The sequence below is a fragment of the Taurulus bubalis genome (assembly GCF_910589615.1).
Source record: "Taurulus bubalis genome assembly, chromosome: 17".
Lineage (NCBI taxonomy): Eukaryota > Metazoa > Chordata > Actinopteri > Perciformes > Cottidae > Taurulus > Taurulus bubalis.
In genome coordinates this window covers 15,288,663-15,407,223 of record NC_136605.1, presented here as the reverse complement: position 1 = coordinate 15,407,223, position 118,561 = coordinate 15,288,663, and the positions used below count along the sequence as shown (strand labels likewise).

General features: G+C 41.8%; 3 protein-coding genes across 3 annotated transcripts in view; 1 reads left to right on the top strand and 2 right to left on the bottom strand.

The window, feature by feature from the left end:
- Nucleotides 1–25,546: 25,546 nt before the first annotated feature.
- LOC306749655 (septin-9-like) lies at nt 25,547–102,852 on the bottom strand. The gene is made up of 12 exons (XM_079232969.1): nt 102,743–102,852; nt 93,225–93,287; nt 71,967–72,731; nt 34,672–34,881; nt 33,035–33,163; nt 32,608–32,689; nt 32,190–32,327; nt 29,499–29,616; nt 28,163–28,258; nt 27,905–28,001; nt 27,178–27,229; nt 25,547–26,936 (listed from the first exon to the last, which is right to left on the bottom strand). Exons 1-12 carry the CDS (start codon nt 102,762–102,764, stop codon nt 26,795–26,797), a joined length of 1,914 nt encoding a protein of 637 aa, XP_079089095.1. The 5' UTR covers nt 102,765–102,852; the 3' UTR covers nt 25,547–26,794.
- Nucleotides 63,398–64,630, top strand: LOC306749656 (uncharacterized protein; the record flags this gene model as incomplete). The annotated part of the gene is made up of 1 exon (XM_079232970.1): nt 63,398–64,630. One exon carries the CDS (start codon nt 63,398–63,400, stop codon nt 64,325–64,327), a length of 930 nt encoding a protein of 309 aa, XP_079089096.1. The 3' UTR covers nt 64,328–64,630.
- Nucleotides 102,853–116,443: 13,591 nt separating the features above from the next.
- The window catches only part of LOC306749401 (jupiter microtubule associated homolog 1-like), a 9,555-nt gene continuing 7,437 nt past the window's right edge, over nt 116,444–118,561 (bottom strand). Inside the window, exon 5 of the mRNA XM_079232689.1 lies at nt 116,444–116,992. Coding sequence (XP_079088815.1) covers nt 116,844–116,992 — 149 coding nt within the window. The 3' untranslated portion in view covers nt 116,444–116,843. The remainder of the gene's footprint in view (nt 116,993–118,561) is intronic.

Genomic DNA, 118,561 nt, shown 5'->3' with positions numbered 1-118,561 from the left:
TATTTATATTATGACACACTGTGTGCTAGGGGGATACCAAATCAGTGGTAGAAAGTAATGAAGTGCATGTACTCGTTAACTAAAGAACAATTCTGAGGTGCCTGTGCTTTACTTAGTATTTCCATTTCGTGCTACTTTTATGCTACTTATACTTCACATTTCAGAGGTAAATTTTGACCTTTTGACTCCATAAAAATAATGTAACAGCGCTCTATAATAGTTACATAAAACATAATGCATTGTTAAATACTAACCCAGTGGTTCCAAACGTTTTTGACTTGTTAACAATGTCTAATTGGGGCAACTTGACATGTTTGTTTCATTTTACTTGGAGCATTTTTGTAATACTGAATTGCTACTTTTACTCAAGGGGAGGAGCTGACTACTTCTTCCACCACTGGGTTTAATTTAAATGTTATGTTTTTTATATTCTGCCATGTTGATGTCAAATGTTTGTACCGCAAGACATGGAGTCCAGGTTCTACCAGTGTTTGATGGCACCTGGAAGTCTCTTGACATGTTTTCGGATCTCGGATATATTTATCCTTCTATTTATTCATAGTGTAATAGCACTGTTTATATCTACTCTATACATAATGTATTGTATTGCATACATTCTCCTCTTCTTGAGTTTTTTTGAAGGAATCCTTTGAAGAATATATGGTGTTAAATAGCCCCTTGAGGCAAATGTGTGTTTTAAGATAGGGAGCTTTTAAAAAAAAAAGGAAATGGACTATTTAAGAGACAGGAAATGTATTTAGGAGCATTTGTGGGTGTTTGTGTGGATTCCAAACAGGCCACCTGTGTATTAAACCCATCAAATGTGAGCTACACGTAAATCCACTCTGAATGAGATACCAGTGGCATCTGACAGGGGAATGTTTCTAACATCAAATGGTGAACATCCACAAGAAATTACTATGAATCTGATTACAAAGCAGGGAGATCTCCACCGTGTGCTCCCAATTACACAAGCATCTGTACTTGTGTCGAGGGCATATGGATTATAGTGCCACCCACATCTGGATAAACTGAGGGATATGCATTACTCCGACGGTGTCAAAACACAATTATTCAGTCTACAAGATGATGGAGTACAAGGGGAGACGTGTGTGGAGAGGAGAGGAGGAAAGGAGGGGAGGCACTAATCACACACCGTGGTGATGAATCTTCTGTTTCACGGCAGTAGATAGATTACCTGAATCAATTTCGTATTTTGTGTGTGTGTGTGTGTGTGTGTGTGTGTGTGTGTGTTTTTGTGTGTGTGTGTGTGGGATGTTTCCACAGTGACCACATGCTTTGTGATACCATCGTCTCACTGTTCTATTCATAGTAATTGAAACAACTATTCCCCGATATTGTGATCTTGCATTCTTTTTTTTTTTGCATTTGAGCTAAAATGCATCAGATTCTTATTTTGTGACTTGGGTTGAGCGTCTTTGCCATTGTTTGCTTAGGAACGACTGCTGCAGTAGAGACTAAACTGTTTTTCCTGTCTGTAAATTGAGCGTGTTGAGTGATTCAACTAAACGTTACATTGATGTTGTCTCTCCAGTGTGTTAATTTGCCGTGCTACATTGAGAACAGATTCTACTTACCCGGGTTGTGTGCTTGTTAAAGTGAAGTGGACGGTGACCTCTGTGGACCTGGTGTAATACTTACATGGTTCACTGGTAGCTATGCTCTTCTTCGCTGTATCTCCATGATAAATGGAGCCATGTTTTGAGCCCTGAACAGGTAGATTTAGGTCAACCTGTGATATTAAATCTGAGCAAGAAAGCAGCTCATTGTTTGCAGCTCGAGTGCAGGCGTAGTAGATGGCGTGTTAGTTTATATCTAATTATTCATAGTTCACTCACTTGTAAACCAGTTCATCTCCAAAAGAAAACAATAACCTGCAAATGCATTTATTCTGGCTTAATGGCATATTGCCCACTTTAATTTCAATACAATTGCTGCCAGAATGGATCAATATCCCACATACATCTGTTCTACACCTGTAACACTCCTGTTAATAACCCTCTTAAAACCAACATATCCACTGCTGCCATTATATATTATGAATTTGCAGTTTTTAATGAACGATTAGTTTTTTAATATATGCACATATAATATGTCACTGTCAATATGAATCCTACACACTATATATACAGTATTTAGACATCGTTTCAAGAGCATACTGTAAATAATCATCCAGCCCATGCATATTTACTCATTCAGTATATGTGTCACGGTTTGGGTTTTTCTGGGTTCCTGTTTTATTGTGAAGTCCTTGTCTTGTGTGACCTCTGTGTTCCTGCACTTCCTGCCCCTGTGATTGTCCGTGATTGTCTATCTGCCCTGTTCCCTGATTGTGTATTCCCTTCACCTGTGCTGCCCTCATTGTTTTCCACCTGTGCCTCGTTACCTTCCTCCTGTATTTAAACCCTGTTTGTCCCCTTGTTGGATTGTACTGTTTGTCCCTGTGTGCGTCTCCTGTTAGCTGTCCTGTAAGTAGGCCTGTGTGTAGGCCTGTGTTGTCCCTGTTTTTTGGATTCCTGTTTTTGTTTGTTCGTTCCTCGGCCTGTTTTTTAAGCCAGACCTGAGTTTTGTTTGAGAATAAATTTACTTTGAACTGTTTCTCTGGCATTTGGGTCCTCTCCTTAAATCACCACGTGACAATAGATTTACATTTGTTTTGTTTACAAATGAACAGAACCATTGGCTTGTACATAGAAGTTGTATTTCTTATTTCATTGGTGCTTTTTATGCAGCCGAGGTAAGGCTGTGCTTGTGACCCGTACATGGATGGAGCACCAGTCCCTGGTGTGTAAGTGGCAGTGTTAAGTTGTTAAAGAAAATACAATCTGACCTGACGGTTTTCACTTTGGCTGTTAGCAGCATTGATCTGAGAACGTAGCCAGTCGATTTGAATTGGAGAAATTCAATTATGACCCTGGCCAGCTAACTTGTCTGGTAGAGGGTTAAGTTCAATGGTCAGATTGTTGCTATGTCAGCCCCACGCTCTGGGAAATGCAGGGAGGTCAATCAAAGTGTCATTAATACCGAGGAGGAGTCCGGTCTGGGAGATCTCCCTGGAGCTAAAGGTGTTGGAAACACAACTTATAACACTTGTGCCGTTTTAAGGTATGTAACATTTAGCTTAATTTAATATACATTACTATTTTAATCATTATTTCATGCTAAAGTATAACATCAATGCTAATTTTAGCATTGAGGTACTTTTGCTGTTCCTAAATATTTATATTTCATGCTACTGTACACTTCTACTCCACTCCAATTTAAATGTTATGTATCTTTAACTCCACTATATTTATTTGAGTTTGCAGATTACAATTTGACATACAAAGCATCTGCACCTCGACCAACCACAACCGTACAACAATATTTAAACAATAATGCACCAGTTAAAATATTAGTATGGCATTCACAGGGACCATTTTTCTAAATGACGAGTACTTTCCCTACGATCGTAAATGGAGCCAATATTCTTAGTTTACTGTAGTTGACATTTTTTATGCTTTTACTTGAAATGGAGTATTTCAGAATACTTTTTTTACTTGTAGATCTGAATACTTGCACTGATGTTCCTTAAGCAAACAGACTGAAGTTCTAAACGAAATAAAAACAGTCACCAGGGGTGTCTCATACATCCACTTTACAGCTGAAGAGAACATTACAACACAGCATAGGTACACATGTCCTCTTCCTCCTCTTCTGCCTGTATTATTCCTTCAGCAGAGCAGTCATCTGAAAACCACTGGAGGCCTCACCACTGAAAGCTAAATCTTACGTTTCAAGTGTAGCGAGACAGCAGGTGACGGTTTAGTTGCCTAAAGCCTGTCCATTTAGAGTGAGTCAATTATCACATTGCTTCTATCAGTGTCAATCTTCTGTAAACTGGAGGGAGTCCATGAAGGCGGATGTGACGCAGGACCACTCGCTCAGACTTTGCAGTGGTTCAGTGCTAAAAGATAGTATTCATTCTGAACTTGGCATCCTATTCTGTTTGTCTCAAAAGTGTTGACCTTACCAACTATCGTATTAATTACTTCTCTCAATACATGGACACAGCATTTGCTCCTCAGTGTGTAAATGCTAGAGGGAAGTAATGTAGGCTAATTTTTCAGAATAAGTGGGAGCATGGTCGATGTTGGCAAATGGAGAATAAGGTAGGAAGGGATAATCCTCTATGTTTAATGGCCAGACATCACGAGTATGCAAAATATATACATTTCACACAAAAAAAGCCATACAACTATTCATAATAATTCCTCAACAAAAACAAGCATGGTAAGCAGTTCCACCAAACCTTGTTTCTCTTTCAGCATCATTTTCATACTGATGTTTGAATCCCAAATAAGAAACAACAATGTGCAATTAAGTTGCAGTGATACATCATGATCCTTCGCTTCATAAGTTGTGTTCTAATAAAAGATAAATAAGTGATCGTGCTTTCTAGCTAATCAGATGTGAGCTGTGTGGGTGCATTAGCCCTCATACAGACCTTGTTGCATTTGCAGGGCGTCGCTCAGTGCTAATCAGATTTATGGTATGCATAAATACAATTGTGGGCCTTTGATTCAATTGAACAATTAAACTTTGGCAAATATAAATTTGCCTTCTCAGTGCATTATTTTTATGTTCCGTCTCTTTCTAATTCTCTGTTTCTATCTTCAAGATCTTTCCCCCCTCTCTTTCCTCTCATGACCAACATTACATCTTCAAAGCACAAACACAGACAGATACACACAAATATGAAGCACATTCCTCGCATAGAGAGAAGACATTGAGAGGATGAGACAACACGGTATGCTGTGAAAACTTGTCACTTTGTCATCCAAAATCAACAAAGAAGACACCTGCCAAGGTCACTCTGCTGTTTGGGGTGAGCATACTACAACGCTAAAAGTGTCACCCCTCCAGCAGCTATTTTCTATTTTCATTTGTGATGAGATTAAAGTCCTTGGGGGCAAAGATATCAATCTGTTGTAACATAATGAGTCTTTTCTAGTGAGCAAATAGACACTTGGGCCAACAATGGCCCTGGTCGATATCTGTCTGCCACTCGTGATTATATGCACAGAAAGCAGAGAGAGACCAGACACAGGGAGGGAAGACCGGACTTTCACCAGACACAAAGAGGTGCAGGTGTTAGTAAAACCATCGTATCTTAACATAATTTAAATTACCAACGGCATTTCTGTAAACTGAGTAGATCAATACAGTAAGGAAATAATGACATAAACACTGCATAGCTACAGATAGTGCTGTAATACTATTGGGAGCACAGAAGTGTTGGGTGAAATAATACTGTAATAGTCTCCACACACACACACACACACACACACCATCCTCTTCTCCCCACAGCATCCAAGTGTCAAAGTGATGAATGTCTCCTTCCTGCGATTGACCTCCAAGGCCAGCAGTAGTGGGACAAACGCAGCCTCGCTTACTTAATTTCCCCGGCAGCTACAGCAAGGTAACTGCTCGGGAATAATTCCCCATCGCTTAGCCACAGCTCTAATCGCAAATGTAATCAAACCGGCTGGGGTGCTGCAGGCTCTGCAGTGCTGCTAGACTAGATCAGGGTGCGGTGGGCTGTTTCATTGATGTTGAAGCTGGAGCACGCAGTCTGTATACACATGTACAAGTGTCCGATGCAACGCCTCACACACGTCTGCACACACTCCTACACAAGGTCTAAAGCCTTTATTACACCTGTATCATGACACATACAGTACATAGCACCCTGCTTACATTACTGTCAAGTCCACCATCTGCCCATGTGACGGGCCACACTTCCGTGCTGGCCTGTATGTGCCTATGAAAACATACTGGACATACTGCATGTTGGAGATGTGTTATATATCGGGATGAACTCTTTGATGTGTCATCTTGTTTTCAAGGAGATCCCACACAAACACTCACAACTGAAAAACAGAACAATACAAGACACGATGTTATATAACAGTGACAGCACAAACACCAAATAGCCAAATACATAATAAATTCAATACTTACAGGGGAAAAAATATTAGAAGAATGGGAACATACTGCACGTATTGTAAAGCTAAACTGCATATGCCTCGTGCCAAAAAAGTCCCATTTGTTCCATTCCATCGCGTATGCCACCTCTACCTCGGGTTGTGCCTGTAAATTATACATAAGTATGTCATTACGCTCAGAAGCCAATGACAGTGGTCTAGTGAATATGGGCAGCGTCGCAGTCAACAGCATCCCCTCACTGGAGAGATCCTATCTAGGCCACAGCATCAATCTTCCTGTCAGCGCCACAGCCAACCACTATCTATGCCTCGCCATCATAAACAGATATATTATTCATGAATTAGCGTTATTGTTCACTTAATTATTCAGCAGGTCTTAATCATCTGGCGGATAATCTACTCCAGGTCGTGGGAAATTAGATGAGGAAAGATAACGTTGTTTCAAGGGTCTCACCATCCCGAGGAGAGTGTTGAGTGTTTTCTGCTTGCGTGGTTATGGATTTCTGAGAGGTGAAGAAAAAATGTATTTCTATTATTGGTAAAAAGAAAAGAAAAAAACTGTATGACAGGAAGGAGGAATAAAGTAGATGAAACAAAGAAGTAAACAAGCCCGGGATGTATTTAGATTAATGGGACAATAAGATGTGATTCTACAAGGATGATGAATTACAATTAGCACCCTGAGGACTGTGCACCCTTAAGTCGTAATGAGAGCATTAATTTCATAAATCCTCTGTCACTTGAGGTAAAGACCAACATACAGTATACATATTATTAATGAAAGGACGTATTGGTCACTGTTGCAAACACAGGAAGATTACTCTAAATTAGCCGACATCATTTTTTTTACCCCATAATGTCTCGTTCATGGTCCCCACTTGCTGTCCTCCACCGCTGGCTATGCTCTGTCTCCTGTCACCTCAGCTCCCCCTTCCTGCAGCCATCTTCCTCTCCTTGTTTTCTAGTCCAGGCACATACACCATAGAAGGGGATGAATCATTCATAGCAGCACATAATGCCCTCGGCCGTCTCCCCAGAGAGAGAGACGGACAGAAAGAAAGACAGTGAGACGAGCACAGAGGGAAGAGGGTCATAACAGAGAGGCTAGAAATAAAATGGGTTAAGATGCAAGACAATGCAGTGTTTTAAACAGATTACAAAGATGAAATAGATACAAAGCATGTTATGGAGAGGCTGGGTAAGACAATTCAATAAGGTCGGATTTGCTGATACGGACAATATATTCATAAAATAGACAAGGCTGACATTATTGTATGTGTTTAATAATAATGCATCTAGTCAAAACACATTTCTTTTTGTGAACTGATGTGTCTTGCTTGTGTACAGTATTCATGCAGAGCAGTAGGTATGAAGCTGTTTGAACTCTAAGCTGTAAGCTTGTCTGGGGCAAAGCTGGACCAAAGAAAAAAAGCCAATTCAGTACCATACCAAGATGAATATTGTGTTTGTTGAGAGTATGATAACCAATTCATCTCCATCAAACTCATGCACAGACAACTTTTGCTCAAACAGAGAACTTATCAAAAATCCCAACATTACAAATTAGATTACAAATCTACCTGAGGAGTCTAAGCGCAAAGAATTTCTCTCAATACTTTATTATCACACATCTTCTATAATAAACAAAGATCTTTTCATCATTCATTCAGTTCACCGTGATTGAAATAATCACTTTCCAAAATGATGTAACTGTAAACATGACAATATTGAACCACCGAGAGACCACAGACATCATCTCTGGCATGCAACAGCTTGTGTGTACAGAAGCATCTGCTGCAAGTTGAAGTGCAGCCGGAGGATATCTCTAACTCTGGTCAGCAGGCCTCTAAATCATACAGCTATAATACACTTATCGTCCCCTGAGACCACCCCGTGTGGTGCAGCAGCGGGATTGAAACAACACACGCAGAGACAGAAGATAACACAACCGCATATGGTCAAAGGGAGGGGTCTCGATTCCTTTTGAAGAGCAAATCTGTTCATGTGTCTGTGATGTTATCAGCAGCAGGGGAGTTAGAAAGCGTGTCCCCCTCTGCTCATCTCTCTCTCTCTCTCTCTCTTCACATCCTCTCCATTCTTTTCTCCTCCTTACCTCTCTTACCGTTACTTACCCATCAAAACGGTAACAAAAAAATGGCCTGTTTGGCTCGCGCTATTACATTACAGCTACGCCAGCTCATTTCCCTTGGTGGAAATTAATCAGTGAAATCAGCTGCTGCAGTGTTTTGTTGCAGGGGGAAGCTAAACACTCATAGGCCATGATGGGATGCCGTTAAAAACCACTAAAGATCCATTAAGGAAAGCACAAAATGCTCAAAATCTGCAAAATTAAAAGAGCCTTTAAGAACTGGTCTGGCAGCAGCCCAGCAGGGTGAATATTAGGCTGACCGTTGGCTGTGCATCGGTGGGGAAACACAAATATTCACCTTGAAACATTCTGCATTTGATGTATGAACGCACTGGCATATTAGAAAGTGATACAATGTTGTTCATCATATAAGCCATAGGTCAAGCCATCTTATAAGGACCCAACAGAAGGTTATGATTTATATTATAAGCCTTTAAATTAAAGCACATGTATCTATTTGTTTATCTGTCAAATGAGGTTGAGATGGACTTCCCTGCACCCTGGTTGTTTTGTACTAGACAGCAAACAAACATCTATATTATTATTATTTATCAGAGAGAGAGAGAGAGAGAGAGAGAGAGAGGGGTGTCTTGGCATATTGTATCCTGCTGTGAGAATGACAGAAAAGTGGAATCCACTCTAACAGCCATTACACCACAAAGGGCCACAACATGACAAGCCTGGTCTACATGAGAAAAGAAACAAGTGCTGTTTAGGCTTCCATTATCCTCCCCTTCTGCAACCTACAAAAACATATTATTCCATCTCAGGAACCCAGAGTGTTTTCCTGTTAATGCATCCACTCAACAAGACCTTTAATGCGTGGAGTGCACCTAGTGTGTGTGCGTGTGCGTGTCTTAGTGTTACCTTGGCAAGCTCTCAAACTGCTAATTGCTGCACTCCGACCAGAGCTGGTGGGACAGATCTTCTAAACTCACACCCTGTGTTCACCCTTTTTCAATGAAGGTGAGAAAGAGAGGGTGAGACAGTGACAGAGAGATGAAAAGAGACGGGAATTAAAGAGAGCGAATGAGGAGACGGATGCAACGTGAGAGAGACAGTAATGAGGATCACGTATGAGGGAGAATCTGGGGGAAGAATGAGCAAAATGTGAGAGGATAGAGAAGAAAAGATTGATATACACACAAAAGCAAATCTGGCTCAGAAAGAACATTTTAAATCCACTTAATTTGTCATCCGGACTGCTTTATCCTGTTAAAGAAAAGTTATTATTACCTGGTGGATCCAGGAATATGAGCAAATTGATTACTGAGCTTGAGTACGTACGTCTTTGAAATAAGCTTCGAGCTATTCATAGATTTGCACTTTTACTCAAATGTAAATGAAAATAAATTGATTAAATGAACCCCAGTAAGAGGTATTCAGGTATCTTGCTGGATCATAATTACAAGTATAAACAGAATTAGATTGCATTAAAGTGTCTGAGTATTTACTGTACCTTATTAAAGGGCAGAGAGAAAATACCCTGTGCTTTCTTGAGAGCTTTTAGTAGCAGGCAGCCGGCTAGACGCCTTGGCCCAAGGGGCACAGCTAACTCACTCAGCTAAGGCCCCAACCGCTGGTTGCCATAGAAATAACAGGAGGAAGTTGCAGGACGTGCCAGATGGAAAATGTCAATTACTGTAGACATGTAGATGAAAGCATCTGTGTGGGCGTCGGACAGGCCGGGAGGGAGAGGCCCGAGTGTCCACCCGTCCATTTAAACCTGTCTCCATCTCTGTCCACCTGCTCTTCTCTCCGTTACACGGCGGTGATCAGGTGCGGAGGGTGGATGTGAGAGGTGTCAGAGAACTGAGAGGTTTCTAGGGCAGCTCCGAGGAGTTAACTCCCTCCTATAATCCACATATTGATCCCTCTGCTCGGCCCGAGCCGCGATCAATATAGGCAATAAAACCAAACCCGGAAGCCTCTCTGGGGAACTGTGACCCACAAGCGAGATGTGTGTGCGTGGACACATTCATCTCTGTGTGTGTCAAGCAGCGTGGTGTGTGTAGTTTATGTGTGTGTGTCCCGACACAAATCAGTCAACTGGACAGCCCTCATGTGCGCTTCCCTTGTGAGACTCTATAACATTCAACATGACTATGCAGTCAGTGTGTTGCAAAAATGATCAGACAGCTTCCAGAGAAGTTGTATCCCAGCGTATTTGCTATCATCACTCACTCACATGCACACATGCGCGCACACACACACACACACACACAAACACACACACACACACACATTGTGCATGAATGCTTAACTGCATTTACACTGCAAGAGTGTCACATGCACACATGCTTTATATTCCTCCCTTCTACGCTCAGGAAATGTTAATACTCCCATTTATTATTTGACAGATGGTGAGATGGTGAGCTCACACTGCGGACACAGCTTCCAGTTTCATTCCAGAGGGCCGACACACTCACAACATTTAAGAGTAGGCTGAAGACTTTCCTCCTTGATAACGCTGACAGTAAGGGCTAGCCCAGGTTTGCCTTGGACCAGCTCTTAGATATGCTGCTAGGCCTAGGAGACATCTTAGGAAACACTGAGCTCCTCTCTCCTCTTCTCTCTCTCCTTCTTGTCACATTAATGCACATCATAACGTTGCTTCTTCCCCAGAGTCTTTGTGCTTTCTCCCCTTCCATGGATCGTGGTTACACCTGAACCGTGGTCGTCCCTCCTGCCATGCTGACACCCACTACTACAACTATTAATATTATTCATTGTTTTTATTATCATTATCAATCGGCTGTGTCCACCGGGGCTGTTATTATTCATAGTCGTAATATTTCGATCATCATTCAGCTTACTGCTCTCATTACATGAATCATTTGTCATATGCATTGAATGTGTTGTTCATTCTGTATACATGACATCTATTGTACTTCTGAGAGAGGATCCTCCTCTGTTGCTCTCCCCAAGGTTTCTTCCTTTGTTCTTCTTCTCTCTGTTATAGGTTTCTTTTGAGAGGTTTTCCCGTCCTGAAGTGAGGTTCCTGGGACAGAGGACGTCGTATGTTGCACAGATTGTAAAGCCCTCTCATGGCAAATTTGTAATTTTGGGTTCTACAAAATAAATGTAATTGTATTGAATTGCTTTTGCACACACAATAAATGCAAAAGTCATACATGAAGCAATATATTGCAAAAGGCCCACACGCAAATATGAATGAACTATGAAATTACAGGGAGGATGTTTATAATTCCCTATACATTACAGGGTTTGTTATTGTTACCACCCCCATCGCCTCGGTAATCATCATTACTTTTATTGTGGCTGTTAGTGTAGCATCATTAGCATACTGTATTGCAGTGGGTGAGGGGAAACCTGAGGTAGATTGTGATGCTCATAATTTTGTCATTGAGAGGAAAAACTATTGTTACAGGGAACAGAGTCACACCATTTTGTATCTTTTAATATCTGTTGGAAATTGCATATTTCCAGCTTCAATCAAATTCATGAGGTGTGTGGGGTGCATGTTATATTTATGGAAATCAGCCCATGAAAACCACATTTCTGTGATTAGACATTTCCCACGCCGTAGTAAATATGATTAGCAGTGAAAAATGTGCATAATTTGTATGTGGAATCCACTACAGTAAGTTTTTTTCTGGGGATAGATGTTTGCAATAAACAGTCACTGAGGATAATATTGAGCACTGGGCTGTAGCTGATTCTTGTAACCAGATACATTCAATTTGATCTGATGGTGGGCTCTTGTCTCCGCTCCGATCCTCAGCAGTAGTGAATGCAGTGAAAGAGAAAAACAAAGTGAGGGAGAGGAAGGTGTAAAGAAGGAAAAGTAGAGCAACAGGATGAGGACTAAAAGATGGAGACGGAGGTTTTAGAATGAAAGAACATTATATAAACGAATTAGGAAAAGAAACATCACTAAGAATTCAGACATATGGGCAGACAGACTGAGACGGAGAAACTGTAAAATTAAAGAGTAGCAGAGCCGGGGCAAGCCTGTGATAACTTGACAAATCCCAGTGCTTGGGCTCTTGAGAGGATTGTGCTTCATTAACAGATAAAAAGTGGAGGAGACAGAAGACAAAAAGGAGAGGGGCGAGGGGAGACGGCTCCGCTCTTTGTTCCTCAGCCTTTATTCATTTCACTGTTATCTTCTTCAGGGAGCTTTATTTGATGACATGACCTTTAAGTTGCAGGAACATGAATTGGCAATGAGCACAAGTTTCCAGCAGTACGTTGATTTGTGTTTAATCTCCTACTAGGATGCTCTCTTATCACATCCCCTCCTGCGGTGGCAAGGATACATAATGGTGTGTGTGTGTGAGAGAGAGCGAAGAGTCCCGAGGAAATAAATATGCTGCGTTATGTGTTCCTAAATGGCTCTATTGAAACTCTGGTTCTGCTGCTAAAAACACCAAAATCACTTTCAAGAAATTATCAAAATTCATGAAACTTGCTTGCTTGAAAGAATAGTTCAAGAGATTCAAGATATTTGTATTGTCATATGCACAGATAACAGGCAGTCACTCTGTACAATGAAAAGCTTATTTTGATGGGTCCTCCTAACACACAGAATTACAATAAAAGGTAAAACAAATAATAATAAAAAAGAACAGTATTGCACAAAAATAAGGCACAAAAATGTGATGACAGTATTGCACAATCAGTATATAAAGTGTACTATGCATTGCTGCAAATATACAAGTACAAGTATGGTCGTGACATGACCATACTTTGGACAGTGTGTGTATTTCCTTCGTGTTGGAGAGTTAGATGAGAAGATTGATGCTCTCAAATCTGTGTTATTAATATGATATTCAGAGGTTGCATACAAATGGTAAGATGTGACTGTGTGGGAAGGTCTGGCAAGAGTTGAAAATGTTTCAGCTTGGTCGCAGAATTATACCATATCCCAGAGTTTAATGAATCTGCTTACAGAGTGGAGGAAAACTGAAGAAACTGGAGGAAAAGAAACAAAAAAAACTGGTCTCAGTCAGAGGCTGACCTGAACACATTCCTGGTAGTTTGATTTGAAAGTTGCAACAGCGATGTTCATTTCTAAAACGTATCACCAAAGCATTATAAGCATGGTGATACTGGTGGGATGTACGTGTGGATTGTGATAAAAATCAGCACTTTAATTTTTGTTCAAAAACTAGCCCTCAAGAAGAAGAAAAATGTTGTTTTTAAATCCTTACCGTTTTCTCTGGGTGAAGCCTGGTTTTATATATACCATAGTAGTCTAATCTAAGTAGTAAGTAGGCTATACAGTTGAGTTGCATATTTGTTCTGTGCTTTGTGGGTCTTTTGTGAGTAATTTTAGGGTACAAGGAGTTAGAATAGTAACATGATTCAATACTTTGTTTGTGGGGACCACAGGCCCACGTTGCCTACCTATAAGTTAGCCCCTGGAGGATTGTTTTTCCTGTGAACCAGAGTGTATTTAAGTGATATTTCTGATCATGAGCAGCTGTGATTTGGTTGCGTGAGACTATATGATGGCAGGTGTATTGCCGAGGACCCAATGAAGCACAGTGTTCAGTGTGAAGTTATTTGTATGAGTGGTTTTCAGCCCGTGAGCAGGCATGTTTTCAACAGGAACTGCACTAGTTTCCTTTAAAAGGGTGAAACCCAGTTGTGTTTCATGAGCAGAAAAACAAAATATACCTGCACACTTTGTAGTGAGAGAGGCTGCTGGTTGTGTATGTGCTGTTACGGAGAGTGCTTTTATTATTATTATAGAGTGTGAAAAAGTGTGTGAAAAAGTAGGGCGGGGTGAGGAGGATGATGAACTAGGGTGTTATTTTTTTTTAACCACAGATCAATAACCATTACAATTTTAATTTAGTTGCAACAGAGGTTGGCGCACACACACACACACACACACACACACACACACACACACACACACACACACACACACACACACACACACACTAGTTTTTGTGATAAATGGAAGGCTGAGGTCTTTCTATTAAATCAGCTCTATCTCATGAATAAGAGTTCCTATAATTTAGATTGATATCACGCTTCTTCTGTGAGAGACGCAGAACAAAAACATGTCGCCTGCACTCAAGGGAGCACATGTTCACTACTTCTCACTTTACATATCCACAATCCCTTAAAGATCCTCTGTATCCAAATTCTCTTCGTCCTCTTCTACTACTTGCAAGCAGAGTATTTTCTCTCCGCTTGCTAGTAGGTTGGAACAATCAAAGGTTTTGTGAGCACTGAGTGGTAAAGTTGTCCTGTTTTACCACTTTGATTCTGCACTTAACGATCCAACGTTTAATCAGCTTTTAATTGAATTCAAATAGCAAAAATACAATGTTTGTCATACTAGTGGCATGGCTCCATGGATGAAAATCTTTTCATGGACCTTTTGAGAGAGCCATGGTGAAACCAAATATTTAGATTTCACTTCTAGATGTAGGAAAACTTAATTAAAATTCCCACTGACGCTTACAACTAGAATCCAGCCTTACCCAACAGTAGGGTGAGTGGCTCACTTCATACATCTAGATAAAGAGTGAAATACTTGTAAGCACTCAAACACACACAATAATGTACAAAACACTGATGAATTTAGAGTAAAACAAATCTATAGCAAGAGACCACAAACCGCATCTCTAGATTCAGAGAGGTGTGCCTCATGGATTCCTTTACACAGTATTACACTATATGTAAAATGTATACTACTACACAACTGATAGGAAACTCCGGGGAAGACCCAGGACACGCTGGAGGGATTATATCTCCCAGCTGGCCAGGGAACGCCTCGGGATCCCCCAATGAGCTGGAAAATGTTGTAGGTGAGAGGGAAGCCTGGGTCAGCCTGCTGGACCTGCTGCCACTGCGACCCGACCACAGACTAAGCAGATTAACATGGATGGATGGATACTACTATACTAAACCACTATGAATATAAATAATACTTCAGGAAACAAATAACCAAAACCCTATTGGCTAAAAGCAAAAACACTTCCACCCAATCCTAAACTTGGACAGATGATCCTTCCATGCAGTGTTACGTCATAACCTCAGCACGTATCGGTCATCGTGAACACATTCATATTCCTGGACGTCGTAAAGAAACAGACTTCAGTATCTAATCACCGAGCATATGCCCGTTCCACTCGGCCTCCAATCCGTCCTGCCATGATCTTCTGTGCTCTGCTTAACCCCTAATGCACGGCGGCCTGGGCGAGCAGCGAGTTAATTGCCATTTCGTTTCGGCACCACGACTGTGACTGCATGCTAAATAGGCCCGTTTCCCCGGTAACCCACATTAAACACAATGAGGATAATTTCAAGGCTTTTATCGGAGCCCTGGCAGGTAACAAATGTTTGAGGGTTTATTGTGTTAGCTGGGTGAAATGTCATTGTGTGGGATGTCAATTTCCCTAGTGAGCTCTGAAATGTCTGGAAAACACCCAGCAGCCGCAGCTCTGGAACCCGATACTGAAGGAAGCCGTGGTTCGGCCGCAGCTTTCTGCCCGACGACAGGAAGTAATCATGGTGAGTTACTTCATCACTGCATCGCTCGCTCTCTATCTCTCCCACCCTGATCAAACATTAACTCCACGGGGAGGAATGACACACACAGAGAGCCCACCTGTTCTCCTCCCTGCACAATCAGTGTGTGTGTGTGTGTGTGTGTGTGTGTTTGCTTGTTAAGATTCACAACTCCAGCTTGCCTCTGCAGTCGAGAGAGAAACACACACACAAGTGGCGAGGGAGTGCAATGCAAACACAAAAGAGGAGTCCAAACTCACAGGCACACTGTCCATTGACATCTTGATGAGAGTGTAGTAGTGCCCAGCTGAGTCCAGTTACAGACTGGGGACGGAGAGCGGATTACAGGCCTATTCTCCTCTCCACAGACAGACCCACAGCGAGCTCTATTCACCATTCCTATCTCGTAGCCGCAGCCCCGCAGGATCATCCATCTCCATTTCCCACTCCCTGTCGCCGCGTCTCCGGCACCAGCTCAGCCTTAATCAATCTAATTACCCACCGCCGAACGGACCCCAGACCCGTCTACCTGTCTGACAAACCTCCCAGACCCTCTCAGCGCCTTTGGGCTCAACATCCCCCCACCTTAGCAGAGCTGGTGTTGAAGAGCATTTGATTATTTGATGGTTAACAGCAAAAAGAAGAGGAAATAGATGTGTAATTTATAAATAGGAGCGGGTTACATTAATCTAGTTTGTTTAATTATACGTTTTAATTATTTGGACACCCATGTTGTGCAAATGATGACATCATTTTTTTATTTTTATAATATTTTAGGCTCACATTTAGGAAATGAAGTTGTATTTCAGTCTTTTAGTTTGTTTGCTGGTAATAATGTTTCTGTTGGTTGCTATATTGGGTTGTTAGCTTCATGCAATATTTAGCCCTCCGCCCAAGTACTTTCAAATGGTGCCTTGTGATCCATCTTATATGACATTTTTGTGGATTAGTTGAGAGCTAATTGTAGATGTACAATTATATATATTAATAAATAAATATATTGTTAATTAATAATCATATATATATTAATCAAATATATAACCAATCAAAAATGCAAAGCCTTTGTTACAGTAAGAGTGAAAATGACCTTGCGTGCACTCTCCTACAACTTACTGATTGTTACAAATAAATTAAATCACATTCCTACTCGGCCTTTATATAACGTGTGACCAAGCGAGGAGAGCAAATTAGTCTGTGATTTCTCTCTCTCTCTGACAACGGCAAGCTAATTAAAATCCTGGCATTTCATATTCATCACTAATTAGCTAAACGAGATGGCAGCTCCGGAGTGGGCTGCTCTTAATTAAGCCGGAGAATTCGAGTTACACCTTGGTGCGGAGGCCAGTGTGCGTCTGTGTGCACGTCGTGTGTGTTTGTGCGTCTGCGTGCTAGCATCTCGCATGGCATTTTCCAAGAAGCCGACCTCCGTGTCTCAGTGGAGGCCGAGGGTAAAGGTCATACATGCTTCCTGTATATACTGTACATTACACACTATGCTGTTCCATAGCCTCAGTCCTGTTTTATGCTAGGCTAATTATCAAGGTGTTATTATACAGCTATTCATTTTACATAACAGCTTAAGAGATGAAATGGCACAAACTGTGGGAAACTTTTGCTTCTACAGCAGTTAACGCACAGTCATTTTATATTTAACTTGTACAAAGTGTGTACACACACACACACATTATATATATATATATATATATATATATATAACTAACTCCTCAATAAAAAAAGTCTGGCACATAACCTCCAGTAAAACAGGGAATTATCATTTTTTAACTGTACTTTTGGGACGTAATCACAGGGTTGATTAATCAGCTGTCCTAATCAGGGCTAGTGAAGAAACAGAAGCTTGTTTTGTGCTTCCTTTATTCTGTCTCCAGTCTTCTGTTCCTGTGTGACTATATTCATTTTGTGTATTGGGGTTTATGTGCATGTATCCCAGCAGCAGCATCCAACATGGCCATTCAATTTGAAAAGAAAAGCTCAATTTTGTCAGCTCCACAACAGGATAAATGGCTCCCTCAGGCCTCCGTCTTGCATAAATCTCTGCAGCCCGGAGAAAATGAGAGGAAATTTGGATACCTTGTGTATCCTTTGTTTTGTACAAATATCTTCTTGTGTCTTCTTTTTATCTGTGGTGTGAGAAGCAGAGCTCTAGAGAGGACGAAGAAGAGGAACACAATGAATAAAGGATAAGGAGAGAAAGGGCAGGTACGTATTACTTTTCTATCCCCTGCTCTGATTCTCTTAATCTCAGTCAGAAAATCCTCTTTCATTCTTTACATGATTCCCAAATCCCCTCTGACTTTATAGAGATTTGCATTCTTCAAAGCTCTCAGAGTGGGACGACTTTCATGTGGACAGACGCTGACCTACACTAACTGTTTAGCCCCGTTTCCAGCCATTATGCTAAGCTAACTGACTGCTTGCTTCATCTGCATATTCACTACATAGGCATGACAGAAGTATCCATTTTCTCAAATAACCCTGAAAAAAGGCAAGAAAAAAAACCATGTGCAGATTTCCCAAAACTGTTCCTTTAAACTTTGACTGCTGAATAGAAACAAATCAGATATCGGAGCTTCATGGAAAGCATAACAATCTTCGGTATGAATCTCTAGTCTTTGTCAATTTTGTCTCCTGAAAACATTAAGATATTTACAAGTCAAGTCAACTTTATTTATCAAAAATACCATGTGCGCAAGACATACAAAATTTTGAAATTATGTTTTCCTTTTATCCCCAGTGCAAACAGCGTTTAAACATGAAGCACAAAATACATAATTAGCAGTAGTAAATACAAAGCGGACATCTGAACTCACACATGCAGCTTTCTTTGTGCATGATTAATAAAAATGAACGGATCATATGAATCATTTGTCTTGTGACCCCCTATTCTGAACACTAAAAACTACAATACATATAGCCTGATATATACATATAATGAATATTCAGTATGTAGCAAAGAAAATACTGTATGCAGGTGTTCTCATAAAAATATATCGCTAACCACGCAGCCTGCTTTTAGCCGCGGGCAGGAGGACGTAGATTTCCATCCGCTGAATGAAGGACACAAATCCCTCTTGCTTGCTTTCTTTCTTTGTATCACAGTTCCCAGCATCAATTCAAACTATCATTAAAGGATAATGCGGCCTCCTCTCGTGTCTCTTTGAACATGGGCGTCCAAATGAATAAACGGAGCCTTCCGGGGCTCTTCTATGATGAATGGTGGTCAAAAACATAAAACCTCATACCTCCTTATTAAAGGAGCCGCATGTGTTGTTACAGGGACAGTGTCTCCCCGTCTGTAGGTCTTTTATGCCATTAGCAGGCTGTTGAAGCCTTGTAGAAGAAAACAACAAGTTGTGTTTTCAACTGTGATGAGTGATGGAAAGAAGTTGGGTGTTTTTAAGTCGTCTCGATGACAGTAAACGAGTAAGGAAACAGACAAATAGGTGTAAATGTACACAACCTACATAGACACATGCTCGCGCACGCACGCACGCACGCACGCACGCACGCACGCACACACACACACACACACACACACACACACACACACACACACACACACACACACACACACACACACACACACACACACACACACACGCAGAGCTTCCAGTCATAATAGATAAATCTAATTTCATGTGGGAGGCACACTCTATAATGTCATTACAGAACAAACTAGACTGTTGGTGTGAATGTGTGTGTGTGTGTGTGTGTGTGTGTCTTTGCACACGTTTGTGTTTGAGTCAAGGATACTATCTGTCAAATGGTATTGGCTGCTGAGGCTGGCTCTAATCCACTTGTTTCTGCAGTGTGTAGATTAGCACCAGGTTAATGATAGGCTGCCAACCTGCCGCTCACACACTCTCTCTCTCTCTCTCTCTCTCACACACACACACACACACACACACACACACACACACACACACACACACACTGGTAATACCATTAAGATAATCAAGGTTCAATAAAGGATGTGGTTTCATAGAGAGGGACACCTTGAACATTGTGTGTGTGTGTGTGTGTGTGTGTGTGTGTGTGTGTGTGTGTGTGTGTAAGCATAACAGACAGCAAGAGCGAAAGATACCAGAAAGTCTGTCAGAAAGTAAAATGAACCCCTAAATCATTACAGACCAGAGTTAAACACGCTGAGTGGATCTAAATATTGTTCACAATGTTTATTCATCAGAGGACAGATTTCATTTGAAATCTGATTATATTTTCCCCTTCCTCCTAATACTAAATGTTTCCTCATCATATGTGTTAGGGTGATGAGGATACAACTATCTTTAATATTATCAAGATAGTTCGGTCACAATAGGATCTCATTGCGATATTAGTATTGCGATAATATATATTCCAAAAGATAGCAATTTATTACCTTTTTTCCAACTGCAAATTATGCAGTTTGTCAACATCTGTTTGATCTAATAAGGTTTTCACTCAAGAACTGCCAATAATTTGTAGCAACATGACTTTTGGCAGTGAAACAGACTGACTCCAGCTTTGTTTTGACCAACTTCCTGCCAATTTTGCTGACTTTACCCAGAACCACACCAGAAAATAAACTCTGCACCATCTAGTGGACTGAAAAGGCTATTGTTACCAAAAGGTTTAATTTGTATTTGCAATATTATTAGTTTGTTATAAAAATTCAATGTTTCAAGACAACATTGCCAGTTAAAATATTGCAATATTTGGCTGTTTCGCCCTACCCCTTGATACTTGCTCTAGAGCCACTAACCACATTACATCTTCATGGAGCATCAACTGGTGAAGACGCTGTCTTTATGCCGCTTCAGGTTCAGTCTTTTAGCATTATATCTTTAGCCTATTTGCACAAGTGCATGTGTACATTTCACAGGATTCTTGGTTTAAAATGGTTCAAGTTGAAATATTGAGTCAAACGTTTTCGACTAAGTCATGGCACTAATGATAACGTAATTAACTCACGTAATTAGATCCTAATGCAGCAGATACAATCCTGCCATTGTCATTTCAGCAAGAAGCGTGCTTTTTTTTTAACCTCAGTCTGAAATCTAAGGATCCAGCGTTTCAAAAATGACAGCATATTTCTATGTAAATCTGCCACGGTTGACATTGCCAACACAGAGCGAGATTTATCAATTGTAAAAAAGCAGTTGCTGGGTCATGACCTCTAATGAGGAATAGTACCCTGATGATTAAAAAGACATAAATATATATATATATATATATATTTTTAAGGTGCACATAGTGTTTGTCACATAGCACACATAGTTCCTTTTCTCCTGCTGTCTGCAGACCAGTGGGCGTCTAAATATCTCACTTAAATGACAGTCACCAATCAATAGCAAGCTCTCCACCCACCTCTCCCAGAGGAATGAAAGCGAACACAGAAAGGCTTTTGTTCACTGAAGTGGGCTCAAATCTCACAGCTGCATAAGGAAACTTAAAAAAGATGAGTTCCACATCATACTGTACACCAGGCCCGACAATATTGAACACATCAGAGCGTAGACGGTGTAGACCGAGGTGCTGTGGAGACAAAGCGAAGGATCAGTAGAGCAGCGCAGAGTGAATTTACAAAGCCAACATTTCTCCACTAATAAAGAGCACGTTCTTCCTCTGCTGCTTACTGCCGGCTTAGAGAGGCTGCTTTATTGGTTCATATCTGACTGACTGACTACTGCAGCCACTGGGGGAGTGTGTGTATATGTGTGTGTGTGTATATATACATATATACACATACACACACGTGGGTGGTAATAATATTAAACCCTCACTATATTAAACCTTATATAGAAAAGAAACAAGTCGACAGAGAGCTAGCAAATGCCCTGGGGACAGATGTGCATGGCAATTAAGTTGACTTTTTCTGTTAATCTTATGTTGTATGATGTAATAAAGGCCAAGGAGGTTAAACTGGCTTTGTTTAAGGGTCGGGCTCATGGAATAACTCCTTTAGTATCCCGAGGGACTTCCTTCTGTGAGATGTGTTTAATTAGGCAGGTGTGGGAGGCTTTGTAAGGAGTTTATCAAGCCAGCTAACGGGGCTATGACAACCAATAGGGAAATAAAAGGAAACCTCTGATGCTCTGTTTACGTTTGTCCTCTGTGTCGCTGGAAATGTCTGATGGCAGTTCCCCGACCTGGACGACAAATAGATTGGACAGACAATCAACCAGGACTTGACCTTAAAGCTCCGTGGCAGCACCTCGATAGGCCATCAGCTTTGAGGTCAATAGTTTGCCATCATTCTTCCCGTCACTCCTTTCCTGCATTCTATTGTTTCATGCTAATCTACTTCTTGCAATTATCAGCATCCGAGTGGAGGAGGTGCTGTAATTGCAGCATCAGCGTGTGGACTGCTTATGTACATATGCATGTCCATCTAAGCATTCGCACCTCCCTCCTGTGGATCGCCACTGAAAGTGAAAATGAATTTCTTACTAACTCTCCATCCTGCTTCCTACCCCTCTACCTGCATTTATCCCCAACCTTTCCGTTTGCTACGGTGGCTTGAATCATTTTTATCCTCCATTACTATTCACCTGGAGTCTCACCTGGCTGCATGCATCAAGCTGGTTTTAAAAGCCTCTTTTCCAGAGCGATGGAGGGCTTTATTTACCACATCTGATGAAATTTGCAGGCTGTCAGGAGACTTAAGCAGGAAAGTCAAACACCAATCTGGCAAACGTGTCCTTGCTACAGGAGCACGTTTAGAATTTTCCCCAGGCACCTACACACTGATTGAATCGTTTGTTGTGCGGCAAGTCCTGCATGCAGATGATATTCACAAACACACACAACTACAGATGAGTGAGCCAAAGACAACATGGGCCTTGCTGCATTTTGTTCTACTAGTTCCCAAACCTTCATAATTCTATTTAACACTGAATCAGTGTGTTTGTGCTGTAAAAATGCCTCACTAAAAACAAATGTGGCAAAAATATAGCATGAGCCGGTGTAAAAATAGACATTGTGGATCAACACAACAGAACTTGAGCGGTGTATTGATTGAGAGTTCTCCTGAGGACAAACCAGTGCAGAAACTATCCATCGACACAATTATGGGAAGTATTGAGTTTCTCACTTTACTACAGAGACAACGTCTGCTAACAGAGGAAATTCACCAGTAAGAGAGACAGTCTTTTCCATTACAGCAGCATACGGGTTGACATATATATTTAATTACTCACAGTAATTAGCCAGAGGCGGGAGGTCTCTTCCTCTGTCTGTGTGTCAACCAGCTTGTCAGTGTTGTATAAAGAGCAGAAGACGCCTGCATTCTTATATTATGACCGGTGACTGGCATCACGTATACTGCATGAAGAGTTTATTCCCACAGTAAAGTGACCGTTTGAACCCCCGTATCTACCCTTTTGTTAAAACCCATCTCTCCTAAAAAAAAAAAACAATCCGGATTTCTTTGTTTTTCCCGTCTTCACCCACACAATGTTTTGGGATTTTTTTTTTTATTCCCAACCAATCAAAGCAATCCAAGCAAACACACTCCTCTCTGTTCAGTCAGCTAATTGAATTTGCATCTGACTTTTAATTAACAGCAGGGTCGATTTGCATAAAAGCGGATAATTTGCATATGGTCGGCAGCCCCTCCCCCCTACATGTCTGAGTGCCTGGCACAGAGCCAAGGGAAGGGGTGGAAACTGACATCGGAGAGAAATAAGGAGGGAGGAAAGGACGGATGGAGGAAAGGACGAATGGAGGAGAAGGTGAGGTGTCTGCCAACAAAGGAGAAGAGAAACAGCAGATGGGGGAAGGAGGAGACAAATGGGGGCAAACAGGAGGCTGTAAGTGAGGCAGACATGTACATACAGTTACACACACGAAGAAAAAATATATATGCACAACATGATCACTGTGCGCATGCACACATGGCATCACGCTGGCATAAATATCTCCACAGATTTTGCAATCAAGTTAATCAAGTCAAAAAAATAAGGGAGAAAAAAATATGCTACGCATGCTAAATAGTTGTACTCGTCTTACAAACAGGTGTTAATTGGAGGCACGATGGCTCTATGCAGATGAGCTGGGAGGAAGCGATAAGATATGACAACGAGGTGTAATGCAAGGAGAGCGTGCAACTCATGTGGACCACATGCATTCATGTTAGAGTAGACATACATGTACAAAAGTCAGCCTCTAGTTTAGAAGGTAGATATGGTAAGTCACTTACAAGCACAACCCTCCCCCAAATATACTGAAACTAGTGTAACCACCTCTTGCATATTCACGCACACGTTAGGTTGCGTATTCGTCAAAACGCTTCCTGTCCAGAGGGCTCGCTTTGCTCCGTTTGGTCCCATCCATCACACTGTGCCAAGTTTGACCAATAAGCATGCCCTCAGCTATTAACACCCATCCAATAATGCCGAGTGGTCCGTCTTGTCTATCCAGCAATATTGTGTGACAGTGGATCACATACTTGAACCTGCAGTGCAATCTGGCAGCCGAGTGGCAAAGCTGTCAAGGTGTCACTAAGCATTAAAGCAGCCGGCTCGGTGCAATCTGGAGCACGATACACGTTTACTGCATAAACTGTGTGTGAAACTCAGTGTTCACTCAAGCAGAAATATCCCCACAAACTACAACTCCACACGTGCTTGTACACAAACAAGGCAGCCTGTAAACAAAGCTCTGGGCGAACCAGCACAGGTTTCTGTCTCCGTCTGAGTCGCCAGACTTCATTAGTATACAGAAAGAATGCGGCTCATTAAGGAATGTCATTAAGGCGGGCGGTGAGGCGCTGGGTGGCTGCCAACAGGACGACTGCTGGGTGGCATGAGGAGAAGGGACGATCCGCGGCCAGCGAGAGTTGAGGTGCAGCTGCTTCGCTCTCGTTCCCAGGGGAGATGGAGAGGGAGTTGTAGAAAAGGAGTACGAGAATGTGGGAGTCTCAACTTATGAGCTAAGGTTGTAGGGGTTTGCCAGAGGGTTGGGGGTTGGGGGCGTTGCAGGCGTGTGCCATCTTAATACTGCAGAAGATGAGGCGCGGCAGACGCCATTTTAAGGAGCGATGCAGCGAGTCGCCATTTTGAAGCGCATGGGGAACATGGGAATCGATAAAAGCCGAACATCAGATTATGCAAAGATCTCAGCCATAGTTTACATTCAGAGAGGCTGATTGAGAACTCCTCGTCAGGTATAGATGACTGCATGAACTTTGCTGCAACAATTTGATATCAGAGAAGCAACTGATGTTCTACATTTCACCAAACCTTCGAGTTTCTCTCACATTTACATGTACAAAGAGGATTTAGCGACGTCCTTCTGTTCCCAGTATGCAAAGAAACCATCTCTTAGCTTTACATCCCAGTTCCGTTTCATTAAAAAGATATGTGCATTCAAAATCAAGTAAGAGCTATTGTGATTGAAGTAGTGTTTACTTGACATAAGCCGTTAGCTCTGTCTACTCTCTGCTGCTGCTCCAGTACCTCAGGACGCTGACATCGGCACATCCTCACACCGATCAGAGGCCCTTTCTGCTCAGGACTCCCATCTCTCTTACAAAAAGGAGGAACACAGCCACTTTTGCATTCAAGTAATTAGTGCTAATCAGCCATGCACTGACCTGGCAGGCAGCCATATTGATTTCAGAGGCTAATCAAGGAAAACCTTGATGACACGGCAATTAAGATGCGTCAGAATGCGAATTAAATCTGCAATTAAATGCTTTGGGGATCCAGTGGTGCAGAACAGTCTATAAAGTGTGATGTTCTGCAGTCAGAGGACGTGAGCGGATGAATTCACACAAAGCTTCACTGCAGGCTGCAAATGTATAAATGGGGAGAAACGATTCATACAGTCGTTCTAAAAAGGAAAATGTACATTATTGCAAAAGTAATAAATAAATAAATAATCAAAGAAATTATATATTTACAACTTTAATTTTTATTTCTTTAAAATAAGATAAAAGAACAATTGTTATCAATAATACAAGTACAAAAAATGTATGAGAACACAGAAGAATATACAGCACAGAGCATGACAGTGGCAGTTTAGGGAAATATATATGGTTCAAACTGATGAAGATCATTGGTATATCATGAAAAATAGATGAAAAAGTGGGCCGGTCATTGGAAGACTGGAGATAAAGAAAAAGAAGATTGAAAAATAACCAAATGTTGTCAACTTGGCACCAACAAACCTGCTCTCTTTCCAGTTTCAGCCAAAATGCTAGCAAACGTTCTCCAATAAATAAGGCACTACGATGGGCCCAAAACCAGGAAAAGGATGTATGCATATGTGTCTCTCTCTCTGTGTGTGTGTGTGTGTGTGTGTGTGTGTGTGTGTGTGTGTGTGTGCGTCTGAATAATCGGATAAGTGGACCACAACTGACGATAAACTTTCACATCTTATATCATGCATAAATACTTATTCATCTTAAATCACTCTTAAGATATTTCTATTAATAAACAATGACATGAATGGGAATTTAAAAAGGATGCCAACATCCATAGTTAACATTTAACAAACGGTTAAAGCAAAACACAGCTTGTGACGAAAAAAGAAACAAACATATGATGTGCTAGTTGATAACCTTTTCTTGTTTACCTATGGTGAGTGTTGACTGACAGACAGACATGACTGTATGTGCTGTCCAGCCCCATTCCAACATACTGGGCAATGACAGACAATGTAGTGATCGAGTGCAATAATGAATTAGAAGCACTGCTGAAAAAAACATAAAAGTAAAAGTTGAGGAGATTAACATGTTTCTGGTTAAGGCAACTCTGACAATGGAAGATATTAAGTGTAAGTGGTTTCTGTTTGGCTGATGCTTTAATGTTAGGCAACACAAGGAAAAACCACAAAAGTTAACCGTAAGATCTGGAAGCAGGTAAAATCTAGATATAGCACATTAAGAAGAATCAAACTTCTCTTCACTCTCTCCGTCAGCGATAGTGAGAGGATAGTGTTTGTTAATGAGGCAATAAACGGACATGAACAGTCCATTCAGCCGCCGACAGTCATTGAAAATAAAGTCCCTCTGGCAGGCTTTTAAGTTTCTATCCCACCTGTGAGATGGATGGAGCGGTGGAAGACTGTCGATAAAGGTCAAAGTCTCATAGCAAATTAATTTACAACCAGTTGAGGTCGAATGCAGGGAGGCAGCAGGCGTCTACATCTCGTGGGCGGCAAGATGATGCTCTGGCACACCGTTGGCATGCGCCACCACCGTGTTATTCTCATTAAGGCGCCGCACACGATACATTTCATAGTGGATGCTGCTGGTGATGTCCTTAATGTTCTGCATATGGGTCCTGGAAGAAACATACAAACCCATTAGAAACCAGTAGAAGAGATGGACAAACCTCAAAACTCCACTTGGATGCATTTACATATTAACCTTCTTGCAGAATAACAGTGTCAAATGCAAATTATCATTCAAAGCAGATCATTTTTACATGTCATGAAACGCACTGACACAGCGACACACGGCTGCATGAAAACAGACAAAATGAAGACCAAGACAAAATGATATGGAGACAAAATCCCCCTCACCTGATGAGGAGATCCCGTAAATAGGCAAACTCACAGTGGGCTATGTTCTCAACTGAAAGAAACAGAAGTTACGAGTTATCAGAAATAATTGAAAGTGAGCCAATACACCCAAAAGAGACAGTATGACAGTTGTGAGGTAAGCTTTGTTGCTTTAGGTTCCTAAACAGTCCACTAGATGGAATCAGTGATCTCACTGTGTGTCGTCTCAACACTCAAATGCCCTCAGCCAACACAGAGTCCTCCTAAAGAGATAAACCTCTTCCCCCTGTCGGGGAGCACGACTTCTTGGCCTGAAATAAGTGATACAACAGGGGCTAAGTTATCCTGGCTTTTGCCCCCCTAAGCAGGCTAAGGGGGTCTTGCATGTAGATTTTGGGGGGTGCATTCGTTTCCTAGGTCAGAGGAAAGGGGACGTGTGGGGTGAGGGAACCAAGCAAACAAATCATGCCTCTTCAGACAGAGTACGTCTGCTAGAGGCCTGAGCCAGCTGCATGGCACACGACAACCAGTCTGAACACTGAATGGAGCATTGTTTCATTGACTGGCCGACCCAGTCTCCCTTTTGTCTTTTCTTCTCGACAAAAGAAAACACTTCAGAGTCAGTTATTTACATACTGAGATGTTCTCTCCTGCAGTGTCTCTTCCAAACAATTTAAAAAACTAAAAAGTGAAATAGGGAATAGGTTATGAAATGGTAGGAAAGAAAGACGAGGGGAGAGAGTTATACCTTCAATGGTTCCCCACTTGGTCTTCCTCCCCAGCAGCCTCCTGCCGTTGACCTGGTACTCCTGGTCGCTGCCCACCACAGCAAATGGGATCATCTCCTGCTCATGGATTGCATATCAATAGATAGCGGAGTCAGAAATTACTCATTTTAAGTACATTAAAAATTAGTTAACAGGATGACAGGGCTCCGTGGAAAGACATGTCTGAGCATAAATGAAGATAATAGAGTCGCAACTCCACATGTATGAGTTTCCCTCACCCGGATCTTCTCGTTGATCATTCTGTCCTCGGCATCCTCGTCAAATTCTTTCTGAGGGTACACGTCAATCCCGTTGGCTCGCAGCTCTTCCCTGATCTGGTGAGAGCATGTTCAAAGATAAAAAGTTATGTTCACATGACAGGGCTTCATGCTCAATTACATCTTTTTGCCGTTTATGTTAACATTCATATTTGACGTGACCCATATCTGACAGTGGGAACGGATGTCTGCTCTGAAACGTCTCACATGCAACCAAAACTGTCACACAAGAGGGCCAGGAGTTCAGTGACTGTCGGCATACTGCTGAATTTAAAAGAATTGGGTTCCTCATTACAAAGATGATACTCCTAAATCAGACATGACTCTGCATGACTCGATGTGCAACGTTACTGCTTGATAGGGTGAGTGATCCAAGTATGACGTGGAAAAACACACATGCATTCCCATACGAACGTTCTCACAGAAGTTGCATGATCAGTGACTGGATTTAGGACCATATATGAAAATGGCCCAGACCCCCGCCCCCAAAAAAAAAATCTGATGCAAAAAAAGAAAAAAGAATCACATGTATGTACTTGAGTCACATATTTGCACCTTGTAAAGTGAACATAGCCAAAGAGAAACACAACTACAGATTTGAAAGGATACAAACTAAAGCCTTTAATTGCAGGAGTAATTAGACAGACGAGCTTGATGCAGTCCCGCGAGACATCAAACAAATGTTTACCTAAATCTGCACAGTGTACAGATTAAAGTGGTATTAACACTAATCTACCTTCTAATCTACTCCAAAAGTCTGGCTTTAGTCGTTAATCGCTGTCTGTATACAAACAAAACCGAAAACCTCACAAGATGGATGCCTATATGTGTACACACCAGGTCTGCCATGCACCGACACATGCAAACACACACGCATGCACACACCAGCATGCACACATAAACCAATGGGTTTATGCTGCTAATGACAGGAGGAGAAATACTGAGATCCTTGCAAACTGACAATAATAAAAACATACAAATGAACGGCTGCAGCCTTATTAACCGTCGAGAGGAAGTGTAGAAAGTAAAGGGTAAAGAAAGAGACAGATGCTCTTGAGCTCTTGCTGGAATCGAGCCATGTTTTGTGACTGTCCAGAGAGCGACTACAGGAACTTATCTCTGGTTACTGCTCCACAAACATGGAAAAATGAACGCATGAAGAGGGAGAGAAACAAAAGAGCATGTTTCTAAATTACAGATTAATGGAAGAAAAAAAAGGAGACATTTTAGATAAAGTTATAAAGTAAAATCTATTAAAGAATAAACAAAAGATGAAAATGCACCAGATAAATGTTACCTTCTTTTTGAAGAAGTCCCTCTCCTCCAGGGTGAGTGTATCTGCCTTGGCGATGACTGGGACAATGTTGACCACCTTACTGAGACGTCTCATGAATTCGACATCAAGAGGCCGCAGACTGAGAGGGGAGAGACAAAATAAGAAATCCAGAAATATTACATAATTTGTAACTAGGGACTTGCGGTCAGGTGAGGCAGAGCCTCACGCATGTCCTGTTCAAACAGAGAGGAAACACCAAGGTGAGGCAGTGACGCGCTGTGCCTCATCTCAGATGGGCAACCCCTCACAAACTGCAGAGAAAAAGCACAGAGGTGATGCAAACAGAACCTCTACCTCAATGAGAGGCCGGGTTTATGCTCGTTCAGCCGTTGCTCTTCTTCTACACTTTTAAAACTAAAAGATAAGGAGGACTTTTACAACAACGGAGATGTTTGTCCAGAAGGATAGAAGAATGGACTTAATTTACAAGTGAAGTTAAGACCATGCATACACTGCAGTACGCTATATGGCCTATTTTTAAATTGTATTGAATGAGTATGAATTGTGGAATTGCAATGGCAAATTAAAAGCACACGGAGTGCGCCGAGGAAATGCGCTCTCTGAGCCGCTATAAATTGTTCAAATATGTACCTACCTGACCTGTGTGTAAAGAATGCTGATATGAAATATGAAAAACAACCAGTAGTCAATGTGCAAGCTGCCAGTTGAATGAGGATTAAAGCTACTCTATTGGGTTCATATAGTTGCAAATCTGACTGAGTCAGTGCCTCACCAGCCACAAACCTCACCACACGTCACTGTTTGTAACACAGAACTCCTCCACCAGGGGGCAGATGTTCCTAATAATTTTCCCAGATGGAGGAACTACTGTACTTACTAACATACAGGATTAACAGTTTAAACTGTTGCATCCACAACCTAATCATACTTTATACGTGTGGACATCTATTTACTGAGTTTGAAGGGAGTTGTGTTCAGTTTGAGAGTCTTGCAGTTCGACAAAAGCATCTGCAAGTGGTTATGGTAGAGGATTCTGGCCTGGCTTACAATACTTTGACAAAGGCCAGCTATTGTTAACAAGGAGTCTCATGCAAGAACACACTCAAAAAGACAAAAGTGCAGAATTGATTGCATGCTCCCAGACACTCTGTCTCACTCGTCCTTCCTTCCTCTCTCCCATTAGACTTTTTAAGGCAATCCTTGAGCAGCTGCTGGCCAGCCCATGTGACATCTGCAGAGTAGGATCAACATGAAACATTGCTGGATGGGGCACAGAGACAGGGGGCCTTTTCACACCAGCCCCCTGCCAGAGTAAAGACAGTCCATGACACAAAAATGAATAGAGGTGCAGGCCATGAATAGTGCTGATAATCGACTGTGTGTGTGTGTGTGTGTGTGTGTGTGTGTGTGTGTGTGTGTGTGTGTGTGTGTGTGTGTGTGTGTGTGTGTGTGTGTGTGCTCAAACAAGGCTGACAATCCACAGCTGCCTTCAACATTTTCCCAAGACCGGCCGCAGCACTCGACTAGAGTAACACAAAAGTAAAGGATATAAAATGTGCCGTGAACCTATTACTTGATGGACACATGAGACTAATTTCTTCTGCTAGTCCACGCCAACCCACTGAGCTCCGAACAGTGAGGCGCTGAACCAACACAGTGTGGAGAGGGACGGCAGTTTATGCAGTTCGATCAGAGCCAGATGTGTGTCTCTGTATCCAGGGAGTGAAACTTGGGACGTTGTGCTGCTTCAGGGCCTGGCGAGAGCAGTGTGTGCGCGTGCGTGCGAGACACTGGTGTTCCGGGATATGTTGCATCGTGCTGTGAAAATGTGTGTGGGCGTGTTTTCAATATGAGGGGTAAGAAATGTTACACATCAAAAACAAATCGATCAAAACAAAGAAAATCTGTATCTTTATATGATCCGTTAGCACATGCTCATGTCGATTAGGAAATCCTCAACACATGCTCAACACACTGTAACTGCCGGAACAGTGTGTTGAGCATACGTTTCATGCAAGTTTCAGGTCAGCTACGGAGGTAGGGAAGAAGTCTACAAGATAGTGAACATGAATGTTGCCGATGCAGAATCTGACTTTAACATACACTTTACATTACTGTTATCTGAGCACTTTATTTAATACTTCATTTAATATCTATTGCACTGTTGTTGTCGTTGATCGTCTCATCTAATGTTATGCACCTTCTGCCAAGAAAAAAATCCTTGTTTGTGTAAACATACCTGGCAAATAAATAGTTCTGATTCTGATATATATTTACAAATTGTATATAAGGAAGGAAATGCCTTCAGCGCTTTCGTCAGCCCTGAAAGATGCACTCGGTGTGTTTTAATGAGTTACGCTCAATGGAAATCCAAAATGTTTTGTTTACTCCACAGTGCACGGTTAAGACAAGTTAGCAAGCTGCTAGCGGTGGCTTCATCTACTGTTCATACGCCTAAGTCTCGGCAAGAAAGTGAACATATGTATTTGCCAACATGTTTAACTTTTATTTTAAAAGCGTCCAACATGTTGTGTTGTTTCTCATTTAAAGGCAACGGATGACAACATTGATAATATTCTAGTGTTTTGTTCGACAAATAATCAAAACGCAATCTTTTTTAACCGCGTGTGTTCAACTTGAGTAAACTTGTGTTCTCATTCTATATTTAACCATGTTTACATGTGTCCTCACCAGTGTCCAGTCGGGGGGATGAAGTATATGCAGCAGTGGACTCTGGAGTCTGGAATCCTTTTCTTCCTGTTGATGTTGATCTCCTCCTGCAGGTACGCCTCGTACTGGTCATTAATGAACTTCATGATGGGCCGCCAGCTAATCCATGGCAGGGATGGATTGAGAGAACGATGAGGGAGGAGAGGAAAGGGAAGAGATGGACAGATACATGAGGAAAAGAGAAAGAGAAGGGGTTAGATGGGTAAAAGGAGCCGATGGTAAGTGGGGCGCCCAGAGAGTGAGAGGAGGAAGAAAATAAGGATATAGAGCGACGGAGTACAGGAAAAGTAAGGAGAAAGGGAGGGGCTTCTGGTTAGACACAATTTGAATATTTCACTTTTTATATATTAACTGTAATGATGGTAAAATAGTAGCGTACCAGTTCTCATTGTTGATCTGGTCTCCAAAACCTGGTGTGTCAATGACCGTCAGCTTCATTCTCACTCCTTTCTCCTCAATGTCTGCACACAAATAAATACACTTTAATCTCAAAAACACTCTTTGCACTTCATAAACTCCGACTGAACAGAGATTGCTAGAGATGCAAAAAAAACAAAAACATTTTGCATGATTCTGCAATTGCACAGCTGCCAAATTTGTGCTGGTTTTATGAGGCCAAGAATACCGTATAATTAAAGATGTTTCATCCATGATTATGGTAATTAAAGAAAAGTAGAATTAAAGAAAAGTAGAGCAAAATAAGGATAACGTACTGTACACTTTTGGCAAACAAATGACAGAAAAAACTGAAAACAGGTCAAAAGAAAGGACAGAGAGAAGAGTTGAGGGGTTCAGGAGGGCCATACCATGACTGATTGACTTTATTTCGATTGTTTTGGGGATCTTCTCCTGGGCGGTAGCCAGCACTGACTTACGGCTCACTTTAGACTTGAACAGCGTGTTCATCAGAGTAGACTTTCCCAGGCCACTCTGTCCTGTAAGCAAAAACAGTCAGAGAGGCAGACATGGAGACAGATACAAACAACACTCCACACATTGTAACGTTGGTGCCATAAAAAAGATCCATTATTTGGACAGTTTGGACGACTCCACGCTGACAGTTTTTGGGCTGAAGCAGAGACGAGCTGCAGGTGTATGTTAGAAAAGGCAGCAGGTCATATGACTTCAACCCAAACACACCATCAATAAGACAGATTGGATCCGTGGGAAACAACTTTATTTTCTAAAAACAATCAGAAGGTGTGGATTATTGTGGACTAAACAACAAGAAATAAAGAATTCCCTTCCAACAGACCTGTAATAAATACTACCTTGAGTTTTTAATTCTGGGTGACAATGCGTCAGAAATTAGCGAGCTGAGTGGAAAGAATGGATGTAAATATGAAAACGACAACCTTAATTTATATGATTTTCACACACATTTAATCTATACAAATGCAAGAATGGTTGCTGTTTTCTTGCAAGGACATGATAATACAGTGAGTCTTAAAGTCCATGTTGCAGTTAAAAATGCTTATAAAATGCTCCCCAACTGGATAAGATGAATTAAGGGCCAGCAAGACTCACTCTAGACTCTGTGAGTCATCTTAAAATGTCTGTTTATATGGATGGGACCCTCTGTGACTCCTGTACGCCAGGCTAACATCGCCACGGGCTAATGAAGAGGAGTTTCGAGGGGCCCACTGGGCAGCGAACATTCACAGTTCAACTTCGGGTTAAGTCAACATGGAGATCTTCACTGATTTATGGAGACAAACTCAGACAGTTGCATGTTCTGTACAAGAAGCGTATGACGCGTTGCATGCAAACATGGATCTGTTCAACCAGAATGGAAGCAACAGCTGCATTCCTTCCTGCACTGTGGCGGTATATACAGTCACCTAAACATGGAAACCAAGTTTGTTCAGTTTTGTTTAACATTGCCTCCACAACTTTATTTAACTCGGTCTCGAGCCTAAGGCTGCTTCTAAAAACAAACATTTTTTTATGAGACGATGAAACACAAGACCAACCGGCGCGACATCACCTAGACTAGAGGAGACATACAGTAGGGAGGCAGTGTGGGTTTTACGATGACTCGTCTCGTGTCGGTGTGCACGTGTAATTAGCTCCTGGTTTAAAAGGTGTCTGATCATAGGGATTAGAAGGAGAGTTTTAAGTGGCTGCTTATTAAAATAAGTTTGAGGCCTCCATTTTCTGCCACGATTAGAGAGGAAACAGACACATTTTATAACAGCTGACTGAGTGTCATTGTAGCGGGTTGATACTACTATGTGAAATTGACTTCAGAGTCTGCACTGGATAACAAGGCTCAAAGAATGAGAAAAATATTTTGTGACAAAAAAATCCATCTTTGCAGTGTGCAGTACGTAGAACGTTCTCGCCGTGAGGAAGCCGTGCTATCGGACACATTCATTCTAGCGCAAACTAAATCTGGAAAATAGGACTGAAACATTAGCTGGTGAACACACACGCTACTTACCCACAACCATAATGTTGAGCTCAAAACCCTGCTTCATGGCCTTCCTCCTCATCTGCTCCAGAATAGCGTCAATGCCCACGTAACTGAAGTCCACCCCGGGGCCACCGGCCTTCTCCCCGTACGGCCCGCCCATTGCTGGGGACACCATAGCATCCGGCATCACCGCCTCAGACATGGCACTGCTGCTGTAGCTGGGAATCACCGCCGGCCCTGATTTGACAGAAAGAGAGAGAGAGAGAAGGTTAGAGAGAATGAGATGAGGTGTGATATGAGGGGATTAAGGGTGTGAAGGAAATGAGGGTGGCTAGAAGTGACAGTTAAATGTCTGATTATTGGTGAGATATATAAAAACCAGGTAATGTAAGTAAGACGAGGAAGTGGACAAGAGTGTGGTTTGATAGCAGAGGATGGTATAGGAAAACATCCACACAACAAGAAGAATCCAAGCTCCTAGGAAAACACCTGTTGAACAAGGAACAATTTACTGAACTAAACTGCCAAGATGCAAAAAAATCTAAAGCAATACCAGATGTTTTGGAGGAAAAAAAAGAGGATCAATGACACCTCATACACAGTATGTAGGGAGGAGGGAGGACGTTATTGGTCACCGCCAAATTTGGTAGATAATCCTCCATAAAACTGCAAATTGATGCATTTAGACTTTGTTTAGATGGTTGATGGTCATGGATTTTATTGCCTTTGGACTGAGTCCGGCTAGCTGTTTTTTCCTGGTTCAAGTCTTTGTGCCAAGTGGCTCCTGGCTGTAGCCTTGCATGTAACGGACGAATATAAGAACGATATTGGATTTTCTCATCTAACATTTTGAAGGAAAGCAAATGTATATTTCACAAAAGGCTGCTCATCAGTGCTTTGGCTGCACCTGTTGGAGGACTGGAGCGAGTCCTGACAGAGTTGTTTTAGCTTGATTTTTAAATCAAACACCTTTAAAAAAAAAACACCTCCTGAGTTTCAAGCAGCCTGAGTGGCTGGTCTCATGCCAATACTGACTTTTGACTCAACAGAAAACTATTAGAAAATATACTATGAAGAATTAAAGCACTTTGCACTTGGCAGGAGGTTATCCCTGCAGTTTGTTTTGATAATGATTAGCTTAATGTCCTCCTGTGGAATGCCTTCGGATGCGTGTCCAATTGTAAGATAAATATTCCACTTTCAATATGTTAACACTGTTAACAGTCTCCAATATGCATGCCGAAAGTGGCTGACCCTTAACAATGTGTTAAGTCAGCGTAGGTGAAGAATTTACAGTGTGTATGTATGTACAGTACTTCATGAAGCTGCTCGCCCCCACAAGGCCTCCCTCTCCCTGCACGGTGCAGTGTTACTGTCCTTAATGTGAGAGCGGAAAAAAGGGACTGCTGAAGCTGAAACCTGATCCGCTCACCCAGTTCGCCCTGGTCTCTCACAAACACAGACAGAGAGAGAGAGAACATGCCTACGTTTGTGCATTTAAACACAGTGGACACCATGACACCACACACACACACACACACACACACACACACACACTCCTCCATTTGATCACATCGCTGACCTGTAGGCGTGCACAAGCACATGAAAACGCGCGGACCGTCAACTGCTGCCAAGAATTAAACAGCTATTGGCTTCCAGCTCAGACACAGATTTCCCTCCACAACACTTGACCTGCCACAAGGAGAAAAAGTCCAGACAACTAGCCAGTTCACTCGTACTACTCTGGGAATTAAATCAACAGGGAATGACAAGTAGAAAGTCCACACGCACACACACTTCAACCTGGCACAGCATTGATTAATGGAAGAAATTTAGTGAAGAATAACACCACTGTGGAAACTCAACAGTATATATTATTCAAACGCTGATTCGGTGTGCCTGTGCGTCCTAGAGACCCACCTATGGAAGCAGCACTCCTGGCCTCCTTCACCACTTCCCCATCCTGTTCCAGCAGTCAGTCAGCAACTCACTGAGACTCACTGCCCTCCACCTCTCCCCTGCACCTCCCACATTCCCGTACCTCTGCTCGTGTCTTTTCTCTCTCAACCTCACCCTTTCCTCTCCACACACTGATACTGTCCAATCCCTCCCGTCATCAGCTTCCTCTCCCCCCCCCTATCTCTTTTTGTTTGTCTCTCCTGTTAGACTCCCCTGTCTTCTTTAGTCTGACATTACAACTTTGACTTCTTTCTCCCTTCCACTGCTCATCTGCCTTCTATCTTCAACATTACATTTGGTCTACCTTTTCTAAACTACCCTGAAGTCACCCCTTTTATTACCTTTATCTCTTCCTCACAAAACCTTTGTTTCTTTCTATCCCTCTGCTTGCCACTTCATGTCAAGCTCCCTTTCTGCTCTGCCAACACTTCTTAGATAGCTATGTGCTGTAAACAGAGATGTTGGCCAGGGGCTAGCTCACCTTGACAGGCAAGGCTGTAACAACTGTGCCTCACCTGAGGCAGGATGCCAGCAAAGCATCAAAGGAAATGGACATAAAATGAATGGAGTTAACAGACACTTGAGGTAAAGTATCAGCCTCAGAGAACTCAAATATCATCTAGAAGAAGCCATGCCTGCAAAACACTAAAATAAAATAATATTCCTTCTTCCCTGTTACTATAATAGATCTAAATACAGTGAATGATAAAACGATCAAAGCTGACACAATGTTTTATTTTTGGGAATAATACCAAATAGTCAACTGTTCTAGTTTCTCAATTGTAAGAATTCGCTGCATTTCTTTTTGATAGTGAACCGAACATCTTTGGACCAAAAAAACTTTTAAGACATCACCCTGAACTTTAAGAAACTGTGATGAACATTTGAGTCATTTATCAAAGTAATAATCTTATTAATTGATAATGTGATTTATCATTTTTTGCAGCCCTACATCTTTTTGATATCTAGATCCAATGCTTCTCCAGTTCGGTAACCATACCTCTTATGTTGTGTTGAGGGAGAGTTTAAAAGGGGAGAAAATGAAGAATAATGTATTTGATCTAGATTCAGCTAATCAATGATGGAATGGCAGATGAAATGCCCCCCTGAGACTTTAAGGCTAAGATGATCAGGCCCATTTATTTTGGTACTTTTATTTTCGATATGTTTATGTGTACAAACCAATACAGGACCTGTATTCGATACAAGATCTTTTATAAAAATAGGAGTCTCATTTCCTTGTTTGAGTACAGGCTACTGCGAACAATACCACCCACAGCTATTGTACTAACAAGCCCTCTGCTTTGTTTAACAAATAGTCAGCACACACCGATCTCAGAGTCCAAAACACAGAGTGAATGGAGGAGAGACAGAAAGATGTCCGTGTATCCTGCATCTCAACGAGCTGGTTTCCCAGACAGAAGCAACAAGACTCTTCAAAGCATCTTTAACTGTCTTTCATGGGGGCACACCGCCAGTTTGCCCGAGCGCAAGTGGAGTCAAACACCGTAAAAGACTTGGCAAACACACAACACGCACAAAAGAACACAAAGTGGTGGAGCATTACTGTGGGAAACCTAGCTATACCCAACAAGGGAACTCAATCACCTCCATTACAGGTAGTAAACCATTTCAGACCCGTGTCGTCAATTTCAGTAAACTACAAACCTTAAGTGACGCTTACAGTGTCAATTCTGCTGTTTTGAGTGCAAACTAGAGTGGTGAAGGACTCAGGAGTAAAACATCTGGATAAACTGAACATTTATCAGGCCAAAGCATTCATACCTTCAGCTCTTCCATGATGTGCTTCCACATTGCTGTAGACCTATAATGGTTCTTAGCCAGTAAACAGAGATGTCAGGAGACAGCAGGTTGGAGCATGACATTAATAAAAGACATTCAACCGCCACATGATCAATGTCCACTCTGGTAGCTTGCCAGTTGGTGGACATTACCCCAACCTTACCCGGCACAGGCCAGTCAAGACACAAGCCTACCTCGCAGGTTCCCATGGATCGTGGTTATGCCAGACCATGGCCGTGCCTCCTGCCCGACACCCACTGCTACTATTATCATTAGTCACATTTCTATTACCGTCACTGCATTCATTATTGGTTTCATTATAAAGTATTATGCCATTATACCCACAGTTGCTGGTGTTATTAGTAGTCACACTTTTTTTCCCGTCATTCTGCTTACGACTCATTTGAATCACATGCACTGTAACTCCATCCATCCATTATCAGCCGCTTATCTCGCTCCACCTTACCCTCACTCGTGAACAAGACCCCGAGATACTTGAACTCCTTCGCTTGGGGTAGGCAGTTTGTCCCCACCTGGAGGGAGCAATCCACCGGTTTCCGGCAGAGCACCATGGCCTCAGATTTGGAGGCGCTAACTCTCATCCCTGCCGCTTCACACTCGGCTGCAAAACGCCCCAGTGAATGCTGGAGGTCACAATCCGAGGAGGCAAACAGGACCACATCATCCGCGAACAGCAGAGAGGCGATCCCGAGACTCCCGAACCGGATCCTCTCCGCCCCCTGGCTGCGCCTAGATATCCTGTCCATGAAAGTCACGAACAGGACCGGTGATAAAGGGCAGCCCTGGCGGAGGCCAACACCCACCGGGAACGTGTCTGACTTACTACCGAGGATACGAACACAGCTCCTACTGCAGGCGTACAAAAACCGGATAGCCCGTGCCAACGGGTCCGGCACCCCATACTCCCGCAGCACCCCCCACAAAAACCCCCGAGGGACCCGGTCGAAAGCCTTATCCAAGTCCACAAAGCACATGTAGACTGGTTGGGCAAACTCCCAGGACCCCTCCAGTAGTCTTGCAAGGGTAAAGAGCTGGTCCACTGTTCCACGACCGGGACGGAATCCGCACTGCTCGTCTTGAATCTGAGGTTCGACAAGCGGTCGGAGCCTCCCTTCCAGCACCCTGGCATAAGCTTTTCCCGGGAGGCTGAGCAGTGTGATGCCACGATAGTTTGAGCACACTCTCCGGTCCCCCTTCTTGTAGATGGGAACCACCACCCCGGTCTGCCAGTCCATGGGCACTGTTCCTGACCCCCATGCGACACTGAAAAGGCGTGTCAACCAAGACAGCCCAACAATGTCCAGCGCTTTCAGCATCTCAGGGCGGATCTCATCCACCCCTGGCGCCTTGCCACCAAGGAGCTTTTTGACTACCTTAGCGACCTCTGCCAGGGATATGGGAGAAACCACCCCAAAGTCTTCCGGCGCTGCCCCCTCTCCGGGGGACATGTTAGCCGGGTTTAGGAGTTCCTCAAAGTGCTCTTTCCACCGCCCGACGATGTCCCCAGTCCGGGTCAGCAGTTCCCCCCCCCTGCTGAGAACAGCCTGGGGTAGGCCCTGCCTTCCCTTCCTGAGCCGTCGGATGGTTTGCCAGAACTTCCTTGAGGCCAACCGAAAGTCCTTCTCCATGGCCTCCCCGAACTCCTCCCATGCCCGAGTTTTAGCATCCGCGACCATCGCAGCTGCAGCCCTTCTGGCCTGCCGGTACCCGTCAGCTGCTTCAGGAGACCCCTGGGCCAGCCAGGCCCGAAAGGCCTCCTTCTTCAGTTTGACGGCTTCCCTCACCCCCGGTGTCCACCACCGGGTTCTCGGGTTGCCGCCACGACAGGCACCGATGACCTTCTGGCCACAGCTCCGAGCAGCCGCGTCCACAATAGAGGCTTTGAACATGGTCCACTCGGGTTCCATGTCCCCAGCCTCCCTCGGGATTTGTGAGAAGTTCTTCCGGAGGTGGGAGTTGAAGACCTCCCGGACAGGGTCCTCCGCCAGACGTTCCCAGTTCACCCTCACTACACGTTTGGGCTTGCCAGGTCTTTCTAGCCGACTCCCCCGCCATCTGATCCAACTCACCACCAGGTGGTGATCAGTTGACAGCTCTGCTCCTCTCTTCACCCGAGTGTCCAAGACATACGGCCGCAGATCAGATGATACGACTACAAAGTCGATCATTGATCTCCGGCCTAAGGTGTTCTGGTACCAGGTACACTTATGAGCCACCTTATGCTCGAACATGGTGTTCGTTATGGACAAACTGTGGCTAGCACAGAAGTCCAACAACAAAACACCATTCGGGTTCAGATCGGGCAAGCCGTTCCTCCCAATCACGCCCCGCCAGGTTTCTCTGTCATTGCCCACGTGAGCGTTGAAGTCTCCCAGGAGAACTATGGAGTCGGCAGGCGGCGCCCTTTCCAGGACCCCTCCCACCGACTCCAAGAAGGCCGGATACTCCGAACTGCTGTTCGGTGCATAAGCACAAACAACAGTCAGAGCTTTACTCCCTGCAACCCGTAGGCGCAGGGAGGCGACCCTCTCGTTCTCCGGGGAAAACTCCAACATAGCGGCGCTCAGCCGGGGGCTCGTGAGTATCCCCACTCCCGCCCGGCGCCTCTCACCCTGGGCAACTCCAGAAAAGGACAAAGTCCAACCCTTCTCCAGGAGCTTGGTTCCAGAGCCCATGCTGTGCGTGGAGGTGAGCCCAACTAAATCTAGCTGGTACCGCTCCACCTCCCGCACCAGCTCCGGCTCTTTCCCCGCTAGTGAGGTGACGTTCCACGTCCCTAGAGCTAGTCTATGCTGCCGGCGATCGGCTCGCCCAGGTCTCCTGCCTGGCCTGCCGCCCGGTCTGCATAGCACCCGACCCCGATAATTCTCCCCGCGGGTGGTGGGTCCACGGGGTGACTGCTGCTCCATGTTGTTTCTTCGGGCTGAGCCCGACCGGGCCCCATGGGCGAAAGCCCGGCCACCAGACGCTCGCCGACGAGCTCCCCTCCTGGGTCTGGCTCCGGGAGGGTGCCCCGGTTTCCCTTGTGCGGGCGAGGTAACTTTAGTCCGTGGGCTGCAATTCATCAGGGTTTTTTGAAAACACTGTAACTCTGTTATATTCATTTTGTACACATGACCTCGATTGCATACACAATGTTTTTTGGGGGAGTTTTCCCTGTTCCAAGATGAGGGTCCTGGGACAGAGGATGTTGCAGATTGTAAAGCTATTGGGAATTTGTGATTTTGTTGGCCTGGATTAAACTGAAAACCCTTTAAACTGTTTATTTAGTGGGAAATCAAGACATTTAAGATAAGCTACCTACAAAGATCAATAAGGGATTTGAAAGGATTTAGAGTGTATAAAATGCTATAAAACCCAATCGATGACGCAGTGTAATCATCCTACCATCCCACAGTAACCCTGCAGAACGGTTCCTCTTTCACGGGTCAACAAGGGAGCTTAAAAGCGCACAGTGTTAAGTGACAATAACTTCATCATCGGGGGCCCAATAAAAAAAGTCCTTAAACCATCTTTAACTTCTTAAGTCAAAATAATACTTTGCGTGAGGCTCAGTGGTGTGTAAGTGAAATAAACTCCTTCAACAGAGAGGGTGTACCCGTGGTGTCCACAGTTGTCTGTGTACACGTCCGTTTGGAGTATTACCAAAGCTCTACTATGGGGAAGGAGTTCTACATAAACATAACAGTTCAGGCCATTTCACACAAGAAGTGTATCCCATAAATGCTCAGGAACATTTCCTGCATGGGGTCATGTGTAAATGAGAGCAGGAATCAATATTCAGGCAAATCAGTACAGCCAATTTCCAAACTCAAGACCTCGTAGCATTTTAGGGAAATGGTCTGATCAAACCACATCCACACAGTCCTGATGGAGAAAACAAGATAATCTGCTCCGAGTTAAACTCTTAGTAAATAACAGCGAGGCGTATTTGTTCCACAACTTTGATTGTAGAGCTATAAATTGCCTCACAATGTCGTACAAATCAATAATGTCCCCCATCCATCATCAATTTAAGCGTTAATTATTCCTCAGCTCTACTCTAAAAGGCTTCCCCTTAAATCTGTTCTAGTTATGGGATTGCAAAGATAGTGAGTTTCCTTTGAGTCTGTAAGAAGGCAAAATTAATTTTAGAAATCGGAAAGCAGAGAATGACTCATTGGGCTTGCTGCGATCCTGTTTTCAATTACAGGCACTAAAGAATGTTTTTTTTCTTGCTTCCAGCAGCATCGGATTACTTTGCTTTTTGTAAATATGGCCAGCAGGCTCCTATAGCACAAAGCAATTTGGAGGGGAGAACATAGGAGACATGAGCAATGAGAAAAAGGTCAAAGCAGCAAGAAATGATTTTAGTCAAGAAGAGGAAAAAGAAGGCAGGAGTGCTGGATAAGCATGCGATAAAGAGAAGCAAAAAAGGAAAATAATTATTGAGTAGGGGGGAGGTAAAAAATAGATAAGGCCAGTGGAAGAAAACGGACACAGGAAGGAGTTTGGAATGAAAAGAGGAGGAGGGGAGGAAACAGAATAGCATGGGATTTATTCCCCATTTGGGTGATTCCTCACCAACTACACGCAGGCCTTCAAACAGCGATGCAAATACAGTTGAAACCAGTTCAACTTTACGTTGCCTTTTTAAAAGAAAAGAACACAGTCAAAGTCATAGTTCTTCTACGATTAGTGGAGATGTGTTTGAAACCACGGAGCCATGCCTCAGCTGTCCAGGGTGTTGATCTTGACAGCATGGCGAGCAGGTCAGGGGTCGTGTTCCCAGTTTAGGTTATAAATGAGTGGCGCTGAGGTTCTACATCTTTTTGACAAACCAGTGGTCTGTACGAACGGACTCGAAATCACAAGCGAGGAATCCAGATAAAAAAAAAGGACTGGAAACTTTGACCAAGAGTTCATATGCAGGAGAGTGATTCGCTCAATGAAAACTGAGTCTTAAACTAAGTCTTTCCCTTTATTTAGACACGTATAGGACTGTAAAAAGAGAAAGTACCACCTATTTTCTTCCATTTTATGAGCCATGATATAACATGTTTTCTTTACCAGTAGAGTACTGTTAACACGTTCAGGATGACTCATCACAATGCTTTATATACCTATTATTAGGGTTAGCTTGTTGGCCATTGTTGTGGTTTGTATAAATTACGGTAATACTACTAATCAAGTAGTTACTTGTAAAGTTGTTGTGGCTAACCGCATGATGCAGGTCCACCATTATTCACAATCCCTTGAAGTAAGGCGAGGGCTTGAACTCACTTATTTCCCGCCAAGTCATTCCTCTACTTGTCTTGAGCTCCATGTCAAAACACACGTCACCGTACTAATCCACTAAATGGGTCGTTTGCATCTTTGCTCTCCTCTAAAAAATTTCATGGGCCTTCTTTGAAAACATCTGCTCCTCCTGTCCTTTATTTACATTCCCAGACAGGACAATGAAGGTTTGCGTCTCATCTCAACTTAATGTGGCTACATGTGTTTGTTTTGACGATGACCCAGATGCTTTTCCTGCAAATCTTATGCAATGTGATTAAATCAAAAAAAGGTTTCTGTGAGACATTTCCACCGAAGAGGAAGCAATGTTACAAACACAATTGAGGAAGGAATAAAGTGCATGAGGCCACTAAATTAGTTTGAACTGGGGCTTCAACAGCCCTCCAGCACAGAATCAATTAGATACCCGCTACACATGGGTTCAGAGCCCAGAGGAGGGATATAAAACACATACATACAGCGTCACACTTTTTCCCACCCTGTGACAGTGAATTTCTTAATAAAAAAGGGGGAAATTGGAGTGGTGGCAGTGCAAATATGGTCTGTTGTGTAATTAAAGTCACATTGTTTGTGCAGCAAGGCCCAGTTCCCAGAGTCCTCCTCATTCAGCTCTCTGGAGAAATGTGCCCTTTGACTCCCGCAGGGTCCAAACTTGCTCATCGTGTCACCTGGCACTGGACACCGAGTGTACATCCGTCTGTGAGTCATATATGCGATACGCTTCCCTCTATTCATAACAATGAATAGGGCATGTATGATAGCTATTCGTCACCTCTCCACAGCCTCGAACCGAAGCTACTTGATTTCTAAGTCTCAATTCCATCTGGGTTATTTCGGTCTACAAGGCCCAAGTTTTAGTCAGTCAGTGCAAATGTTACTTTTCAGACATTTAAGAATTTTTTGTAAGTTGCAGTAAAGACAGTAGAAGACAGTAGAAGACCACAGGTTTGTCTAGACTGCCAGAGGAATGTGTTCAGTCTCCACACAGTGGTTGTGCACAAGAGAGCTGTTGTCTTTTTAGGCTCTTTAACGCCCTCTGACAGAGGAGTTCATAAGAAAAGGGTTCTTCCACTGCAACAAAGTGCATTTTGCATGGTTTAATCCACGTATTATGAAAAACAAGAGTACTTAACCTTTTAGACTACCTCCTTAAGCCAAGGCTCATTTACTTAACGTCTAACTCAACATTTAAGGAAAGCAATTCCATTGCAATACTACATTCCTGCAATTGACCATTTTGAACCATTACAAAAAAAATATTCTAGCCCAAAGCAACTGCTAAATATTAACCTCTAAGTAGGTTTACACAAAAGCTTACTGAATCAGGAAGTTGCCAATTTTCTGAGGCTCTTAGAAAACAGGCTAAATACTAATTTAGCTAGCCATTATCTGCTAGCTGCTCACTGACAGGAGTTGTTAAAGTCATTAGCCAGGCCGTGGTAGCTAGTCGCTGTAGTTCTTAATCTTAGTGTGCAGGTCAAAGTGTATCAGTGAAATGGTTGGCTGACAGCAAGCATGGGTCTATAGGGCCAGGGGGCTCAGGAATCTGACCTCTGTCTTCACACATAGCTCACATCAGGGACAAAAGTCAGAAGATGTAAAACTCAAAAACAAGATTTTCACATTTAGCTGTATGTCGGTATGCTGCAACTATTCCTCTCGAAATATTTCCACATCTTATAATACTCAGGTGAGCCGTCAGAAAAAGGCATGTCAGTTATACCTGGGACAACCAATGGTAAATGTGAAAAGGCCCACTCTTGTTCCTGTGTGATAATATCAGCTCCTACACATACTGTTTCTGCTGTGACTACATTATAGTATGTCCCGATTCACAGCTGAGCTTTTTGTGACAGATGAGGGGCAGTAAAGGTTCTGTTTCTGAATATCAACTGAATGAAAACATTTGGTTTCTGTATGCCACAGGTTATACAAGTAAAGTGACAACTGATGCAAAACTTCTCATACCTCACATTTTAAAACCCATTCTAATAACCAACACAACATGCATGCGTCGGTGCACATCCATACACTAGAAAACGTGCTATTCTGATCATGTGCAGCATGTCAAGCTACAGAGACAAAACTTTATAAAATTGTACAGGAAAAGAGCTTCGGCTACATTCATGAGATATTTTGCATTTCAAAGTTATGATGCCAAATTCCACAACAGACACATAATCTTACTGCACTGACTTATTGGCGGAATCAAACGTACACAGACACACAAAGACATTCAAGATACAGAAGGTAACGATGACCTTTTCAGCGTCCCATCAAACACTGGTGAAAGGCCACTGTCTGTTCTCGCCTGGCAATGCACAGGGGCCACAACAGAGCTCCTTTCAACAGCTGTGCGTGTGTGTCAGTCAAAGTCTGTGTGTGTGCGCATGCTTGTGAGGCACAACAGAGGGGGGTGACTCTTAAGGTGAAGGGTGGTTACTGTTTTCCATCAGTTTGCTGTTATCAGAGAGCAATGCCTTGTATTCCTCAGGTCAACCCGAGGTAACAAAGGGTGATACACTGCAGGGACTCAACTTCTTCCAACTGCTGCCACATCAGCAAATAGACAAAAGCTCACATTCACACTAAAGCACAGACAGAGAGACTAATCAGAAAAGTTGATGTGAAAAAAAATACTTTAAAGAGAAACTGTATGGGGTGAACAAAGCAGCTCAAACTGAACACTTTTTTTTCTATATATATATATATATATCCTTTGAGTTTGGTCAAAATGTTACAGCGTTTCCCAGCAGAAAGGAATGGTCATCATTAAACAAGAGGATTCCTTCACTGTTCTTTCCAAAGCCGAAACTAAACTCTGTGGAGCCTCCTAACCACAAGTGTGGAGCCAACCTTTCACTTTGCCCCACACACACACACACACACACACACACACACACACACACACACACACACACACACACACACACACACACACACACACACACACACACGTAATGGATCATTGTCAGAAACAGCAAAACACACCCAGTGTATGGACAATGTCAGGAGGGAGGAGACATGAAGAAATAGAAAAGTGGATGAAAGACAGATGGAATTTAAAACCTCAACAATGGTAATTATATGAACATGCAAGTACACACACACACGGATGCCAATAAAAGAAAAACACGTTAATAATGAATGAAATCAATTAAAAACTCCCACCGATATAGATTCCAAAAATACTTTTCTTTGCAGCAAATTTATCAACAGTAACTTTGCATTTTGAGCCAGACTCGCAACTTTTAAAAATGACATATAGACACATATGACACTAACCTAGCTGTTCATATGTGAACAGCTAGGTTCCCGAGTCAAGTAGAAGGCATGCAGAAATACAATAAGTCAAGAATGGTAAAAAATAATAGATGATCAAATCTGTTGTTCCAGTGAAGACAAGGAACATGCCAAAAAAAAAAAAACACAACAAAGGAAGATTTACTCCCAACTGGTTTCTTACAAACACACCCACGTCACACACACTCATACACACCCACGCACAGATATTCTCCCGGTATGCAAAACACTCACCGTGTGTGAACTGTGTGTATGTGTGTGTACGAGTCGTCCCCTGCCAAAGCACAGCGCTCCAGTGAGAGGCCAAACTCTGCTGAGGCTCTGGAAGCTCCCCGCCTGCCCCTCCCACCCAGGCCTGTCATGTGACCGAGCACACAAGGCAACCAGACACGCCCACTTCCTTCAAATCTTCCCCCTACACACACTCCCAACACAAAAAGAGAAAAAAAGCTTCTGACCTATGCATACAAAAAATACTTTTACTATGAAAAGGTAGCAGAATTTAAACATTGATTAAGAGGGAAAATTTGCGTTTGAGAGGAAAAGTGCATCTACACTGAACGAGCCTTTGGGCCAGCTGAACGTCCCTCTCCAAAACTCTTAGGAAATACAACCCTAATTATCTGACCTGACCCTCTCATCTGCTCCTCAGGCTCTGCATTCATCACATCAAACGACTGAGATTCCCTTTGTCATCGGTTGGTGCACTGATGCGCTCCGCTTTAAGTTTTTACAGATAAAAAACAAACCCTTTGGTGCTCAACGCCTTTGGGTTATCGGTGTCATCTACGAATCGGGGCTACCGTTTCCTCAGGCATCAGTCAGGCATTCTTGTGTTGCAGAATGCGAGGAAGATATGAAGGAGTTTTGGTATTTCTCAAAAGGGAGAAAATGTTGAAAAAGCTGGTTGTTTTCACAGCAAACAGAGAGAGAATCCGGCAACAACATCCTCCCACATTCAACAAAAAAACATTCCTAGCATGATGTAAAAATAATTTCCATTATCACTATGAATCTATTATCAAGTAGAGAGCCAACTCAGCAACTTTTGAGGACAGTCATTTGCAATTAAAAACAGCAGTTTTCCAACATTAATATGTATCATTTAGCAGGGAACCCAAATAGATAAAGCCAGTTAAATGAAAGTAAAACTTAAGAGTGCCTTAACATTTGCAGATTTTTTTTTACCTGGGAACGAACCAATTACTTTGGCTGATTACTATTCTTATGGAGTATGTATTTGTGTGATTAAAGAGGAGAGGAAACAGCTGTCTCCAGCCTGACAGGAAGTGTAATTATACAGTGCAGGGGCTTGAGTGCAACCTTACATTCACATTACAGACACACATGCACACAGGGCAACACCTGCATTCCTTCAGATGAAGAGTTATGTTTCTTAAAAAGCAGGCACAACAGGCTGGAAAGATGAATTCGTTTAATTTCATTACACACTTTGCTGCCAAGATAAACCTCTCTCCCGGCACCTCAATTTTAAATGCCTGTTACACCCAGTGCAGCATATATAGCATGTCCATAACCAATCTGAAGTATCGTAATGGGCCTTCAAAATTCTGCACAAATACTGTATTTATACACAGATGCAATGACAAAAAAAAGAAACACACAGACTTGTTGGTGCGATGAAAAACCCGGTCTTACCAAATAAGGAGTTGAAATAAACCACTGTTATACTTAGTTTTACAATGTGGGAAATGGTACATTTTCCCCAAACTACAGCCCCCCGTCTTAAAACTGTTCAGTTTTTGCCTCCTCTCTTTTCATCTCCCTCTGTCTGAACTGTTCCACTTTATCGCCCCAATAAAAGTGCAGTGTTTAAACAGGGTATACTAAAATGTAGATAAAACTGACGGGAGTTACGTGTACGATTAGAAGCTACTGGAGCGAGTTTGCTGGTTTCTGCAACAACAACAAAAAAATAAATAAATAAATAAATAAAAAAAAATAAAAAATCACCTCACCCATTTTCATGCATTTAACAGCGAATACTACTGAACAGCGAATACTACTGGAAGGCATTGGTTCTTTACCACTGGGTTCTTTACAACACTGTCCTGTGGATGATGCAGACATGACCATAGGCAGGCATTACATGCTATGCCTAACATAACTCCAGATAAAGCAAACCACATTGTGGGGTACAGAGAGACAAAAACATTACAATTACATTTTACATTGCAAGAACAGAGGCAAAATAAGCAACATGTTCGTTCTGTTTGGCATTCAATGCAAAACATTTAACACCCAAATTCAATGAATTTCATGGCGCAGCCGTATCTGCTGACATGGCATAGTTGCTCTGTTGTTAAGAAAAGACAAATGAAAGGGCTGAACAACGCTGAGCTCTTAAAACAAACTTTTCCTCAAGCCTCTTTCCCACACCACTGCCTCTCTGGAGCCAAACTCTTTTACCATCTTTTGCGCTCACTAATAACTCAGGCTCGTCTTTCTCTCTTTTACCCCAATCCCTCGAGTTCAAAGTCTTCTGAGTCTTCTGAGTGTAAATCTGTGTTCCCCGGATCGCCACTGACGCCCAACATACTCCACTTCACTGTAGGTTTGAATATAGCTCAGTCTTTGTCAACTATAAAGCTATGCAAGCTGACACATGACCTCACAAATGCTACTAATAGGTCAAAACAAGATCTTTTGGAAGATTTAAAAAAAACATTTCCATTCCCTCCTCGTCAAATATTCTTCTTAAAGTCGCTGCCTCCCGAATGAACCCTTCATGCATGCATAGTGAGCCAGCAATCATTAGTTTGATCCGACATGGCTTGGCATGCTGCTTTATTCAAGAGTAGCAGCCATGCTGGGGACATGGCCATCTCAGATACGTGACAGCCAAGATGGTGTCATGTATTGGCAGGCGGAGTAGCGGGCTGTCTGGCTGACCCCTGACCGTGTTCCCTGCAGCTGTCCAAGGACTTTCAAAACAACTTTATGGATAGAAGTAGCATGAATCACTGGGTCCATTACATTAAATCCATCAGTGGCTGTTTTTTCCTTTGACAGAAAGAGTAAGCTATGGATGAACGTTTGTGAGCGTATTACAATTGTATCAAAGGGAACACAGGGAGATATCTGGTGCCCTGCAAGTTTGCCGTTATGACAATTATTGTAATTAATTTCTCAACAAACCATAACGCTTACTGAATTATCAGAATCTCTGGCAGCGCGGTACATGTTGAGCATCGTTAGGACGGCAGTGCTTGTATGATGCTCTTGTGCTGCCCATGTGAAAGATGTGGGTGGCGACCACAGAGAAACTAAAATGTTTCCTTTGTGTGTATTTAACTCTTTCTGTCTTTCCTACAGGGAATACCAAAGCCTCCATACAGGATATGAAGTGTGTCACATGAAAAGAAGAAGTACTTCCTTGATGATTTAAAGAAGACCTAAAAAAATAGCTACGCAACCTCACAACAAATTGGGCTGCATGTAAACAAACTGCCGTTTGGTAGTTTTCGAAATGTAAACTATAATGGCCTTTAAATGCAGCACTGCCACAACTCTTTACAAGCTCCAGGCTTGATACCCTAAAGGTGTGAGAGACCAATTACCTGTGAGACAGCATCTCCTGCTGGTGGCTGGGAGAGTTGCAGCAGTGCATGGCGTTACAACATGTTTAACTATTCTTCGTTCGACAGACAATTTCAGGAGAGAAACATATACAGTTTAGTGTGTATATATTTATTTCTTTTTGTAGTAAAAATGTGCCACATTCATCTTTTTTTTTTTTTAGGCAGATATCCTCCTGAAATGCTATGAACAAAAAGGCAATATTTAAAAAAAACAAAAGTATTAATGAAACAAGGAAGCAATTAAACTATTACTGAACATCTTGTTTAGCCAGTTTAACTCACAGCAACAAAGAAACTTAGTTACACCTAAACTGAGATCAGATACCTGATGCAACAGACCAACACGGGTAAGCTCAATTATTTTCTGATGACTAGTTTTGTTTTTAGTTTGTATCGTGGGACTACTCGACATGGCTGCTGAAGCATTTAACTCATATCATCTTTGGAAATGGCTCTTATGAACTTCAGATCAAACTACAAATACATTTAGCAAAGAATGACTACTATGAATTCCTTCTAATATTTTAACTATCTGCTGAGCAGGAACAATAGCAACAAACAAAACCTGTTTCAATGTTCATATGGCAATCTGACTAAAATAGATTCGATGCATCTTTCTTGAGCGATTATGACTCGAAGAAAATTAAATAATTGGAAAATTCAAACTCAAATTCTCAACATCCTGCAACAATTCTGTAACACCGGGCTGTTAAATGTTTACCACAGCCCCTGAACGCAACAGACGTAATCCACTTGCGTCTGGTTCACGTTCTAAACTAGACAAAATATTAGAGGATTTTTGGTGAGGGTCGCTGAGCTTGAGCAGCCGAATAAGGCTGTGATCTGACCGCCCTTCGAGGGAGCTGCTACAGACCCATTTTCATTTATTTTCCTGTTGGTTCTCTTTGTGTTTGTAAATGTAACCCTCCAGTTGACACGTCTCTTCTATTTATACTAATATTTAATTAATAAAAGATAATGGTAAATACATTCATCTCTTTTTTAACCATGAATCACTACATACATGCTGTGTTTTAGAAACGGCAGATAAACAAAGTGATACAAAAAAAGTGTCTATAAAAATGTTGATGCATCAATGAGTCAATAATCGTTTTATAATCACATCATATCCCTCCAAATCGGAAGGTGCGTATAGATTCCCACCTCAAAATCTGACAACAGTTTTAAGAAAGATTGAATGTGAACTTACCCTTTAGGTGTTCAGCTATTCATAGAAATAAAAGATATTATAAAATAGATTTATTTAGTCAGCAAAATAATCATGAAATGCATCGTCAGTTGCAAGTATGGTTCGAGAATGTACAACATTGATTAATGTCAGCAATAACTTTTTAAATATCTATACAGGATAATGACGAAGACAGGAAGAGTCATGAGCTGCTGTGTAGCTCTGCTTCTCGCCTTGATCTCAGTGTCGGCTGTACAGCGAGAGCTCGATTCAATCAACGATTTGAAGGAAATCAACTTTGGTCGATCTGTGCCCAAACACAGTCTTTTGCTGCTCTACTGGTTTGCCAACGCAGTGGACATCGACGAGAACGACGTCATGAGGCTGACCTTTGACCCAGAAAGTAGAGCTTATGGCTCACATCATTATGGCAACTATGAGGGAATGTTGGACGACGTCCCTTGGGGAAAAGTCAATTACCAGTATTACACCATTGGCAGTCTCAATCAAAAAACTTCCATGCAACTTCCTCCTTATGTTGCTCATCCCCTAACGGAGTTTGTTGGCAGTAACAGGGACAGGATCATAATTCGTGTCAGGGAGCCGAACATAGGACGGCGAGCTCAGCAGATGATAGACCAAGTTTATATTACACAGCATATTGAACACCAGCCGGAATATGATCCGGATCATACCTACAGGATCACTACCGACCTCTTGAGACAGATCAGAGAGTTTTCTGTCGGGGAAGACCACGAGCAACTTTTGCAACTCAGTAACTGCTTTGAAAGTAATGCTGATGTTTTCCACATCATAAACACATGGGGTGAACATGCTGGCCTTGGATTGCTGTTGTATATTGTGATCGAGGAAAGGTACACCTTTACCCAACAAAACATACCAGACAACACCTACACGCCGCCAACCAGCTGCACGCCAGAAAACAGCTACACGCCACCAACCAGCTGCACGCCACCAACCAGCTGCACGCCACCAACCAGCTGCACGCCAGAAAACAGCTACACGCCAGAAAACAGCTACACGCCAGAAAACAGCTACACGCCAGAAAACAGCTACACGCCACCAACCAGCTGCACGCCACCAACCAGCTGCACGCCAGAAAACAGCTACACGCCACCAACCAGCTGCACGCCAGAAAACAGCTACACGCCACCAACCAGCTGCACGCCACCAACCAGCTGCACGCCACCAACCAGCTACACGCCAGAAAACAGCTACACGCCAGAAAACAGCTACACGCCAGAAAACAGCTACACGCCACCAACCAGCTGCACGCCACCAACCAGCTGCACGCCACCAACCAGCTGCACGCCACCAACCAGCTGCACGCCACCAACCAGCTGCACGCCAGAAAACAGCTACACGCCAGAAAACAGCTACACGCCACCAACCAGCTACCTGCCAGTAAACAGCTACACGCCACCAACCAGCTACACGCCAGAAAACAGCTACACGCCACCAACCAGCTACACGCCACCAACCAGCTACACGCCACCAACCAGCTACACGCCACCAACCAGCTACACGCCACCAACCAGCTACACGCCAGAAAATAGCGACACACCAACCAGCTGCACGCCACCAACCAGCTGCACGCCACCAACCAGCTGCACGCCAGAAAACAGCTACACGCCAGAAAACAGCTACACGCCACCAACCAGCTACCTGCCAGTAAACAGCTACACGCCACCAACCAGCTACACGCCACCAACCAGCTACACGCCAGAAAATAGCGACACACCAACCAGCTGCACGCCACCAACCAGCTGCACGCCACCCACCAACTGCACGCCACCCACCAACTGCACACCAGAAAAAAACTACGGACCAGAACAAGTACAAAATAATGAGGGGGATGATGCTATAATGATCTTAATTAATGTTGTATTGTTTTTAATTTGTTTAATCATATATGTTCTTAAATCATTGAGGATTTAGTAGACAAAGAAATGAGGAAGAACAATAGGTATGGACCAAACCAAGGTGTGACTGTAAAGCTTTGAGGACGATTTGCCCGCAAGATACATCAATCAAATGGAGAGAAAAAATGAATCAGGCAGTATGACGCCTCAGTGCTTGTGAACAATGGCCAGGGGTTGTTCTGCTGTAAGCTTTGTTTTGCCTCCACATGTTGGATTTTAACTTTTACTATAATATCTTTTTGTAAATAGGGTTCAGCTAAGATAGAGATATATGCTTGATATACAATGCTGGAGATGAAATGCCAAAAAATCCTTAAAAGCATCCATCTCAAATCGCTGTGAAGATCAGAGTCTTCAGGACATTCAGATCTCTGTAGCTCTGTCTACTAAACTGCAGTCTGTTAACAAAAGCAAAAAAAAAATCTAAATTATTGAAAATAATTTGAACTGAGCAAAATGTCTTTTATTGTATATTATAATGTATTGCTCTGGTTTGGTCATCAAGCTTCAGGATTCACACACAAAAAATGGGAGATCCTTTCATCTATGTTTTTGTATTTATTAAACTATAATAAACAATCACACTGATGCATGTTTTTGTTTAATACAATAAAGGAAGGAGGAAATAATTAAAGTATTATTAGACTTCTTGTTACCACCAGCAATGTTCGTTGAGCCAGTTTCATTTACAGCGAAGCTGCAACCTAGAAGGTGTTACGCCTACTCTCTCACAAACACAGAGATCAGATACCCGACGGCAGCAAACGAACACAGGTGCGCTCTCTCATGTTTTGATTACTAGTTTTGTTTAATTCGTATTACGGTATATTCTTGAATACAGAAGATCCAAAGACAAAACAGCTGTATTATACAACTTCCTGTCACCACAAGCAACACTTGATATCCCATATTTCATTTCCAGGGAAACCGCAACCTGAAAGGAGTTGAACAGGTACTCCTAACTGCAGCAGACCAAGACAGGTGAGCACTCTTTATTCTGTGATCACGTTTTGTTTTTAGTCTTTATCCTGGCATTATTCTGCATGATTGGTGTAGCATTTACCTCAATTATTCTTCTCGAAAGGGAATTTGTTAAATACAAAGTAACTCGGGAAAATACTTGATTTGATTAACTCAAGCTGCTGAAGTCTCAAATTAATTTCAGGAAAATATAGTTGTTTGTTTGAGGAATGTGTATTGCTTCCTCATACTGGCCTTCCTCTTACTGGTCAGTATGAGCAGGAAGAATGACAACACACAAAACCTGTTTCTATGTTCATGTGGCACCTGTCTTTGTTTTGAGACACTTTAAAATGGGAATCCCATCCATTAGTTAGGCCCTAGTGTGAGATAGGGAAAGAAACAAATTATAAATAGATTAATCAAATCATGAAAATAGCCATTAGATTAATCTCTAGCTCCAAATACATTGAGATTGGTACAGTATGGCTGAATAATGGGAAAAATACCTGTTTTAATATCTCTACAGGATGATGGGGATGTCAAGAATATTCACAATGTGCTGTGGAGCTCTGCTCCTCGCCGTGACCTCAGTGTCGGCTGTACAAAAACTTAATACAATCAACAGTTTGAAGAAAATCAGCTTTGGTCAATCTGTGCCCAAACACAGTCTCTTGCTGCTGTATTGGTTTGCCAACACAGTGAACATCGACGAGAACAACATCATATGGCTGACCTTTGACCCCAACAGAGAAGATTATGGCTCACATCATTATGGCAACTATGAGGGACTGTTGGAACAACGGAATAGGAATAATCCATACCGGTACTACACTATTGGCAATCTCAATCAAGAAACATCCATGCAACTTCCTCCTTATGTCGTCAGTCCCCCAGCAACAGAGTATGTGGGACGTAACATGGACAGGATCATAATTCGCGTGAGGGAGCCGAACACAGGACGGCGAGCTCAGCAGATGATAGACCAAGTTTATATTACACAGCATTATGAACTTTCTGAAAATATAGGGACAGTATATGATCCAGATCATACCTACATGATCACTACTAACCTCATGAGACAGATCAGAGAGTTTTCTGTTGGAGGAAACCAAATGGAACTCTTGCAACTCAGAAACCGCTTCAGTAGCAACGTTAATGATTCATGGCTAAGGCACATCTTAAACACATGGACTCCTAACCTTGCTGGCCTTGGACTGCTGTTGTATATTGTGTTCCAGGAAAAGGACTCCTCTAACCAGCCAAGAAAAACCAACAAACAAGAAAAGAGACAGAACCATGTGGACGATTCTTCCAAGCGCAAGAGCAACGTTCATAGAAATGTTTGCAACCAAAGTTGTGTTGTTGTAATGGATGACAACGAGGACCACGAAGCCAACAGGACGACTAGGAACAGACAATCGAGCATCGACTCTGTACCCCAGAACAGGAGAAAGTGCTGTTCTTGTCGTATTGCCATATTATGTTTTATCACAATCGTATCGTCTATTTGTATATATTTGTGTTTTTATTTGAGAAGATAAAACATTTCAGTGCAACAGTTGTAATAAGAAGTGGAAAGAGGACAAATAATGAACTCTAAAATGATCATACGGTGCAAATAAGTATAGGTGCGTGCGACTGTAAAATGTTTTGAAAGCAACTAGGACAGGGGTCAGCAAAAAAAATTGTCTGGAGCCGCAAAAATTATTTGATATCACAGCTTCTGAAGTTTTATATATAGTCATATTATGTATACAAAAAAACTATAGTTTGTTGTATTTATGAAATTATAGAACAAGAATAAAGACTTTTTTTTACATTGTATTGCTATTTTACCTGTTTATAACTATCAAACAAAAAATAGTCATGTATCGGCTACATTAAGGTTAATTAAAAACACAACTATACAGACCTTCAGGTCTATCTATATTTGTGGCTCATGTGGTAGAGTGTTTGACCTGTAACTGCAAGGTAGCAGGTTCAATACCTGTCCTCTTTAGTGAGTTTTACATTTTAAACGCATATCTTTTGCTACGTTTACACTGAGCGTCCTCCTCACTAGAGCACCGCAAACGGAAGACGGATCCGTTTGCGGTGCGGTACTAACGGACGCCTCAGTGTCCCATGAGCTGACACAGAACCAGCAGCAGTAGTGGAGTTTGGAGACGTGATCCACTTCCTGAAAGTATATCTACTTGACTCAGTTTGCTGCAGCAGTTTAGGAATCGCTCTTCTGCACTCTTCTGCGCGCGAGGGCGGAGCTCTGAATCACGAGTAGCAGCTGCAGGGCCGGAGGCTTGACAGCGACGTGACGCACATTTTAGTGAAAGAAATATTTAAACATTTATTTTTATTTTCAGTGACACAATATCACCTAAAACTCCAAGATAAGAGGACTTTCCTTCAAAAGTTTTTCCACTGGGAAAAAAAAAAAAGTTGTCTTTTTTTTTCTTGTCAAAGCCTTAGGGAGCCGCAACAGACGGGCTAAAGAGCCGCAGGTTGCCGACCCCTGGACTAGGACTACGAAGCCCGCAAGATTCATCAATCGAATGAAAAAAAAAAGAATCAGACAGTACTCGTGAACAATGGACAGGGGTATTTTTTTTTTCTGTGCTTGACGTTTGATTATGCCATGTTATCTTTTTTGTAAATGAGATTCAGCCGATTCTTCCTTTAACTGATAAGATAGTGAGTGTGAGTGTATATAACAAAAAAAGTTTTTCATCTATGGTTTTGCGTTTATTAAACTATAATTAACCATAACATTGATTTGATTGTCTTTACTTCCTTTATTGTATTAAAATAACCAAACTATTGTTAGACTTCTTGTTACCACCAGCAATGTTCTTTGAGCCAGTTTCACTTCCAGCAAAGCTGTAACCAAAGCTGTAACCTAAGCTGTTACGCCTACTCTCATAAAACACAGAGATCAGATAACTAACGGCAGCAAACGAACGCAGGTGAGCTCTCTTATGTTCCGATTACTGTAGTGGAAATGTATTATTGCCCTTTTCTGAATGTGAGTATTACTGAACTCTGAAAGCAGAGTTCAGCTTATCTTGACCTAGTCAGATGGGGGCCATCAAAGTCGGACAATAACAGAATGTATCTTTGTATTGTTTAAGTTTCCTTTGGTTTTGTTTTGCCTTTGTGTCTCTCACTCTTGCCTCTCAGGGCCGCAGCAAAACAACATCTTCCAGACAGGCATCAAGGCGTGTCTGATGGGAAGAAGGAGGAGACTGTGAGGAGGAGCAAGGGCGAGGGAGGAAAAGGGGAAACGCTTCAATAATAATTGTAGACGTATAAAACTCATGTTGACCTATTTTTCTGGGTCAGACCTCCAAACCATCTGTGGTGACGAGCTCTGTCTATTCAATTGAAATATTCCAAGTTTCTGTTTAGTAAATGCTTAAAGACATTTAAGTGTTTCACATCGCATTTATTTTCTCTAAAGGAGATTGATAAGGTTAATTTCCATTAGATTTACGAGTTTTGCTTAATTCGTATTATATCCTTGAATACAGAAGATCCAAATCAGCTGTATTATGCAACTTCCGTCACCACAAGCAACACTTGATTTCTCAAGTTTCATTTTCAGGGAAACCGTAACCTGAAAGGAGTTGAAGAGACACTCACAAACAGGGATCAGAAAACTAACGGCAGCAGACCAACGCAGGTGAGCACTCTTTATTCTGTAATCACGTTTTGTTTTGTCTTTATCCTGGTATTATTATTATGCATGATTGGTGAAGCATTTAGCTCAATTATTCTTTGTGAGCGTTCTCGAAAAGGAATTTGGTAAAGAACACAGTAACTTGGGAAAATACTCAATTTGATTAGCTCAAGCTGCTGAAGTTTCAAATTAATTTCAGATATTTTATGCAAAATATATTTGTTTGTTTAAGGCAGGGGTCGGCAACCCGCGGCTCTTTAGCCCCTCTGATGCGGCTCCCTGAGGCTTTGACAAAAAAAATAAATAAAGATATCTCTTTTTTTTGGCCTGTGGACAATCTTCCAAAGGGAACACCTCTTATCTTGGAGTTTGAGGTGATACTGTGACACTGAAAAAAGAGTTTCAATTTAGTTTTTAACTAAAAGTGCATCACATCCTATCACATCGCTGTCAAGCGTCTTTCCCTGCAGGTGGCTACTCATGATATGCACAGCCCCACCCTCAGTAAACAGTCAACGGATAATAAAAAAAAAGAAAAGTCACGGCTAAAAATACAGAGTTTAATTCTGCGCGGACGTATTCATTTGCTTTCACTGCCAACGATGCTGGCTGACCTATCTGCTTGATATGTGGCGAGAAATTAGTAAACAACAAAATATTTCATGTTGAAAGATTCTAGAACAAGCACACAGCATTTTCTGAAAAGTATCAAAAGATATGCCTTTTAAATGGAAACGCAGTAGTGTGGACATGGCCTATTTATTTCAGAGTTATTTTATTTAAATAACAAGTTATCACATGAAAACCATACTTAGCATTCTAGGTGCAGTGGCCTGCGGTGAAGAGCCCGGGGAGCAAGTACGGGTTCAGTGTCTTGCTAAAGGACATTTCAACATGCACACTGTGATGAGGACAGGTATCGAACCTGCTACCTTGTGGTTGCAGGACGACCACTCTATCCCATGAGCCATACATATGAGGAGGAATCAAGGCCGGCATAGATGTGTGTTTAATTGACCTCAATGTAGCCGACACATGACTGTATTTCTTTTTCTCCTCTTGATAGTTATAACAGGTAAAATAGCAATACAATGTCAAGAATTGTCTTTATTCTTGTTCTATAATTTCATAAATACAACAAACAATAGTTTTTGTATATATATATATATATATATATATATATATATATATATATATATATATATATATATAAATAACTTTATAAGCTATGATATCAAATAGCTTTTGTGGCTCCAGACGATTTTTATTTGGTGGAAAATAGGGCAAAATGGCTCTTTGGATAGGAAAGGTTTCTGACCCCTGGTTTAAGGGATTTGTAATGCTGGCCTTCCTCTTACTAGTCAGTATGAGCAGGAAGAATGACAACAAACAAAACCTGTTTCTATGTTCATGTGGCACCTGTCTTCGTTTTGAGAAACTTTAAAATGGGAATCCTATCTATTAGTTAGGCCCTAGTGTGAGATATTAAACATAGAACAAATTAATTATAAATAGATGAATTAAAATTATGAAAATAGCCATTTAATGAATCTCTAGCAACAAATATATTGAGATTGGTACAGTATGGCTGAAAAATGGGAGAAATAACTTTTATAATATCTCTACAGGATGATGGGGATGTCAAGAATATTCACAATGTGCTGTGGAGCTCTGCTCCTCGCCGTGACCTCAGTGTCGGCTGTACCGAAGCTTCATTCAATCAACGGTTTGAAGAAAATCAGCTTTGGTCAATCTGTGCCCAAACACAGTCTCTTGCTGCTGTATTGGTTTGCCAACACAGTGAACATCGACGAGAACAACATCATATGGCTGACCTTTGACCCCAACAGAGAAGATTATGGCTCACATCATTATGGCAACTATGAGGGACTGTTGGAACAACTGAATAGGAATAATCCATACCGGTACTACACTATTGGCAATCTCAATCAAGAAACATCCATGCAACTTCCTCCTTATGTCGTCAGTCCCCCAGCAACAGAGTATGTGGGACGTAACATGGACAGGATCATAATTCGCGTGAGGGAGCCGAACACAGGACGGCGAGCTCAGCAGATGATAGACCAAGTTTATATTACACAGCATTATGACTTTTCTGAAAATATGGGGACAGTATATGATCCAGATCATACCTACATGATCACTACTAACCTCATGACACAGATCAGAGAGTTTTCTGTTGGAGGAAACCAAATGGAACTCTTGCAACTCAGAAACCGCTTCAGTAGCAACGTTAATGATTCATGGCTAAGGCACATCTTAAACACATGGACTCCTAACCTTGCTGGCCTTGGACTGCTGTTGTATATTGTGATCCAGGAAAAGGACTCCTCTAACCAGCCAAGAAAAACCAACAAACAAGAAAAGAGACATAACCATGTGGACGATTCTTCCAAGCGCAAGAGCAACGTTCATAGAAATGTTTGCAACCAAAGTTGTGTTGTTGTAATAGATGGCAACGAGGACCACGAAGCCAACAGGACGACTAGGAACAGACAATCGAGCATCGACTCTGTACCCCAGAACAGGAGAAAGTGCTGCTGTTGTTGTATTGCCATATTATGTTTTATCACAATCGTATCGTCTATTTGTATATTTTTGTATTTTTATTTGAGAAGATAAAACATTTCAGTGCAACAGTTGCAATAAGAAGTGGAAAGAGGACAAATAATGAAGTCTAAAATAATGACAGTGCAAATAAGAATAGGTGTTACAGCCCCCTGTGCTCTAGCCTTGGTTTGTATGTCATCAATCACTTCATTCCGTGCACTTTAATTATTCTGGTTTTTATTTTTGTACTTCACTTATTTTTAACTTTAATTTTTCATTTTCTGTAGATCCAACTGTACATATTCAATACAACCAATTATATTGCCATCCATGCTCCCTTTTTATTGCACTCTGAGTCTGTTTCATGTTTATCGTTAAATGTTATGCACCTCCTGCCAGGACAAATTCCTTGTTTGTGTGAACTTACTTGGCAATAAATGGTTCAGATAACTTTCAGGTAATTTGATTATGTGGAGACTCTCCCATTTGTTTATTTGATTTAACTGCATTATTTTTGGCATGTTGCCATGTATATATATAAATAACACTTTGCAAACTTCTTTTTCCTCAAAACTAAAAAATAAACTGGTGTTTTGTGATCAAGTGCTCTAATCATCATTGGATCAAATCCAGATGGGCATGTTTTGTTGCAGGTCCTCCTTGACTCAACACACACAAAAACATGCCAGTTTTTAGGCAGATGTCATGAAATAATACAAACAATAAAAATCTGACAACCTGCCAATATTCCACTCCACTTTCAGGCAATGATCCCTCATGTCTGGTGATCAAGAGTTGTGACAAATACAAGTTAGGACACTTTACTGAAAACATTCATGGCAACTATAAGTTTTGAATAAATATTTAACCATGATCCCTCAATGTAATTTAGAACAACGCTACAAGTAAAATTTAAAAGAAAAGTAGCAAAACATACATAATCAGCCCATAAAACATGCATATACTACAACTTGAAATTGTTAATAGCACAGGCGCCCTCAGCGTGCAGCCTATAGGACACAATGTCAAGACTGGACCTGCATACTACTATCCATTATAAACATGCTCATTAAATTCCAGGATGACTCTCAGAATGACTTTACAGAATCATTCCTCTCAAAACTTTGGATACAAATAATCTGCTTTCTGCATTTCCACAGGGCACATGACGAGTATACTCAAATAAAACACAGAAAAGGGATTACTACTTTCCTTTTTTCACAAAAGTAAAGAAGTTTCTTTCATCTATGGTTTTGTGTTTATTAAATTATGATCATCAATCACACTGATGGGAGTGTATTTATTGTAATTTAAAAAGAAATGAGGAAGTAATCCACCTATTTTTATACTTCTTGTTAACACCAGCAATGCTCGTTGAGCCAGTTTCATTTACAGCGAAGCGGTAACCTAGAAGGTTTTACGGCCACTCAAACACAGATCAGATACCTGACGGCAGCAAAAGAACACAGGTGAGTGCTCGTTCTGATACTAGTTTCGTTAGTATTATATTCTTAAATACAGAAGATCCAAATACAAAACAGCTGTATTATGCAATTTCCTGTCACCACAAGCAACAGCGTGGAATTGTTACTCACGATTGGTCTTTTTTGTGAGTGTTTTTTTTTCTCCTCTTTGTGTTACCATTGATTGCTCCACTGCAACTCAACAAAGAAACACTTTTCTTTATTTATATATATATATATATATATATATATATATATATATATATATATATATATATATATATATATATATATATATATATATATATATATATATATATATATATATATATATATATATATATATATATATATATATACATATATATATATATATACAAAAACTATTGTTTGTTGTATTTATGAAATTATAGAACAAGAATAAAGACAATTCTTGACATTGTATTGCTATTTTACCTGTTATAACTATCAAGAGGAGAAAAAGAAATACAGTCATGTGTCGGCTACATTGAGGTCAATTAAACACACATCTATGCCGGCCTTGATTCCTCCTCATATGTATGGCTCATGGGATAGAGTGGTCGTCCTGCAACCACAAGGTAGCAGGTTCGATACCTGTCCTCATCACAGTGTGCATGTTGAAATGTCCTTTAGCAAGACACTGAACCCGTACTTGCTCCCCGGGCAAGACTAACTTTGGAGGATACTCACTTGATTTAAATGATTCAAGGTGCTGAAGCCATCAGATAAACTTGCACAGAATGAGGACTATGGATTCCTTCGTGAAACTAGGCTTTATTCTTGCTCGTCAGTATGAGCAGAAGGAACAATAAACAAAACCTGTTTGAATGTTCATATGGCCACCTGACTGATCAAACCATGAAAATAGTTTGATGCATCTCTAGTGACATATATAGTATAGATTGATAATTAACAGTATGGATGACTAATTACAGCAATAACTTGTTTAATATTTCTATAGGATGATGATGAAGACAGGAAGAGTCGTGAGCCGCTGTGTAGCTCTGCTCCTTGCCTTGACCTCAGTGTCGGCTGTACAGAGAAAATGTGATTCAATCAACGATTTAAAGGAAATCGGCTTTGGTCAATCTGTGCCCAAACACAGTCTTTTGCTGCTCTACTGGTTTGCCAACCAAGTGGACATCGACGAGAACAATGTCATGAGGCTGACCTTTGACCCAGAGAGTAGAGCTTACGGCTCACATCATTATGGCAACTTTGAGGGAATGTTGGACAACTTGCCTTGGGGGAATAGGTACAAGTACTACACCATTGGCAGTCTCAATCAAGAAAGTACCATGCAACTCCCTTCTTATGTTGTCCGTCCCCCAGCAACAGAGTATATGGGCAGTAACAGGGACAGGATCATAATTCGTGTCAGGGAGCCAAACATAGGATTGCAAGTTCCACAGATGATAGACCAAGTTTATATCACTCAGCATCTTAATAATCAGCAAGAATATGATCCAGATCATACCTACAGGATCACTACTAACCTCATTAGACAGATCAGACGGTTTTCTGCGGGACAAAACCACCAGCAACTGTTGCAACTCAGAAACAGTTTTGGAAGCAACGCTGATGTTCGCGACATCATAAACACATGGGTTGGACTTGCTGGCCTTGGACTGCTGTTGTATATTGTGATCCAGGACAGGTACACCTTTACCCAACAAAGCAACACACCACAAACCAACTATGGACTACAAACCAACTACAGACCACAAACCAACTACAGACCACAAACCAACTACAGACCACAAACCAACTACAGACCACAAACCAACTACGGACACGCAAATAATGAGGGGGATGGCGCTTCGGTAATGTGCCTTTCATTTGTATTTGTTTTAATTTGTTTGTTCATGATATTCTCTATATCCTTGAGGACATAGATGACAAGAAATGGGGGGATATTGTACATACCAAGGTGCGACGGTAAAACGTTTTTGAGAGAGACTAGGACCACGAAGCCCACAAGATTCAAGTGATTGAAAAAAAAAGAATCAGTCAGTACTCGTGAACAATGGCCAGGGGTATTTCTTTGTGTGATTGATGTTGGATTTTATTGTATGCTATAATCAATTTTGGAAATGGGAATCAGCTGATTCTTTTTGTAACTGATATGAGTATAATATGTATTTAAAAAAAGGGAGTTTCTTTCATCTATGGTTTTGTGATTATTAAACTATAATTAACAATAACCCTGATGCGAGTGTTTTTATTTTAATAAAATAATTAATTGTTAATTAAACTATTAGACTTCTCGTTACCACGAGTAAAGCTCGTTGAGCCAGTTTCATTTCCAGCGAAGCTGTAATCTAGAAGGTGTTACGCCCACTCTCACAAATCACAGAGATCACATACCTGACGGCAGCAAATGAACACAGGTGAGCTCTCATGTTCTGATTACTAGTTTCCTGTCACCACAAGCAAGACTTGATTTCCCATTTTTATTTCCAGGGAAACAGTAACCTAAAAAGTTGTTTAACAGGCTCTCGCACAAAGGCCCAATCTCAATCTCCAAACTTTGACTCAAAGTCTGAGGGTTTAGGGCTGTCCAACTGTCAAGTCGTCGTGTTTGAGGACTCTCTCGCAGATATATGAACCCTTTCCGCAAGTCAGCAATAGATGCAGAACTTGCCCAAGAGAATTACCCACAATCAATTGCAATATGCCGTTAAAAACACATGAAATCAGAGGATATTTATTCATTAAAAGTTGAAGCTATTTTGACAAAAACAAGTAAATAGATTATTTGAAATCACCTCATCTTGTGAGGAAAGACGGAAACACACTTTAATTCTGATGTATTTATCAATGACATCATTCAGATGTTGTTGTTGTTGTTGTTGTCATGTTAGTGGTTTTTAGGCGGAGGGAAGGATTTTGAGGGGAGGGGCAAGGAGGAGTGTATACTACACATTGTATATGAACCAAAGTGATTGTCCTGCCTCCATAGTTACGAAACCATTGAGCGGCAGAAGTTTGTTTGATTTAACTTTATTGTGTATTATATTAACTTTTTTGTAAATGTTGTTCGGTTAAGTTTGAGATATAGGCGTACTATATCTGTACATAGCAAACACTTGTTTGCCGCTTTAAACTTTAAAAAGGGTGTCTCAATGTTTTGACTATTTTGCACCAGAATTTGTACTAAGACCACCACGTCATTGGTTCAAATCCAGCTCGTGCATTTTCTGGCAAACTCTACTGTGTACAGTCTAATGAAGGCAAAGAGACAAATTCACTTCAATTTAGTGATCAAGAGTTGTGACACAGATACGGGGAAGGACCTTTTACTAGTTAAGAAGACAGTCACAGGAAATACAAGATTACTAATAGAATAGATTAATAGTAAACTCCAATGTAAATTACAAAAACTTTTCAATAAACATTTGAATAAAGAAATAAAGTAGCGAAACCCTTAAAAATGCAGACATGAAACATGCATGTTCTGCGATTTGAAATTGACCTGCAATAAGTGCATACTGCTAATAATAAGCCAGGAACTACTACAAATCTCCTAGTTTGTCCCCCTGCAGCCCGAAGGACGTCTCACTGTCAAGCTGGACAAGTGCAGGCTGACTTCCTTTAAGAAAAAAAAAAAATCCTTGATTACTCAGACAGACTTTCCTGAATAATTCCTCTAAAAATTGCAAATAAAAATAATCATCTTTTTGCATTTAATCAGATTGGTAAATGCAAAAACACTGAAAGAGTACTTCTCTTTTCTTGAATACAGAAGGAAGTTTCTTTAAAAAAAGCGGCTTATGAAGAAACTTCCATTGCAACTCTTGTTCTGTAAGTTTCATTTAAACGGAAACGGTAACCTACGGTTGCACAAGGTCTCACAAAAACAGAGAGCAGAAACAGAGAGCAGAAACCGGCAGCAGACTGACTTAGGTGACTGCTCCCTTTTGGCACCATCTCACATAATAATAGGTAAGGCATTAACCACGTTAAAGTTTTTTTATTTATCTTCTCTTCTGGTTATGTTGCCATTACTACAGACTTTTAAATGTGATCCTATCTATTAGATAGGATCACATGAGCTATTGATCAGAATAAAGACACATTTAAAATAGATTTTAAAACTATTTAATGCATCTCTAGTTCAAATTATATCGTATAGATTGATAATTAACAGTATGGATGATTAATGTCAGCAATAACTTTTTAAATATGTATACAGGATGATGATGAAGACAGGAAGAGTCGTGAGCCGCTGTGTAGCTCTGCTGCTTGCCTTGACCTCAGTGTCGGCTGTACAGAGGAAACTCGATTCAATCAACGATTTAAAGGAAATCGGCTTTGGTCAATCTGTGCCCAAACACAGTCTTTTGCTGCTCTACTGGTTTGCCAACCAAGTGGACATCGACGAGAATGATGTCTTGAGGCTGACCTTTGACCCAGAGAGTAGAGCTTACGGCTCACATCATTATGGCAACTTTGAGGGAATGTTGGACAACTTGCCTTCGGGGAATAGGTACAAGTACTACACCATTGGCAGTCTCAATCAAGAAAGTACCATGCAACTCCCTTCTTATGCGTTTGTGGGCAGTAACAGGGACAGGATCATAATTCGTGTCAGGGAGCCGAACACAGGACGGCGAGCTCAGCAGATCATAGACCAAGTTTATATCACACAGCATCTTGACAATCAGGGCCACTATGATCCAGCTCATACCTACAGGATCACTACTAACCTCTTGAGACAGATCAGAGAGTTTTCGGTGGGACAAAACCAACTGCAACAACTCAGAAACCGCTTTGGAAGCAACGCTGATGATTCTCGGTTAAGGCACATCAGAAACACATGGGCTCCTGACCTTGCTGGCCTTGGACTGCTGTTGTATATTGTGATCGAGGAAAGGTACTCCTCTAACCAACGCAAGAACAGAGAAAATAATGGGTGTAATTGGGCTTTGACTTTACTTATCTTTATTATTGCATGCATTATTATATTTGGGAAAGTAAGTCAAAAGTAATGAGTAATGTAATGCAAGTGAGGAAAGCTCAGGCAGGTACGACACCTCAGTGCCCTGAGGCAAGGGGTTGCTCTGTTCTCCTGTTGTACACTTTGTCTGACGTCCATATTTCTTATTTTATACTATATTAGCTTAAGTTGTAAATGTTGTTCAGTTAGGACTGAGATATAGGCTCAGTATGACATGCTTGTGATGAAAGGCCAAAAGTAACCCATCTGTGTTGAAGAGTTGAGAGTCTTCCGTTTTTCAGTCCAAGTTGGTTATTCAACTTTATTTCAGACTAGACTCAGTGATTATCTTCCTCACCAAGAGATGAGGAGGAAACCTGTTACAGAAGACGGTCTGGTGTTTGTTTGAACTGAAACTCTGCAGACTCTAAAGTCTGTGTCACCGTTTGAGGCATCTGCTGTAAATAACATTTGGATGGATATTACCTGCCTGGAAAAATTGCAAAAACATGACAACATTTTCATTTATCATAAGGAAGAAATGTTTCACCATAAATGTGGATATTTTGAAATGTGTAGCGCCATTTACAAAATGACAGTTTTGTTATAAAGAAAAGTATTTTGCTGTTATTAGTATTACGTATTGGAACCGAAAAAAAAAAAACAGCTCATTGTATATTACAATGCACTAAAGCTTCATGCTTCTTTCATGCAACAATGTCCCGCTGTGATATATACATATGTTCTTATAGTGACGCTCTGTTGATTAATCCTGTGTCTGATGGAGATGAAGAGAATGTAAATTGCTCAGACTGAAAAATGGAACATAAGTGAAAGATTCTCTAGTCTGCTTTCACTGATAATTCATTACGTTTATACAAAAGAAACAGGAGTGTATTTCATTTATGGTTTTGTATTCTTTCTATCGTGTTGGAAATTGTTCATTAAACTACAGTGAACAGCCAGACTGATGTGAGTGGTTTTATTTTAAGTTCAAGGAAACTGGATAAACACAAGCTAGGTATGCAAAATTACAAAGTCAGGATTGTTTTTGTGTGCATGTTTTATGTAAAACACACACCCACACACAGATTAATGATTTCCCCACAAGCCATTTCCATCCCTTGTGACATTCACAAGTCCTTGTTTCTAGCCAAGTCCCAGGCATGCCTATCAAAAGGCCTTTATGAGATGAATACTGTTTAAATGTCGTGAAATCAGGATAGAACTCAGCAAGTCAGCACATGACCCAGGAGATCATAAGATAATGAGTCATCAAAACTGTTGCCGACTCAGCTTTGAGAAAATAATAATCAAAAAGGTTCCTCTAAAGAGTCCAGAGCCAATATTAAACAACAAACAGGCACTGGATTATGACACAATGCAGGTTGGGGGGTGTGTGTGTTTGGCCCCATTCACACAAACTCATGTCTTCACATGTGTAAGCAAGGCAATGTCTTTCTTATCAATTATGAAAAGCTGTAAGAATTAAGGGATTTTTCAGATGATTTCATTCAAAAGGAGTTATAATCATTTACAAGTATGGCACTGTAATAGTATTCCATGTACAAACACCAAGTCATCCATTATCTGTGAGAGATAAATCCACTGAAATGAGCTCGAGCACCAAGGTCAGAGTTTTGTCTGTCCCCCAATGAGCCTACAGCTTATTAAAACAAAGTCAAGAGGAGTAAACTATATGTGCATGCACGTCCAATGCGTTATACTCAGGTAAGACCACTTCATACAGCATTTGGCTTAATATGCAAACTGAACTCAGTTTGTTAAAATTATGGCCGTGTTCAACATGTTAAAAAAAGATGAGCAGCGTACTGAACGAATGAATGCGTGTGTCTGTACACATTGGATCACATCCTGTTGAAGCACAACAAGACTTCATACAGCTGCTCATGATTAGCCAACAAATCAATCTAAAACACAGAGCATGTCATACAGGGCCGTGCACTTTATAAGAGTCGCCACATTCTTAATCCTCTGTGTGAGGATGAATCAGCGAACACTTGTGCGCACAGAGACACAAACACACTGAGCCCAGAGGCAAGTAGATCTGAAACGTCACATGAGCCCTCTGGCAAAAGTCTAATTGGCCAAATGGGACGCATAAAAACACACCGTCATCGTCCCACCGGATACTGGGCTGATAAAAGCAGTAAAAGTAAACAACAGAGGAATAGTCTGAAAACTTCCTCAGTTTCCCCTTCAAAAAAAAATACTAAATATTAAAAATAGAGGGGGGAATAAACAGGCCTGAATCTGTACTGTGTGTAGTTGTTGAGGAAATGGAAAGTAAATTGTAGTTTTGGACAAGTCATCAAATCAGTGTGGTCTGCCAACTCCCAAATGACTGGAGGTTAAAGTGGGCTTTTGTTACAGGAAAACACACTCTTTCTTGCATTTTTCCATTTTTCTCCCTCTTCCCTTCTGCCCACTAAACCTCCTCCTCTCTTTATCGCTCCCTCTCCAGCTCCTATCTGTTCATTGTTTCTTCTCAAGCTTCTTTCAAGCAACGCCTCCCTCTTTCCACATGCATGGCTGAGCAGAAAGGTGGTAATATGAGCCAAATGTGGCTGAAATTGAGACTTAATCCTCTCACTTTTCCTTGCTTATTTTCCCTTCTACTGACACAAGCCCACATTTTAGGTATTTAGCATGCATATTTGCCGAGTGATTCACCAATACCTAAGAAACTATAGGAAAGAAATAGCCTCAGCCAAAGGCAGATATAAATTAAATCCCTTGCTGTCTGCAAAGGAAGTGCAGTGGATAGAGAGGAAGAGAGACAGACACACACACACGCAGCATAAAAAGTGGAAATTGGAAGCTTTCTATTTTTATGTTGAATGTTTTATGACCTCCACATTTGGAATGTATCACCTCCCAGCCGCCTACGCCTGGATACTACTCAACCAGTGTGAGCAACCCATGAGCACAGCTGTCTCCAGATAACAGTTCTCCACACACAAACACACACGCGTGCGCACACGCACAAAACACAAGCTTTTCTGATAGGATAATGGTTGGGGAAGGAAACGCACAAACAACCTGAAAGAAAAGAGATTTAAAAGCCACCGCATACACAAATAAAACATGCATATTTTGCCACAAAATAAGCTCACACTCTATTACAGTCTCCTTGTGAATAAACACAATGAAAATATAAAGCATGCCGCTGAAATTGTAATATAACCCTTGCACCTGCAGTTCTACTAACCAACGATGAAAACAAGACTGAAAGCTTAGAGGCCTGCTAATGGTCCCTAGAGGCTGCAATTTATTACACTGATTAAATAAACATACTGACAATTTAGGTATTCATAGAACATTGCCAGCAATTCAGCAAAAAGAAAATACTGAGTTTGTCCTGAGGGTGGCGCTAAAAGGAAGGTCATGGGGTGAACTTAAATATTAGATTTCAGCAATAGTGCCACCTCTGCACTGCTTAGATTTTGGGTCGATTTAATGTTCATTTATCTAATGTAAAAGATGAAAAATAAGTATAGCAGTGAGGTAAAAGTTATTATGCTACAAAAGTCAAGCAAACAATGATCAGACAAAATAAATGAAACACAGACCGAAACAAGGACAAAAAGATCAGTAACGAACAAACTTGCCGAGTAGCAAGCATCTTAATATTAACCAATTAATGCACCTACTGCATATACAACACACACACAAAAACTGTAAAATGCAAGTGTTAGGTAATCTGAATTCATAGCGATTTTAACCAGCGGCTGATTCCTGTTGAAGTGAGCTGGGCGATTCAGTTGCTGGCCGGCTATTTCTTATTAAATGCTGCCCTGGGATTCTCATCATCACCCTGCCTGACCTACATTCACAGTTGGTCTAGACAAGTCTTGCATAGCCAGATCTATCACCGCAGCACTGTGTCAGCGCTATACAAAAGGCCTGGCCTCCACACATTATTCTGGTATGGGGGGGTGGAAAGCTTGTATTTCTTTTCTTTAAACCAATCACAATCTGAGCACAGGATGGAGATACGAAGCCCCTGCAAAATAGATAGCGGAGATAACAGAAAGGGAGGAGAATGCCGGATGAAATAGGCTGGCTTATTCATTTAAAAAAAGTGTCTGACAGCGATCCCACAGTGATTCTGTGTACCTTCGCATCCGGAAGCATTCAAAGGGGCTTTTGTACAGTCCTGTCTTTACCCGTTGATGCCGATTTGAAGTCTAAAAATGCAAATAGTTTATTTAAGTTCTTCGTGACACTGATTTGCATGGAACTGGATTTCCCGTCATGAGTCCTGATGATGCAGGATGACAATCGGCAAAACTGTCCCATCAACGAGTTACCAGTCAGTCTGTATAATTTCATGTTTACTTCTCCTGCGTCATTACCAGACCAGAACTCATATGCAATGATTTTTTTCTCTTGGTCCCGATCTAAATGAACTGAACTACAGGTGTGAAATCGCTCACTAACATATGGGTGGTATGGGTTTAACAAGCTAAATGCATCCTTGAGCCGACCACTTCAACATGTAGCTTACAGTTGGCAGCTATTTCACACACAAGCGTTAGTTTAGAAAACATGCTGAATGAGCAGGTACTCACTCTCTGCTGGTCGGGCTGTGGGTGGCTCTGAGACCGGTGACTGCATCCTCTCCACCCTTGGCTCAGTCAGAGAAGGCAGGGGAGCACTTGGTGCAGGAGGCGGGTGGTTGTTGTTGCTGTTGTTCTCCAATGCACTGCTTGGCACCAGACCATCCGGCTGCCTGAAGACCGGCATCTCTGGCCTCCTTGAGGCCCCCTCAACTGGGCTGATGATCGGGCACGGGGGCTCTGCTCTTCTCTGAGGGGGATCAGGGATCCTTGAGATTGGGGCTGAGGACAGCTGGGCGTCCATCCTCTTGGGAGGGGCGGGAGGCTCATGGGGCCGTGTCACACTGATCTCTGCCCGCCTGTTTGTGGAGCTAGAGATGGAAGTGGAGGTGCTGTCCAGTGGAGTACTCCGATTGCTCAAACTGACCTCGGGGCGCTTGAGACCAAAGCGGGCAATCCCAGCACTGGGTGAGTTGTCAATCTGCTTAGAGGAAACCTCAATGGACATCTCTGTGCGGCGGGATGAGCCTGTGTCGGGGTTACGACCCCCTGATAACTCAATGCGCCTCATGCCGGGCTTTGGGGAGCGTGGATTGGAGGACTCGGAGGGGGAGGATCTGGAAGAGGAGTAGTCGGAGTTGCGGGAGCTCAGGTCGTAGCTCCGCTGGCTGGATGTGGAGGAGGTGGATGAGCGGAGCGGGTTGGTGTTCCGACGAGACAGTGGGGAAGAGTGCGCGGATGAATCCGTCTCCTCCACCTCAAACGACCGCTTCAGCGCTGGAAAACACAGAAGATTCGTGGTGAGACAAGAAACAGAAGGACCTTTTAGCCCATACGGATGCTGGTGCTGGCTTGAGTTGCAGCACCAGCATGATATTTTACTGTAGTCATTAATAATGCATTTTACAATTTTTATGCAAAAAAAAAAAAAAAAAAAAAAAAATCAAAAAATACATGATCAACAAGTCAGAAACAGGAGGGCCTGAAGTAGTGAAGAAGTTGCAAAACACAAGTGCAGCAACTCACACCAGAAGCAGCACCAAATGTGCATTTATTTGATCAGAGAAAGAAGGGAATACATACATCTGCTGCCAAAAACAATATGTTGACTTATTTGTTGTGTGGGAGCACTGAAATCCAATGCAACTGAAGATGACAACCAGTGTGCACCACAAAAGGGAGCAATAACACATCATTAACACATGACATTAGTAAGTAATTGCTCCGTTCAAACGGAGAGGGCGGCCTCAGACATTGAACTACAAACACACTTTACTACAACGAGCACGATGAATATGGTGGCAAGTCAGGGGAAAACGCAGTTTCTGTCGCGTCACACATTGTTGCCGCCAATAAATCGCCCAAAAATAAACTGAATTGAATTTTGGTAATCTTACCGGATTTGACACGCTTCACATAGCCCGACAGCATGGCGCTTGCAATGTCTAATTCACTCGGGAGAAGAATATTCGTCTAATTGAACTAAGAAGGTTTTTAACAATAATGTCAGGTGCAAACACAAATATAACACAGAACGAGAAGGTCTTTTTTTAAATCCTCCGGCTAAAGTTGATGTAATTACACGGACACCTTTGCTTGATATGTGACGTTACCAGACACCTCGCACACCTGTTGATATCACGACATCAAACTGACCACGCCTCCTCGCGAGCGCTCTAATGTATTGACCGCGTGACCCCTGAGCCACATAACTGTTTAATTTACGAGGGAACCAACCAAACAATTTCTGACTGAATAAGACACAATGTTCCTGTGTTTTTGAGACCGCGTATCTGTTCGGTTCATATTTAACTACTGCAAAACAAATGCATGAATATATGAGGCCAAAAAGACTGGTTTGATTGGGGACTTCTGTTTTTGATGCAAATGTACATGACAAAAAAGCATATTCTGTCTTTGTAGCTAACATGTTTTGTTTACTTTTCTGTACTATTTGGCTTTGTGTGTGATTAGTTCACAGTACTATTAAATGAGTCCTGCTTTGAGGACTACATTTGAAAATAAAACCTTTATTTCTTTTTTTTTAAATAATTATATTGCTTTTAAGTGATAGCACCAACACATTTATTTCATAGTAAACATTTGATCAAAACCATTCCCCCACTAACTCCCTCCATATAAATGTAAGGTGCCAATATTCCAACACCAGCCTTTTGTTTTAGTTGTTATTGAGGTTTGATAAAAGCCTTTTTCTCGGGCAATAATAAGCTCCATAGTCAGATGTGAGGTTGACACCAGGCTCACCTCAGCTCCGCCCGCAGTACGGAGCAGCTACAAACCCTGGAGCAACACAGCCTCTGTCCCAGATAAACATCGGAGCCTGCGCAGGCGTCTGGCCTGCTTCAAGGCTGACGGGCCAAGCACCAGCATGGGACAAGACCCTCCTCTTGGAACTCACTGTTTTCACATCCTGAGCATGTTTTAGCAGGCTTTTGTGTCCGATATCAGGGGCTGAGAGGCAGGCAGCTGATGGCTGAAAGCATCCACTGGGTGCAAACACTGGCTTCAACAGCGTACTGAGTAATCAATAAACATGTATTGCACTTCGTCCTTTTGTATCTGTGTAATGTGTCCTCAAATGTTTTTTGTTGATTTGCGCCTCAGTAAATTCTCTTGAATACAGAATACAGTAAAAAAAAAAAAAAAATCCTGTATGTGGCAATTTTGGCACTTCTTTCTTACACCACCGAGTGACAAGAGGAAAAAATAGAAAGATAGGCGATGACAAATCTTTAGATCGTTTGCTTCTCCACCATCACAGATGTATGCGTCTCTGAAACTAAGCTCTTTGTGTTGCTCAGATGAAATAATATAATTTAATTTGAGAACAATGGCTTTGAAATTTTCCTGGAAGACAGGGCTGTCCTTGTCTTTGTGTGCTGTTCTTTAAGTAGAAGAAAATAAAACTATATGTAAAATTCACTAGATGCAGTGGTGAAGGCCTACAACATGGATAAGAATGTCTTGCCAATAAAGACAGGAAATGAACCACAAATGGTGCATCTAATTGACTGGAGCTATTTCTCCATCCAGCCTAGAATGAACATTGCATGCACGGTTCATGGTGTGTGATGCTCAGCTTATAAGGGCAAAAGCTTGAGCAGTGAAAGGCCATATAATATGCAAAAGCATATTCAAAGTGCCGCAGACCACTTCAATTTGTGTTTGACTATGATTTTGATATAATGACCTCTTTGCCTGGAATTGTGCTAACTGTGGTGTGTGTGTGTGTGTGTGTGTGTGTGTGTGTGTGTGTGTGTGTCTGCCTGCTCTGTGGTGACAGAAGAGCCGACACAGTGAAGCCCTCACAGACACAGTGGAGACAGAGGCCCTGTCAGATATGTTTCCATCTCTCTCTCTCTCTCTCTCTCTCTCTCTCTCTCTCTCTCTCTCTCAGTGTGTGTGTGTGTGTGTGTGTGTGTGTGTGTGTGTGCGTGTGTGTGCGTGTGTGTGTGTGTTTAAACACAGCTGTAGCATAAAGCAAACACAGCTAGGTCGTCCCTGGTTGAAGCCCTCTCTGCCTCTGTTGACGTCATAGCACACTCCATCCTGGGATCTGTGTGTGTGTGTGTGTGTGTGTGTGTGTGTGTGTGTGTGTGTGTGTGTGTGTGTGTGTGTGTGTGTGTGTGTGTGTGTGTGTGTGTGTGTGAAGGTAAATGGGGAGGTCACACATTAATATCTCTCTCTCCGTTACTTGCCTTTAAAAAAAAAAGCTGTACAAATGTGTGTTCGTTATCAAGGATAAAACCATTTGATGTCTGGAAGCTGCTGTATGCTGCTGCTCTTGAGGCGATAGCAGTGATCGCAGCCATTCCAACCAAGCTGAGATAGTACTAATGAGCACCAATGTGAACCAAATGTCAACATTAGCCCGCGCTCTCTCTCTCTCTCTCTCTCTCTCTCTCTCTCTCTCTCTCGTTGGCTCTGTCTGCTAGCTCCCCCTATCTCGCTTTACTTCTCATTTAACCTGGAATTGAAACCTCATTAATCTTGGACATTCTCAGTGATATACTGTAAACTTGCTTGTGGTCTAAACGGCCAAATAAGGAAGATATTGCAGCCAAGCATAATGTTTTTCAACTAACACTCATTGAAACATGATTGAACTGCCAAAAAAACACATGATGATGATGCCGTTCTCCAGTGTAGCATGTACTGGATGAGCACCACATGGACATTCTCTGTGCCTCTCTGAGCATGACAGATGAGCTGGACGGGTCAACGAGATGCACTGCCTTTGGTCTTCAGCTGTGGGGGGAAACTGAGTATTGTTACAGTATGAGGAAGGAATTATGTCAAATTGCAAACTAGACTTAATGTACTATCACAAGCAGCCCTCATACAACATGTAATACTCTGGTATACTGGGCGAAATCCGTTTTGATAATATTTCATGATCGTTTTTCAGCAATAGCCTCATTGTCATAATTTATAACTCTATGATTTCATTGTTACTGGCGGAGTTCAACATTAAAGCTAGCTTTAAATTGCATTAACATGCATAAGGGATACTCAGGAAATGAGGCACGCATGTAATACAACGTTATTGTTATTAATCTTTATTTCGATACAAGCCTCACGGTTTATTCCCTCGCCCACAACTATATCCGAGATCTATTAAGTTACTGCTAATGCAAATGCAACGTTTCCTGCTGCTGCTTCACATTAACAACATTTAACTGGCAAAACGCAGGATGATTTTAAATTGTGAAGCAGTCGCGAGGAAGCGTAATTAATTTGTCAGAGAGGGCTCTGCTGACCGTGACCATTTCCGGGACAATATTTGTGAGTAATGGAAAAAAATAAGCAACACTGGAGGACAATAAGCTGTGAGATAAAAAGCTGCAGCTGCAACTCCTCAACAAGGTGACCAGTCAGTTTGTTTGGCTGTCCTGTAAACAGATACACAAGCTCCCCTTCTGATGAAATAGATGCTCAATGAACCAATTTAGCTAGTTTTACTGTAGTTTACCACAGTCGCCTAAAAAGGCTCTTCAAGTCAAACTGTGACACTGGAATAACAGCATTTGGGCCTTAAATATATATATATTCTTTCCTGTAAGTGTCTGCCACAGTTGTCAAACATACTTTTACTTTTTTTAAAGTTTACTTTCCATTCCCGGCAGAAAAAAAAAGCTGTTCTACTCCATGTACAAAAGAAAACCTTTCAGCTATTTGTTTTTAGCCGTAGCATGGAGCCTGTTGTTAACTCTGGGGTCTGGCCTGGGGTTGGCATCGGTGCCGATCTCACTCTGCATGTCCAACAGTGAGAAAAACAGCAAGGAGTAGGTTGAAATTCCAACAAAGACCTGCAGTGTTCCCTTTACCTCAGAGTGACCCTTGGTTCTTCCCAGCAGCTCTGATGCTGTTGGCGTCACGAGCAGGAAACCTGTCCGAGCTGGTGAGTATAGAGCGTCTCCATAATGCTGATAAGGATGGAGGACGGCTATCATCGGCCTCTGTCAGGAGACACTTCCTCCCTCTAACACACAAGCTAAGTCTCTGAGGCTCCTCGTGGTGTTTTGACACAAGACTGAACTCACACTTTCACAGTTAATGGTCTGTTCTTTGTCAAAAAAATAAATATTTACACCAAAGCTTCTGAAAGTTCCTGAAAAAAAAAATAATCAAAAACCACAGCTAAGTGGCAGTTCTCATTTTGAAAGGCTTTTGAAATCCTACTATGATCCTCTGTCAAATCTGTCTCCGTCACCATAAAAGATTATTGTCCAAAGACAAAGTGGGTCCTCTAATTTAGAAGAGATTGTTAAAATTGTCCTGTATAGGATTCAAGAGCAATTAGTGAAAGCAGGAACCTGGAATGACAAGTTATTTTCAAATGTTTCAGGGTTAAATGTTTCATGTGGCCTCTTTATAAATGATAAAAGCCCTTTGATCCACTCCTCCACTGCCTACTCCGACATTTTCCCCAACCACAGAAATCAACTCCTGTGGAATTTCCTTTCACTGGACCAGTGAATGCCCTTAACATGCAGCAGAGAGAGACAGAGAGGAAGACAGGAAAATAAATGAGAGTAAAGACACTGGCAGCAGTGGCAGTGTGTGAGTTCCATTGCTAGAAAATAAATGAATACAAGCCAAATATCTGGTTAATATCTGTTCGATTAGATATTAAATCTAGCTTAATGTTTCACTATATATGATTAACTTGAGAGGAAAACACAAGAGGCTGCAGACAACAGACCTCTTTCAAGGAGCTGTTAAAAAAAATCAACATTGTATGAATGTGTGTGGGTTCATTCTGCTGAGCGGAAGACCCCGTGGCCCGGTCAATGATCTGAGTCAGTCTGTCACAGCTGAGGTCATCAACCTCATGGGCAACAAAATCTTGTCCTCTGTCTCCTTTAGCCTCTCACTGGCGTCATCAGCTCAGTGCATGACAGACTGAATTTCTAATGGTTAATAGACACACTGTTAAATGTCAAAACAACCTACTTTCATTCACAAATCAACTGAAAAGGTTACAGTAGCATTCGTGTGCACACGTGTAACATTCCCCTTTTCTGCAGTGCTTTTTCAGGAGCTCTAATATTTACAAACATATGCTGTGAATGTATTCCATGTACAACTTTCACTCATCCAAATGGAATACGATGACTGTGAGCAGTGAGGCTAGTCAGCATATTGATGGTGCGAAAGAGTCATGAGCAAGTACATCATGCACTTATATATTAAATTAAGAGAGCACAAACAATGCAGTCATAGAAAATGATCCAAAAATAAAGAGGCTTTCAGTCATAAACTGCTCACTGCATGTTAATAACACATTAATAAAGTAAAAACTAGAAAATCCCGTAACTGTAACCTGAATATTACCCAGCCAATGTATTTGCTTAACAACAGCAACTGTGTCCAAATTAATATAAAACAAAGTGTAACAGAAGTCCGATTGGCGAGCGCTCATAAAGTCAGTGAACTGACTCAGTATTACCCACAATACAACAGTATCTATCACGGGTTTGCTAACAGTAGCCACCATAAGCTACTTGTCATACCAGACCAAGTAAGGCAGCAGCAACAACGCCTCTGGTCGTACCGCATGAAGAAAGGGTGTGTTTTATTTAAAGTTGTGTTTTTGGAGTTTGATTCTGAGTGACATTTACTTGATTACGATATGGACTCACTGAAAAAAGTGGCATCATAATAATGACCATTTTAATATGAGTGAATATATTCACAACAATGCTTTTTGCATATTGCCTCAAAGGAGCAAAGTTTAATATTTTTAAAAGTAGTTTAATTTGATTAACTATTGTATAGTGTCTAATCTCATAATAGCAGAGTTTTTGCTTTTAGAATGTGTTAAGAGAAAAAGAAAAAGCCCATGACGAAGCTAATCTTTTACTGTAAGGCGAGAACTTTACTTTCTGACCCTGATTCTTATGAACTTGCTGAGGACTCGTGCTCCGCTGCATCTGTGCCACACAGGAACATACATCATGGTGCATTGTGGTGACACGAAGGTATTACCACCCACTCAGCCCAACAAGGGCAACACACACCATTGACAATCACAACAGTGACCCATTATGTCGGTGTTACACATGAGCGGGGGGCTGTCTAAAAGCATGACTTTCTCGCCCCTGATGCCTCTCTTTTCTGAATGTCACTTATCTTTCTGCTCTGCTGCGCAGTGTAAGCCAGCGGTTTAAAGACCTGAAGGGAAGGAGAGAGAATCACAATACATACCACAAGCAAACTGGTGTTGACAGAGGAGCAGCTCCGGACAAGTGCGGATGCGTTCCTAATGGCTATGTGTTTGTGAGAGACAGGAGACAGATAGTCAGATAGACAGACAGCTTGGGTGGGTGGGGTGGAGTGGGGGTGGGGAGGGTCGGCCTGTCAACCAACCCCCAACCACCCTCCCTCCTCGCATCCAACAGCAGCCAGGCCAAGGGGAGAGGAGCTGAGGATGGACGAGCTGCTGAGAGAGGAAAGAGGAAGCACAGCCGTTGGACGAAGAGGTGGAGGAGAAGGACGAGTGGGAGGAGAGGGATGACAGGGGGAATCTGTGGGCCAGGGGCAGAGAGATGAAAAGGAAGAGGAGAAGAGGGAAGAGAGGGGGGAGGTGTGCCAGGTGTTCCCCTCACAGCCGTATGGTCACTTGCTGTCTCCTGGGAGCTCAACGTATGGCCTCCCTGTCATGCAGGTTGCTCTTTCAGAGAGGCTGAATCTGAATGCACTGTTTTTCTCTCTTTGACACAACTCGAATACACACACACACACACACACACACACACACACACACACACACACACACACACACACACACACCCACAACAAACACACAAACATGCATCACAACAAAAGTGAAAGAGATGTAAAAAGCAACACTTTTAGCATGATTTCATGAGCTCCCTTTCAACAACACCACAGCTCACCGCTAGACGTCAACAAGACTTCAGCACTCAGTTTTTTTTCTTCCAGATCCGCTCGGTGCCAATCAAACATGTGGAAACCATCTATAGTGTCCTCATGGCGGGGTTAAAGAGTGCCTCGCTCCACGGAGTGACAAGAAGCAGAAGAAAAGTGGCGGAGCAGCAGAGCTCAAGACAGACAGAAACTAACCTTCAAAGTCTGATAGGATCCCTTCCAAGTGAGCGTTGACAGCGGAATCAGACATTTTGGGGAGCAAGTGAGTATGTGCGGGTGTGTATAATGCGAGAGAGAGGGAGCAGGGTTCCCTTTCCCCAGCAAGGAAAAGTCTTCTTGAGGCGCAGTCCCGCTTTTAAACAAATCCCAAATTAGGAGCCCATGCAAGAGAGAGAGAGAGAGAGAGGAGGGGAGGGGAAAAAAAAACAAAGTTGAGCAGCTCACTGATCCAAACCCTCTCTCTATCTCTCCTCTCTTTCTTAAAGCAGCAACTTATTTTTCTCTTCTCCTCCTTCTCAACTTCCAGAGCTTGGAATGAGCGACGATGACAACCCCCCACCCTCCCTCTCTCTCTCTCCCCAGCTCTCTGTCTTCCCTCCCCCCTTTTCTCCTTCCCTCCATACCTCCCTCCCCTTCTGCAGCCGTCCTCTCAGACTGGTTCCTTTCTGTGAAAGCTCTGATTTTTGACTGGGCTGGTCAAAGTATAAACATGGAACATTCGATCGCACTTCCTGTGGGCTCGATCTCATGACTAACACACCCTGGGCAACTGATGAAACACATAGAGACATACTCTGTCGATTTAGGCCAACATTGACATCCTCTAAGCACATCAATCAGCACACTTACTTCAAGTCACACAGAACAAAAACTCCATCCAAACACATGTTAACGTGGATGGAGTGAAAAGTCACAGTAGATAGATGAATAAATCCAGAGCGGAGACAGAATCATAGTATGGACTAATATGGTCAGGGCAAGCTCACGCAGGCGGGCAGAAGATCGCCTGACATGCTCAGTCGCTCTGGAGGCAGACATCAATAAATAAGTAGCCTAATGACTTAATGACCATGTGAATGAGGCTCTGTGTGTGTGTGTGAGTGTCGGGGCGGGGGGATGCCATTTTCTGTATGTGTGTATTGCTGCATTTGGATGTGTGCATGCATGTACAGTAGTTGTCAAATGAATGCCAATGTCAAGATTAGCTTGCTTTGGTAAAGAAGAAGATGATGCACAAGCAAATCCACTCCGACCAAAACATAACTGTTGGTGTCACTTCTATTCTCCCTCACATGCCATTAACAACCAAAGCTGCTGGTCTCTTTGCCAAAATGAACCAGTGAGTAGTGAGCGGACAGTAAGCACTAACATTAGAAGTGTGTGTGTGTGTGTGTGTGTGTGTGTGTGTGTGTGTGTGTGTGTGTTATGGCTGTAAAGCGACAGAAAAAATATAGTCGTTGTCCCATATGTCATTTATCATACAGCGTTTAGGACTTAAATGTTGCATGTCCGGCAAGCTTACTGCCAATGTGTTGCTTACACTGAAATAGAGGTTTGCGTTTTCTGTTGATTTAGGCATGTTTACCAATCATAAACACAGATGTGCGCGAGTCCACAAACACACACTAACATACAGATTTAAAAACAAATATGAGGCTTTACTGTACCAAAACCTGCAATCTGATCTTAATCTTACACCACATTTTCCAGCAGTTGAATCATGCAAAACATGTAACCCACAATATGTATTTGAATACTCTCTAATCGTCTCAAAATATTTCTGTCAAAAACTGGATCTGTGTCTGGAATATTTAAAAGCCAGGAACAGTTGAAACATTTCATGAAGCTGGGTGGGACACTTGTGGAGGGTAGTCTAAATAATCCAATTGGCTCATCCAGATAGTATTATCTATACAGTATTTGAGCATACTTCTTTCCTTGAGATATGAACCCCACAATATCTGACACTGCGTCACCTTCTCCAGCAGGGGTCAGCGTTACTCCTATAAATACAGCCTGTCGCTATGGCCAACAGTGTTAGTGGTAGCGGTGTCACCAGCATGTAGTAATGTGATCTGGAAATAGATAAATGCAGAGAATCCTGCACCAGACACACCCTCCACCCACACACTGAGTCCTGCCCAACACACGAGTGTCAGATTCCTGCACTCCCTGGCAAACACTCACATTCAGACTAAAACTCAGATGCACTCACCGACGACAGATTTATAAACATGCACACACTTCAGTAAGCAACACATGCATGGAATCTGCCCTTTACTCACTAAAACACACACACACACACACACACACATAGAAAAAGCACACTTCCTTCTACTGCATATCCTCGCAAGCCCCGGCAAGCCCAGACAGCGCTAATTCAATCTGCTGTAACAACTGTCACAGTGTTTTCCGACCTGATCTGTAACTACATTCACATCATAGCAGTCATAGTGATGCGGCATGCAATGCACTGCTCTGAAAACAGTTTTAATCTGCTTTTAACAGAGCATAAGCCTCGTAGGCGGTATGTAATGGCCTAAATGTTTGCAAGACTGTGAAAGGTTATACAAGGTAATGCATGTCTTTAGCTTCTTACGGTGTGAATTCCACCACACCGACTCTTCTTTCAGGGAAAACTGATTGCTGCGCCATGGTTACCTTCCTTATGACTAAAGGGTTTCTATCTAAAAAACAAAAGTCTTCTTTGTGAGGATGAACTGTGATATATAGAAGATATATATATATATATATATATATATATATATATATATATATATATATATATATATATATATATATATATATATAAGTAGATATACATACCATTACCCCAATCATAATCATGAGGAGATAGAAATGCTATCTGGGGGATTTTCTGGTTCTGATTTTAATATTAGTTTTGACAATGTTCTATAACTTTTCTTTCACAAAAGAAAATTACAAAAGTGCAAATTACTAATGTCCGTAGATAAGGGTTCTTTTGGGGCCTCAGGCTTCCTGTACATTAGTGTATTGTAATGTATTTGAATCGGCAGCTGCATGGTGTTATGTTGCGCTGCAGGATATAGATGAAGAAAGACAGAGACAGCCGCCTACTGTTTAAAGAAACCCAGACCACCACCACTCTAAAGTAGATTCCTGTCCTCATGAGAGCTGAAAAATGAGAGGAGCAGAGTGGGAGGAGGAGAGGATAACTTCTATAAACGGATGCCACACCGCTGTGGCAGTTGCTAGGGCAATGCCAGGGCAACAGCGGTCGATCCGCGCACCAACAGGTCCACATGCCTCGGCGCCAGTCTGCACCCTCCCCTGCAGTCCGACCCGCCAGCGGACGGACGTCCTGCAATCACTGGAATCTGAGATGTAGCTCCAAAAAACATCTTAATGTTGACCAAACACACACTGGGCAGTGTGATGCAAGGATTCACCTGAACTGTATTATCCCCTGCATCGAATGCCACCAAAATCTTATCACGTCTACTTCTGCAGAGCTAAAAAGTCAGTTTTCATCACCAGTAAAGTGGCAGATGGAAATGGGGAAAACACTTTAACTTAGTCAATAATTGTGTCAATACTAATCTGTCTATAAAAACGTAAAGCACTTATATAGCTAACAAGTAAAACATTTTTTTTATTTTTATTCGATTGATGGAAAGTATATGCAAAATGTATATTATTGTGAAAAATAATCAATGAAGTAACATTATATCTTTAAAGGTAGTTGTTACAGCAAATGCAAGTATGACCAGCACAAATAATAATGATAAATAATGTAAATAATGATTTTAAGGTGTAAATAATGAACTGTGATTCACTTCAGGTCATGTCAGGTGTAGACAGTTGTTGTTATTTTAGACATTACCAGAATCAACTACAGAGAAAGCCCAAACATCCTGCAGAGTTCATCCTAAAACAACCAAAGCTGTGTTGGCCTAGATGCAGACTGCTTACCTATGAGTCAGGCGATATCAAATAAGCCATCTGGAAAAGGTCAAATGGGTGTGTGTTGAGCGTTAGTGAGTGCGTGCATTGAATCTGTGTGTTCATTTGTACATGTGTATATACTTTGGACGTGACTGGCTAGTTACTACAGCTCTGTTTACATGGCAACCTACATAACACACCGCTTTACCTGGCTCAAGACTTCAGAGCGGAGACGAGGGATAGATGGACAAAACAAGAAAAGAGTGCAGGGGAAAGGTGGGGAAAGGTGAGCCAGTTCTCTTTTCGACTTGGGAGAGAACTGCCATGCTTCAATGGAAACTAGAAAGCCAGAAGATTTGGGAAAGCAATAGAGACACAGAAAGAGAGCAGCTGTAGTACAGTACAGTACAGTGCAGTACAGTGCAGTGCAGTGCAGTACAGTATAGTATAGTACAGTACAGTGTTGTACAGTACAGTGCAATGCAGTATAGTACAGTACAGCGTAGTACAATGCAGTGCAGTACAGTGCAATACAATACAGTACAGTACAGTACAGTGCAGTATAGTACACTACAGTGCAGTGCAGTACAGTACAGTAGAATACAGTACAGTGCAGTACAGTGCAGCACAGTACAGTGCAGTGCAGTACAGTGCAGTATAGTAGATTGTAGTGCAGTACAGTATAGTACAGTGCAGTGCACTACAGTACAGTGCAGTATAGTAGATTGTAGTGCAGTACAGTGCAGTGCAGTATAGTACAGTACAGTGCAGTATAGTACAGTACAGTGCAGTATAGTAGATTGCAGTGCAGTACAGTGCAGTACAGTATAGTAGATTGCAGTGCAGTGCAGTGCAGTGCAGGACAGTACAATATCGTGCAGTACAGTACAGTACAGTACAGTATAGTAGATTGTAGTGCAGTACAGTGCAGTGCAGTATAGTACAGTACAGTGCAGTATAGTAGATTGCAGTGCAGTACAGTGCAGTACAGTGCAGTACAGTATAGTAGATTGCAGTGCAGTGCAGGACAGTACAATATCGTGCAGTACAGTACAGTACAGTACAGTATAGTAGATTGCAGTGCAGTACAGTAGTACGCTCAGTTGCAGTGAGGATTGCAATATGTTGAAAAATGTTCAAACTTGCACAGCTAAAGTCTACGCGTATTAGTGTCTGCATTATTCGCTGAATTGTAAATGTAGTAAAGATACATTTGGGGCAGCAGGTCAGGCAGTTTCACAATATTACACACAAACACACATGAAAACCCCCTCGCGTGGCCCCGGAGCCCACATGGGGAAGTAGCTTCTTCTAGAGCACATGCACAGCTGTGGCGACAGCAGCTGTTCTTAACCAAAAGTTAAACAGCAGCACCCAGCCAGGCTCTGCTAACTTTAATCAAATACAGCACCTGTTGGAAACATGGCTGGACTGCACACCCACACACACACACACACACACACACACTGGCATACACCCCCCAGACCCTCAATTTGCTTTTGCTCACTGGTTTTCTTTGCAGCTTGCCTGCTTGTTAAATAGAGCGAGCAGCTGTCCTCCATCACAGATCTTTCTCTCTCTTTCTCTCATCTAATAACACTGTTTAGTACGTCAACAGGCCTGCATTGTGGTCGCCGTCCACGTTGCTCCGGCTGTACCTCACATTTTGTTCTGCTCAGCGCGTTGCCATGGCAACTCACCCAACAACGGCAACGGTGAAGCAACGTGGCCACAATTTCCTTCAATGACATGTCCCTGTCAACCTATAGAGGGTGATATTCATGACGAGTATAGGCTCACCCAAAACAGCACGCGTTGTCTCGTGTTAGTGTTCACAACAGAGAGAGACATAAAAATACATTTAAATCAACTAAACTCAGCACCTCCACCTGGTGGGGGAAGCAGATTTTACATATGACTCAGATAGATTTTAGAACAGATATCTTTCATTGAATTCATTAAAGCTTCATATGGGTCAGCTGAAGCTGCTCTAGAAGCCGTGAGTCCGGGCTGACTGTGGGCCGTGTCACACATGAGACATCCTCAGATGACCCAGCTGGGACCAGAATAAGTGTGGACACGTCAGCCCCTTTACGCTCCATTCCCAGTCTCTGTGTGGCTGATGGCCAGTTTCCGTTGAAAGCGTCACCACTGTTGATTCATGTGGGAAGAAAAGGCAGGAAACAAAAAGGAACCCTTACACATCAGCATCAACAGAGTGAGAGGAAAATTAGCGAGTGAACGAAATGTATTTGGCCACGATGACACATGTCCACGTAACATGTGAGAAGGCTTTTGTTCTGCTTTAAATAACATTTTATAACATGTGATGTGAGCCAGTTGAAGCCAATAGACCACAAGAGGATGAGGCCTCTATTTTGCCACAATATATGATTATGATTATTTATTTTAAATGTGCAGACTCTGTGTACTGTCATGACTATTATATGGACTGTGTAAGCATCAACCCATTCTAAATTGCCTAATAAAAGTTGAAAATGTGATTTGAACTGACAAAACATTAGAATCAGGGGGTAATTTGCTCACATTAAGAACACAAACTCCAATGCACGTATCTCGCTCCCGAATGCTTTGTGCTGTAATCAAGAACTAAACCCATCGATGTCATCAACCCCCCGGGATTGGGATGAAAGAGTATAAAGGTGGAGAAAACCTTACACAGCGAGCGGGTCAAACCAACACAGGCCTTTCAAATAGGTAAGTGGTGTTTGAGACCGGTGGTGAATTTAGCTTGCAATAGATTTTTATATTTTTTACAGTAGAAATTCATTTTTTTTTATCGGGCTCTCAACTGCTGCCGTGGTTTGGACTCAGACAGAAATGATGCAGGTTCATGTCGGGTCGGCTCTCACATTTTGGACTCGACCATAGCACTATTTTGTGTGCACACATGCGTAACATCATACTGACCCAAAAGCACATAGACAAACACACAAACACACTACAGACTAGAACGTATAAATGCAGATTTAGTCCAGTGATCATTCACTTAAAACACAAACGTGTGTCCTGCTGAGGTGTTACAGCTCCCTGGAGGAAGCACCTGGAGAGAAGTGGGCCACAACGAGAGAGAGAGAGAGAGAGAGAGAGAGAGAGAGAGAGAAAGGAGAGAAGGTGATTCCTCCATCACACACTTGTCAATGATCTCACCTACATTCAGATTTCACACACTGTGTAGGTGCTACAAGCTATGCTAGGTCACAAACACACACATGCTGCTGCAGGCGCTGCTTCACCATTTCCACTCCAGGTTTTTTTTTTTTTTCACGCCAATGACCTTTTTAACAACACACACTAACGCTCGTAAAAATACCATTAAAAGCAGACAGCATTGCCTCACTAATGACTTCAGCATAATGTACAACACAACTTAACACACACACACACACACACACACATACAATGACAAACTCTTTTCAACTCAATATGCATATTGTTTACAGGATCCAACAGGGAAAACGGCGTCAGAGGGGCAGTTTGGAAAAAGTAAGGATTATTGCCTGATAAACTGAAGCAGGGCTTTCTCTTTCTGTTAGCTGAAGGAGGGACTGACTGATGTGCCACAAGGGACAAGAGTAGTACTGTTCAAACAGAGCTCTTTCCTGTTTTCACACCAAAGAAGAATGGGAGAATGCAGATGGAGAAAAAAGAGAGAGGGAGAAAAATGTCTAAGAAATAAGTGCTCTTTCTGCGTCACTTTAGCCCTTTAGGAAGTTTCCTTTAACGTTAAAAAGGAAAATATGCAAAGACAGGCAGACGGAGACTGGAATGGAAAAGAGGTGGCAACTGAGCGACAACCTGTAAAGACAAAAACGTTTAACGGGAAACAATGGGACAGAGGGGGTGGAGATGGTGGACACAAACAGAGACAGAAAAGCCTGCAAACATAACAGGCACCGGACAGATAAAGACAGATCCGCCAAGCGGCTGCAAAAATCCTGCAGAGCTCCAGCTCCAAAACCCCAAAGAAAACATGCAGTCAGCAAACGGGACAGAATGAGAGAGTGGAAAATACCATGGAGGGGAAAGTAGAGGCAGACTCTTACAGAAGAGACACCCGATCACAGTAAAAACGCTGATTGAAGAACCTTAGACTACACTTTGTTTTCCATTCAGAAGAGAAGTATATGGGCTTATCTTACCTGAGAATTTGTCCCCCTCCATAACCAGATCACTCCCACTACAGCCACATGTAGTGTCTGCTCTTTGACCACTCTCTTTCTCCCTCCCCTCTCTTTCTTTTTTTGGACTTCTCTCTCTCTCTCTCTCTCTCTCTCTCTCCCTCTGTTCCTCTTCCTCTTCTTACTCTCTCTTTCCTTTCGGGCTCTCTCTTCTCCCTCCCTCTCCCCAGTTTGATTCCTTCAGTGTGTCTTGCTAATGAATTCAGAATTACGACATCGCCATGTGCTTATCATATGTTGCATTCGCGGCTCTCTCTCTCCCTCTCTCTTTCCTCTGATGAGACCAAAAGACTGAAGCAGCATTGTATTTTGAAAATAGAAACCATTAGCTTCGCCATGTGACATGGACAGGCTCCTTACAGACTAAAATAACCTGCTGGACTTGCAAACTCTTCCGCCTGCTTACTTATAATGTTCCTTGTGTATGTGCGAGGCCTTAAGGCATTTGATACCAAAACTTGTCAAGCTGGAGTGAAAGATACGTCTAGACTTCCTCATGAATTGGGCACAGCTCTGCCTTTGTAAACGTGTGGAAGGATGATGAAATAATATGGACATGCAAAAACGATACACGGTGGAAGCGATGGGGGACAAAACATACGTCCTTAAAATGTTTTCAAGACTTAATAGGAGAGGCGGTGTTGGGGGGGAATTACAGCAAGAGTGAGTATTTGAGTCGAAGAAAGAATGAAAGAGTGACTGGTTAGATTGGAGAACCCCCAGCCCTGGCTCTGAAATGTTGCCAAGACCCGTCTCTGCGTTCAGGAAACTCAAATGACCTCTGACCTTTGGCACGTCCCTCACACTGCGCCGGGGGTCAGAGGCCACAGGGCGAGCGTCTGAGCTCTGATAGAGAGATCAAACACACTCAGACATGTCCGTCTGACATCTTGTGCAACTCTCACTACTCCAGTGCCTTTGTGTTGATCTGCGTGTGCAATGTGTTTGTGTATTCATGTTAGCATTCAGTGCGTGTGTGTGCTTGTTTTTCTTCTATTTATCCGTCTCTCGTGGTGTGTTCATTCATTCTTTCATTAAAGCCAGCTGCCTAGTTGTGGTGCACTGGGCGATGACAAGAGGGAAATGTGCATACTGGCGGCCCCAAATGGCCAAAACATGTAACTGTGATTGCTTGCACGTTGCCATAAGTACCGAGCACACGGTTCACAGACCTGTCAGGAGGCTTGTGGAGGGATCAACTCCAGGTAATCAAGGACACATTAGGTGCTCAGTCCTGAAAAAGTTTCCAACTCAGACAGATAACACAGAGATGACAGAAGCTGTTCTGGGTGGAGCACTCACTCCCTCCAGTTTATTAAATACTTCAATTCATAATTTTGCTGCCAATTTGCCAAATAATGTGAAGCTGTCAAGTCTCACTAAAGGTGGAAGGGATGTTCTAGTTTCAGATCTAAGATAATAAGGTTAACACATGTTTAACGAAACAGATTAAATAATCAAATTAAATAATTAAGTATAGCTTGCTGGAACAGTCAATCATTTTTAATATAATTTAATCACTGTTGGAAGACAAATCAAAAGGATGTTGTTTCATCTTGTAAACACACACACACACACACCTCTGACTGATCAGCACAAGTTGTGTGTGACCAATACAGCAGGATCTGCTGACTGCCAAATGGGAATTAACCACACACAGATCAACAATAGGGACAGTGTTGGGTAGACGTGTGTGTGTGTGTGTGTGTGTGTGTGTGTGTGTGTGTGTGTGTGTGTGTGTGTGTGTGTGTGTGTGTGTCATGAGTTGAGGTTACAGTAAAGTATCCTAGTATACTCCCAAACACCCGCCTGCTGGCTCATAAATCTGCCCTGTTGGCAGATGTTTTGTATGGGGCATCTCCCTCCAAATGCACACACACACACACACACGCACACACACACACACACGCACGCACACACGCACGCACGCACACCCCATGGTGACTGCATCAACAGGGAGGTCTGCTGACAAGCAGGAGGGCCTTTTCCTCCCTGACAACCTGTATATGCGTGTCACTTATTGTCTGTCACTCTGGAAAACAGATTCTAAAACATTTTTGCGAAGCATGTTTTTGTGTCCGCTAAGTAAAATAATATATATATATATATATATATATATATATATATATATATATATATATATATATATGTATGTCCTTCTCTGGTATTTAGGAAGAAGGAGACATATGAAAAGGACACCCCTAAATTCATCAAATGTATTTCACAGCTGTGTCTATAGTCTAGACCAGGGGTGTCAAACATACGGCCCGCGGGCCGGATCCAGCCTGCCAGGGGGTCCAGCTCGGCCCGCCGGATGACTGTTACATTTTTGTTGCCAACATTAGCCTAACGAGGAATACTGTGACGGATAGGATTTCCGATCTTTCATTAGATTTGGATAGCCAAAAGAAGCATAAAGTAAAGTAATTTGTAGCATTTTCAGTTGTAATCGATGAGAGCACTGACATTACTAAAGATGTTGCTCAACTGGCCGTATTCGTGCTGTTGATGAGATTTTGGTTGGTCCCCGAGGAGTTTCTTGAGTTGGTACCCATGACAGACACCACTACAGCCAATTACATTTTTAGCATTCAATCGAAGCGCTGGACCGGGTCAGCGTGGACTGGACTGTGCTGTCAGTGGGGCTACAGACAGCGCACCATCAATGATCGGGAGAAAAACAGGCGTTGTGAGGAAATTCAGTGAGAAAGTACAAGCTGCAAATGGAGGATAAATGGAGGATGTTTGGACATTTCACTGTATTTTTCACCGCGAGGCATTGTGTTGCAAGTCGTTAAAAATTAAAGTGGCATCACAAACGCGTCACAAAGCGAGGGAATCTGCAGAGGGGAGCCCAGGCAGATAAACAGTGGGCTGATGTCTGAATTTTTGGTCTTTATGTTTCTAGTTTATTATAGAAATACCTTAAAATAGGGCTTATCATCCAAAAACATTCACCAATGATTTAAACATAGAGAAATATTGTTGTTACGTATGCGTTATTATGCTGTGATTTTACTGGTCTGGTCCACTTGAGATCAAAATGGGCAGCATGTGGCCCCTTCACTAAAATTAGTTTGACAGGAGGGTGGCTGTAGCTCATGGGGATGAGTGGTCGTCCTGCAACCACAAGGTAGTCAGTTCAATCCCCAGTCTCTCTATAGTTTATATGTCAAAGTGTGCCTGAGCAAGACATGCAACCCCAAATTGCTCCCTGGGTGCCTCACCCCCTTGAAATACCAAGGATGGGTCAAATGCATAGAATACATTTCCCCACTGTATTAATAAGGGATTATTTTTATTCTTCTTCTATGCTCTGACCTCAGGATTCTCTGATCTCATGGTGAGGAATGATGGATTTCTCTGACCTCAGGGTTTCTTTGCTCTGACCTCAGGGTTCTATGCTCTGACCTCAAGGTTATATAGCTGACTGTGTAGGAGGAAGTACTCATTGTAACTCATATCTAATGTATGACCCTCATGTTTCTGTCCTCATTTGCTCTCAAAACCTCTTTTTGTTTTGTGCAAGCTCATTTTTGATGTATTTAATGACCTCCAGATACTCAACTGTGTGGACACATACATTTACGCAGAACAACCGCCATGGCCCGTCAGTATGTGTCTGCTGTCTCAGCTCTTTGTGGGATGAATACACACCTTGGAGCCGGTTTCACGAAAGCAATTTCCAAGTACAGACAGATCACAAATGGGCACATTGCATGTTTATGCAATTTGGTTCAAAGTTGTCAAAATGAACAGGAAAGGAAATGATCTCATGCTGCAAGTTATAGCTTGCATCCTGCTTCTCGCATGGGGAGTGTGCGCCTTCACGTACAGTCTACAATCTGTGTGTGCAAACTTAGTGAGTATGTGTGTGCATGTGTTAGCATGTGTGTGCGCTTCAGTGGTAGAATATACCTCAGTGGCATGCACCAGTACTGTGTACATGCACACAGAAGCACAATAAATAGACAATTGTAAATGTTTTTTTGTGCACATTTTGTAATTGCACAATAAAAACCTAAAAGGGAAACGTCATCAGAAAATATATAATATATTTATTGCAAAACTGTTGCAGTCCAACACGAATAGAAAGAAAAAATGAATCTTAAAAACATCTTAAAAACTCAAAGTGACAGAATAACTCATTATGTTATCTAATCATTAAAGTAATGCGCTTGATTATAAAATGATGTAATCTTATTAGGTCACCTGGTATGGTCGACAAGACACATTTCAGTTTATCAGAAACACATGATTGTCTTCTGTAGATAAGAAAGAAGCACACAGACTAAAAGAAGCATACACAGACACAGACATGGCAACTCAGACATCAGCATGTGCACCAAAACACAAACGTCTCCTGTTTTTTGTGGAACACTGTGACATCCCTCCGTCTCTAAAACTCTCTTAAGTCACTGCGTCTGTGATCTGCTGTCTACCTGCTATCAGCTGTTATCAGTGCAGGAAGCAGGGCCTGCTCCACCCTCGCTGTTACCACATCCCTCTGCTGAGGGTCAATGACACAGACTTACGTAATACTTTACAGGAACAGTGAGTGATGCAATGGAAGCTGGTGAAGGCAGTGCATGACATTGACAATGACCAAATCTGGATGGATGATTCATGAACATGGATCCGTCAGTGGACAGTGCACTGAGTGCATGTTTGCTACTTCGTAGGCGTGTGCTAAATGTATGGCTGGGTATGGGTACCGTCTACTTACTGGGACTGGTGATGCCAGTTCCCTCTCTCTCTGTTCTCCTTGTCCGAGTGCTGGCTGATCTCGCTGTAAATGAGGAAAAAGACAGAAGGACAAGTTAGTACATCTTCTGGAAAGTAATTAACAGATGTGACGTTACATATTCATCAACACATGACCAACACATGATCTGATACATACTTTTAGAATATACAAACTTAAAGAAGGTTTTTGAAAGTTTTTGATCTGACACTCTGGACTTATTCATGCAACAAAACAAACATGAGCACCAAGTGGAAAACAGCTACCACATTCTCCTCAAGGCCAAATAATCTACAGTTGTCATGTGAAAAAAAACAGCTGGTATTCGAAAGCTCGTCGTCATTCCTACTTGACCAGCAAGAAGCCATTTTGTTCCTGCAAGAAGGCCAGAGAAGTTTTCTCAATTTAATTTGTGGTTTGTTTGTATTTTTAGAACTGTGAGGACGATGTGGAAATAACTGGCTTGTGGGACAAAATGCATGAAATAGGATATTAATACAAGTGCATGGCACACAGTGTAACAACTCTTCAACTATAAAACCTTTTGTGTGTGTGTGTTCAGCTGGTCACATTTGTTTGCACATCAGGAAAGTAAACGTGCAGATGGAGAAGCGTTAAATATCAGCATGGGGCTCTGACTGGTGGTTTTCATGTAAAACACTAAGCAGTACACCTAATTAATGAGCAGAGACACTATTTAACAAGAAGAAAATACACAGATACAAGCATCAATAAACACAACAGGTAAGTTAACGTAACTAGTGCAAGTGCTAATCACAGTAAGGGCCAATAAAACTTAGAATAATCAGGGGAAATATTGCCGAGGTTATCTTCTAGTATTGATTTAGTCTTTTAAAGGAGAGACAGTTGCAGGAAGTAACTGAGGATAAGAAGCAGACAGATATGTCACTGTGATGACCTCAGGTACCCGATACTGTTTGAGTTAAACACAAGGGTTCTGGTGATTGTCAGTCTTTTAGAACAACCGGGTGGTCTGTGTCCTCATTCAGCTCTGAGCACCAGCAGCCAGGCTACGTGACGCTGGATGCTTTATCGTTGTGAGGAATGCCTTTTCCTCATCGGCTGACGGTCTGCTCCCCGACGCTGGTGGAATGCTCCGATTAATCTTGCACTGATCGGCGTTGGGGTGTGTGTTCAGTTCTGCTGAATCACCAGCCATTGCACAAGGGAGAATGAGCCAAACAGGGACGCTACTGTTGTCGTATGCTCCACTGGATCGGTCGGTCTTTTCACCCCAATATATCTGTTATTATCAGACGGATTGCCACAAAGATACACATCTTTACGAAACCACACACACACAGTAAACCCTCGAGACTTTGACGATGCCTTTAGTCCTCCTCAAGCGCCACCTCGAGGTTCACATGTACAGTTTCCTGTTCCTGGAACAGGTGACGGTGCGACAACAAGATGCTGCATCACTCTTAGATCACCCGCACACTCATACTTTGCGCCCCACTTCCTCTCTGCATCAACCCAGACAGCGCATATTGGTGACTCAGTTGCCCCATCCTGTTTTAAAGTTCTTAGAAATACTTCCTACCGCAAATCAGTGTACTGCATAACATTCCTTTTCTGCCAGTAAACATGGTGGTTTGTATGCCTGTGATGTCACTGGTTTCAACACAGAGACAGCTGGTCCGAGGGAAAGGGAGTGAATGTGCCACTGTGTTAGTAGACGTGGGTAAAGCTTCTGTAATGTGTGTGTGTGTGTGTGTGTGTGTGTGTGTGTGTGTGTGTGTGTGTGTGCGTGTGTGTGTGTGTGTGTGTGTGTGTTTGTTCAGGTCAGAATAACCTACAGCAGCAAACTCAACAAAGCACTGAAACAGAAAGCCTGTATGTGTTAAACTAATGAGTCCCTGTCCTGCTATGGAAAAAGGTGAGAATGTCTGAGCTTCTGCAAAAACAGGTCAAGATCTTTTTTTGCAGCAAATAACTGATTTAACCGAGGAGACACGTGTCCGGCTGCAGTTCTATCTGACTACCTCTGACAACAAGACTTCTAGAGAGTAATGTTACTGTTTGTTGTTTGATTTACTTCCAAAGCAGGTTTTGTAGTATCAAAACATGTCTTTAGGTAGCTCCTACTCCAAATGTCAGCATTAATATGAACGGTTTTACAGTAAGTATTGATCTAAAATCGAGAAAAATGTCAGTAACAGAGCTGCTTGTGGCTATAAAAAAAAAAATCACTAACAGGGCATTCAGACTGAAGGTGCAATCGTCAAAGAGTCAGCCCCTTTTCCTGCTTTAAGTGCAAATCATTAATCTACCATGAGCCATGTGATACCACCATCGGGCTGCTATACGAGTGTGTACTTTCTACGTGTGCCGGAGCTGTAAGTGTATGGAAACATGACGCAACAAATGAGAGCCAGCCAAGTTTTGTAAGCCTTGCAGCCAATAACCATACCTGTGCCTATTTACTCTTTTGGCTGGAAATATAGCTTGAGAGAGGCAATAGACAGACACACACACACACACACACACACACACACACACACACAAACACACACACACTCTCACTACACGAAGTGCTTTGAACAAACCAAAATGTACCATTGCAACAAAGTAATGTGCCACAGAAGCCGTAACAACAATGAAAAGATGATAGTTGTCATTGAAGTGATATAATCCAACACACGCTGTGTGGTTTAAAGTGAGGGCAAAGTACTGACAGACAAAAAGCAAACAAATGTGCAGCAGCCAATCACAGTGAGCTTAAATACAAAACTAAAGGAGGGACGACTGAAAAGTTAAACTGTATGTTGGCAAAAAGGTGCATGTGTGTGTGTGTGTGTGCGTGCTCACCTGCTCAGTCTTGTCTGGGGCCACAAAAAACACACACACACACACACACACACATACACACACACACACACGCACACCTTGAAAAGGTTTCATAAAAACCTCCCGACATTAAGATCCATGTCTTTTTTCCCCTCAAGGGGGTTTGTAATCTGAGGTCATATTTTCCTTTTGACAGTCAGAGGTCATTACGGGCACATGACACATGAAATGAATAAAACCAGTGTTGACGCTTATGGAAAAAAAAGTACTTGGAGCAGTGCTGAGAGTCATATTGTGAGTGAATGCATTGCTGCCTGTGTATTTGCTATGGGCCTCAACTGATTGATGCCAAGTGCTCTGCTCGATGCGGCCGTGTTTGTGTGTCTGTGTGTGTAACATGACCGGTCAAGTGCATGTGCCTGGACAAACATGTCAACTGATTAGTTATTGGTTTCAGGTGACTTGAGCAGGTAAGGAGGGCAGAGGGTGCAGCACTTAACGTACTTGAGACACAAGAGCCATCACACAAACACAAACACACACACACACACACACACACACACACACACACATATGAAGGCCTGCAAACAGACTCACATACAAGGGTGGAGTGATTTACAAAACACACACTATATTGCATGCTCTGTCTCCTTCACACACACACACACACACACACACACACACACACACACACACACACACACACACACACACACACACACAACTACCTGAGATTTTTGTGTTTGCACAAGGAGGCCACGCCTTGTCTTATTTGAGTAGGAGGTGGACAACCTCCTTTCTTTCTTTCCTCGCTTTTCGCGTGTCCTCTTTTACTTCAACCTTTCCTTTAGGGCTAGGAGGTGTTTTGGTTGAAACGTTAATCAACTGTGTGGTAGACACTGTGGAAGTGTATCAACATTGTTGGGATGAGAGAAGTGTTTTCAGGGGTGTAACGTGTTGAAGTATCGGGTGACTCCTACCCCCTCGATACTTCTGGTGTCCTTGCGTAGACCACACTCATCTACGAACTCGGCCTTCGTTTTGATCTCGTTTTGCTCTCTGCGTCTTCCACGGTTGTGATGCAATCACGGTGACAGACACATATAAGCATTCATTCAAGCATCCATTTCAAACAACCATTACTAAACACCTAACACTTGTAAGTCAGCTATCTCTTTAACTCACTTTTTTTTCTTTCTTTTTTTTAGAAACTTCTCACTATGCCGACTTATTTAGTGAAATAATAAATTGTTCTACCATATTTTATTCACTGGATGAGCCAAAAGCAGACCTTCATGCTTGAAAAAGCTGAAGTTGAAAAAAATGTTAACTGATTTTGATGATATTCAACAATATCAGGATATAGATTAATAGTGCAATATACAATTAACATAAACAGTCGTAGAGGACTTTATTCACATCACCCTTCCTACTGACAAGCTACGTGTGCAAACAGATTGCATTGATGTCTTTTCCACATGTACCACTTCAAACACTTCAACCTGTGCAATATTAATACACTGTACATAATAGTTATGCTTATTCTGTCGGTGTATATATATATTATTTAGTATTGTAGATTATTTTTGTTTTACCGTTTATTATTTATATTACTTGTGTTGATTTTTTACTCGGTCTCTTGTGTGCACTTTACCCTGCTGGCTGCTGTAATCCTGAAATTGCCCCACTGCGGGACTAATAAAGGAATATCTAATCTAATCTAATCTATGTTGTATGCTAAAGATTTAAATGCAGATTAAATGCAAATCCCTGTAAAACGTTGACAGTTCGATGCGGGTTTCCTCAGGTCTTTTTCTTTCTACTCCATATTGCATAATATTTACAAAGCCACTTTTGAGCAATCAAATTATAAATCTCTCGTGAATATACCTCACCCTCGTTTTTTGTTGTTTGAAAGCTAAAGATGCTTTAACTATGGACGATTATCATATATCACAATTATTTATTTGGTCAAAGTCATTATGTGGAAACGTTAACATCACTCCTCCCTAATTCCCTTCCTCTTTCGGCGCTCTGCTCACCCATCTGTTCCTTTGTGCTTTTACGGCCCTCATTACACATGTTCAGGGTACACTGCAAACACACCGTTTCACAACTTTGCCTGTGAAAGAGCTGGGAGCGGATGGACGGGTGCGGAGGAACAGAGTGAGCGGAAAAAAAAGAAGAAAGAAAGCCGGACCGACTGAATGGCGAGCTGGACATTTTTCAAGATTGTTTTTACAGCCCAGATAAGGCCTCTTTACCTGGATGCACTCTTAATGAGTGCGGACCACACCGAATACACACTTAAACACAGAGAGACTCAAACGTCACAGAAATAGTCGAGTTAAAACATTGGCCATGACCCTGAACTGCACTCCTCCCAAATGAATAGCCGTTGTTCTGGCGCCAAAGGTATGAACTGGCAACACCTTTTCCTACCTCTGCACTTTCAACACGAAACCTATTCCTCACTCACCACGCTCATTGAAAACCAACACCACTTTGACAAACACGCGGCCACTTTTCTGTACTCTTCACAATGCAAACACCAGCCCAAATCACATCATATAAAAGTGTTTTTATTCCGGGGTTAGACAGGATACGGCGGCAGTCTATAAAACAATACTGGTGTGGCAGATAAGGATCGGCCTTCCTTCTTTAGAGGCTGTTAAAGCCCATAGAGTCAGTCCATAGAGCTTTATGGGTTGAACCTCCCCCAGGAAACATGTATTTACTGTATGTCATAGGTGAATAACTGGGTGAGTGGGCAGTTGTGTGTATGTGCATGTTGAGAAATGTCAGAAAGATAGGAAGAAAGATATTTCAAGTGGTGACAACTATACGTCATTCCACCTTAACACTGAAGCAATAAACATACAGTGTGCAATGCATATACTTGGATATGCACGTTTAATGTTGGTGCAATAAAGAACCAGGCTGTTACAAAAAGTCAACGAATAAAAGTCCTCCATGTCGTCATCATTGCCTGCACTGTGTATAATCAATTTTGCAATACTGCTTTTGAACTCTTGTGTATAATAAAGTTGAACAAACTGAAACTGAAACACTCCACCATCAGTTCAATTGAGCCAATAAAAATAATCTTTTTTTTTCAACTCCCAGGTAGTTCTTATGCTATTAAGAGTGATTATCTTGGAAAAAGCTTTGCTACAAGTAATATAAAGAGCTTGCATGCTGCCAACAGTAAGGCTTGCACGCAGCTAACACGCATTATCTTGCAAATGCTCTGCTCCAGTAAGCTCTCACAGATATGAGTCACTAACACTTAAAAGCGTTTGCAATAAAATATTCATTCATGTCATGACAGGACGAGGTTGGTCCCGCCAAACAGTGGAGTCACTATCTCCTGCAGGAGCTCTGCGGCCCACAAAGGTGAAGCAATTTCCACATTTCTTCTTGTGGACTTTTTTCCTTCTATAAAGTCTACAAATGAAATCACTCAGAAGATAAAATCTTCTTAGTTTTATCAAACATAAGGTCTAGTACTACACGCTACCAGTCCCAGCTGTGGAGGCATTGGCACATCTGTCTCTTAAGGCATAGGCTTATGTACTTGTATTGTGCTTTTGTATGAAATTTATTCTATGTAATGCTCTGGCTTATCTGGAGCCTCAGTCTGTCATAAAGTTTGATTGATTGATTGATAATCAGACAAACTCAACATTTAAGGTCACTTATATGTTTGAGGCATTTGAAGTGATACATCTTCATGAATTATTGAAATAAGTGTACACGTGCCTGTCCAGGCACTTAATCATTCTAATACCCATGATGTTGGTGCACATGTTCCACCACACATCAGAACCTCTCTGAGCCTGCCATTATCTTTTTACAGGCTCCCTCCTGGCCTCGGGCCTGCAGTACAGGCAGTCTGTTGTATCAGTTGACACCCCCAGCAGCAGCAGCAGCAGCAGCAGCAGCAGCAGCATCACAGAGCTGCATTCTTGGCTGCAGATAATAAACACAGAGCGGAGTGGACACTTCAGAGCAGGCTCCACATGGCTGAGAGGGGAGGACCGTACACAGCAGAGACAAGACATGTACTGAAGGCCTCCTAGGGGAACTCCACATTCCAGAGTGTATCAATGACACTATCTATACAGTATAGTGCAGTACAAAGTGGACCTAATGAATAAGTTACATTCATGTAACCTCTGTGCTCAACTACATAGGTGTGTTATATCTATCTCTAAAGTAATTACATTTGCAGCCAACATTTGAGTAGCTAAACAGACTGTTTAATCCTCTCCATACACCTTTGTTCTTGTATTTTTTTTGGGAAAAAGGTATGACTCTTCATGCAGCCCTATGCACACCACTTCAACATGTGGAGAACTCTAAAGCTTGATTGATCTTCTGCATAAGCATGCTTAATGGTTGCTAAGATGAATGGGGTTTAATGGGGTCAGTTGGTAAAAACTTCTAAATCAGTTGCCAAAGTGAACATTTAGGAGGAGAAAACAGGTACATGTTGAAGGAGAAACCACTTAGTTTGGTTTTACTAACACAATGAATATCATCAAAATCAAACCCACTCAACATTTTGGTGTTTTAAGTTTAATTAATTCGCTGCTGGTTTGACGTTACACCTCCAATCAGTCGACTGATGCGTTCTGCATCCTCACACTTTTCTTTTCTGGCTCTTATTTCCAACGTTGTGTCTCAAAGTAAAACCTGTAACTCCCGTGACACCACTCTTTTAGATCAGAGCAACCAGTCTACTGTACGTGTGCACGTCCACGTGCTCCAATACCTTATTAGTCCATTATTCACAGGCTGCTAGGAAGCCAAATTGAGGGTTAGACCATCCTCGGCATGCTCTGCTAGATGACAGGGCAAATATGTCTCAACACAGTTTATAGCTCGACTTTAAAGTTACAATCTAACAATAGCTTTAGGCTCTGAATCAAAGCCTCGCTGACTCTCCAGTGTAAACAGGCTGAAAGCCCTAACGGAGTGAGGCATTCGTCACACAGGTACAAGAAGTGGAATTAGGTTTGTATGTGTGTTTGTTTTGAGTAGGGACATAAAAGCACATACCAGGAGGAGTGTACTTGGAAAATAATGATTGTGTGTGTTGTAGTGGGCTGTTTTCATACATGTTACTCATTGATCCCGATGACTTGAGGGAGTGGTGGTACAAGGCGGAGATCGGCTCCAGCAGCAGCTGTGAGGGGTGCATGAGTGAACACAGACACACACCCCCTCCAAACAACGACATACCCACACATTTCTATACATAAGGTCTAACACTTGTATGTGCCAGATACACAATCATTGTGTGTGTAAGGGTATTTGTCTACAAAACATACACACAGGACTGACCTTCCTCACTCAAAGTCAGTCCTCTACGTCTCTGATGCTTGTCTAAACACTCCTACACAGAGAGGAGGGCTTTTCACAACACACACACACAACATACACACATAGACACACACGAGCCGACACACACAGACAAACACACTTTGTTATTAGACAATTCCCCGAGTTGAGCTCTGACAAAGAATGTGACAGCTCCACACACGTCGTCGCACAGCAGAGGAGGAACACACACACACACACACCAACAGACACACACACACACACACACACACACACACAGGAGGAGGAGGAGGAGGAGGAGGAGAGGCGGCATGACCCAACATGCGCTTGGCTCCGACGGAAAACTGTCGGACGCTCTATCGCACAAAGACTTGGAAGTGGAACCGGGAAAGCCGGCATTCCGCGGGATAGGGTTGTGTACACTGGACTGAGCCGGAGCTTAGAATGAGAGAAGGAGACAGAAAGAGGGGAGGGAGGAGGGCAAGGAGGCCAAGAAGATGGAAGTGATAGCAAGCAGTGCTGGAGAGAAAGCGGGGGGGCGGGGGGGGGGAGGAAAAGTTGAAGAGAGACAAAGGAAGGAGGAAAGGAGATAGAGGGATGCCACAAGTATCAGTCAGGAAGGATACAGCAGCGATGAACTGTTTGTAGCAGCCATCGTGGTTAATGACTCCATCCTCTAAGTCGGCTGAAGGGCCCTTGAGCAAACAGACTTTACATGCACAACCACAACATTGTCTTCCAGACGTCTGAATTAAGCTGCAAACTTTCTAGTACACGGTTATGACAACCATACGCATCTTTTCAGACACACATTTCACAATAACCACAAATCAGATCCAGCCAGTCTCAGAGCAGATGCATAAATTCATTCTTCGAGGCGTTAGTGAGGAAGAGTGAATGAACTGCACCATCAAACTGTCCATCAAACAGATTAACAATGATCTCATGAGTGAACAGTATGCATTGTAATATTGCACTTTTTTTTATTCCACCAACTGCAAATGCATCCTGCACAATACACACACAAAAAAGGAAACTGAGGACTTGAAGAACTATGACGATATCATGATGGCATAAGTGTAAGACTAGAAGAGATCACCTGACCTTTGGAGATGAAATGTTTTACTACCACAGATTCATGAGTGAGTCATTGTTTTGCCAAAGTGGAAATTAAAGTTTGAAATGTTCCCATCTGTGAAGGAGAAGTCAGGAAGTTAAACACTTACCTGAAATTACGTCAACCCTTTCTCCCTCTCGGGCACCCTCATGCACGCGCACACCAATAGAACCAATTACCCTGATCATATTTTTTTTTTTTTAAACACTAAGAGCAACCCGCTTACCTGAATATGAATATTTCTTCATGATTGTAGAGGTTTCCTCTTTCAGTCGTTAAGTGGAATTGCAATTTGCAAATCGTAACGGTTGATGCGTCGATCCGGTTTCTCAGTGCGTCAGGACGTTTGCTGTCCGTAACTTTCTTTTTCTTTAGGTGTGCCCTCCTCTCTCTCTCTCCACTGCCACTCCTGGACGGTCAGCTTTCACCTGGGCGCAGGTAAAAAAAAAAAAATCACTTCTTATTGAGCTTTCGAAACTTCTTCCCGCGTCTTAATTTCCGCCGCGAAGCACTTGTGGAGACGGTCTGTTGGGAATGGATACAATCACACCTGCGCTCCTCCTGACGCACGCCCAGTCCGGGAGCGGGAGTGGTTTACTTGCACTGTGGGGGGATTGTACGTGTCAACGCTCAGCAGTGGAATAAAGATCTAAAATCATGTTGTCTGTACTCCTGAATTAAGATACATTTTTGCAGCTCTGGTCCATTACGTAATTTAGAGATCATACAACTTGATAATCATCACCTTTTTAAAATATACATAAGATTAAGATCTTATTTATTGGTCTGCATGTAATTTATCAACGATCACGTGTGTATTGTGTTCAGGCCGGCTCGTGTGTGTGTTGTGTGGGGGACAATTTGTTTCTAGTATAAACTTTGTGGCCTGCTCCGTGTTCTCTAAACATGGATTCACAACCTCCAACAGAGAGCTGCAGGTCTGAGCTGCAGAGACCTCTTGTGGCTGCTGCCTGGAGTCGTCCTCTTCCCCAACAGCTATGATACCGCAGATACAGCTGTCACTTTGAGTTTATCCCTCAAGACAAGCGCTGAGGAGTCATATTGAGTACAAATACGACTCGAGTGGAGAGTACGCTCCCTCATTAAAACAACTGTGAGGCCTTTTTGAGTTTTCAAAAAGCAAAAAAAAAAACATGCCAGTACTGGGATTTTCAAGTTACACCAGAAGCATCAGACACAATCAGACAGCTGTGGGAGCACCTGCAGGCTGTTTGACCCAGAACAACATCCAGAGACTAAATCAGACATCAAAGTCTGAGCATGCGTCGTCAGATTCACCCAGCAAGAGTTTTATTGTCAGTTTGTCTGAGGTTGTTTGGCCAAGTATAGACTTGATATATTTAGAACCAGAAAGCAAGACACTTTTAATAAACTGCTGCAACACACAGCAGACAATTACACGCACTAAAAAATTGCTTTGAAGTTTCACAAGTTTAAAACCAGGGAACTGACCCAGTATCAGCTATACAGAAATATTCACATAAAGTTAGCCAATATTAGTTTCTAGTCATAACAGACCAACGTATTAGTGAAATACAGATGTTTAAGAAATAATGCATTTCTTTTTTAACTCTCACTTTAATATTTGTGGCACAACATGTCAAGTGACTCATGTCAGTTCTCAGAAACCTGTTGTGCACAGACCAAAGACAGTGCAAACATTGGTTTCTCACTTCGAGAGGTTGACGCAGCTCTGCGGAGGCGTCAGGCTCACTGAATCCCTCTGATGATGGAAGAGTTTCAACATTTCCTTATCCATTATCGTTAAATGTTTTTATGCCAAGCTCCACCCACAGGTTATAAGTAGCTAAGTACCAAATGTTTGTTTTCTTGTTAAAAGTACTTCACGAGAACATTTGAATAATATCACCTTTAAAATGTTAATTCAAATATGACCATGCTTATATGGCAAGGGCAATAAAATAATTGGGGGAGAACAAATTAATAAATAATGCCATCTGGGGAATTGCGCCCCAGGAAATACTGTCCCAAGAAGTAAACATTATGAAAAACAATAAGTCAAAAGAGATTAGTTTCTTAGAAAAGACACGTTTTCCAAACAGACCAAATGTTTTATCTAAAATTAAATATTGGCAGGGACTGGATTTGCTAGGGAGGAAGGATATTGATAGCCAAATAAAGTTTCTGGAACCAATAAAGAGAAGAACAGTGCTTTCACAATTTTAGCAAAGACAACTCTAAAAAACATTTAAAACTGGCAGCCTAACTTAAAGTAAGAAAAACTGGGGAAACTGAGCCGAGGCCACTTGTGGTGAAGCAGTGACACTACACGGAGGCCGCCTGGGGGGTGGCACTGCTTACTTACCTTTAGGTGCAAAACAGCAATCAGTTAAAGTGTTGCAATCTACATGTATGTACCAGTGGTTGCATAACTATGGGTGCTTCCAAACAATGACTCTGCTTCACTGCAAGAGCAAATACAAAAAGTGTATTTCCTTTCAGTTCTTTAATGCTTAAAATGTGGGATGTCGGCCGACCATAGGAATCCAGCATCCCGTCTCACAATGCAGGATGACGAAATGATTTCAAATCAGCTCAACCAAATCGGCTGCTGTTGATATTCATAGTCATTTGATCGACGTCATTGTTTTTTACAAAAAATATATTTCCATGCAGAACATAACCCACCAAATAATGGACTCTGTGGACTCTGACATGGTGTCAGATCCCTGTAGAGTTTGGGTCTCAAACATGTATGACATTCATATCAAGGAGAGTTAAATCTGATGTTCAGTGGAGACACTTTAGTCTTTGGCTCAGATTCATTCAAGGTTTGTTGGAAGAAGTACAAGAGTCAGAAAAACACACCATTCACCAACCATCATGAGAGGAAAACTTGCATAATATTGTTGATCAATGGAAATGAATGCATTTAGCCACATATTTGGTGTTAATGAAGCCACTTACATGATTGTAACACAGCTACTGACATTTACACCAAATCCTCTAATCTCAAAACCTGTTAAAAGGTTATGTAGACTGTTAGATCCGGGAGACAACCCCCTCACACAAGGCTATCGAATTTACCAGCTCTCCGTTCAATGGGTCCGGATCTCCATAGACGGTTGGAGATCTATTTAAGATGGTGTCGAGGATGGTGTCGAGGAAACTTCCTGAGCCGTCTGTATGAGGAGACGTTTAACCGTTTCCTCCTGCTCAGTGTTTCCAGTTAACAGAATGATCATTACATATTACCATATAACCATATTTGGTTAATAAATCACAATACACATTGCAAAATCTACATTTAGGTTATACAATTATTTCCTCGGCCAGATCTTATAGTCCAGTATGCCTTTCACTCAAGGCAGCTCTTCTGGGATCTCAAATCTACTTGACAAAGGTTGTCGGCTGTAACTGCTATACAGTAACAAGTCAGGCATTTAAGTGAGAGGTAAAACCTTTTCCCTAAAACACTACAGTTTTAGGGAAAAGGAGCACTATCTTTGGTGGGTTTGGATGTTATATTTTACATTAAAAAGCTGGCTTTGTATTTGTGATGGGGCCTTTGACTATGCCATAACCACATCCTGTTACTTTGTTGTACCAGCTGGTAATACCTCTCATGAATAGGCTTCAACCAGAAACCTCTGTAGTTACAAAAGAGATACACATACCGAGAGCTCTCAAACTTTAAAACATTATATGACTTGTAAGACAAAAAACTAGTCAGATAGAGACTCTTTGGATCAAAGTCTTTTTTTTTCCCAACACCTACCTACACTTCTAAAAGCACCATAGTGAACATCACAGTTTCCACTCTTAACTCTATCACAACAAAAATAACATAACCAGTGTGTGTGTGTGTGTGTGTGTGTGTGTGTGTGTGTGTGTGTGTGTGTGTGTGTGTGTGTGTGTGTGTGTGTGTGTGTGTGTGTGTGTGTGCGCATGCTTCAACGTAAAATATCATATCATCTGGTTTTCTAAAAACTCGTCACAGCACCCATTAGCCTTCGTGAAACTGTAACTTTATTATCTCGTATTATTATCTCGTACTGTGTTATGTAATTTGGTGTTTCCTGTTACAAGTTATGACATGATGGAAACTGCTTCAGCTGTACAATCAGTAGTGTTCTGCTCTAGTACAAAACTTAGTCTGAATTTAAAAAAATGGAAGGATAAAGTAAAACATTCGCTGCGTTCAAAACTTTATCTGTAAAGTAGCTGTGACCTTCTGGTGGAGGCGCGCTGATGGGCTTGTTGCTGTGAATGTGCTGATGTTGTTCTTCTTGTAACAGGGGTCTCAGTTTCCGTTTAAGTGCTATACCACTCACCTCAAAGCCCAGTTTCTATTTCTCGCCAGACTTTTTTTACAAGTTCTTCTAAATTGTCCCCCTTCACACACACTCACACACACACTACTGCATACCTGCAACCCTGCAACCCTGCATCTTGACACTATACCCTACAGCAGGCGTAAGCACACATTTCACACTTGAAGGCTGATTTTCTGAACGTAGTCACAGCTCGTGACCACACGGACGCACCGCACAAGTAAACATTCGGCTGTGTTGCACGCTGCCACAAAATGAGATTTTTTTTCCTCTGTGACATTTTAATGTTGACTCATACAGTGTTTCTGTCAGAGTTTGAATGCAACTTGTCTTGACATAGTTTGAACTGTTTGATTTAAAGTGTCTGAAAAGGAGTTTGCATTTGTGAAAACATGCACTCTAAGTTATTGTACTGTTTTTTCAAAAAGGTAATTTCTTCTTGTGTGGTTCAACATTTTCTTTGACTGAAGAACAATTCACTGAATTATTCTGTGTTCAAATTAAAAAAATGTTTATAAGTCAAGAGTTGTCTTGACCAATGGACCGATTTGATGTGGGATGTTGGCAGAAGGTGTGTGAAAATTAATTCCTCAGACTAAAACCTTCATTTGTTGTTGTGATGTTATCTATTTGACAGTAAACCAGTGTAAGTGAAAGTTTACAATCAGACCCAGGGATGACTCATGCCATCACCTTTTTCAGTAATCTACATAATTCCAGTGCTGCCGTGCTGCTCATCAGTTTTCCGAAATCTAGCATTCGCAAAAAACATTTTTACGCTCAACCAAACAACAGCGAACGAAGTTTCAGCCCTTTTCATCTGGTGCACGCTGGTTTTAAATATTTAGATTTCACAACATTCCAGACATTTTTCTCTAACCTTTCTCTCTTAGTTTGATTATTATTTTTTGATGACAAAATTCAGAAAATTAGACAAGCAGTTGGTGGCTCCACACCATCCCCATCTTTAAATAACATCCAATCAACCAAAGAAGCCTAGAAGACATTATACAACATCTGAAAACATCCTCCTGCTGCTTGGATGTTCTACCAACACACTTTTAAAAAAATATTTCACACTGCATGACCACTGATCTTTTACAAATTGTAAACACATCCGTTCTCTCAGGTGTCTTCCCACAAGCCCTAAAAACTGCAGTTATTAAACTACTCCTAAAGAAGGCTAGTTTAGACCCCGAAATAATAAGGCCGATATCAAACCTCCCATTTCTAAGTAAAATAATGGAAAAGTGTTTTTTCAACAGCTGAACAACTTCTTGGCCGGAAATAACTGTGTTGATGTCTTCCAGTCCGGCTTTCGTCAGCACCACAGTACTGAAACTGCTCTTGTTAAGGTTTTCAACGGCATCCACTTAAACACAGACAGTGGCAGAACTTCAGTCTTAGTATTACTGGATCTCAGTGCTGCATTCGACACGGTCGATCATGCTAGACAGACTGAAAGTCTGGGTTGGACTCTCTGGCGCAGCACTTAACTGGTTTGAATCCTACTTGAAGGACCGACAATACTTTGTGTCCGTAGCTAATTACACATCAGAGCTGACTAGCGTGACATGTGGTGTTCCCCAAAGTTCAATGCTGGGGCCTATACTGTTCAACATGCTTCTACTGGCTCAGATTATGAAAAACACAAAGCGTGTTATCATAATTATGCAGACGACACACATATCTACATAACTATATCACCGGGGGACTTTAATCCCATACAAGGGCTGGCTAAATGCATTGAAGAAATTAACAACTGGATGTGCCAGAATTTTCTTCAATTAAATAAACTGTCCTTACCTTGCCTATCATTGCAGGGACACCTCTATCCCTTTTCAGGAAATATTACAAAGGAAATACTGACCTACCTACTTGATTAACTTTTATTTTATTTTCATTTATTTGGACTTGAATTAACACACACAATATATCTCATGGCATCGTGGTGACAGTGCCACCAAACCACCGGGTTTAGTAACTTATTACAGACACGGCTACTAATCCCAATAGTCTATTGTTTTATTTATGGAGATCACAATACATAGTATCATCTTATATGACATTCAAGTCAACTCTGCCCTTTTTACAATAAATCATCTCTTTCTATAAAAAAATTAAAAAAATAAACTGCAATGATGAAATAGCTATATCATTGACAAATTATTTGGTCCTCAAAAAATACCTACGACTATTTCCTCTGTACATTTGTTACGCACAGCGTAATGATGGTCGTATAGCTACTTATTATAAAAAAGTATTTATTTTATTTTAAGTGATTCCCCTACAGGCTACAATAAATGTATGAAATTAAAAAAGACATATTTACATAAACAATACATGTGAGGGAACAATCCAGTTATGATTACTTCACACTGAAAGACAAAACTAATTGTGCTTCTCTATACTTTCAAACAGAGTTGAGTAAAGTATTTTGTTTTATACAATGTGTTGTTAACAATTCATGGACGTCTTGTGTTAACCGTCTTTCACCCAGACACACACAAGGCCTCAAGAAATGTCGCAGAAAACGCTGAGTTGCAACATTGCTTCCCATGCATCACTTGTGCCTCCGTGGTGCAGACAGATTGTCGAGTTTCAGGTCGCTCGCCTTGCAGGCTGACATCTTCAGCACCGGATTGTTCCACGCATGTCCTCGTAAACATCATTGTTGGAGACGCGCTGTGGTTTCCTTGCGGTGCACATCTTGGCCTGGTGACAACAGATATGGATGTTGACATGTGAGATGCTATTACACAATAAGTAGGAGGATTATTATGCTGTCTATGTGTTGCAACTTGGCTCTACTGGGGCATAACATAGTGTAACACATTATTAATAGGGGTTCACTTCAACATGTGTCTACTGTATATGTACTTGAGATCGGTCTCGAGACCACTTCTCGGTACTCGTCGTCTAAGTCCCAGACAAAGAGAGCTCAATGTTTTGTTACAAGACTAGTCAAGACCACAACTATATATATATATATATATATATATATATATATATATATATATATATATATATATATATATATATACGTATATATATATATATATATATACGTATATATATATATATATATATATATATATATATATATATATATATATATATATATATACGTATATATATATATATGTATATATATATACATTGTAATATATACAAATATATATACAAATATGTATATACAAATATATAATGTAAGTGCACACACATATATACAAACAGAATAATTCAGATTGAACATTTTGCTCTGACACAGGTTGCTGTCATGCGGCTACTATATCGTCTGAGAGTGACAAATAAATATTAAAATAAATAAACCTCCGTTTCAAACTGAACACACATAAAAGTACTATGAGTGTTTGTCAGATGAGTACTTGAGAATAACAGGAAACATGGAAGCAGCCCCCGAGATTCCATCAGAGCTTGTGAGTCATAGCCAGAGTCCTTCAGATGAAGAACACACACACACACACACACACACACACACACACACACACACACACACACACACACACACACACACACACACACACACACACACACACGCACGCACAGACTAAAACACATGGGTACCTTGAGGATGAGCCATATGAGGAAGAATATGATGATGATGCCAAACAGGGTAGCACAGATCCCAACAGCCCACAGGATGAGATGGGTATTTGGTTGGTCACACCGGTGCGTCGTATCTGTTGTCAATGGAAAGTGTGTTTAGCTGTAAATGCTTTCCCCATTTTCACCACTAGAATGTTGTATTGTCTATGGCAGTGTTTCTCAAATGGGAGTACGTGAAGGCCCCTGTGAGATTTGTAGAAAAAAGTGTTTAAAATTAGCATCCATTCAAAAAGCATATTGCTTATGTGACTTCCCATTTTGGATGAAATATCCTGGTATAATATTGTTTTTGGTAAAATTACAAAAACCGGTGTCTACTGAATGTGAGACTATTTTATTTCTTATTCACCAATTTTATTTGCAATGAAGTGAACATAAAGCATATCAAATAAGTTAATATAAGTTTAGCATGTATCAGACACTTTGAGTCACTATGGGAAATCCCTGGCTTTACTTACCAGACTGGATATAATCGTCTGTTAATGCTTGAATTATTGTTTCCCCGTCACCTCTCAATTAGTTGCATCACATCTATATAGTCTGTATTTGGTGAGTATACATGAATTGAGAGGCTCACCTGTCGAATGGAGAGGCTCACCTGTCACCACCAGGAGCACAGAGCCCAGGCCCTTCATGATTTCCTGCTGATTGGACTCCGGGTCAAACTTGGTGTATATGCACATGTATGGTCCCGTGTCGCTAGAGGTCAGGTTCTTGATGAGAATGTCCATGTTTGGGAATGCTCCATTCAACTGAAGTCGTTCACGGAATTCTTCGGCAGTGTTATGTTTTTCTGCGTTGCCATTTTTGAACAAGACTAAGTCGTCACTGAGACCCTTCTTTAGAGTCAGGATCTCTTGGCCCGTTTCAGGAGGTCTGCACTGGATAGTGACGGCTTGTCCGAAATCTCTCCATACCACTCCACTGCTCTCTACATAAATAGACACATAAAACCTGCACAATTATTCTGTTTCATCTCAGGTTACATTTGGAGAAAGCTGCACACACGTGTTTAATTCTTGTCATACATGTCATCAGTCTTACCTTGGCTACTAAGGGCTGTGCAGGAGAGACAAAGGATGGTCATAAGCTTTAAATTGACAGCCGACATGCTTAGAGTGACTGTCACACGGAAGTTCACTTGAGCTGTAACTTTTGAGTAGGAACATGTGTAGGTGTTTTCACCCAACCACCACTAGCACGTGACCTACATAAAAGTGTATGATATGACTAACTCAGAAGGGGACAACGTCATCAGCATAGATACATTGTAATGTGGGATTGGCTGACTCTAACAAAAAAAAGATGAGAGAGTCAAGATATTATCTCTGCTTGGTATGTGTTGAGAGCCTGCACAAGTGCCTCAGTGTTAGTAGAGGAACATCAAACACGTCTGATGATAATCAGATTTCTAGAAACCCAACTGGATAAGATCCAGTTCCATTGTAAAAAAAAGAAGAGCTTTTAATTATTATTAAGATAGCTGTCCCAATAGTTAAACTCTTTAAACAGGCTTTGTGTTGATGAACGTGGCTTTACAATATACGGGGGGCATCAGCAGGGCCATGGCAGCAGGCAGGACCGGTTCCAGGCCGGTTTCATCAACAGGGCCATGGCAGCAGGCAGGACCGGTTCCAGGCAGCCCCGATCCATGGAAAAAGAAAGTAGAGTTAGTAATGTGCATTGAAGAGACAATAATTTATCCAGAAGGAGAGAAAGAAGAGGAGATGAGGAGCGAAAAGAGGAAGAGAAGAAGAGAGGAGGAGCTCAGTGTATCCTAAGATGTTTCCCAGCAGTCTAGGCCTATAGCAGCATATCTAGGGGCTGGACCAGGGCAAACCTGAGCCAGCCCTAACTGTAAGCCTGAAACAGCCCTAACTATAAGCGCTATCAAAGAGGAAAGTCTTAAGTCTACTCTTAAATGAGGTGACCGTGCCTGCCCCCTGAACTGAAAGTGGAAGCTGATTCCACAGAAGAGGAGCCCGATAACTGAAAGCTCTGGCCCCCATCCTACTATTTAAGACTCTGGTAACCACGTGATCCAAGTGGATGACATGAAACAGTTGAATAAAAGGGTTGTATACTTCTACACAGACAGAGGTAATCTCAGAGATGGAAAATCTTTACAATGAAGCGTTATAAATCTTTCTTGCATGCGCCTCAGGTTTCTTGAACAAAGAAACCAGCAACAACATTATGACATTTGTGTGTGAGAACAAAATAACTACTTATGCAATATGAGATTGGCAGCTCTAGTCTGAAGCTGAATCTCAAAAATAAATTTGCCTCAGAGGTCACATAACTCATACTTATTAAAGGGGAGCTGAACATTAGACTTTTCTTCATTAGATCTCCCTGAAGCATCAGACACAAGGAAACACATTAGCACCAAAGTTTAGTGTTTAGTGTCACGCAGAGGGTGGGAGGCCTTTGTAGTGTTTGCATCGCCCTCTAGTGGCAGACACATTAACTACTTAGAGGAAATGCAGTTTGACAATAAAACTGGCACCAATAAGTGGAGGCAAACATATAATGAATGACAATATAGTAAAACACACTTGTAAGAATATAAAATGTGTTTTCTTCAGAGAGTTTAGAGTTATTGACATATAATTTATATTATCAAACACTTAAAATGACCTTATATCCGTCCTAAAGCTACGTTGTATTGTGTTACATTACAAACCATTTAATAAGGTGCTTCTAAAAGCTAAATATGGGGGTTAAAGTAAAGCGTAACTGATATGGGCTACAACAGGGTACATGGTACATTCATATAATATTACAGACAGCAACAGAGAAAACACCAGTGAATGTATGATTTCAGATCTAAGTATAGGAGGATAAACCACCTTTGCACATCTCAAAACTACACTCGGTTAGGAAGACAAATTTAAGAGGTTGTATTAAGAAAAATCTGAATAAAAAAATAAAAACATTTCAATCCATCCCATGCTCATTTATTTGCTGAGATTTCTACATCCACCCCGATACAATGGAGATTAAGGGGATTTTGTATTTGGGGCTTGCTGCATTAACAATTTACATTTAACAATTGTCCTGTTCAAGCTTAATTCCAAAGTAAAGAAGAATGAAGGAACAAATAAAATTAGGACTGGAGAATGAAGTGGAACTTTTACTTTTTTAATTGCAAGATTCCACACAATCTTGCAATTAAAATGTCCACACATGAGCCTCTTTGTAAATCAAAACCTGAGATAAATTCTAAAATGAATTAATAATCATATGAATGACCCAGTCTCTCAATTACTCATGTAGAAGTTAAAAACAACGGAAAAATATATACAGCATCTTTTTTTTGCATCAACATGATGCATTTAGTTTGCATCATCAAACTAAATATCCTCCCATATAATCAGGACACAGTAAAATCATATATTGTACTGATTGCTCAGTCTCTTAAGATGCTGACCAGCCCAGTTTGAAGCAGAAATGACCTCAACCCCCCCCCCTTCCATTAGGTTGTCGCTGTCCTGAGAGAATTGTAAACATCAACATCAATCACATCAATAAAAGGCTTTCACCGTCTTTGGAGATAAATTAAATAACTACCCCCAACCCCCACTGCTCTTTCTGCGCCCCTCTGGGACAGATTTACAGAGGTCCCTGTCCATCCCCCTGCTCCTCCTTCCTCCAGTCTCATCCGGTTAAAGAGAAACAACGAGAGCCGGAGACAACGCCGCTAGGAGGGCTTCTCCATTTGCCAACCAGAGCTTCCTGGTGGGTGGAAAGCGTTCTATTTTTGAGGCAGCGAGACAATCAGGAGGCTCTGTTTGTGGTCACAGAGGACAGATTATTTCTTCATACAACAATATCATTTACTTTGGTTGTGGATTCACAGTAGAGACGCAATGCTGTCCTCCGGATACTGTGCAACACATTAATAGTGTATTTCCTCATGCAATTATCCTTTCTCCTCAATTGCTGAGTCAGGGCCTGAATGGGATTATTGATTGCCTAATTGCTTGCAATGTCCCTCAGAGATGACTCACCTCATTTCCACGCTCTCACATCCTTTTCCCCTTCAGAGATCTCCTGGGAACACACAAGACCTCATCTGGAGTGCACGTGGTATCATGGCCCTGTCAATACACGGACGGTGCAAATGAGCACTGGGGGCTTACGCATTAATCACAGACATCGGTTAAATAACTTGGCATATGGCCGCGGGGGAGGAAAATGTTAATCTCCCGTCTCTCTACAAAGATTAGTAGGATGATCAAGGGGGATAGACAAAATAGTCTGTTTCTAATGTGGTTTTACTGATTAGCTGTTGACCTGGAGACAAGCGCAAGCTGCAGAGTTGCATTTGTTTGCTCCAGAGAAAGCAGACTAAGCATTCTGAACTCAAAATGAACACTGGGTCTTATACAGAAGAAAAAGCAGCAGAGGTCCTTTCTGACTTTGTGTCTTGAGGTATATTAAAAGGCACAGGACCTTCCCTTGTGGGTGCAGCACTTAACAGAAACAAGCCTCCATTGACTGCCCTCCCAACGTCCTGGCGTGTTTCCAGGGCAGGAAGTTCTTTTCTTGATCTTGAATGACCTCTGCATGCCTTTCACAGCAGATGAGGGCCCGAACGCACCGCTGTGCCACAGCACTCTTCACCGGCTGTGAAGGAGCTCGAGTTGTAGCCCAGGAGGGGGAGAGAAAAGCTACAGTTGCAGACGTGTGGAGCAGAATATAGTGGAAAGCCCACGGTGAGCACAGGATGAGGACTTGGATGCTCTGGTTCAGAAAGACCCGTCAGACTACCTGTCATCCCCAGTTATTTCTAAAGAGTGCGACTGGAAGACGATCCACCGGCCTCACAGTAAGAGGCTTACAAAGAGGCAACAATACAGGCATTCAGACCAAAGTCGTTAAGATCAGATTTGGGGGTCTTATCAGAAGTGATCTTTTTGTATCGGATGCCTCTTTTTTCTTTTTGCATTTCACACCAACCAGGACTGACGGATAGGCAAGCAGTCTCTCATCTCAGCTGGATAGAGTTCACGAGTTCAGGCATTGAAACTATATGATGAAGAGTTCCTTCCTGGGGTTGTATTCCTATGATAATCACCTCGTCTCAGCTACTCAGTCAGTTTAGCGATTATAGCTTCCATGCTATTATTAGTGCTAAGATAAATATGTAGGGGCATCCTGGCATCAGCATGGCTCTAACAGATGAATGTATTAAGTGCATTAATAGACCAAATATAGGTGACCATATTTCAAATGTGCCAATGTGTCACAATAACGACATAACTATCTTCTTCAGAAGCAATACGTTGGGTTGCAATTTTCATTGTCACATAATTGCATAGAAAGTAACCAAAACAACTTTTTGTCAAAAAGGGATGCAGACAACCTAATTGTCATCATTCACCACCTTACGATTTAAGGAATTACTCCGAGATGGTCTCAAAAGAACATTTAACTATGCTCTCCAAATATTTGAGAAGATGAAAAGAAAAAAAAGAATCATTCATGTACTGCATCCAAATAAACTCAGACTTTGACAAGCATTTCCAAATAAAGCCATCTTTGTGGAGCACTGCTGAAGGTTGTTTCAGGAGTAACATTACATCGTGTTTTGAATTACTTCACCTTTTGAAGCAGACTTCAATAAAACGCCTGTCTTAAATCAGACAGACTGCACAGAAAGCCAAATATCCAGCGTGTGATGTCATGAAAAGACATGCAGTTTCTCTTTTGGCAGAATTGGAGGCAGCTTTTGTAATTACTTAGTCCGGGCAGATCTCCAGTCACACAACGGCCGCACTTCTCAGTCTTCATCCAATTGTTCTAAATATTATTGAGCTGAACTCTTAAACACGAATATGGAGAAACTTTGTCTACATTATTTTACGTAGATGCCTACTAAACTGCAATATTCACCTTAGCAAAATCTAATATTTTGATACTACTGCACAACTCTTACCAAATAAATGAAGAAAAAAAACCCACAAAATTCATATCAATCTTTATTGTATTTAGAAATCCACGCATCAAATCTTTTTTATTATTTTTACCTTTAGCATTTACAACAGGGAACAATGAGGGACAAGCTAAACGTCATGCCTTTCCCAGCAGGCGCGATGCACTACAGGATGGGCTGAAATGAAAAGGGGAAGAGAGATACATAAAGTGCTTTTGTCAACAGTTTTCTTATTTTAATAGAAAAAAGGATCAAAACAAAAGGTTTGAGGGTGGAGGAAGAGGACCCAGGGGTCCATGGACGTGACGGCGGTGAGTGCATGTGAAGTAGGGAAGAAGGTGACAAGGTTGATGAGGAGGAAGAGTGGTGGGGGGTATTTATCTTTTAAAAAATAAAAAAAGCGCTCGAATGAAAAAACAAAAACAAAAAAACAAGTGGTCTCAACCCAGGATGAGGCTGGACTTTCCACCAGGTGGGTTTCTTCGGCCGCCTGTGGCCACGTTGGCATCTCCCGACGGGGCCGAGGGCTGTGTCGTCTCCTTCGGCTGCTCTTGCTCCTCTGGCTCCGCCTCCACATTGTCAGGGTGATCTGCAGGTGCAATGCAGAGACGTGACCATGTTTATCTGGTCAGACAAACCAACTACAGCAGAAGAAACTAAATGTCCTCAACAGTTCAGCCTAACAAAGGCAGAGAGCATTCATCATTACAGGGGAGCTGAATCTGAGAAAAGGTTTCAGAGAATGCAACACTTCCATTTGATGCTTTTTAGACTACAAAAAACACCAACAGAGATCATAGAACTATAAACTGCACTCTACCTTTGAAACGATAAGGAACATGGATGGAAAACACACCATCAACAATTTTGTTTATTTATATAACAATAACATAATCAATGTACCTTTTTAAACCATGTAAATATGTGATTTAAAAGAAGCTTAACCACACATGAGCATGAATTCAACTAGAGTCAATATCTGAGAAGGCAGTTACTGCTCCTCTAAATCCGATTTAGTTGCAGCCTTATTTGTGGGATAACAAACTTATCTACTAAGATATTAGTTCATGAAAATTGATACTTTCAACTGAAGCAAACACTTTAATCTAGCTGTTGCCGTCTCCCCAGCTAGCTTCATCTGGGTTAAGCAGCTTTTAGCTGTGAATCGTAGCAGCTGTAAATTTACCATGCATTTTTCTTTGAAATGTATAATAAATCTAGAAAACAATAACATTTAATGTCAGCCTCTGGTTTCAACAACATTTTGACTTGGTATGTAGCTACTATAGCCAGGTCTGTGATAAAGCCACCGAGCTGAAGAAGCAGGCTCTCGTTGTCCATTAGTGCCTGAATTACTGTCGGATTTGCACATTCAAGAGGACTTATCAACTTAAATGTCACAAATAAGGGCAACACTGATTTAAAAATCTTCTTTTAAGCATAATGGACACTCAAATATTCTCGGCTCGACATCGGAGCCAGTGCTGTGGTTGCTGTAACGACTGCGTTACATGTTTTAGAAGACTGGTGCCACAGACTTCAGGACTACACAGGCAGCAGTCTGTTCAATGTGCATCCAGACGCTCTTTATGTGAACTCTTCTGGACAGATTTGCAAAGACATCTTTCACAAACGTGTCTTTTTTTTTTTTTTACAGTTGATTGATGGTTCAAATGAAAAAATTGATGAACACAAACCACAATTTCCCATCCTGCATGACAGTTATCGGATGTTTGTTTAATTAATAAAGATTTGGTTTCTAATCAAGTTTTAATGATTTAAAAGCCTTTTATTTAATGCATGTTTATTTCTGGCACTTCAACTTTCTTTGCGGTTCTTACAGATCCCAACTGCTCTGTGTTTGCGCTGTGAGAATGTTTCCCAGCAGGACTGAGCGTCACTTCAGTAAATCTAGAATACTTGATCACCATCTGTTACCATGTTTCCTCATTATTTGCATGATCCTCAAGACATAAAGTGTGGAGAAAGGTGCACCTTGCCAGCACTCAACAAATAACGCAACTTCATCCTGGTGCGTCTGTTTGATAATTACAGCACAGATTGCGATCGCAAACTCATTCAAAACATCAGCACACATGTGCGCCACGCCCTATAAATGTGTCCGTACGTCTGGTTCTGCTCCTGGCTGCTCGTTGGA

What these genes read in the sequence shown, in the direction of transcription:
- LOC306749655 (XM_079232969.1), bottom strand. Translation starts at nt 102,764, where the DNA reads ATGAAGAAATATTCATATTCAG. An exon ending in AATAAAGTCAATCAGTCATG is followed by an intron (nt 32,690 to 33,034) that starts GTATGGCCCTCC and finishes ATTTGTGTGCAG; the next exon opens with ACATTGAGGAGAAAGGAGTG. An exon ending in TGATCAACGAGAAGATCCGG is followed by an intron (nt 28,002 to 28,162) that starts GTGAGGGAAACT and finishes ATCCATGAGCAG; the next exon opens with GAGATGATCCCATTTGCTGT.